The sequence below is a fragment of the Nannobrachium achirus genome (genome assembly GCF_963921795.1).
Source record: "Nannobrachium achirus genome assembly, chromosome: 10".
NCBI classification, from domain to species: Eukaryota; Metazoa; Chordata; class Actinopteri; order Myctophiformes; family Myctophidae; genus Nannobrachium; species Nannobrachium achirus.
Window position 1 is genome coordinate 51,218,596 of NC_137819.1, and position 144,179 is coordinate 51,362,774.

Here is a 144,179-nt window from a genome sequence, read left to right on the forward strand (position 1 = left end):
TCTCTCTCTCTCTCTCTCTCAGTCTGGAGGAGATCTATGCAATCAGCATCCCACTGGATCCATCAGGAGACAGGAGAAGGTTATGTCATGGCTTTGCTTTGCTGCTGTGTGAGGGAGCTTAATTTGTCCCTTTGGATGAATAAAGCTTGTTTTTCTCTCTCTCTCTGTCTCTCTCCCTCTTCTCTTGTGTGTGAGTGAGAGGACTAAATTGTTATGCGCAGGCTACCAGCCGTTCAGTCAGATGTTGTTTTATATGTCCCCGCAAACACCAGTCATTTTTATCTTGTCCAATGAGAGCGGAATGCCGTGATGTCATGCAACGGCCTGACCTTGAGTCTGTTTAAATGGCCATTAGCGTCATGTGGAGCCGCGCTGGGTCCTATTAAATGTAAATGAGGATATCGTTCTGTTCTGCTATTGTTAAACCTTCTGGAAAGAATCCGTGTCACTTTAGATTTTAGCTGTTGGCTTTTCAAAAATAGCAGACGTGTAATCTCAGTGACATGCTATATGAGCTTTTTTTTTTTTTTTTTTTTTTAAAGATCTTGAATCTTTGAATAGGCCTATATCAGGCTATAATATGTTTTACAGAGCATTTTTAACTCGAATCTTCGTTTCTGGGGGTCCCTGGAACAACATATTTTGAGATAGGGGTCTGGTCTCCGGGTCTGCATGCCAAATAAACTATAGCCTATACTTTTGAGGGTCCTTGACTTGAAAAGGTTTGAGCGGCACTGATGCAGAAACACGCGTTCCTTCAAACTTTCAGCGAATATAAGCCCAAATATAATTGCAGCTATTATTATTTCCGCAGTGTGGCAGGCAATGCCTACAATTCCCACAATGCAGTTCACAGGCACACACGCGTCAGACTTGTGCGACGGACAGCATGGTTCTCCTGGGGAGAAGGATTCAGAGCAGTGCGAGCTAAAAACACGTTTATTTATTTATTCACCCTTTGGTACGGCGTGAAAACATTCCCAGTCGCTGCGTTGCGTTTATCTTCGTTTTGACGTATTTTTCCGAGGAGTTTGAATCTCGACTCTTTAATCTAGAGACCGTTTTTATTCTTCCCTGCAAGATGAATAAAGTTGCCAAGTTGGAACGCGATGACAACAGAGCTGTCAGCTTTTTGGTGGAAGCCTCCAGGTTGTACCGAGAAACATGCCCGGAGCTGTCACGCTTCTTGATGTAAGATAACGTTTATTCATTTCATTTAAGCTCGTTGTTTCATGCTTTGTGTTGTTGTGATATTCATGTGTTATTTGTTGTTGTAATGACAACATGTAGACGCTAGGTGGAAGAGTTTCACCAATTATCATCATCTTCCGCCACACAGACGCCTGTCTCTCATTGCTGTCAATATTTCCTCGCCTACATTACAACAAAGTTCTACTACAATAACAACAAAACACACTGACTTGAACCAGGTTGAAGGCTGAATGCAGCGGTTGAAGAATGTCTGTCTGTAGTTTGTTCAGTATGTTTTGATTGATTGAATACTTTATTTAGCAGTTTGAAAAGAAGGGGAAAAGTACAGTTAAATAGAAGGTCTGCCAAGAGGAATTTGAAACCAAAGAAAGCACTATGGCTTGTTCATTGTCCATTGGGATCCTTTTTACTCAATTACTCAAACATTTAATGATAGACTATAAGAATATTATGCAAAACATCATATGAACGGTTAGAATTATTTATTTATTTATTTGCCAAGGTTTATTTGTCAGTTTTGCATTGCAGCCACGTGCTCTTTCTCTTTTAGAGCGGTTTTGAAGGAGATTCACACTCCTTTAAGACTGTTGGTAGGGCGTTCCACATTTTTTGTGGCATAGCAGGGGAATGAGTTTAACCCCTTGTTTGAGCCAAATCTGATGTTATCCTCCGGGATTCTGAACTGTAGAATGTAGGGTGCATTTGAACATCAGTTTATGTCTGTCAAGCATAGGGACATACACTGTGGAACATATCCTGCATTCAGACTTCAGACTAATAACTTAAAGAACGAACTCGTTTCCTACAGAGGATCGCCCCAATGGTAAACTTCAACACACTGAAGACCATAGCTGGTGCAATAATCCAGCCCCTCTTTGACTATGGAGTCCACGTATGGTATCGTGACGCCCCACAAGCCCTAAAAACTAAACTCCAAACAGCCCAAAATAAACTAATTAGGGTCCTGCTTAACCTTCCCAATCAGACTCACCTCACCGCTACTCACCAGTTAAGAGTGGGGTGGCTCAGAGTAGATGACAGAGTACAGCAACTTGCAATGGGCCTGGTGTACAAGATACACTACACCACTATGATACCCAAGTACCTGTCAAAATACTTTATAAACGTTAAGGATGTCCATAATTACAACACCAGAGGCAGTGCCACAGATCACGTTCAACCCAGAGTCAACTCAAAGAAAGGGTCGAACTCGTTCTTCTGCTACACCACAAAAATGTGGAATGCCTTACCGAAGGCCATAAAGGAGTGTGGATCACTAGCATCCTTTAAAATTGCCCTAAAAACCACTTACAGGCAGCAGCCGTTCACAACTGGTAAAAACCTAGCCCAACCCTACCCTCCCTGCCCCTTCCTTGTATATACTGTACATACTGATTGTTTAGACTTACTGTTACCTGCCCCTTCCTTGTATATATTGTATATACTGTACTTACTGATTGTATAGACCTACTGTTTTCTTTTTTTTTCTTTACATATCTACTGCATAGTACTGTGTTCTATTTGTCTGTCATTCAATGTTATATGAGATACTTTAATGGTTTCCTGTTGAAATAAGCTTAGTCTTTTCATGGATCTCCTTTTAGTAGACCTTGTACCAGTGAACTGTACCGTCATGAATCTGTACATTTTCCTATGCAAACTTCTAATAAAGCCTTCAATCAATCAATCAAAAAGTACATAATATCAGAAATCAGAACACTTTCTTTTTTCTTTTTCTTTTTTTCATTTTTATCCCACGATCTTTGTCAGTTATATAATGTAATCCTGGGCGCTACACTCCCTCTGCCAACCTGGGGAGACAACGGACTGACCTCATGCCTCCTTCTATGCATGAGGAGTTCAATGCAAGCTGCTTCTTTTCATCTGACAGGGGAGAGATTCCCCGGCTGGACGTAGCGCGTGGAAGTAACACGTTATTCCAACCAGTTCCTTTCCCCTCCATCAGGCGCCCCAGCTGGCCAGGAGGAGGCAGTATAGAGACCAGGACTACTGCATGTTTTTTGTGAGGGTAGCTATCCTAGGAGACACGGGGAGAACATGCAAACTCCACACAGAAAGGCCCTTTTGCCAACCCCACCTAGGGTGTGGGCACTGATGATGCAGAGGAGAGAACACGCCCACAGGAACACTTAAATGAATTATGATAATTAATACACAGATTTAACCACCACAAACCACGTAGACATTTTGACAATATAAAATGGTCCATTAATGTATGAAATGTATTAAAACATTAAATCGTCTAATTAATCTCTGTCAGGTGGAAACCTCATGAGGCCAAAAGTGTTTTCAGGATTCAAATTCAAAAGTAGCAGATCTACAACAAGCTCAAGCTTTTGAGCTTGTAGATCTGCTACTTTTGCTGTTTTTGCGTCATGGTGAAGCCTAGCGTGATCAAGTTGTATTAATTTATAATAATAATAATAATTTAGAATATGGAGATTAGAGGTTTCTACCCAACAACAGCAACAAAAGGATACATAAAAAACAATAATATGGAGATACGAGGTTTCTGCATGACAGGAGACGATACATTTTAGACCCACTGCTGGAATGGCTGGTTGAAGTTGTTTATGTGACACTTTTATGTGTTGGGCTGTTCGTGTGTACAGTAGGTGTGAAGGGCAGGCCATGTGCCATGTGTGCAACCTAAAGCTATTACATAATCAATTACTGCTGCATGCATGATGACTCCTCCTTTACTCCTGAATGCTGCCAGTGTTGCCATGTCTGCTTATTTTAAGCGACTTTGGGCTTGTTTTTTCTATTAATTTACTTTTAAATATTGGTAGTTGCAGGTTGCGTTTTGTATTTTATTATTATTATTTTATTTTATTTTATTTTATTTTTTGGGGAGGGGCTTGTTTCTAAAGTGTAGTTGCTTAATTTGTGCTTGCTTCCAAATGCTTTTGAAAATAGCCGATCGACAAACTTACAACACGTAGCATCGCGACAACGCTGCTTGTAGATTGGATATTTTCAAATAGCCAATTATGTCTAAAGTGCTCATGTGGCCTGTTCTTTTGAGTGTTTAAGTGGTAGCGGATATGCAGCTCGGCAAATAAAAGGTAAATTGATCCCAATGCATGGCGGAGGACGATATCACGATGAATTAAATCTCCACGATACGATTATCGTGAGTGTTTTTATCACGATAAACGATAATATCGCTTATCGTCCCGTCCCTATAACAACACATGTTTAGGGCAGTGATGCTTCAGAATATGTCTTGAAAGGATAGTTAGTTTCATAGAGGGGTCTGTGGTTTCTGTAGTGTAGTCCAATCAGTGGCGTTGCTGATCAACTGTCAAATAAGCTTACATTTTGTAGACATCTGGAATGGTTGGACTTGGAAGGGAAGAAACTATTTAACGATATGCAAATCAATAGATCGGATCAGACAAAAATAAAAAAGGCCGTAAAAGACACGCATTAACTGAAAAAGTGTAGTTCAAGAAGTATTGCAAATAATACGCTGAAATCATTCAGAAATTTAATATTTCATTCTGTACTCGATCCTTGTCATGCAGTGGGTTTAAGCTGGCAGCAGCACACACTCAAACAGACACGGTGCTTGGCACTAATCTGAAAAACAAAGTAGTCTAATTAGTGCATTTATTAATGTTAGTGTGGGGTGTTTATTTTTAATATATTCCTTTTATCCTCGAGGCTTTTTGAAAAGTACATTTCCAACCGAGATGGAAAGTTGTACTTAGTTTGAATTTCATCTCTGTCGGGGACTTGGGTGGAAACCTCATATGTCCGAAACTGTTACTTTTCAGGACTCAAAAACGGCTAAAGCAGCAGATCGACAAGCTGGAAATGCAGCGCTTTTGATGCTTTTGTGTGATGCTGTATATTGTGATCAACGTAGGGGCGTTAATTTACGCAAAAGGTTAGAAATAGAATATGGAGATAAGAGGTTTCTTCACCGACACAGACAATTTTGTTCTGTAACGAAAGCCAGGCAGCGACACTCCATGGTACATTAGAACCCATGTGGACCTGGGACGCATCTGTGTCACTTTAGATTTTAACCACTTTAATCATTATTTTGTACTTTAGCTATTAAACAATATCAGATATACAAGATCATGAGCTTGTAGATCTGCTATTTTTGAAAAATCATTAGTGCAAATCTTTTGCGTGCAAATCTGAATTATATACTGTATCTTTTTTTAAAGCAAAGTTTTGTAACTTGAATCTTTGCTTCTGGGGGTCCCTGGAACAACGTAGCCTTGACATGAAAACGTTTGAGAGACACCAATCATAGAAACATACGTTTTTCAAAAAGCTTTAGAAGGATTTAGAAGACTTGTAGAAACAGCCTCAGGTCTTGATATGTTAGGAAGGACACTCTGTACCAGTGGAGTACCGAACAGAATAACTCATGTATTCAAATGTTCTGAAAATAATTAGTTTTTTTTTCCGCCGTTAATGATACTCTGCGTCTAATTGTAATTGGATGCTTGTCTTAATTATAATATGTCCTGAAATGAGCTGGGTGGACTTGACACCCGTCTTATTTCAGTGCAATAATTGCATCACAATGTGGACTTCACGTCTGCTGTAGAATTACTTATGATACCGGAGGTTGTTCTTAAACGATTTTAATTTCAAGGACACATACCCTAGGCGGGGTTATCAAAAAGGGCCTTTCTGTGTGGAGTTTGCATGTTCTCCCCGTGTCCCCAAGAGTAGGTACCCTCACAAAAAACATGCAGTAATCTTGGTCTCTATACTGCCTGGTGAAAAATGATTAAAAAAAAAGAATTAGTTATTGATAGTGAGATTTTTTTGACCAACCATAACTCAGACCTGTAAGGATCCATTTGGAAGACCCCTCAGCATAACCCAGAGGGTCCCCGGGCCTCACCTTGAGAACTACTGCAATAATATATGTACAGTATGCAATACTGTATGTATGCTATGTATTGGATGTTTGAATTTGTGTTTATCAAAAAATGTCAATGAAAGCCCGGACGGCTAGGTTGGTGGTCCGGTGCAGGCATACAGTATATAGGTTGCGTGTCGTGGGTTCGAGTCACATTCCAGGTGACCTTTGCTGCGCGTCACTCCCCATCTCTCTCTCTCTCCCCATTTCCTGTCAAACTACTGTATCCTATCTATTAAAGGCAGAAAAAAAACCAAACAATTATTAAAATGTAGGCCAAAATTATAATGGATGTTTTAAAATGTAGATCGTACAGGGATTCATTGCTTTTTGTCACTGATGGGCAGCCAGAAACCTCTTATCTCCATATTATAATCGTGAATTAACGCCCCTACTTGATCATGCTACAGCGTCAGCATCGAAAGTAGCAGATCCGCAAGCTTGCGCCGTGTTTCGAACTTTTAGATCTGCTGCTTTTGCCGACGCAACAGTTCATGAGGTTTCCACCCGACAGACAATTTCCCTTTTGATGGTGTGTTTCAATTCGCACCGTGGTGATTGCATTATTATACCGGGGGATTTCTGAGTGCCCCGATGTAATTTATGAAGGAAATCCTCGGATGCCCTGGTGCGTGTACACGTTTGTGTGTGCGCACGTGCAATGATGTGTGTCTGCGTGTATCCGCACACTTGAGTGCGTGCGTGCGTGCATGATGTGTTATTGGCGTGGCCACACGCCAACACTAGATGTGTATTCCCGGGCACGTGTGCTGCACGTTGTGCAGAAGCTACTGTATGTGTGCATATAATTGACCCGTGTGTGCGCGCGTCTGTGTGTTTGACTTGGGCTACAGCCATATCCCCCTAAAAACCTCTAAAATCCTCTGGTTTGTTGTTTTTGCTCTTACCTGCGCCAGGGAATATCATGTGGGGGGAATTATGGATGGAAATTAAAACACAGGGTTTCAGTACCGTGTCACTGTGCCATACGAATGTGTGTAACTCTGTTAGTTTTATACACACACATTGAGCTGTTCTCCAGATAGACCCTGTGGCTGGGCTGTGATTACAGGGGTGGGGGGGAGCATTCATTCACTGCATTTGGACGAAGAGCCGACCATACAGCCACTGGCCTGTTGCATTCATTGGCCAGGATGTCTGACTGAATTCACTGGCCTGTTGAGTTGTACCTGCCAAGCAGATTTGTCAAGTAGAACATGACCTCCGCACGCACCCACGCACGCACGCACACATACACGCAGCTGTGTGTGTGTGTGTGTGTGTGTGTGTGTGTGTGTGCGCAATAGCAAAAATAGGCACTCTACAAGCACACAATGCATCGCAACCTGCTGTGAGCTTGTAAATCTGCCATTTTCACTATACTATTTCATGAGATATTACCGTCATGTTTCAGGGCTATAGGGAGAAACAGTAACTCAATCATCTTTAATGTTTTTATAATTTATTACCAGTCCGGACAGTTTTCATGTAGCGCACGGTAAGACTACATACAGTACGCAGCAGTTCAAATAGACCAACAAATGAATTATTATACGCTCAGGGTACTAAACGTGCGGAATCCGAAACAAGCCAGCCCAGCAGCCATTAACACATCAGCTGATCAGCATCAGATCAATGCAGATTTGTACATTTGTTTCTTTTATATGATTTGCACCTTGTTACGATTACAGCATCACCTGGGCGGGTGAGTGTAAGTTTCCAATGTTAACCCTTTTTGTGCCTATCCCGAACAAGTTCGGCTTTATTTCAATCCAATACAATGTTTTTTTTTGCTATTTTACTTACCCTGAGCTGCTTGTAGAGATGTGGGTGGTCTTGGCTCGTCCTACGCTTTCCAACGAGGGATCCTAGATGGTCCGACGATTTATTCCATTGAAAATGGTTTAAAATAAAGTTTAGAGCCCCCCCAAAAAAACTCAATCTATACTGTCGGTGGCGCGGCGTATTCCGGGGTGCCTATCCCGGACTAGTCCGGGATATTTAATAAAATGAATTAATTAAACAGAGGCCTCAACGAAGCCCCGGTCTAATTTTCCATCCATGGCCGGGGCCGAGACTCTGTTTACATCGGCCCGTAATCGGGCAACGCTGCCGCACCGCGCCGCCCACTTCAATACAAACTCACATCTTTAGAGTCCTTTTTCTCTGAACTGTGTTCCCAGTGCAGCGACATAGTTTTTTTGCAACTAAAATAGCTTCAGATCGGGCTTCTAAAAAATAAAGAAGCTAATAGCTAACTGTTAGCTAACTTCCTCCTCTCGTCATCCATAACAGTGGGTGCAGTGAAATCACAAGGCACTACTGCCTCTGTAGACGGATGTTAGAGCGAAGTCCTATACAGAAATGTCTGGCACTCTAGCGGCACCTTGTAGCCCGGGCACAGTATGAGTTAAGCTGTGTATGTGTACAACAACACAGCCATGCAGCCTTGAAGTTTTAAGCCCGTATCAGAGTGTACGGTGGAGACCTATCCACCGCAAATTTGAGGTGGAAAGCTTTCCACCTCAAGTCAGAAAATAAGTGCAGGCCATCATAGTCACGGCCCACGGTGAAGTTCTTTACCCCGTCTAGACCGGTTCAGGTCGACCAATCAGTGAACGGGGTGTAGAGCCTGCCTGTCTGATAGTAAAAACAGAGAGATGTGTTGGGACTCACGGTGGAAAGCTCTCCACCGTGAGGAATGATGTAACGTTGTAGTTTCATGACTCAAAAAGACTCGAAAAGACTACACCGCGGTGTAAAGCCTTCCACCGCGGACGCGACTATGATACGGGCTTAAGTGTAGATTTCAGCTTGGGAAAAGAGGTGGAAAAATGCACCCTCCAAGCAACTGTTTCCTGGGTCTGGGGCATCTGTTGCTGGTTCTTATAGCCACCGTTGCATTATGGTGGTATTCCTATTCTTAACATTATGTTGCAAACTGTGTGAACAGCCAAAATAATAACAGCTATGACTGCTGACGGAAGCTTGCCATGGCAAGCTGCCAGTTAGCAACGGTTGCTAAGTTAGCATTGGACAATCGCTTTAGGGGAGGGGCTTAGCGAAGGCTAATTGGTTTGAAAATGAAATCATATCGCCCAGTGCACAGGCCAGATATGACAACAAGAACTACTTAAACCATGTGCTATGGCCCAAAACGAGGAATATTATTAACAATGTTCTACTTTCCAAAATGCTGTTTTTCACTTTGAGGAGACTCTTTGTGTGTCCATAGGGAACAAAGCAGGCTCTTTGTGTCTCCATAGAGAACAAAGCAGGCTCTTTGTGTCTCCATAGGGAACCACTGCTGGTCATCAAATGAATGACTTAGGAATGTGACTAAAAAACAAAAAAATATCCATGAATTCACTTCATAGGGTGAGTAATTGATAGAAAAGGAAAAGAAAACTTAGTTTTGGGGGAGAACTATACCTTTTAAAGTGGTTAAAAGAGTGAACAATGATGTGGATGACATTGCTATTAAATCCATCCAGCCGGGGGGGCACGGTGGCGCAGTGGTTAGCGCTTCGCCTCACAGCTAGAAGGTCCTGGGTTCGATTCCCGCCGGGGGACGCTGTGGGCACTGGCGGCGTGTTCCTCCTCCGCGTCATCAGCGCCCACACCCTAGGTGGGGTTGGCGATAGGGCCTTTCTGTGTGGAGTTTGCATGTTCTCCCCGTGTCTCCTAGGGTTGATACCCTCACAAAAACATGCACGTAATCCTGGTCTCAATAATGCCTCCCCCTGGCCAGCCGGGGCGCCTGATAGAGGGGAAAGGAACTGGTTGGAATAACGTGTTCCTTCCACGCGCTACGTCCAAACCAGGGAAATCTTCACTGTCAGGTGAAAAGAAGCAACTTGGACTCCTCATGCATAGAAGGAAGCATGAGGTCAGTCCGTTGCCTCCCCAGGTTGGCAGAGGGAGAGCAGAGCCCAGGATTACATAGGCAATTGGCACTGGGTGAAAAAATGGGTTACAAAAATTGTGGGGTAAAAATTATAGGTTTCTTTTTAATACAGATGAATGTTAAAAGAATATTCTAACAATTAGCTCAAATAATTGTGATCAGTGGATTGTGTAATAACAGTGACAGGAGGAGGCCCTCGCTAGCGTCTCTTCTTGAAAGACAGACTGGATGTGAGGAGAAAGTAGACAGGATTATTTAGCCTATTATAAAAACAACAGAACAACAATAAGTCACGGTAAAGCATTGGCACAGAACTAATGTGTTTTTAATGAGCAGCGGTTTAAATACCCCAGACTGCAGCAACAAAACAACACAGCCACGCTTTGTGAGAGAGAAAAAAACTAAGGGCCTCTCTATTGTTTTATGACACCTACTTTATCAGCAATTTAGCACGCAGGTCAGAGAGACGGGATGAGTCATCATGTTTGTCCCCACAGTGAGTTTCACTGAGTTGACATTTAATATCCCGCTCTCTCTCTCTGTAAGCACAGACACTACATCGTCACTGACATGTGGAGAAACCTCGCATGTCCAAAAAATTTAACTTTTCAGGATTCAAATAAAACATGGGCAGATATGCTGTTCTTTTTTCCTTTTTTTGTGTGTGTGTTGCCAGCAAAGTGATCTAAATCAGTGTTTCTCAAACTTTCAAATTTCAAGGTCTCTTCTTAACTCTGACAGTGTAAAAATGGAACCAAATGGACCTGTTAGGGTTCATTTGGTTCCATTTGTACACTGTCAGAGTTAGACTTGTATGGGTCCATTTAGTCAGTAATTTTTGTCAGTAGCAGAACCATCTATTAAAACATGTCCCAAAGGTTTGCATTCCATAAAATGTATGAACTGTCCACCTATTTCTCAAAAGATTTCCCTTTAATGGCAAAAGTCAGTTTCTCTCATGCAAGACAGCTTTTTGCTACTTGTGTGTGACAACGTAGTTGTATGACAAAGTAGGGTATTTTATTCACGCTTAAATGTGGAGATACAAGGTTTGGCACACCAGGTATTATTGCCCCACAGCGACAATATATCAGTTGGCTTGGCCTATGCGGAGACTATTTTGTCAGCGTCCAAAACAAATCTTGGCTGTGTGTGTGTGTGTGTGTGTGTGTGTGTGTGTGTGTGTGTGTGTGTGTGTGTGTGTGTGTGTGTGTGTGTGTGCGTGTGCGTGTGTGCGTGCGTGCGTGCTTGTATGCGTGCCTGCGTGCGACTGTATGTGTGTGTGTGTGTGTGTGTGTGTGTGTGTGTGTGCAGTGTGTGGATAATATTCTGGGTAAAGCTTTTCACTTGGTAATGAACCGCAAGTGTCTGTGTTCATCTGTCTCTATTCTATTCTCTTCTGGGTCCGGGCCCTCTACTGTCTGCCTCATTCAGGGGTTGACACTAAAGTCTCAGAGGCACTTGCCCGTCGGGAGAGTACAGGTCATGTTCTACTTGCCCAAAAAGTAAATTGTCCATTATAAAATGATAGGTAAAAATGTAATTACCTTTCAATTTACTTTCCGGGGCTGTGCGATAAAAACATTCTTACATAGATTTTTATACCAAATACCTACATAGAATATGAGTATGGGTTCAGACTTGTTATTTTATATTTTTAAGTGTAGCAACAATGAAAACAGCACATTATACTGTAGGTAAACAGTGCTCTTATTTTACATTCCACAGACCAGAAGACAGGCACTCTGGCCACGTTCAGGTGTTAATCTGGTGTTGTGTTAGATGGTTGCGTCCCCTCTCAAATTAGCACTTGCCCGGTCGGGCAACCTGAAAGCAAACTCCACCTGCCCGAAAGTGTTATTTACCACATATCTTCTTAAAGGTTGTGTTACAACCTTCTGCTCGCTGTCTAGTGTCCACACAAACACACCCCTCCCTGTCAGTGTGACCATGATGGATTTGGTGTGTACGTGTTTAAAAGAAATTGCGTCATGTTTGAGAAGCTCACTTCAGACTTCATCATCATCACCTTTATTTAGACTGTAGTTCAGTTGAGGGGCAAGCCCTCATTTCCAATGTAGCCGAGGTTACAATAATGGACACATTCCAAATGCATTACAGATTGACAAGGAATGTGAATCAGTACAAAAATAAAAGTACTTAAAACAAGATGTTTTAATTAAAACAGCTGCGATCACGGTTAATAGTGTTAAAGACAGCGTGTCGTGAATTATTTTACCCCTAAAACATGATCGTATTAGGATTATACTTGGAGTTAGACTTTTTTCAAAAAAAGTTGAAAAGAATTATGTTTTTATGTGGCCACACCCACCTGTTCATTAATACCAGGTTTTCAGGTGGAGTTAGCCACACCCACAGTATTTTTGTATGATAAAAAGGGGAGGGGATGATTTCATTGTGTCACTAAAGCGGTGTATTTCAATGGGAGAGTGTTTTTTGCAAGTCTTTCAGTCCGAGTGTATCAAAAAAGCAACTGGGTTACACACCAGGTTAGCTTTCACCAGCATCGGCAGGTTAGCATTCACCAGCGTTAGTTTGACTGAGGTTAGGGTTAAGGTTAGGTTTAGGTGTATCTCCGTCCCCTCGACTTTCGTCACCTCCGTGCAGCCAATCACAAGCTTCTGCTGCCTTAACCCAGTTGCCTTTTTGATACACTCTGACTGAAAATCCTGCAAAAAACAATCTCCTATATTTCAATTGGGCCTTTTGACTCACTTGAAATTCACAGGGAAGACATATTTGCATATTATAACCACACCTCAGGGTCTATTAGAGTAATGTTAACTCCATAGACGCATATACAGAACAGAAAAAGTACTAAACTATGGCACTCCACCTTTAAGGACCATTGTTCTGAACTGAACAAATGATGGCAAGGAGCTCATTCCAGGAAGTTGGATGCTGAGTGTTTTGTTTTCCCGCATGTGTGAGGATGTGGCAACGTCACTTTGCGACTTTTGCGAGTGACTCACATTAAGCAGACTGACGGCAGGCTCAGCGAGTTTCCTGTAAGTTCATTATGTGAGCTATGTGTGGCCTGTGTGACAGAGGCTGATCCCCCTGATGATGACTGACAGACAGGCAGAGAGGCCCCATCTTCATGGCAGTGGCACTTGGCTTTCAGTGTTCATTTCATTGACTCAGGGCTGATGCATACCCCACTTTTAGAGCCGAGTTTAATTCGGTTGGGTTCTGCGAGTCACAAGTTCACAACATCTAGGCAGCACCGAACAGTCGTCAACAAATAAAAACTAGACTAAAATGTTAGGGAGGGACTAGGAGAAGAGAGATCCAGTAGAACTAAAAGACAAGTCATGAAAATAGTCAGTCGTAACGCCCTGTGAGCTTGTAGATCGTCTATTTTCAGAATATAACCAAGTGTAAAATCAGGCATTAAGGCACTGCCAAAATACATTGCCGTCAAAATTAACACTGCTTTGCTTTCACTCCTTCTTCTAAAACCTAACTAATTAATGAAGGGCGCCCATAGCCTTTTTAGCTCTCTCGCCTCTTTCCTGTCAATCTCCACTAGACTATCAAAATGAGGGCAGATAAGCCCCCCAAAAAATCTTAAAACCTAATTAATGTTCGGTCTGTTGAATGTGACTTGTCAGCGTGGCTTGCCAAAAAGAACATATCTACTGTACAAGCAGCGCGACACATTGTCGGCTTGTAGATCTGTTCTTTTTGGCAAGTGACACCCTTTTGTGATGATGTATATAAATTAAACTTAATTCTTCCCTCTGCCTGTCTGTCCGTCCGTCCGTCCGTCCATGATCTGTCTGTCTGTGTGTCTGTCTGGTGGTCCATCCAACCATTTGTCTCTCATCCATAAAAAGAAAATCACCAGCATAATATTATTGTGAAAGGGATTCCCTGGGAAGAAGCCCAGAGCCATTATGTTCATTTTATATTTTGAGTTTAATAAATTAAAAAAAAAAAAAAACTAATTGGCTTCATTAACCTTTAGTTCAACTAATTAGTGTGGGACTCTGTCTTCACAATTTCTAGTGTCTGACTAATATCCAGCTAAATGTGAAGAAAACCCCAGTGGGCTAAATATTGAAACTTAATCCTCTGCACCACGGGTGTATAATCATCTAAGTATGTGACTACTGACGAACAAGAAACTGGCAATAATTTATGTTGTAACCTTAGAAACCCCTGTCTTTTTTTTCTCTTTTTTAATAATATATGGCGTTCTTCTAACCCCATTGTACAATGAATGTACAAAGTAATGGACAATGACCTTCACTCATAAATGTTAATCTACAATCATGTTGTCATCACACAGTATTTCTTTGACTCACTGAGATTCAAGTCATGCAATTTGTGGTCTCGTGACCCAGACTGTTACTCAACTTTCAAATGCTTCTCTTAGGGGCTAATTATATTGTCCCAGACAACCCGGATAAAATCAGTCAGAAGGTTAACAAAAAGCAGGCTAACTTTGCTGGCAAAAAGGTCTCAGACTGAGAACAATAGTGTGTTGCCTATAGAAACTAATTAGTCGAAGCATGATATAGCTTAATGCTTTAGCAGAAATGAAAAAAAGAAGAAAAAGAAATTGTCTCGAGACTATGTTTCGTACCCTGTCTGTCCGTCCGTCCGTCCGTCCGTCTTTCCGTCTTTCCGTCTGTGTGTTCATCCTTCCATTGGTGAACAACTTATCTCTGGCACTGTTGGCACAATGGCACCGAAACTGTGGACACATACTCCCTGGGTGCTTTGATTTGGTTCCTTCCGTTTGTTTCCCCAATCCCTATGCTTGAGTAGCCTAGTGTAGACTTTCCAGTCGCTACGAGTTGGACTAAAAGATGCATTATACCAAACATATTTTTCAAAAGCAAAACTACTCCGCATCAAGGAGTTTATTAGGTCGGCCCTAAAAGTATGTCCTTGAGCGCAGGGGAATTATTTTGGGTTAAAACTGTTTCCGGTGGATAGTTCCGGCCAAATTGAGTACTACAACATGACGTGTTGTGGTTTCCGCTCCAGACCGGTTACAATCCCGAAAAGTGAAGTGATCCCAGACTATCCAGACTGTACTGAATAACTGCTAGCTTACATAACGTCTTCATACAGGGACTGAAGTCTAAGATCTACAGGTTATCAGTGAGTGTTCCGTTGTATCCTCCAAAGATGATGATACAATCTCCCACCATGCAACAGCACATATACTAGATATTGAACAGGGACCGTTCCCCTTGGGCTCAACCTTCTTCCAGAAGAAAGTTTCTGGATTGTATCTCCACAGATCATTTAAATGATTGAAGGTAGAGCTGCAGCCTCCATATATGTAGAGCTCTCCATTGTAGGCAAAGGCTGAATGAGACTCACATCCTTCAGATAGGAGCTTTCCAGATGGTGCGCTCAGCCAGAAGTTGGTCTCTGTGTCAAACACTCTGATGATGTTGTTGTATTCCTGATTAAACCCTCAACCGCTAAATACAAACATCTTTGTCCCGATGATGGTGTCAGAGTGACCTGATGAACAAGCCTCTATTACTGTATAATATAAATGGTAAGCCGGAATTCATTTCCCAGGGGATTCCTCGTAACTCGTGTCGGTGCAACCACACCTGCAATTTCCCAAATAGATTTGCACCTTCCTAGTTTGTTTTTGAGCGGTGCTAATCTTTCAAGAACAGATGTAGTGCTAAAAGGAACAAAACAAAAGGGCGCTGTTTTTCCCTTTTCTTTGACAATGGCTAGCCAGATTGGAGAGGTGCAACCCACTCCAATACGTGACTTTGTGTCCATGTGTGTTTTTCCCTGGTATCGAATACTGATGACATAAGCTTTCTAAGCGTTTTCCCTGTCTATCATCATCAACACTTCTCACTTCACACAGGTGTGATTTATTTATTTATTTTCCATCCGTGTATCCGTCTGTGAGCAGCCAATCTCCAGCACCGTTGGACCGATCATCGTGAAACTTTGAACACTGTTAACTCATTTACTGCCCCAACCCGAGAATCCTGAGAAAAATACATTTGTCCAGAAACCAGATAATTTAATTTGAAATCGAAATTCCAAAATCGGATCGCCGCTCTGGCGCTTCGCGTTTCCTAAGTACCCTAGAGATAGTGCTTCCATTCAAGTCAAGTCATGTGATCGAGATATATCAGAATTCTTCATATACCATTCAGTTTAGCTATGACTGACTTGCACATTTTGCAGGCCCTGGTTAGGCAACCCAGCCAGGCGGAGACATTTCTAGCTTTAAACCAACGTACTTTAAACTAAAAGTCATCAGATCAGTTCCTTTCATCAGCCTGTGTGTGAGCTGAGCTGAGCTGAGCTGTGTGCTGCCAGCTCTGTTATGTAGCCCTGTCAGTCACCCTGCTGATGTCTGTGTGCTCCCGTCAACCAGTGGTGAGCTCTACATGACAGCTTGACAGGAACAGAGACAAAGTACACAATGAATACTGATACTGTACATCAAACATCCAGCAGCAGTGTTCACATACGTACACTGTCACCTGCACAGAACTGTGCCAGTGAAACCACACCAACGGTACATGATGCATTTATATAGCGATTTTCTATAACCAAAGCACTTAAGAATGTAACCTTCCAGATCTGTGGATCCAGATCTGGACCGGATCTTCAAATAATAAGATCAATAGGAAGATTTTTTTTTTATATATATACAGGTCCTTCTCAAAAAATCAGAATATTGTGTAAAAGTTCATTTTCTTCTGTGACATAATAGTTTTTTTTTAAACTTTCATATATTTTAGATTCATTGTGCATGCAGTGAAATATTCAAAAGCTTTTTTTTGTTTTAATTTGGATTTTTATGGCATACAGCTCATGAAAATCAAAAATCCATATCTCAAAATATTAGAATATTCCACATGACCACTCAAAAGAAGCATTTATAATACCGAAATGTCAAAGTTCTGAAAGGTTATGTTAATCTATGCACTCAGTACTTGGTATGGAATACTTTTGAACACATTCCTTCATCAATGGGGCGTGGCATGAAGGTGGTCAGCCTGTGGTACTGTTGAGGTGTTATGGAAGCCCAGGTTTGATTGATTGAGGCCTTAAGCTCATCTGTGTGGTTGAGTCTGGTGTCTCTCATCTTCCTCTTGACAACACAACACAGATTCTCTGGGGGGTTCAGGTCAGGCCAGTTTGCTGGTCAGTTAAGGCCAGTAATACCATGGTCACTACACCAGTTACTGTAGTTTTGGCTCTGTGGGCAGGTGCCAAGTGCTTCTGGCTAAAGGAAATCATCATCTCCATAAAGCTTGTCAACCTACAGAAGTGCAAAGTGCTCAAAAATCCCCAGGTAGATGGATGTCTTGACTCTGAACTTGATGAAACACAGTGGACCAACACCTGCAATACATTGCAATGCTGGTTTTGCCCACATTGTGTTTTATCAAGTTCAGAGTCAAGACAGTCATCTACCCGGGGATCACTTAATGCTTCCGTAGATTGAAAAGCTTTATTGAGATGATAATTTATTTTATCCAGAAGCACTTGGCACCTGCCCACATAGCCAAAACTACTAGTAACTGGTGTAGTGACCATGGTATTACTAGCCTTAACTGACCAGCAAACTGGCCTGACCTGAACCCCACAGAGAATCTGTGTTGTGTTGTCAAGAGGAAGATGAGAGACACCAGACTCAACCACACAGATGAACTTAAGGCCTCGATCAAAGCAAACCTGGGCTTCCATAACACTTCAGCAGTGCCACAGGCTGACCACCTTCATGCCACGCCCCATTGATGAAGGAATTTGTTCAAAAGTATTCCATACCAAGTACTGAGTGCATAAATTGACATAACCTTTCAGAACTTTGACATTTCTGTATTATAAATGCATATTTTGAGTGGTCATGTGGAATATTCTAGTTATTTTCATGAGCTGTATGCCATAAAAATCCAAATTAAAACAAAAAAAAGCTTTTGAATATTTCACTGCATGCACAATGAATCTAAAATATATGAAAGTTTAAAAAAATCTATTATATCTATATTACAGAAGAAAATGAACTTTTACACAATATTCAAATTTTTTGAGAAGGACCTGTATATTGTTGTATTGTCCGAATCAGACCCTAGAGCCTGGGTCTGCCTGACGTTTCTTCCAGTTAAGGATTTTCGTTGCCACTGTCGCAAAATTCCTTGCTCAAGGTTTGATTGTCTACATGTAAAGAGTTTTGATTTCTAGTCAATGGAGAAACATATATTTGAGCGGTGGTCACACCGTCTCCATAGCGTGGCCGTGTGTGTCTGTGTGTGTGTCTGTGTGTGTGTCTGTCTGTCTGTCTGTATGTAGCCTCTGGTGTAGCCTGAGTACCCTGGGTGACCAGAGAGGTGCTGTTGAGTCTAGCCTGCCCTGAGCATCAACTGCAATACACACACACCCCCACCCCACACACACAGGCACCCCCCCCCCCCCCCCCCCCCACGACCACCGCTCAGTTCACACGGGTGTGATTTTTTTTATTTCACCTACATTGAGTTGCATCATGGCAAGGTGACTGCACAACCCAAACCTCGACTAAATAGTGGCCTTTAAGTGGTTAAATATACATAGTTGTAATTGCCCATTCTTCCACAGTTCTAAATGTCAGATGACGATTTTGACCTTGACTGTGACCTTGAGCTTTTATCGTTTTCCCAAAAAAAAGTAACAAAGATAGTCGTGGCTTTGTGCCAGCCTTCTGATCATTCCTACCTAAGTTTCATGAACACCCGCTCATCCGTTCTCGAGTTATCCTGCTAACAATCAAACAAAACAAACTCAAACAATTCCACGCACTGCTGCTGCAAGCTCAGCAAATAGTGTTTGATTTCATTACTTTACTTGTGGAGGCGTGTTGTGGAAGACAGAATGTATACTTACCGCACGGATTAAACAGAAATTGGAAAACACGGATCAGTTGTTGGTCTAACAGGCAGTGTTTTTAATACATCCTGGCAGGTCTTTTCCAACAATGTTAAAGATGAGGTGCAATGATTTTCCCCCTCTACAATATAATCATCAGGTATCATGATTATACTTGGAGGAAGATTTTTTTCAAAAAAGTGTTTTCCAGAAAGTGTGGCCACACGCATCTGTTCATTAAGTATGCCTGGTGGGTGGTGACCGAGCTGAAGTTGGCCACACCCACAGTGTTGTTGAATGGTAAAAAAGGGGAGGGGATGATATTGTGATGTCATATATCAGTGTATTTCAATTCAGCCTTTTGACAACAAAGGCTTTCAGCTTTCAGGAAGTAACCAAAAATACACAGGGAAGACATATTTGCATATCACACCTGGGGGTCTATTAGATTAACAGTTCTACCGCCAGATGTTATAATTTATTTATTGGGGCTGGTGCCAGCAAAAAGCAGCTTACCTTTGCGATGTTATAGAAAAAGATCTATTCAATATTTTCAACCAATTATTATTATTATTATTATTTTTTTCTTTTTACGTGTGTACTTTGGCCAAGCTGGCAGCAGAGGGCAGCCTTATGCAAAGAATGGGTTTGAATTGGGCCGCTCCGCTTTCCGTGGTTCAGAGCATAGAAATGCATAATCTAGCTCAGGTCCACAGAAAATAGCCAGGAAGTGATTTGGGACTCCATTATTGCTAACGTGCGGTGGATTTTTGAGAGCAGCGTTACGGGAGATGTTTTACTGTACACGGCGGCGCAACCCCTTATCAACTTACAGTCATCAGACAAGGTAAAAAAGAACGAGCCTTATTGGCAACGCGCCACGTTCAGAATTGGGTTGAACGGGAACGCCCGAAGCAGTAAAAGAGTTAATACCAGTAAGACTCCCTAATCGGGAGATAAGCGACCGTAGGTCACGTATCTCCACAAATAGGGCAAAAATGTGTTTTGCCAAAATCTTCCTGATCCATGTTGATGACATGAGTGTAGACATACTGTGTAGTGATTTTCGTGATTTTAGGGCAAAATCTGTAGGAGCAGTGTCCAAAAATGTGTTTTTAAAAATCGGCCTGGAGGTGGCGCTATATGGGAGAGATTCATGTTGATGGGATGAGTGTAGACATACTGTGTACCGATTTGCGTGATTTTAGGGCAAAAATTGTAGGAGCAGTGTCCAAAAATGTGTTTTGCAAGAATCGGCCTCATGGTGGCGCTAGAAGAGGGCCATGTGAGAAATGAGGGATGGGGTCTCCGCGCCGGCAAGGTGGACGAATAGGTACCGGCCCCGGCTGTCCCGGTCGCTCCTAGCCGGAGTTACGGCATTTTATGTGAGCTGCAGTGTAGGGGGTCCTCCACTGGGGGCGCCACCACTTTTGCATCCGTTGTGGAGCAGCAGGAGTCGGTGGTCCCCGGGAATTCCCCGTGAGCAGGCCGGTTGGGGTGGTCATTTGGTCATTTTTGCACATTTTGGATTTTTTTTCATCTGGGGGTCCCCCAGGGACATGGGGGTCCCTGGAGCTCCGGGGGTCCTTGGAGGTTGTAGTTTGGCAGGCAAGGAACGTGTGTGCAAAATTTGGCATGGATCGGGGCAACGGTTGCGGAGATATGAGCAGGGCAAGAGTGTGACGTGTGAGGTGTGACAGACAGACGGAGGGACGGACGGAGTTACTTACACTTTGTGGTGGTTTTGATAGTAAAGTGCGACCTGACGGTCGCAATTAACTCCATAGACACATACAAAACAGAAGAAGTACAAAACTATGGCACCATCAGTGCATCCATACTGTAGATCTCCTGGGGTAAACAGGATATACTTATTATTAAGGTTGGGTTTATAATGCCTTATAACTATATTTATAATACATCATAATGCCCTTACAAGGCATTGTAACACTTATAATTATAAATGTTTATAATTATGCAAAACACTTTATTACAAGTATTATAACTAGTCATTTATAGTATTCGTCATAATGCATTATAAACTCAGTGCAGCAGCACATTGTAATAGACCGTTTGTCAGCCTTCTGATTGGTCCCTGAGACTCCCTGACTGGCCAACCAGAAAAAAACATTCACTTTTTGCTATCGGGGGTGGAGTTTGTGCAGTGGAGAATGTTAAATGTGGCTTTCAAAACTGTCCGCAGTGCGCGACACGGCGATCGCCCGGTACGGCCGCGATCTCGGCCGTGATCTCGCTCATCATAATGAATAAGCTTCAACAAACTAGTTCACATGGACCATATCAATGGTCTAAGAGTCACGATTGGGTACATATATTTTAAATGGGCAGAATTACGAAAAGCCAGCCTATTATGTGAGGTTAGGATTATAGTTCTGTCCTCTTCCTACCCAGGATGCAATGCGCGGTCTATTCTCTTTCTGATCCAGAGGATTAAACTAATTAAAACATTTATTTTCGGGGGGAAAACTACTGTTTTGCTATGTAACTAATTACTGTACCTTTTTCTTCCCTTTTTATTAATATCACGTAGATGTGTTTTTTGTGGTACTTTATATAGCTGTAATGAGGCTATGAAGGGAAAAAAAATCCCATCCACTACCACTATAAAAGAATCTGCAAAGAGGATTCTGTCCCACTGGGATTAAACAAATTAAAACATATATTTTCGGGTAAACCCCCTGTTTTGCAATGTAACTACTGTACCTTTGTCTTCCCTTTTTGAGCGGTGGTCACAACGCTCCTATACGTGGCCGTGTGTGTGGGTCTCCGTCCGGCCGTCCGTCCGGCCGTCCGTCCGGCCGTCCGGCCGTCCGGCCGTCCGTGTATGTAGCCTCAAGCATGCAGTACCTTTTCTGACAACACATGTTAAGGGAGGGGCGCTGTTGTTCTCACACACACACACACACACACACACACACACACACACACACACACACACACACACACACACACACACACACACACACACACACACACACACACACACACACACACACACACAGGGGGGAAGGGTGGGTCAGCATGTGTGGTCAAGTATTATTATTATTATTAACAAACTGAATGTTTTAGGGTCAAATAAATTAGTGTGTGAAGAAACTACAGCATTGTAAAGCACACTAACCCCGCTGCACCCACCCATTAGTGCTGTTGCACAGCCTCCACGACCACCGCTCAGTTCACACGGGTGTGATTTTTATTAATATCACCTAGATGTTTTTCCTTTGGTACTTTATATAGCTGTAATGAGGCTATGAAGGGAAAAAAAATCCCATTCACTGCCACTATAAAAACAATCTGCCCAGGGTCAAATGTCCTATCATAGTAACAGGGCAGAATGGGGCGGGATTTGCAAAAGGGCTTATTACCAGGTAACACTTCACTTTCGGGCCAGGTCTATATTTCATCATAATACATTATAATTCACGTATAATGCTTCATAACACTCCACACTCCACTGAGTTCTTGCGCTCTCCTTCCCTCCAGCTTTTCTCTGTTGATAGCATCTCCCTCTCAGCGGCCCATATCTTCAGTGTTTATCACCACAATCTAAATGTGCAGTTAAAAAGTGAAAGTGCGACAAGTAAGTTAATTCGATTAGCGCAGCGAATTGAACAGAGGAAGGAAGGAAGCCTCACTGCCATGTCTCATCGGGGACGACTAGCAAACAGGAGGGAGGGAAACACTTTCTTGTCATGTGCACTTAATTTTGGAGCGTTTTCAAATCAAACTGCGTTTATGTTTTGGTCTGTAATGTGGAGCGAAGAGTGTGATACTATTTTGTCGTTTCACTTCCTCCCTCCTGTCATTTAGGTTTATATTGTTGTGCCAGATTTGCAGCAGCATCAGGCCTTAGCTGGCCACGATCCACATCACAGCGGCTTTATTCAAAGCTTTGCAAACTTTTTTCTGAAAAGCAGATGTTTTACATTTCTCAGTGTGCCTCGTTTAAAAAAAAAGGCTTTTGCTTTAGTTCTTGGCAGCCATCTGGCTTTCAGACAGTGGTGGAAAAAGTACTCACTTTATTTATTTTTTGTAAAGTAAAGAATCCACCCATGCATCTTCAACCGCTTATCCGGAATCGGGTCGCAGGGTAACAGTTACAACAGAGAATGTCCTGCACTTCCTCCTGGGGGATCCCCAGCAGATCTGCACGCCCACAATGCGCTTTGTGATGTAGTTTGGCTATTTTCAAATGTCTGAAATGTATATGAGGCTGAAGTGGTTAATGTACGTTTTGTAATCCAAATCTACAAAGTAACTAGTAACTAAACCAATCAAAACATGATTGTCATAATCATTTAAACTTTACATGTTGGAAAAATGTTTTCAACACATTTTCAAACGTTTGATCAAGCTGACTGTTGTGATACCGTTTTGGACATACAAGCTTTCCTGCCCGTGCCCAACAGCAACAATGTAGATGTTAATAGAAATTGTATTTGTTGTGTGGAGTGGTTGACTCTCCCCCCTCCCCTCTCCCCCTCCCACTCCAATATAATGTAAAGTCTTCAAATCAGACAATGCAAAAAGCCTGTGGGGAATACATTAGCATTTTTGTTGCTCGTTTTATTATGATTCCTTTTGTTGTGTCACTGCAATTTTCTGCAATGTTTTATTGTTTTTTTCTTTTCATTCATGTTTTTCGTTGTAAACCTGATTGCCTACAAGGATATTGAGATAAGTCTGAGGAGGCACTGTGTACTACTACTGTACATTCATCTGACATGGTTCTCTCTCTTTTTTCTGATTTTACAGGCAAAGACCTCAGGAGGCAAAAGGTACATTTTAAACAATTTCTTTATTTTTTATTTTTTTACTGTAGTATCTTAAAGCAGCACTAGGCCTATGGAACTTTCCTCTTCTACCCCGGATTTGAACCCGGTTTCCTGCGCAACTAAGTTCTGACATTCTTACCATTGAGCTAATCAAGCCTGCCTGCCTGCTTGCTCAGGGGACATTCAGGTCAAAATTCGTGTCAGATCCACCCCAATAGTATAAGTTATATATTGTATTAACATACTCTACCATACAGATTGTATACGTTATACTGTATTAACATACTCTACCATACAGATTGTATACGTTATATTATATTAACATACTCTACCATATAGATTGTATACGTTATATTGTATTAACATACTCTACCATACAGATTGTATACGTTATACTGTATTAACATACTCTACCATACAGATTGTATACGTTATACTGTATTAACATACTCTACCATACAGTTTGTATACGTTATATTGTATTAACATACTCTACCATACAGATTGTATACGTTATATTGTATTAACATACTCTACCATACAGATTGTATACGTTATACTGTATTAACATACTCTACCATACAGATTGTATACGTTATACTATATTAACATACTCTACCATATAGATTGTATACATTATATTGTATTAACATACTCAACCATACAGATTGTATTATATTGTATTAACACATCAACTGCCAGGTATTTATTAATTAACTAATCCGCCTCTGCCACGTTTCTTCTGTGTTTTACCTTATATTCTCCAGCAACAGTATCGCACCATGTGGCCAGGATGTAAACTAGAGGCACATGGCCAGGCGGAGCATCTTATAGAAAAATGTTATCCACGATCATCCGTTCGGTTCTTTAGTTACGGTCCTTAGAAAAAAGGTTTGTTTTGACCAAAAAACACAATCTGGGAAAAGATTTAGAGATAAATGGATATTTCTAAATCTGGTAACATGGAGCCGTCAGAGCGGAACATTTAGGGTTATTTCCGGTTGTACTGTATCGTGGGATATGTAGTTCTGGGATCACTCAGGGGGTGCGGGAGAGCGTGTTACCTCGTGGTGAATAGTATGGCTAACGCAAAGATGTTTTTCTTCCTTGCAGAACGGAGCATCGCTGACTCTGTGTCTGAGTGTAGAAAGTGCCAGCAGCTTAAGATGCAGAGGTGTCACCTGCATCGCCACGGCACGACAGCAAGCTCTTCTCTGCATCGCCACAGTACGTCAGGAAGTTCTTCTCTGCGCCCCCCCGGTACGACAGGAAGCTGTTCTCTCAACCTTGGCTGTTCACTGACTGTTCACATAAGCAGTGCTTCTCAAACTTTTTTTGAATTTTCAAGGACTCTCCGTTTAACCTGACTCCGCCAGATGGTGGCAGCAGTGTGTACCACCCTACTTTACCATCTGAGACTGCTCGGGGAGAGTTGATATCACTCGTAAAGTCCCAGACCAGACGAATCAGCGGCAGCTACGGGCAGGCTCTGAGCAGCTCTGAGCCAATAGAGTCTGACTGCAGACCACGTTGGAAACCCAGGAGGCGGATTCTGGGTGTAACGTCATGCAGACAGGCCAATATGAGTGGTTGGAGTTGGCACTCCCAGACTGTGATAGACAGACGGCCCCATCCAATCACCTGCTAAAGAATTTGAAAAAATGGCCCGCCCCTTACATCGAGTCTGCCCGAGCGATTCCAGATGGTAAAAGTAGGGCGGTATATGCAGTATACGCACTACTGCCACCATGAGTCAGGTTACTCTCCGTTTGTTATGCGTTAAGACTTGTCAGGGTCCACTTGGTTTCCGAAGACGAAATAATTTAGCCGGGGACCCCCTGTTATAAGTGGCTTTTGAGGGACCCCCCCCCCCCCCATAGAATGTATTACCCCCTCTCATCACTGTATCTCCTCTCAGGTGACTACCCTCAGACGGCTGTGTGTCAGTACTGCGGCCAGTGGCTGGAGCCTGGCAACCACCGCGTGCGGCTGCGTCGCAAGAGGCGTGCGTCTGCGCGGGTGCAGAGCGTGCTGCGCAGGGAGGCCCGGGGCAGGCGCCTCAGCCTCACCCAGAGGGAGATGCTGCGGCGCTTCAGGACGTCCTGCTCCACTCTGGTATGAGGAACTGTCAACGCATGCACTATTTCATTCTGAAGTATGGCTGTATCACAACAACACTGGGTTACTATTTGTATTTGTATAACACTCAAACACTTGTATTAATTGAATTGAATACGTTATTGGTCAGAAATGTAAACGGCACAAGGTACAGACAGACATTAAGGCTAAAAGGATAACACAGAAAAGTCCTGGTGTGAGTTTCCATTGTGTTCCTATATGTATTCAATTCATCCCGAAGGGCGGCCCAGCTTCTAGTAAATATAATTAGATACAACATAAGATCAATATTTCGGTCATGTGGTCAGCTGTGATAAGTGGGTCTTAAAAGATATCTTGAATGATAATTTATTTTGTGTGAGATTAATATGAGGTGGTAACAAATTCCAGAATGATATGGATCTATAAATAACTGTGTGTTTTTATTAGTTTTTGGAGCAGGAGGCTGGTATTCCTGGTGTAATAATTGTGTGTGATGGTTGATTTTAAGAACTGCTTGTAAAAATAATCTGGTGTTTGATTTAAGATGATGTTTCTGAAGAACATAAGCAGACTGCAAAGCAGTTTTTGTTTGACATACAGCCAGGACAGACGTGTCGTGTATGCATAATGCAATATTAGTGCGCATAGAATGGGCTGCTGGACGTCATTGCTAAATGACTTAATGTGTAAACTATTGTAGTTCGCAATACAGTCCTCTCCGACTGTGACGCAGGACAATTAGAAGTCTTTGCGTTGTTGTCACATTGAAGGATGTCGGCAGTCCTCTCTCCATTACATTACAGAGACCATGTACTGTACTGTCACCGTCTGTAGCACTCATTACTGCACTGTTCCCTCTGAATCCATTAACCTACACCGTCGTGCATAAAGAGTAGACCTGCTCTCTCTCACAGCCTTATACAACTCTAGAGCAGTAGTGCTTCTCAAACCTTTTTGGCAGGGACCCCCAGGAGAGAAGTGAACAAATCAAGAAAGATACTGCATTTTTAAAAATGTTAAAGCTGTGAGCTTGTAGATCGGCTATTTTTGAATATCTGTATACTATAAAGTATAAGTAAGTGGTTAAAAATGATTGTGATGCTATATGAACAAGTTTAGCTGGGGGACCCCCTGCTGGAACCCTTTCAAGGACCCATATGGGGGTCCCCTCCCCAGACCCTATTTTGAGAACCCTGTGCTCTAGAACAAGTGTTCCCAAACTTTTAAGGCTGCGTTTGTTTGGTTTGTTCGCTGTTGAGTTTGGATGGAGCTGGAAACCCGATAACAAATTTATCAATTACGTGCTATCAATAAGCTTTGTGCGTATCGAGCTTGTTATTGAGCATAGCAACCCAAGACCCTAGAACTGTCCTTAGACGACACTGACTGGGCGGGCGGGTGGCAGGGAAGGGAAGGGACAAAATGTCTGGTCTATTTTCTGCAGCCTCCATCTCTCCATTTCACCCCACCACCGGTGGTATTCCCATTTCGATTAGGAAGTCACCGTCAGCCAGATAGCCGTCCGTGGCAGGCAGGTAGAGAGACTGAGGTCACCCGCCTCGCTCGCTCTGTCAGAAAAAGCAGTTTAGAAGTGAAAGAACCACAGTGACTCTCTGGCACCAGGCTAATGAAGCACGGACCAACTCCGCTTGGAAGCAAAGCAGCAGCCGCCGCTGCCGTCGTTAAAAAGCAGCTACCCGGCTTATTTGGTATGCAGGGTAATAACCACCTCCGCGGTCGCTGACCTATCCGAAGACAGACAGACAGACAGACACGGTCCAACAACCGTTCAGTTATCGCTGACTGTCGAGCAGGGCAAAAAGAAGATGAGTCATGGCCGACATGGGGAGAAAGAAGAAGCAGAGGGGAGGAGGTTTGCAAAGAAAGATGAAGAAGTGAAGGCAGAAAGAGATGAGGAGGACTTGGAGGAGACATGAGGTGAGAGGCAGAGAGAGAGAGGGAGAGAGAGGAGGATCAATTTGTCGCAGAGCATTGTGTTTAGTATGCAGAAGTGTGGCTGGGAGTTTTACTTCTTGTGCTGGCCTCCGCTCCGCTGAAGGTCAACATCCATCCAGCACTCTGATTGGCTCTCTGGAGGAAACCAACAGGAAGTAATCGTTCGTTGCTCCGCGCACTCCACGTGCTAAAATCCTTATTTGTGCTCCTGTGGCACAACGGTGTTGTGCCGGCTGGTGCCGACCTAAAAGCTCACAACACGTCCGACGTGTCGGGAGCTTGAAGGTCAGCTGTTCCTTTTCTACACAGGGGGAGTATAAATATAAAGGCTTCTGGTTGAAGGTTACATTTAACCTCAGCGGATGAATGATTTATTCAAATTGGTCTCATGATTATCCAAATTAAAATGGAAATTGTGATTGGAACATATGCTCAACACAGTGACATTCAACGTTTAATGTTATCAGGGCAGAAAATGAGATGGAAATTAATCCAACAGTTTTATAAATGAGCCCCCCCCCCCCACACACACACACACACACACACACACACGCACAAACTTAGATCAGTGACAGGAGAAGCACACATAATACTCATTGCTCAAGTTAACCTTTGTCCAGTGTCCAGTAATTGATATTTTTTGGTTAAAACAAGAAGGCAAAAGATCTATATTAACTCTTTTACTGCCAGATGTTTTATTTATTTATTGGGTCTGGCGCCAGCAAAAAGCGGCTTACCTTTGCGACGTTATAGTAGATAGCTAGACATTTATTTATTTATTATTATTTAATTTTTTTTTTGGATTGTGCAACATGCGCTTTGGCAGACCAGGCAGCAGAGGGCGGCGTCATGCAAGAATTAATGTGAATTTGGTCGTTATGTGTTGCCATCCATTGAGACCAGTCTCTGGCCACAGAGCCACAGGGCCAGAGAAATCAACACGGAAGAGAATTGGTCTCCGTTGATGTTAACGCATAAGGGATCTTTAAGACCATCACTGCGGGCGATGTGATTACAGTACACGGCGGCGCGACCCCTCATCAGCTTACGGACATCAACAAGGTAAACGAATGAACGGCCGTATTGGCGCGACGCGACACAGAGAAATGGGGCGAACGGGAACGTCCGTAGCAGTAAAACAGTTAAGATACTATGTATTGCTGGTATACTGTCTGTTCAGTAACAGGGTTCTCCCCATCTCTTTATAATAAACCATAAAATACAATTTAAGGTGAGTTCCTATTTCAGCCAATCAGGAGAGAGTATCCATTTGTCGACTTCAATGTTATAGTGTTCCAGTTAAACCATAGGCCCTAAAAATGAATGGACAGCGACCACAACATTGGTTTCTACAGACCGTAAATGAAGCCTATTTTTCAACGATTTCAAATCCGCCATCTTTCTATAGCCGGTCTATAGCCGGTCTATATCCGGTCCGAAATGAAAACAGAAATGAATGGTATTGGCTACCACCACAGCGAGGGCGGGTCTTCACTCAGTAGAGCCAGTACTTTAATATTAATTTGAAAATGAATGGGACCATGATTTACTAAACGCATATCATGACGATAAAAAAAAAAAACTTTGAAAACACAAAGTGTTTATGAAAAGGTTTACTGAGGTAATAAAATCAAGTGTAAAGTTCGCCCCCAAAACCCCATTGACTCCCCTTGAGATTATATTTGTATTGACAACACCGAAGGTAAAATAGCGACATCTGCTGGGCCATTAATAGGAACAGCAGGCTCAAGGAGAACCCGGAAGTAGGCTTCATTTCCAGCGAACTAAATTTACCTCTTGGAGGCAACGGTCCGGCTCGCGAGACTTACGTATGTTTATTCCTACTAACAACAACACTACATGTTTATGGCAGTGGTGCCGACATATTCTGCTGTTAGAAGGAATCTGGTCTTGAGAGATTACCTCAAACACAGCTATGTTTTGTGCCACGCTCGAGGGGGCCCCTCTCTCTACAGAACATACAAGGAATATTATACGCAAAGTCACGCCACGCTCGAGGGGGCCCCTCTCTCTACAGAACATACGAGGAATATTATACGCAAAGTCACGCTTGTCAAGCGTGACTTTGCGTATATATATTCCTTGTATGTTTTGAAGTCACCACTGTCGTTGGCCTTCACGCGAGTTCACGCGAGTAAACTGATACATACATAAATATATACTGTTCTACCGTATAAGTTATTTTTATCTCCTGGTGTCGAGGGCAATTGCCTCGAGGTATAAGAGAGAGACCTGCCATACATATTGTCGCTGTCGGATGGAAACCTCATATGTCCGAAACTTACTTTACAGGATTCACATTCAGAAACGGCAAAAGTAGCAGATCTACAAGCTCGAAGTGCGTCTCTTCCAGATTGCGGATCTGCTACTTTTGGTGATTTTATGTGATGCTGTTGTATGATCAAGTATGGTGTTAATTTACGAAAAAATGCAAACAGTTAGAATATGGAGATAAGAGGTTTCTGCACGACAGCGACCACATACTACACCCAGGAACAGTGGAGGCGGTTGGAGGGAGGAGGATGGCGAGAAGTACTATGATTTATTTTTTACTTTACTTAAAGGTGTGATGACACGCGCCGACGTGTAACATTCTGATACAGTAGGACACGTGGTCTCTCTGTAAACGCTCTGAAACAGGTAGAGAGCAGAGCGAGAGGCAGCAGCGCCTCCCGCAGCCTCTCACTGACCAGGAAATTGAGGAAGTAGCCTCAACTTAAAAATGTATTTTAATTGTAATTCTGCGCATATATATGTACCCGATCGAATATCTTATATTTTTCATTTTGCCCTAGAAATGTATTTTATATCGTGTGGGACTACTTAGTGGACCACGTCCGCTAAGTAGAGTAAGCTTTCAACTGTCCACTGATACATTTGGTTTGGTGAGAGGCGAAACAGTTTTTGTTATTTTCAGACCAGACGTGGGTCTTTATGGATTTGCCAAGGATTTGGGAGGTAAATGAAACATTGCATTAGGGAGAACTCCACTAACGCTATGAACCAGAGCTACATGTGTTGTGAGCTTGTAGATTGGCTATTTTTTAATGTCTTGCTAAGTACAATAAATAAGTGAATCTACTTTTTGTAAAAAAAAGTGCAATATTTGCTATTTTTTTGGATTTTTGAAAAGTGTCAAAAATGTTTGGAAAACGTTGAATACTTTAAAAAATAAATAAATAAACTAGTCACAAAACCTTTTCAGATGAGTGGCCATGGCCAAACACATATCAATTTGAAGTCCTTGACTTGAGAGAAAGAAAAAAAAAAGTATCAAAGAATGAAAATACTCAAATAAAGTAAAAGTACCTCTTGTACTTTAAGCACAGCATTTGAGTAAATGTACTGGGTTACAGTACATTATAAAATATATAAATATACTATACGTTATTTTTATCTCCTGGTGTCGAGGGCAATTGCCTCGAGGTTTAAGAGAGAGACCTGCCATACATATCGTCTCTGTCGGATGGAAAGCTCATACTGTATGTCCAAAACCGTTACATTTCAGGATTCACATTCAGAAATGGCAAAAATAGCAGATCTACAAGCTCGAAGCGCGTCTCTTCCAGCTTGCGGATCTGCTACTTTTGGTGATTTTGTATGATGCTGTAGTATGATCAGGTATGGTGTTAATTTACAAAAAACAAGAATTGACACAGTCAATATAAAATCTGGTGGATTGGTGTGTTGAAGTTAGTGTAAAAAAAGTTTGAAAAAAAATTTTTTTGAAAAAAAAAAAAGTTTGAAAAAAATTTTTTTTAGAAAAAAAAAAGTTTAGGTCCAAAAATGTGTTAAAAAATCGACCTGATGGTGGCGCTATATGGGACAGATCCATGTCGATGAGATAAGTGTAGACATACTGTGTAGCGATTTGTGTGATTTTAGGGCAAAAACTGTAGGAGCAGTATTCAAAAATGTGTTTTAAAAAATTTGGCGGGGGTCCCTGGAGCTGCGGGGGTCCCTGGAAGGGTGGAGGTTGTGGATTGGCAGACAAGGATTGTGTGTGGAAAATTTCACATGGATAGGGGCAAAAAAGTGTGATGTGACGTGACAGACAGACTGACGGACAGACAGGCGGTGGAGGTTTTCATAGTAACTGCGACCTGACGGTCGCAATTATAATCATTAGTATTGTTTATTTTAATTATTATTATTAAGGAACTCTAGAAATCTCAGTTGGAACTGTTACCCCAGTGACCCGATGCTGGATAAGCGGTTGAAGATGGATGGATGGATGGATGGATTATTTTAGAGTAAGCTACTTTATTTACCATTATTGTGTAGCAATAAAACACAGGCTTATAGTTTAATAAAGAGCCTAAATGCAACAATAGTATAGGCTTGTCATTCATGATGGATTGCTTTGTAGATTAGCATTATTGGGCTAAATGTAAAGACGCTACGCTGCGCCAACCGTGAATTCAACACAATCTGCTGTTGAGCAGTTTAACCAATTTGCTACGTACGTCTACACAAACGGTCAGATTACAAAGATAAATTGCTTAGTGAAGGCTCACGGATGTCACCATAGGGTACGCTCCAGCAGAATGTCCCGTAATGCATTTTAATCCGATCGGTCGTCGTTTCCCTAAAAAGGTATTAATGTATCTAAGTGCAGTACACCTCGCAACCGATGGGGTCGCATGGCTGAAAAACAACAGAAAATGACATCTGATCGGATTAAAATGCTGTTTATTAAACAATACGAAAGATACGGGTAATTCTGCTTGAGCGTACCATACTGTGACATCTGTGAGACTTCAGTAAGCACTTTATCTTTGAAATATGAACGTTTTTGTAGACGTACGTAGCAAATAGGTTTAACTGCTCAACACGAGGTTGAAATGAATTTATTACGTGCGCAAACACCGTGACTCGTGTCGTGCCCTATCTAAATTGGTCGGGCTAACAGTGCTAAATGTAGCATAATCAGTGTTTGTGTAACTTCAGTCAGAAGATAATCTGACGGTTCTGACAGACTTAACCTCCTCGCGTTGTGAGCTTGTAGAAGAGCAAACATAGAGTTGGGTCGCCGTTTTATTCCATGAGTAATTGTGTATAACATGCCTGCGTTAGCCTGCAGCTAGCGCTAGCTAGCGTTAGCCTACAGCTAGCGCTAGCTAACGTTAGCGTTAGCCGTTAGCCACACATCCAGAATAGTCTAATAAGTCAATTTTCCAACGGCGAGTGAACGATTGCATTCCGTGTCCTTCATGGATTTTTTCCCCCTGCCTGTCAATGTTTTTATTGTCCAACACGTGTATGATTCTATCTGTATAATAAACATTTGGTTGCATAACACAAAGAATGATAGCCGATCTACAGCTGCAGAGTCTTTTCTCACTGGCTCCCGTTGCCGTTTGTAACCCATAGTCTGGAGGAGCGTTAAACTCGCCTGCGATTGGCTCTAATGCAGTTCTTTTCCCCCCTTCCCCCCCATTGTCTGGGGGGCCGCGACAGCCAATAGGCAAATAGTTCCCCTGTATGTGGCGCCAGAACAACACCGAAATGTTGAAATCTGTTTCCAGATTTAAAAATGCAAAAAGTTAGAATATGGAGATACGATGTTTCTGCACGACAGCGACCACATACTACACCCAGGAACAGTGGAGGCGGTTGGGGGGAGGAGGACGGTGCTGATCCTGACCTGAGGAGATAAGAAGCGGTGGAAAGAAGTACTATGATTTATGTTTGAGCGGTGGTAAACCGCTCCATAGAGTGGCTGTGCGTGTGTCTGTAGCCTTTTTCCTCAGCGTTTTGCCATAGCAAAATGTGTGTGTGTAGCATAGCCTGTACATCCTAGACTCAAATCCTAGTCTGAAGACGTTATGCAAGCACGACCACCGCTCACTTCACATTGGGTGTGATTTTTACTTTACTTAAAGGTGTGATGTCACGCACCGACTTTAACATTGTGATACAGTAGGACACGTGGTCTCTCTGTAAACGCTCTGAAACAGGCAGCTCGCGAGCAGTACCGCAGAGGCGCGGGAAATCATGGAAATTGAAGATCTGTTCTGTGTTGGGGAGGGGGGGGGGGCTGCCACATTTTTGAATGAATGAATGTATACAATTTACAATATTGGCATTTATGCAGACTTTTATCCAGAGCGACTTAACAATTATGCAAGGACAGCTCAAGGTAATCAAAATGCATAGCATAGTAATCTAGGATCATATTTAAACCAATAAGCTTTCATTGGTCTAACAGTAGGATAACCAAAAAAGAATCTACTGTATAATCATTCTTTACCTTGAAACTAAACATTCTAGGATGCATCTGACCTGGCATCTGTCTACCTGTGCATACTGTAAGCCTGCAAGGTCGACGAGGCTAGGGCAAGTGCTACAGGCTAAGGTGGAGTCTGAAGAGTTGAGTCTTCAGATTATGGCGTAAGGTTGGGAGTGAGTCTGCAGTTCTGACTGCAGTGGGAACTTAGTTCATTCCACAGTTTGGAAGCCAGAAGGAAGCAAGAGTCTGGGACGTGTGTGGAGCGCTGTCCCGGATGTTTTAGCGAGGGTTCTGCCATCTCCCCTCACCTGTTTCGAATGATATCAACGCACTTAATGCGAAATATTCACGTGCTTTCAGACTCTTCAATGCAGAAGGTATCCAGGATACTAGGATATCCAGTATCCAAATGCAGAGATATTAGTAGTAAAATGACGACATCTAGTGGTCAACCTCAGAGGAGCGCAAAAATAAAACCTGAGGTGAATCCCAGGCTCGAACCAGATGCCAAGTAGGCTATTCTCTGTTCCCCGGTGTAACGCTCCACGCCACAGACCCCAACGGAGCGGCGCGGTATTGGGCGCCGATGACCCCCGTGAGTCGCCACCGAGGCGAGCGCTAGCGAGCCGAGTTGCCGCGACGAGCGGTGGGAACGGCGCCCAATCCCACTCAGCCGCGTTACCGAGTTATGTGCCGTTATGGACAGAATAGTAAATATTCAGTCCCTCACTATCCACGCCTACCCCACTATCCACGTCAAAGATAAATGCACAAAAAAGGAGTCACATCATCCGTTCATTAGCTCAGTCAGTAGAGCACGGATGCAACAATCCCACGGTTTGGGTTCGATTCCCCTGAGGGGAATAATATTCAAGGCGAGAGATTTCGGCACATGCGTACTTCAAAGTGCACGGAGAACAGGATACCGTGGATACTCCTCCGTGGATACCCAGTGCATACTCTCTGCATTCAAACGTCTGAGAAATGGTGAAAAAGTCGGATTGAATGCGAAGAGAGCAGTCGAAGCGGGTGCTCCCCTGCGTTAGCTGATCTGAGTGAGCGGGAGGGTTGCAGGCTTTGATCAGGAATACAGTTCTTATGTGACGCAATCTACGATTTCTCTATGGGGATTTTCAGTAGAAGAAATACCCCTCAGGTGTAGCGGTACTCTATTGGTTGCTCATCAGTCAGCATGGTTTATGCAGATACGATTTATATTTTAATAGGCCAAATTGGCAGACCGATATAAATAAATCGGTAGGGCCTCTGGCATACACGGCGGTCACGTTTCTGCGGATGCATACTAAAATATAAATGGACATCAGACGGGGAGAGAGGCACAAGGCCAATTCACACATACCGTAGACTAGAGACATGACATGCACACTATTTCAGCTCAGAGTGTAAAGCCTATTCATTATACATCACCCTTAACCTGCATGAATGTACTGTAAGTGTTGCCATAGGGGGAGTCGTGTAGAAACGAAAGACCTATTTTGGACGCGTCACGACACATTGTGAGCTTGTAGAACTGTGCGTGTCCACACAAACCTCACGTCTGTGCGTGTGGTGTAGGGCATGAAAGACTTGTGATTTTTGCAAGTCGACTCGACTCAGTAAAAAGTTGAGTTGAAGTCGACTTTATCGTTTGATGACGGGAGAGTGTTTTCTGCTGGTGATTCAGTCCGAGTGTATCAAAGGGTGCGTTCGTAAATGCGCCCCGTTTGTGGTTAGGGTTAGGGGTTATGGTTAGGTTTAGGCATAGTTTTACTGAGGTTAAGGTTAGGGTTAGGGTTAGGCATAGTTTTACTGAGGTTAGGGTTAGGATTAGGGTTAGGTTTAGGCACTCACTACACTGAGGACTGAGCACACACCCGGTGCGCATTTCCGAACGCACCCTTTGATACACTCGGACTGAAACACCAGAGGAAAACACCATCCCGTTTGATGACATCATCACATCACACAGGACCCCCCAATTATTTTAGGAGGTCCCCAGATGATTAGCTTAATGTGCAACATTGTTTTCTCACTCAACTGTAAACAAACAACATAAAGTTTAAGTGTATAGAGGGTATCTTCACATTTCTAAAGTGCCAATTTAAGGACTTTTTAATACCTCTAAAATAACAAATTAAACATTGTCCAAATTGTCAAATATATATAGGCAGAAATTGTGAGCGTTGTGAGCATGTAGATCGGCGGGGTTTACAGTGGCGGGTTTACAGTTTGATCCGCACAACGAAGAGCACATCTACTGTATCAAAGCAGGATCATGCTTTTCATTAGGGGCCTTAATTTAAGGCTGCATTAGTTTTTATGGCGGTGTCTCACTTTTAGTGTGTCACGATTTGGATGGATCAGTGGAAGTGCTCGGCTCCAGGCCCGGTCACGCTTCATAAAGTGTGTCTTCATTGTTGTGGCGTGCGTGTCATCCCCAGACTGCACGCACCACATTCCTGTCCACCATTCTGGAAATGTACAGACTAGGGTTAGCTGGACGATGCATGGATTAGAATTCCCAGTCAGCTCGACTGATTTAGTCGTTTGGATTCCGTAGAAGCCAGCATATCTTCTATGGAAGCATGTTGCACACAGCAAAACATTGCCTATCTACAAGCTCTCAGTGCGTAGAGCATTTGAAGTGGTCAAACTATTATAATAATTCTACGTATTGTGTTTAATAGTTAAGGAAACAGTGCTAGTGTGGGGGTCTCCTTTCACAATGTTTTACAAATCGCATTCAGCTAATAGAGCCTGCCTGCTTGCTCGGGGGATAAATAGAATCTTGACCTTCAGGTCAACATTCGTGTCAGATCCTGTGTCTATAGGTGAGACATGACCTTTGACACAATCTAAATGTCTCAATTGAAGAGCAGGGAGATACAAATAAAACTACCACATTTGTATAAGTTATATTGTATAAAAAAAAGGTTTAGTAGCAGTATGAACTAGAAATATGCAATTCTTGGAAATTGCAAACTGTAGATGCCCTGACGAAAGTCAGTAAGAAATCACTGGGAAATGTTTTCCATCTTACCGTTTCTCCCTTTCATGCCCATATATGGATATCTCTGTATCTGTCAGTCCTTGTCGCTATTTGATAATCATTCCATCCTTTTCCGTTTTATGCCCATATATGGAGATCCCCTGATGTCATCCATATTATGGAAAGAAAGAAAGAAAGTACTATAGTCTGGTTGCCCTGTTAGGGCAACCAGACTAACCAAGAGAGGAGTGTCCAAGGTATTGTAGTGATTTGGGTAATAAGTCCATAAGTGAAGTAAAATATTGCTGAAATATTTCATCATACTTCAAACTCAAAGAAACTTCACTGTCTAACGAAACCAGTTCTCCCTGGATATCTTTCATCTTCCCTGGAATTACTAACAAGAAAAGTTTTTTTATCATAACTGTATGAAGCACTTCTAAATGATATATAATTTCTGTCGGGTGGAAACCTTCTATGTCCAAAACTAATACTTTTCAACCTTCAAATTCCAAAGTAGCAGTTTCGTGCTTGTAGATCTGATACTTTCCATGCTTTTGTGTAGTATGATTGAGTAGGGTGTAGTTTTAGAAAAAACAGAAAAGTTAGAAGATAAGAGTCTTGGAGATAAGAGGCTTCTGCCCGACAGGCGACAGCAACAATATATATACTGTATTTTTTTTTGGAATGTCAGTATATTTGAGCCCTGCCGGGTTTTCAGACAAGCTTAGCTTAGCCGCGGTGTGTTCGTGCGTTGAACTTCGGGAGGGCGAATTCATGCATACTAAAATATAAATCATCAGAGGGACATCAGAGAGGAACAGGGCCATTTCACACATCCATAACATACACACTCACACACAGGCTGTGTAAGTTTAGCCGAGGGTGTAAAGCCCATTCATTATTCATCACACTTAAATAAGCAGCATGAATGTATGGTGTTGCCATAGGGGGGGTCGTGCACATACATTTGTGCACGTGTGCTCAAACTGTGTTCAGGAGTGTGTGTGTGTGTGTGTGTATGTACTAGTCCTTGAATACTTATACCGTACTTGTGAAGACCATACATCCCCACAAGTATAGTAGAACTTGAGATGCGATGTGAGAGTGCGGTCTAGCCAACAGCAACTTGCGACTCCTGAATCGCTGCCCTCCACACTCTCCTATCTAGCATCAGGGTCTTGAGCTCTACAGTGTTGTTAGCTAAACTGTTGCGCAGCAGTGCATCTACATAGGTGGTGCGCTTAGTTTCTTGCCTTTCCTGGCTTTGCCCTGGGTTGACTCCCATAGTGTCCTCTAATTTCGGGTGCCTGACGCAGTGCTCATCCTTCTCTCTCTGACTGTCTCTGACCCGTGGTAGTTCCCCAGAGAGGACCATATTTCTGATGTCCGTCCATGTGACACCTAGTGCCATTCGTAGCATTCTTGTGTAAACTCCATCCATGGCTCTTTCCTGTTGTGCTTTGAGGGTCCATGTCAGTACTGACTCCACAGTAGCTATGAACAGCTACCTCTTGAGGTCTTGTCTGATTTCCACACTCCCAGGGCATTCCAGGCAAGTGCCCTCCGGACCTTCAGGTACTGTTCTGTTGAAGCGGTCCAGGCCCTGAGGTATTCCAAGTCCTCCACTGCCTAGATCTCCGTTAACTGTCAGTACCTTTTGTTTTCTTGGCATGGAGCTTGAGGGCGATCTTCCTGCACTCCATTTCTACTGCCAGTACGTAGCTCCCTTCCTTTCTCTGCTGTATTCCTCATCCTCACAAGAGAAATGGAAGTTTTAATGGTAAAAATGTTTTTCTAACAAAAATAATAAACCTGCACACTCATCTGCTCCAATGTAAAAGGGTAATGGCTTATAAAACTGTTGTCCTTAAAAGTGTTGATATCCTCACAAGTCTATAATAATACAGACGTGTGTGTGTGTGTGTGTGTGTGTGTGTGTGTGTGTGTGTGTGTGTGTGTGTGTGTGTGTGTGTGTGTGTGTGTGTGTGTGTGTGTGTGTGTGTGTGTGTGTGTGTGTGTGTGTGTGTGCAGTCTGGCGTGTGTGTGCTGTTGATCCCTGTGGGTGTTGTTTGTGTCAGGTGTATGCATGCTTATGCAGGGCATGCTGTGACTGCAGCTCGGCATGAGGACCATTATGTAAATGAGGCCTGGGTACAGACAGAGTTCACTCTGGATCACTGTTTCCAGTTTTTTATACATACAGAGTTCACTCCGGATCACTGTTTCCAGGTTTCTAGAGAGTTTGTTTTGTCTGGATGACCCGAGGCGGCGAGAAAGCTACGCTGGATTTGAGACAAAATAGGAAGTCATTATCCGCATGCAGTTCTAATTAACACATACACTTTGCTGTTTGAAAATTTACATTTTCAGGTTGAACTGCCAAAGTCTCCATATACTGTAATGTAATCCATAGTGCATGCCCATGCACAGATCATGCCGTTCACAGCTTTCAAACAAAAAAATCTGCGTGGAAATCCGTTCAGGCATTCATGAGATAGCAGCCATTATGTTTTCTTCAAATGTAAACGGGGTAAGGGGCACGGTGGCGCAGTGGTTAGCACTTCGCCTCACAGCTAGAAGGTCCTGGGTTCGATTCCCGCCGGGGGAAGCTGTGGGCGCTGGGGGCGTGTTCCTCCACCCGCGTCATCAGCACCGCTATAGGGCCTTTCTGTGGTGAGTTTGCATGTTCTCCCCGTGTCTCCTTGGGCATAGGCCCTCACACAAAAACATGCAGTAGTCCTGGTTTCTATACTACATCCCCCTAGCCAGCCGGGTGCTCCCCAATGTCCCCTGGCGCGGCAGGGGGAGAGCGGAAACCAGGACTACAGGTTAGGTAGTCACCGGGTGAGAAAAATGGGTTACAAAAACCGTGGGATAAAAAATATAAAAGAGAAGAAATGTAAACGGGGTTGGTATGGGGGACAAACATGCAATTTCGTGATGGCGATCATACCTAGTAGATGGAAGGAAGTAAAAAACTAAAATAAAACTCGGGCTTGGCAGCGTCAAACAACAGGAATAACTTGGGAAACTTGTGATGGGGCAGTCTATGAGTTAACTCATTGACTGCCAGAATTCAGAGCGTTTCTTTTTTTGTTTTTTTACCTACCTTTGAAAACGGAATATTCTGCGTCGCTCCGATCCGCTCACGGTAGCATTCAAAAGACACCCGCGGGTGTGCTAGAATCGGAAAGTAAACCTTGTCCATATGTGACAAATTGACAATCCATTTGAAAAATAGAAGATTCCACGTCAACCTCGCCAAACTGCGTGACGCTGTAGTGTGATCAAGTAAGGTGTTAAATTACGGAAGAAAAAAATAAACACAAAACGTTGCTGCCTGTCAGCAACAATGTACTGTATGCAAGAGAATTATGTAGTTGCAGCAACCATGTTACTAATAAAATGCATTTTATTCTAAAATAATGCTGACCACTTCCTCTTGGGTCAGACTGAGATGTTTCTGTTGTGGTGGGTGCCTGAGTGGGCCTCATGCAAACGCCACTCTCTGATTTGTGGACCCTGTCCGTTCAGGTCAGGGTCCAGGGTTTTTGAGATCTATCTTCTCTCTATTTTTGAACTACTGCTACAACCACTCGTTTTTCGAGGGATTGTTAGACAGAGAGTAGGGGAGTGACATGCAGCAAATGGTCCACACGGTCAGCCAAGAATCAAACCGGGGACTAGCTGTCAGGCATTTGAGCCATTTAATGTCGCAATGAATTGAGTACAAAGGACCCCACTGTAAACAAGCCATAGTGCTTTCTTGGATTTAAATCCTATTAATAGAGCTTGTATCTGAACTGTAATGTGCCCTGTGCTTTTCCCATGCGAACCACCGATAAAGTATTCAAACAATCAGTCAATCAAAAGACTGTAAAAATATGGACGAAAGGAACCATCTCATGACCGATAGATTTCTACAGACCCATTTTGGACACTTTCTCCGTGAATTCAAACCCGCCATCGTGGAATTCCTGCTCCCGAAAAGCAACCAGAAACAACTGCTATTGGCTGCAAGTTGCAACCTCAGCAAGGGCGGGGCTTCACTATTAAGTATGTATTAACTCATTAACTGCCAAAAACGTGAATCCCTTAAAAATCCCGTTGTCCCACCCTGCCACGCCCGTGAATCCCGTGAATAAAAAAAAAAAAAAAAAAAAATTTTTTTTTTTTTTTTTTTTTTTTTTTTAAATTTTTTTTGGACCCCAAAAACGTTAGTAGGCATGATAGCGATCGCGAAATTGCTTGTTTAACCCCCATACAACCCCCATACAACTCAGGTAGCAGACCTCCAAGCTCACAACAGTGTAAAACATAATGGCTGCTATCTCATGAATGCCTGAACGGATTTCCATTCGGATTTTTTTGTTTGAAAGCTGTGAGCAATGTGGACACACGTGGTGCATTATCTAGGCATGGGTGTGCATGATCCGTGCACTATGAATTACATGGAAGTCTATGGAGACGAATGGCAGTTAAAGAGTACGAAGGTATTGTTAAATGGCAGCATATGAGTTAAAATGCTTACTAAGGTAATAAAATCAACCACAACCATTCACTTGAATGGAGTAAAAGTACTTCTGCAGTCAGCAGGAAAGGAAATAACGTCATCTTCTGGGACATTAATGTGCAACATTAGTGGGTGCTATTAATACAGAGAGCAGTTAGGGGTTAAGTGCCTTGCCCGGGGACACTTAGACACACAGACTGGTGAGGCTGGGGGTCAAACCGCTGACCCTCTGATTCCCAGGGCGGACACTCTAGTCTCTAGTACCCACTCAGCCACTGACTGCCACCCTGATAACAACTGCTGAAGCAACCACACTTTAAAGTGTATTGAGAAACATAGATTATTATCGAGGCAAGTCCTCCCCAAGCGTCACATTATGACGTATTGCGGCGTGCTATGAGCTTGCCTTGTGGATTTGTAATTTTTACTGTTTTTGAAAATAAAAGAAATAATCTAATCATTTAATGTTTAAGATTTTGAAAATCTTCACCTAATGACATGCAGGGAATAGGTATTATGGGCTGCTGTGTCCACCAAGATGGGGTTTCTTGAGTGCAGTGTAGGTTTTGAATTGCCTTAATGTCTTACTGTACCGCTGTTTACATTTCTGACTAATAAAGTAATCAATCAATCAAAAAGCCGCATTTTTGTAAAAGCCAACAGTGTGGCGTGGCACAGGATTTTTGTTTTGCGCTGGCGTGTTTTTATCTGCTTGAAGCTGCTTGAAGCTTGAGCTGAAATATCTGCAGTTTTTCCTTTTCAGCGTGTGAAAATGGCCTCAATGGACACGGCCCCTTAGGGAATGTGGTTAAAGCTAGCTGCTAGCATTGAAGCAGTGTCCAGTCATCTTCGAATTAAGTAAGAGCACAGACAGAGAGTTGAGAGAGAGGGTTACAATATGACTCTCCCAGGGACCCAGAGATAGAATAGATATTAGATAAATTGTGGCTGAGATAGAGAAACTATTTGATGTCAGTCGGGGGTCCCCTTCGAGGGCGACATAAACATGGCACCCCACAACTCTCTGTTCCTCTCGACTCATCCTCCTGGCATCTTGCTTCTCCTCGCATTTCCTCACTCTGCCTCTCTCTCTTTCTCTCTCTCTCTCTCTCTCTCTCTCTCTCTCTCTCTCACTTTCTCTCTCTCACTGCCACCCCTCCATCGCCCCCAGCCGTGCTGCTTTAGGTGCTTTCCGCGGTGCGTGTCTGTGTTGTCTCCTAAACACCTGCCACTTTGAGGCGACGACAGGGCAGCGAGCTGAACGTGGCAGAGTTTGGCTAGCGCCTTGTTTCCTCCTCATTCAGAGGGAGGGGGGGGGGAGTACGATGACAGACCGGGTGTTTGGCACAAGATGACAACAACAGGGACACATGCTGGAGGGGATACATGGCAGGCAGTCAGAGATGCAGGCTGGCAGACAGGCGACAGACAGACAGGCGACAGGAACATCGACGGCCTTGAGGGTGAGTCATGTATAGCGGAAGCCTCACGTGCGACAGGAGCGTTGACTCAACCGACCCCCGGGAGGTGGCCCTGGGATTTGCTGTGAATGATTTGAACCATGCACGCAAATGCACGCGCGCGCACGGCCGCACACACACACACACACGCATACAAAAAGTTGGATTGCAGGTTGCATATCGTCGTTGTCGGGTGAAAACCTTGTATGTCCAAATCCGTTCGTTTTGCATTTATCCTTTTAAAAATGATTTAAACTAGTGAAAACAGCCGATCTACAAGCACACAAGGCGTTGTGTGCTTGTAGATCTGCTGTTTTCACTACTTATGTGCGACGGCCTTGTATAATGAAGCAGGGCTTTACTTTGCGAAAGAAAGTACAAATTTGAAACTTTGAGATTAGAGGTTTCCAACCGACAACGACGATATGTATTTTTCGCATGTATCGCTTTATTTAGCAAGGGGAGAGTACAGAGAGATAGGAAACCAAGGGCAGAGAGAGGATAGAGACGTGATGCTAGATATGGCTCTGTCGGGTGGAAACCTCATCCAACACAGTCTGTTACTTTACTGGATTCACATTGAAAAACAGCTAAAGTAGCAGCAGTAGCTTTGTGGATCTGCTACTTTTGATGCTTTTGTGTGATTCTGTAGTATGATGAAGCAGGACGTTAATCTACGGAGGAAAGAAAACACAAAAAGTTAAACTGGAGATAAGAGGTTTCTGCCGACAACAGCGATATGTGACTACACAACTGCACAAACATTGTGCAGAGAAGGCTTAGGTTACATGCATGTAATAGTGTAAAGCAGGGGTGCCCAAAAGGTAGATCGTGATCTACCAGTAGATCACAAAGGCTGTGCAGGTAGACCACATGACATACCCCTAAAATATAATTAAAATAGGCTATAAAGTAAAATATTTATGAACAAAAATCACAAAACCCCTATTTTTGGCATCTATTATTTGAATTAAGGTGACTTGATTGAATGACATTAAGGACCCCCCCAATGCAATGCTTTGCTATCAAGAGTCAGCACCCGAAAACATAAGACTTAAGCCCTTTTACACCGGCAGCGATAACGATGATGATATAGCCATAAAATACCACAGCGATAATTATGCCTTCACATTGATGTCCGATAAAGTTATCGGACATCAATGTTAAGAGGCGCTAATTAACAGCCGCTCGCTCAGAGCGCACCTCGAGCTGTTTGTCAGAGACCCAGTTCCATATCACTGTGATCTTAACCACATCGTTGTTGATCCTAACGATGTAGTTGTCGGCTATCGTTGTCTTTATCGGTGTTTTGTGGATGCTGCCGATCCACTTCAATTGAAAACCCACTTTTTTAAATCGTTATCGCTGCCGGTGGGAAAGAGCCTTAACTAAGACTTTTCCCCCCACTATTTCCCCATTTTTTTGTCTTTGTAAAACCAGTGCCGTTATTCTAAAGCCCCCTCAGGTACATTGTTTTGGGGGTGAGTAGATCATGTTGAGCTGGTCAAGTAGCTCTCAAGTCAAAAAAGTGTGGCCACCCCCGGTGTAAAGTAACTAAGTACATGTACTCAAGTGGTGTACTTAAAGGGATAGTTCAACCCCAAAAGCCTATGGATTACTCACCCCATGGAGGCTTGAATTCATGGATTTTTGTTGTTGTTTTTGTCACATTCCTAAGCCAATAATTTGCTTTGTTTCCTATGGAGACACAACGAGTCTCCTCAAATTATTGGCCGAGGAATGTGACAAAAACTAAACAATATTATACCTATATATAATAAAATATACCTATTTTTTTAGGTATTTTTTACTTTACTGGAGTATTTCCAATTGTCTATACTTTTACTTCTATGCATCATGCGACGCGTTGTGAGCTTGTAGATCAGCTATTTTCAAAAGATTTGTATACATTATGAACTTGTGAAATGCGACACTCTGCACAATGAGTACTTTTACTTCTGGTACTTTAAGTAAATATTTTCGCCTCTACTTTTGTACTTTTACTCCAGTAATTTTTGTATTACTGACTTACTTGTAACAGAGTATTTCTACTTTGCAGTATTGATACTTTTACTTAAAGGGATATTCCACTTTCAACAGGGAGCAGTGGAAGGACCTCTCTCCACATACACACCCATTGTAACTTCAAACTCCATTTTAACCATGATAGATTCATTAAAAACAACCATATTTTTTTCTGGTGACTCATACTACCCTCCTAATACGTGAGCAGGCAGTGTTTTTTCTTTAACCTTTTTCATTTATTTTTTATAATTATTTGGGAAAATGGAAAAAATGAAATACAAAGAGATAATTATTAAAAATAAATGAAAAACGTTATCGACAAAACACGGCCTGCCCACATATTAGGAGGGTAGTATGAGTCACCAGAAAAAATAATGGGTGATTTTAATTAATCTATCATGGTTAAATTGAAGTTTGAAGTTACAATGGGTGTGTGTGGGGAGAGGCCCTGGGCCTGGAGGGCCTGGTAACATTTACATCAAATATCTAAATATTCAATCAAGCTAATTAAAAACTGTTCAGGGTGTTCATAAAAGCCTGATTAGATGATAAAATTACCAACATTTTTTTTGAAAGTGAAATATCCCTTTAAGTAAAGAATGTGAGTGCTTTTTCCACCACTGCATGCCTGTACCAGTGCCCAACACCAGCGATATTCAAATCATAGGGAGCTCTTGTTTACTCTCTTTGACATTTTCCCATCATTTTTCTGAAATGATGTTGCCTATAACGACCAATGCCCAAAACAGGGACACCAGGGTTAACGTGTTTAAAGCAAGGGATAAAGCCTTGTTGTTTCAACATTTCTGATCATGCCCCCCCCCCCCCAGGGTGGCGCCATGCCATCCAGCTGTTCCCCTCCAGTATTAGATTAGATGTTAGATCCCTGGCACACGTGCAGGGCAACCTCTACCGTACCCACAATATGTTGACATCGGGTTCAAAGCCAACGCGTCTTACTTCAGCGTTTATCATTTCACTCCCACATTCACTTCACACACACACACACACACACACACACACACACACACACACACACACACACACACACACACACACACACACAAGTAATGGTGTTCATCCTATTAGCAAGCCGGCAACGTGCCACTGTCTCCATCTCTCTCCTCTCTCCAGTTATTTATGATTTATGCTTGAAAACTGAATGATTAACAGTCAGAGTCGATGAAGGCTCCAGGTCCACTTCTGCCGTTGAGGGGAACCGTCTGGATCCCAAAACACAGATGAAGTGAAATAGCCTGGTAAACCTTCCCAGTCGTGTGAATTATTCACATGGTCAGTGTCTGCACTCAGGACCTGTGATTGACAGGCGGCACTGCGGCAGTGGTGGAAACTTTTTATTTTTTTACTGAAGTAAAAGTAGAAATACTGTTAAAGTCTAGGGAAAAAAGTAAAATCTGGAATTCAAAATTCACTTGAGTAAAAGTATTATCAAAATCTACTTAAAGAACCAAAAGTAGAAAGTACTCATTATGCTCATTATGTTGAAAACTGCAGATCTACAAGCTCACAATGTGAGCACATTGTGAGCTTGTATGGCCGATATGTATTGTATATAGGGCTGAAGTGGTTAATGTATGTTTTGTATTAATAATCAATATCTACAAGTAACTAGTAACTAAAGCTGTCAAATAATTGTTGTGTAGCAAAAGTATAATATGTTTCTCTGAGATGTATTGGAGTAGAAGAAGTACAGAGAATTGGAAATACTACAGTAAAGTAAAAGTAACTCAAAATTGTACTTAAGTACAGTAAATGTACTTAGTTACTTTACACCACTAACAGAGCTGATTGTCTCTTCTACTTTTTGTGTTTCTTCAAAACACCCACCCAGCGCTTGGGGCCAGACCGGTCTGACTGCAGAAGACACACGATAATGTGGATTCACGTGACCGGGATGATGGTTTACCAGGCTAGAACTGAAACACACAGGAAGTGAAACACAGCTGGACTGAAAACAGCTGGACTGAAAAACTGCTTGATTTGAAAAACAGTTGGACCGAAACACACAGTTGGATGACTGGACAAAAACAGCTGGACTGAAACAGATGAAACACAGCTGGGCTCAAATTTCCTTTGGAGCTGCACCTACTGTTCTGTTCAAAGCTTTTGGTAAATGGAGACCGATAGCCGTTCTCCCTAGCTGAGTCACTTGCTACTTGCTATTTTTCTTTTAAGATAGGTTATATATTTTGGGGGGATTTTCTGCCTTTATTTGTACAGTACAGTTAGTTGAGATAGACAGGAAACGGTAGAGAGTGGGTCAGGGAGTGACACGCAGCAAATGTCGTCGGGCTTGGGGAATTGAACCCGTAACCCGCTGTGCTGTGCATTAGAGCCTATGTGTTGCATACACCTTTAACCATTAGGCCAGGGGTCTTCAACGTTTTCAGGCCAAGGACCCCTTAGTTGAGAGAGAGATGAAGCAGGGACCCCCACAACCTTATCATAGATTCCTTATAGTTTAATTGTTTGACAGCACAATCGTCAGTGAATTTTGTATTCATGTCAATTTGTGTTTCCAGATATTTAACCACTTGAACCGTCAATACTTAATAAACTTGACCTTTCACCCTGTACTGCTCTTTTTCCCCTCTGCACCAAACCTCTTTGCCGAAAATAGCCGATCTACAAGCTCTCAACGCCTCTGTGAGCTTGTAGATCTGCTATTTTTGGCCAAAGTTCTCTGAATATGGACACTAGGGTTCAAGTGGTTAATATAGAAAAGGGGGAAAAAAAGCTCACAACGCCTCGCTGCGAGGCGTTGCGAGCTTGTAGATCTGCTATTTTTGGCCAAAGTTAATATAGAAAAGGGAGAAAAAAAATAAACGTTCTATCACTCAAAGGTTTGGAGGACCCCCTGTAGTAACTCTGAGGACCCCCTAGGGGTCCCGGACTCCCTGTTGAAGACCCACGCATTAGGCCATCGGCCCCATGCTACTTGCTATTTTTGAGCGGTGCCTAAGCACTTAGTTACTTTACACCACTGCTCCTGCATTTATGTCGGTAAAACCCACCAAAGTTCTCCTCCCACTAATCTCCACTTGGCAGTTAAAGAGATGAAACCCGAGCGCTGTATGTTTTTAAAAAGACAACACCGTCCTAGACCTCTATAAAGCTGTTTACAGCTCCAATTATAAAGCTGTTTACAACTCCCAATTTTCCCCCGAAGCCGTATATCGCTTCAGCCACAAACTATAATTTCGCTGGAGTCTCATCTGAAATAACTTGTCAAGTGTCAGTTTCTTAATGAGAGCAGCGCCTCGCCTCGCCTGCGGTGGCCGCACCCCTGCCAGACATCCACCAGCGCCACCGCGCCGTTAATAAGACAAATTAAGCCACTTACGTGTCACTTGTCATTCTCTTTTCGCACTTTTCATTAGATTTGTCTTTTGTGTGTGTGTGTGTGTCCACCCGTCATCGCCGTTCTGCTGTCATCTCTTTTCGAGGCGGAGCTATTGATCTCAGCGCTTAATACGAATGTGAACCCTATTAAAAGCTTTCATATCTGTTTCAAAAAGGAGAGAGTGGTCGCAGACGTCCATACGTGCAGAGTTTCTCTCTTGTCTGTCTGCCAGTCTGTCTGTAGCCCTGTCACAATAACTACATGATCTCGATTGCATTATCTAGATTATTTGAGGCTAACTCAATTATTTCTTTAAAAATGTGCCCTGCACAATGCTTGTTTACAAAGCCTACAAGTTATTATGTTCGATGCCAGAAAAACACAATTACATTTTTAATCTCAATTATTTATACTAGAAGCTCGGGCGGCCCAGCGTCTAGTCGGCGACCTGGCCAACTCGGAACAATGTAAATAGGGAATGAATGCCCCGCCCTTTAATGCAAACCCCATTATACCTGTTTTCATAGGACCCGTTTTGACCATCTGTCTGCCTGTGTCCATTTATGCCCATATATGGAGATATCTGTATCTGTCTGTCTGTCTGTCGGCGTCCATTTTATGTCCATATATGGAGATCACTGCAGTTATAGTTCTGGGTCCATTTTATGCCCATATATGGAGATATCTGTCTATCTGCGTCCATTTTATGCCCATATATGGAGTATCTGTCTGTGCCTCCAACTGTGTTGCAGACACAGTGCCGGTTCCCCCTTTAATGCAAACCTCATTATACCTGTTGTCATAGGACCCGTTTTGAACATCTGTTTGCCTGTGTCCATTTATGCCCATATATGGAGATCTCTGTAGGACCTGTATTGACCATCTGTTTGCCTGTGTCCATTTATGCTCATATATGGAGATATCTGTATCTGTCTGTCTGCATCCATTTATGCCCATATATGGAGATCTCTGTATTATACCTGTTGTCATAGGACCCGTATTTGACCATCTGTTTGCCTGTGTCCATTTATGCCGCGTACGTGATGTCAGAGCCTTTTATTAAGTGATATCACAATGAGTCAGCACTTGCGCCGATTTCCTCCGGAACAGCCTGATGTCAACAATCAGCTCCACATAAGGAGATTCCGAACGTTTCACGTCGGTTAGGGAAAACCGCACGTCGGGTTGTGTCGAGGCCCGGCACTGCACTCCGCGCCGCGGCGGGGAACGCGCGTGCCGAATCTGAAGCCGGTGGGACGATCGTCCATTTTATGCCCATATATGGAGATCTCTGTAGGACCTGTATTGACCATCTGTTTGCCTGTGTCCATTTATGCTCATATATGGAGATATCTGTATCTGTCTGTCTGCATCCATTTTATGCCCGTTATACCTGTTGTCATAGGACCCGTATTTGACCATCTGTTTGCCTGTGTCCATTTATGCCCATTGACTCATGTGGTGTACGTGATGTCAGAGCCTTTTATGAAGTGATGTCAGAATGAGTCAGCGCTTGCGCAGATTTTCTCCAGAACAGCCTGATGTCAACAATCAGCTCCGCATAAGGAGATTCCGAACGTTTTGCGCCGGTTCGAAAAAAACGTGCGTCGGGTCGGGTCGAGGCACGGCACTGCACTCTGCGCCGCGGCGGGGAACGTGGGTGCCGAATCTGAAGCCGGTGGATGCCCATATATGGAGATCTCTGTAGGACCTGTATTGACCATCTGTTTGCCTGTGTCCATTTATGCTCATATATGGAGATATCTGTATTATACCTGTTGTCATAGGACCCGTATTTGACCATCTGTTTGCCTGTGTCCATTTATGCCGCGTACGTGATGTCAGAGCCTTTTATTAAGTGATATCACAATGAGTCAGCGCTTGCGCCGATTTCCTCCGGAACAGCCTGATGTCAACAATCAGCTCCACATAAGGAGATTCCGAACGTTTCGCGTCGGTTAGGGAAAACCGCACGTCGGGTTGTGTCGAGGCCCGGCACTGCACTCCGCGCCGCGGCGGGGAACGCGCGTGCCGAATCTGAAGCTGGTGGGACGATCGTCCATTTTATGCCCATATATGGAGATCTCTGTAGGACCTGTATTGACCATCTGTTTGCCTGTGTCCATTTATGCTCATATATGGAGATATCTGTATCTGTCTGTCTGCATCCATTTTATGCCCGTTATACCTGTTGTCATAGGACCCGTATTTGACCATCTGTTTGCCTGTGTCCATTTATGCCCATTGACTCATGTGGTGTACGTGATGTCAGAGCCTTTTATGAAGTGATGTCAGAATGAGTCAGCGCTTGCGCAGATTTTCTCCGGAACAGCCTGATGTCAACAATCAGCTCCGCATAAGGAGATTCCGAACGTTTTGCGCCGGTTCGAAAAAAACGTGCGTCGGGTCGGGTCGAGGCACGGCACTGCACTCTGCGCCGCGGCGGGGAACGTGGGTGCCGAATCTGAAGCCGGTGGGACGAACGGTTCTCGAGATACGCGGATTACATACACGCAGACACGCAGAGACTTCTCGCATTTATAGATAGATGACAATTAATCGATACGTAAAATTTCATGAATGTGACAGCCCTGTGTGTCCCATTTTCTAAATTTGCCTGTCCTGAGGAAAGTTTGCACGGTCGGGTCAATCCCGGTCGATAGCGTTCCCCTCCCCCTAGGCCTGGCCCTGTCTGCTTTGGGCTTTATTGCGTTGTATTGATGCACTCTAATGGGTTTATCACTGTAACTGCTCGTCCTGCGCTGCGGCTTCACACAGGCAGACAGACAGACACTCACACACAAAAGGGCCCTAAACAGCATGGCCAGTGTATGGAAATCCAACCTCCCCCGACAAATCTAACTCGGCCTCTTCTATACGACGGTATAGAGTCTGTTCTCCTATGGCAGTGAATGCTGGACCCTGTAACCAAACCCTGCAGACATCTCTTGACTGGTGCTGTACCAGAATGTTCAGTGCAGTACTTAACATATGCAAGAGTGAACATGTTACTAACAAGAATCTGTATGAGGAAAGAATGAGACTATAGCAGGACACTGCCAAAGACATCAAGCAAAGCCGCCAGCCAGGAGCACCTGTCACAAGGACGTCCCACACTAACATACGTGGACGTATATTCAAGAAAGATGCAGGAGTGCGAAGCACCGACGAGCTGGCCAGACGTATGGAGAACTGGGATGACTGGAGGTGACGATGGAGGGCTTGTCTTGAGGACAACCTAGAGAGAGACATCTCGTACAGAATACGTAAAAGTGTTCCGATGCAGACACTGCACAATCGTTAACGCACTCCTAGCCTCCATGTGCATAGAATAGAATGTGATCTCTCACATGCTATTGCCACCTCCCCCCAACCTCCCTCCCTCCCCCTCTTTCCCCCTATGTCTCTCATTACCTCAGTCCCTCCGTCTCTCACTCTTATCACCCTTTCTCCCTCTCTTCCTTTCTCTCTCCCCTCTCTCTCCCTCTCTTCCTTTCTCTCTCTCTCTCTCTCTCTCTCTCTCTCTCTCTCTCTTTCTCTCTCTCTCTCTCTCTCTCTCTCTGGGTGGGTGGGTGGCAGTCTTTACTGCCAAGGTCACCGTAAACTGACCCAGGCTCGCTTGGCCCAGGGCAGCAGAGAGATAGAGAGAGCCAGCGAGCGAGCGAGCGGGTGGTTGGGGGTTGGGGGGGGAGCATCATGGAGTTATTTATGGAGAGAAGGCTATTAATGGAAGCCAAAGAGCCCATCTGCAGAATTGATTTGTGTGCATGTATGTGTGAGTGTGTGTGGAAAGTGGTCATTGGATGTGCAGAGTTTCTGCAGCGTTGAACAGCTTTGGACTTATGAGGTTTCCACCCGACAGAGACGTTGTGCTTACTACAGTCTTTCTGCATATGGTCGCTGTCTGCAGAAAACCTCATATGTCCATGTTTTAGTTTGGTCCAATGGATCCAATATAATTATTATCTAGTCACACAAGCTCTTGTGTTAATAGAATTCACAGTTTAGGCATTTACCAGACGCTCTTAATCCAGAGCGACTTGTCTTACAGTAAGCAAAGTAGATAATACATCAAATGCATACTTTTCATTGGTTAAAGATTTATAAAAATCCACTTGGCACACTTATCCAATTTCACTTTCACTATAAAAATGTTCAATAATAGAAAAAATAAATACCAATCTACAAGCTCACAACTATTGATGGGACGATATGAACATTTCATATCACGATTATTGTGACAAAAGAAATCGCGATTTACGATATTATCACGATAATCAAAATCCATTATCCTGGGGTGAAACATTTGCCAAAAAAATAGCAGATCTACAAGCTCACAACGTGTCACGATCGGCTATTTTTTGGCAAAGACATTTGATAGAGAGTGAAAAAATGACTGTATCAAGTACGTATATTATAAGTTCCTTTTACCAATTATAGAGGGTTTAAGTGGTACCGGATATGCAGCTCGGCAAATAAAAGGGGAATTGATCCCAGTGCATGACGAAGGACGATATCACGATAAATTAAATCTCCACGATACGACTATCTTGAGTGTTTTTTATCACGATAAACGATAATATCACGTATCGTCCCATCCCTACTCACAACGTGTCACATTTTCTACTTTTGAACACACAAGCACATTATGCGTGCGCACGCAGCTGTCTGTATGTAAATACATGTACTGTATGTACTATAGGGGTAACCAGAGCACCACTTTCAACCACCCCTTGTATTGAGACCATCATCTCGCATGCCAGTCGCAAACATACTGCGGCTGCAACAGGGTGTAGTAATTCATTCTTTTATCTATCCGGTTTATGCAACCGTACTTTGCATATCAAACTAATTTGTCGCTCATAAATTACTGTGTTTTGCTCACAGGCATTTCATAATTTAATAATATATGCTCCCAGAATAGGATTTATGCCCCCCCCCCCCGCTATAGCTGCGATTCTCTTCCCCAGCACAAGTAGTTAATATGGCGCCACAATCATTGTAACCCCTTTATCCGTTTATTCAGTATGTTTGCTATTCAAAAATAGCCAACATTTCACTACACAGATGTACAAGCTCACAGCGTGTCACTTTGTGCCGCGCTGCAAGATGGTAGAGTATGTCTATTTTTTTAAATATTTAAAAAATGTTCTTATCTGGGAGTCCCTGGCACAAATATATATCAATTAGGGGTCTTTGACTTGAAGAAGTTTGCATATTTAATTTCTAAACTAAAATCTTTGCTTCTGGCGGTCCCTGGAACAAAATATTTTGAGATGGGGGTCCGCAACCAAATACATATCATTTTGGTTGTGCTCTTCTAGGTCGTCTGCCATTGTTCTGAATGCAGAACAAGTATCTGCAATTCACGGGTCCTCTTATGAAATCTATCAATTTACAATTATATGTAATCGTCACCATAGTTTCGATATTGCGGATTCGCGGTACAGTATTGTCAAAAATCACACCTAGTGTGAAGTGAGCAGTGCTATTTATGAGTTACAAACGGACAAAGCCAGATGTTGGAGCTTAGCTCCTTCCAGGAGCACCACTCTGTGGTGCTTGATGTTGTCCCTATTGCCCGCCCCGGACCTACAGCTAGAACCACCACATCATCCGGTATCAACCATCACGTGTTCTTAGTGTTTACTTGGACCCCGTCTGCACTCTGCATGTATTGTATTGCAGAAACGTGACTCACTGTTGACTATTTGGAGGAGCAGGCTGTAGGTGCTAATGAGCAGGTGAAACCAATAAAGTCAGTGTACGTTTACAGCAGGGTTTCTCAAAGTGGGTGCTGTGGTGGCACCAGCTCAGTGGCCTTGTGGTTAGAGTGTCCGCACTAAAAATGAGATCCAATGGCTCCCTGCTTGGCACTCAGCATCAAGGGTTGGATTTGGGGGTTAGATCACCACTACTGAAAAAACACTCACGATAATCGTATCGTGGAGATTTAATATATCGTGACATATACGCGTCACATATCGGTGTGACGCGTTGTGAGCTTGTAGATCTGCAATTTTTTGGCAAATGTTCCGCCCCAGGATAATGGATTTTGATTATCGCGATAATATCGTAAATCGCAATTCATTTTGTCACAATAATCGTGATATGACATTTTCATATGGTCCCATCCCTAGTGCTATACCAGAATGTTGAGTGCAGTACTTAACATACAGTGTGCAAGAGTGAACATGTTACTAACAAGAATCTGTATGGGGGAATACCAAAGGCTGAGCGAGAAAATAGCAGCCAGGAGAATAGCAGGACACTGCCAAAGACATCAAGCAAAGCCGCCAGCTAGGGGCACCGGTCACAAGGACATCCCAGACTAACATACGTGGACGTATATTCAAGAATACCCGAGTGTGGCGCGGCTGCGGCTCACCGCTCCAAGAGATGGGTCAAATGCGGAGAACAAATCTCGCACACAACAATGTATGTGACAAATAGTAGGAATCTTAATCTTAACCAGTCCAGGGCTGCCTCAGAATACTTATATTTTGTTATTCATCAGTATCTCTTCAGTTAAACCACTTAGAATATACATGGGCAACTGGCGGCCCGGGGGCCACATACGGCCCCCAACTTAACTTAATGCGGCCTGCTGGTTAATACTGGAATACTGACATATTATTGAACATATAAATGCATTTGAACATTTTTACTTTTCATGGTTCCAATTAAAAAAAATGCTAAAAAAAATATCCCATATTCCATTTCAAAATTAGCAGTGCGACACGTTTTGAGCTTGTAGATCGGCTATTTTTGACTGTATAGTATACGCATTGTGGCCCTCTGGAGTTAATGTAAAAATATAGTGGCCCTCTCATCATTAAAGATGCCCACCCCCGACTTAGACCCTCTATGCTTAGTAAAACAGACCTGAGTTAATTGTACTTGATGAGTTATTTTTCCATCTACCCTGACTCTTCCCCAAAAATGGTTCCACCATCTATTCTTGGTGAATGTTCCCCCCAGAATAGGGATGCTGTGGTTCAAGTGGTTAAACGTCAAGTATCATCTTAGTCATCTTAGTCGTTTAGTCTTAGTCTTTGCCTTAATGCAGTGTAGATTTTTTACAGCAAAGATTTAGTCTTTTGAATAACACACCATTTAGTTTTAGTCATCTGAAATTGTCTGGTCTTGCTGAGATGGCTAGGACACATTCTACGATTGTCCTCAGAGTACCCACCAATTCACTTTCACACTCTGAATTGCTTCAACCCCCCGGAGCTTTAGTCTGACCCCACCAACCTGATGCCACAGCCCTGAGCAGGATGCAGGTGCTTACAGGTTGACCTACTTCTCCAGTACCCATGCACATGCAATATTGTATTACTATTCATAGAACTAGGTGCATGGAGGATTATAGTTTTAATATAATATTCACGAGTCACGTTTTTTGCAGTGACTTGACTTGACACAATGATGAACCCAGACCAGACCTTTCCCAAGAGGACAAATTCAGAGCTCAGCTTTGAGTCTGCTGAGGCATCTGTTGGCAAATGTCTGTCCTGCAACCTCTTTGACCTGTTTATATGCAGGTATTAATACGCTCCCGGCTGATTTGTTACCTTAGCCACATGCTGGCCTGGCAGCTCTGGGTCAGTGGCCCTGCCAGAGTCCTCAGTTGAAGATTGATTGATTGATTGATTGATTGATTGAACACTTAACAGTTTGCAAAAAGTACAGAGGTACAGTTATACGATAATGCTAAAAGGAATACATTGTGGGCGTATGTATTAATCGAGACATATAAAGACATACAATACTGTACAAGCAATCATCAATATAGGGATCAGCACCATGGACAGACTGGGTGTCAGACTGAGTGACAACTCGTGCTGACTCCTCATGACTCCTACTGACTCTGTTTTCTTGCCAATCAGTAGGTGTTCCCACATAACTTCTGGGTACGATGATGTCACACGCATACCCTCTATACTAGGAGCAGTAAAAGTATATTTACAGAAAAAACATTGGTGTCATTTCTTTTGGCAAGCTAGACTTGTCTAGGTCCAGTTGTAAATTACAGACAGGTGCTCTTTTATGGCGGTTTTGAAGGAGGGTAGGCAGTCACACTTTTTGATGGCTGGTGGTTGGGCATTCCACATGTTGGTGGCATAAACAGTAGAATGAATTCATCCCCGTGTTTGTGCCGAATCTGGGGGGAATGAGATCAGTGGAGCTTCCTCTGGTGATGTGCCCGTGCCCAACAGTTACTGTACATGGGCTCTGGGTAGCCTCGCGTAGCCAGGCTTACTCATCTGCGAAGAGAAAAGCCTGGTGACAATAGAAGGCAGAAGACGTGAAGAGGGGGGGGGCTGAATTTTCCCGGAAGCTGTATTTTTGTCACAGTGCGGTGTTCCTGCAAACGTATTCCCTGCACGAAAAAAGCTGGTCTACGTCTCCTGCTCCGTCGGTTACGCTCGCAATAAACAATATACAAACAAAAACATTGATTCAAGCAATGTTACACCTATTCAGAGTGAGTTAAGAGCTACAATCTATTTTAGTTTTTTCGCTGGGGAATGTAAACAGACCCGCATCGCATGACGTAACTTCCGTTAACCGCAGCACTTCCGTCACACACTTCAAGCCCTATTGTCAACAGGGTGGGCTCTGGGCCCTTGAGTTTCTTGAAGACCATAGGTCCATTGCAAGTTGCTGTACGTTGTACTCAACTCAAGGCAAGACAGTTTTATTTGTATAGCACATATTATTATTGATATTTTTTAATGTGAAGATGGACTGGAAAAGGGGAAAGAGACGGGGAGATACGCAGCAAAGGTCATCGGAAACAGGAATCGCAACCTGCTGTCAGGCTATCGGAGCCATGGTGCCCGGCTCCGCGATGCCAGCGGTCCGGGCCTGTATAGCATAGTTCAACAACGAGGCAATTCAACGTTCTTTACACTGAGGAAACACAATTATACATTACATTATAAAATGATATTTTGGATGCATAAAACTAAATAAGTTAAAAACTATACAGAAAGAAAGGAGAAAAAGGAGTCTTTAGTTGTGTTTCAAAAGAAATAAGAGTAACATCAGTCATGCACTTTTCTGGGAGTTTGTTCCAGATATGTGGTGCATTAAAAACTAAATGTGCTTCCCAATGTTTATTTTTGGTTATAGGGACAGACATCAGACCTTCCCCAGATGACCTGAGAGATCTGGATGGTTCATGGCATCGCATCAGAAATGTATTATGGCCTCTAAACCATTCAAAGCTTATAGACCAACAGTAGTATTTTGAAATCAGCCTCAAATCAGAAGTGGCAGTGACTCACGTGTTGGCCCCGTCCGGTCGGTGGTGGCATCCATCCTGTGCAATCCTGTCCACAGCCAGGATTAGAATGAATTAGAAAATGGAACGCGTGTCGGCTCGGCGGGAATTAACTTTCAGGGGTCATGGTTTCTTGTCACTATGCACTGTGTCACCGATAGCAGCAGCTTCAGGAGGAGTTTGACGATGGACGGCACGTTTTGGTATTTGATAGTGGCTCTAGGAGGAGCCAGTGCATACTTGGTGATGGTGAATTACCAAGTGTGACATGAGCAAAGTCAGCTCTTTCCACAATAGCCATGTTTCCATAAGCTTATTCGAAAATATGAAGCGAATTATCATAAATTCGCATTAAGACAAAGCGAATTTAGCCTTTTTCCATTTGCGGGTGTCATTCGAATTAGCGACGGTCGCATGAGTTGATCGGGCTGATTTTTTTTCAGACCGAACCGAGACGTGAGCACTGCACGTCTGACTGCTGTGACTCGATCGCTGCACAGTGCACACTCATCCTGCAAGTTTCAGCGTCCTCTGGAAGGTGGCCTCGTTGTGGTTCAAAGGCACAGCTGGTTGCCAAAGACTGTGATAGGAACATTATCGATGCCTTATGCCGAAGAGCATACGTACTGGTTGTCTGACAATGGATGGCACGTTTTGGTATTTGCACCACACCGCGAGGGAGAGGTGGATCTAGGCCATGTGAGAGTCCTAGAGAGAGCCAAGGGTCAGTGAGGTCATGATCTCTTTCACACAGTTACTATGTGCACCTTACACACACACACGCATGCACGCACGCACGCACGCACGCACACACACACACACACACACACACACACAGCCCTTAGTCAGCAGTCTGCGAAGGCTGCTTTACTTGGTGTGCAGGGCCTGATAGTGAGGTCATCGAAGGTGAATAAAAGCTACAATCCTGAACCTTCTCTTCAACAGAGTTCAAGTGTGCAATGTTTTCCAACTGCCTGACAAAGAAGGCATTGGCTAAATACGAGGATCAACCAACAACCAAACAAAAAAAAAAAACTTATTTGCCGTAAGCCTGAGAGAATAGGTGTCTTTTCAAGGCGGTAGATAAAAAAAAACATGTATACTTGAATCCATTTGATAACACACCCATTTAGTGCTAGTTTTCAACTTGTTTTTATTTTATTTTCATCATTTGTTTCCCAGTGTCATAGAAGGGTAGCTAATTTTAAAGCGTACTCCCCCACAAATGTGGCCATTTAAAATGCACACCACATAATAATAAGTATACAATACCAGAGCCACTTGTCCAATGTATGTCATTGCGATGCCAGCACATATTTAGCTGATGAAACCGAGCGTGCAGACAGCGTGTCCCCAAATTATCCCATTGTTTTATAGCCCCTGCTTTGAGCCCCCCCCCATATACCTATCCCTCTGTCTATTAACCCATTTAGGCCTAGAATTAGAAGGATTCAAAAGACACTTATAGAATCGGGTCAAAATTCTAATGTTCACGACTTTTCAAAAATAGCAGATCTACAAGCTCGCAGCGCGGCACTCGGTGCCGCGCTGTGAGCTTGTATATCTGCTATTTTTCAATAGTTAAAGCATAAAATAATGATACACAAAATGTGTACCCGTTCTAAATGGGTTAACCCACAACAATGAAGCAGCTGTGTCTTCATTAACGACATATCCACTCCTAGTTGTTTATGACCCCCCCCCCCCTCCTTTATTATAGAACAATTCGTTGTTGTCGGGCAGAAACCTTTGATCTCCATATTTTAACTTTTTTTTTCTTCTTTTTTCATAAATTATCGCCCCTTCTTGATCACACAAGAGCATCAAAAGTAGCAGATCCACAAGCTCGAACACGGCGGCTAAGCGAAGCGACGTGTTTCGAGCTCGTAGAGCTGCTACTTTTGGTGCTTTTGAATTTGAATCCTGAAAAGTGTCTGTTTTGGACCCCGTTTCCACCCGACCGAGACGAATTGTAACGTCAACAGGCTCGGGCGTTTGCCAAGTTTAGGAGTGGGTCGGGTTATTTTGAGCGCTGTTGCAACAATGTAATTGACAGGCCCTTTTCGCTGGCACCTCTCTCACTATCTTAACATAATCCACTGCAAGGGTGTTCAGTCTATTTAGGGTCTGGAAAGCAATTTGGAACGTGTGCGTGCTTGCTTGCCCGCCATGCTTGCATGAGTGCACGTCATCACAACAACAGCATTGTGTCTGTGATTTGATTGGGTCTCTCTCTTCTCTCTTTGAGCCCGCTGAGTTGTTCCCGAAGATCATAAACAAATGTCATGTCAGTAGCTGACTAATGTCCTCAGTAAGTAGCATTCGGAAACAATGGTTCAGCCGAGGAGCCCATCTCTTGTTTCCACAGCCTGATGTGCAAGTACACACCCTGGACATGACGCTAGTACGTTGCAGGGACTTCACCCCCCCATTGAAATCCTTGACGCAGAGAGCCAAGCTGTGAGGCATTGGGTACAACTGATTTTAATAGCAGGGTGCCCATGGTCATGAAATTCCTGGAAATATTTTGAAATTGGAAAAACTGTTTGGAAATTAATTTGTAAATTCTTTGTTAAAAATGTGTGGGTAATGTTCTTGGTGGTAGCGGTAGGCTATATATTGCATTGTGTGCTGCTGGTTGTCTTGTGTTAGGCCTGTCACAATTATTATTTAATAAACAAATCACAATTATCTGAGATAATTGACATTGTTTTGCATAATCCGTGTTGAACATTTTTCATATATTAACAAACATTTAAAAAAAATAGTGTAGGCCTAAAGATCTGCAAGCTCAAAACTTGTAGATCGTCCATTTCCACTATGAATGTAAATGAAAAGTAAAATGTTATAATCGCGGCAGCCCTAGCTGGTGCCGCATATAGGAAATAACAGCTTCAGTGACGCCCACTGTGAGCTTTTTGGGGGGTTTGGGGTGGCAATAGCTGTGAGCCCGCCTGGGGAGCCAGAGCAGAGTTGTGCCTGGAATGATTCCAGGCCGGCCAGCAATGTCGATGTGTGTCCCTGAGCAAGACTCTTAACCCCTAATTGTTGCTCCGCAGCCCTTGTAGGCTGCTATCAGCTGGGTTGTGCTGATAACTGAATTTCTCCCTGCGGGAGGAGAAGGCCACATTGTTAGATCGGCCATTTTCGGTTGGCAATCAATTACAAATCAAGCATTGGGGACAGCAAGGAGGAGGTGTCCCGATGACGAGGTTTGTTTACCCAGCTGTTGGTTGGCAGTTGAGAATTGACCCACCTCTGGAACAACACGTACTCCCTAGAGTCTTCCTCCTTATGTCTCCCCTTACATTGCCAGAATATTGATTTCAAAACACTGCTGTTGGTCTACAAAGCTTAGAATGGGTTAGGGCAAGGGTCTTCAACAGCAGGTACTCAACAGAGTTTCTACAGTGGGGTGGGGCGTGGGAGTGGTGGATTAGGAACACATTTGTGTGATTTGTTCCTAATCACACATATCTTCGTGTGATTAGGAATTTACCTATTCTGAGGGTAACATTAGCGCAAGGAACAGACTAAATACATGTTTTCTAAGTGCTTGTTTGTGGAAAATAAGGAACAGTTCGACATTTCTTTTCCCAGCGGATTCCTCGCGAATCGCGTCAATGCAACCACACTTGCAATTTCCCAGAATTTCTTTGCTTGATGTTCTGTGTAAATCGAATTGAATTAAATTGAATTGCCTTGTTGTTGAAATGTGCTATAGAAATAAAACTGCCTTGCCAGCTCCTTCCCAGCTTCTGTGTAAGGCAAAAGTAAAGTGTCTCAAAAGAAAAGTAAGGAAAAGAAAAGTACAAGGTGCCATGAACTCGGCAATATCCATTTGGTGTGGGTGAAGGTGAAAAAGAATCTACAGTACATAGCTTCCTCAAGGCAAATAATCAGTACAAAGGAATTATGGACTCTTTGTGTGTGTGTGTGTGTGTGTGTGTGTGTGTGTGTGTGTGTGTGTGTGTGTGTGTGTGTGTGTGTGTGTGTGTGTGTGTGTGTGTGTGTGTGTGCGCGCGCTTGTGTGGGTGGTGATTTCAATATTCTTATGATGAGTTTTCGGGTCATTGAAGTCATTTCACAAAAGGTTTTACAGTATACGTCTTATATATTATACTGCAAGCCCGGGCCAATTTTTGTTCACTTCTATCTATTGCTCAATGGTTGGAGCTGCTCTGTGGTTCTACATGCAGTACAGTAGATTGAATTGGGCAGAATCCAATTGTGTTGCTGATTCAAGTGATACACCAGCACACAGTATTGAGTAACTTACACTTGAGGCCTTATCTAACAAGGATGGCAGATCTACAAGCTCACAGCTCTGTCTTTGTGACTGTGCTGCAAGCTTGTATATCTGCTATTTTTGAATGCTCAGAAAATGCATGCTGCCACGAATAAAATAACACTTAAAAGATGTTCAACAAGTGGGCCCTGATCCAGAAAAGGTTTGGCAACTAACTACTGTATGTATAGTACTGTATTTTACACAGGCCAATGTGTCAGTTTGTGCATTAAGCCTAAACAAATGCCTTTGTTTTCCGATACTCGTACATACGTGTGTATGTGTGTATCGTCCAAAACTGTTACTTTTTAGGATAAAAATTCAAAAGCAGCAGATCTACAAGCTCGAAGCGTTCCGTGCTCACGGATCTGCTACTTTTGATGCTTTTGTTGTGACGCTGTAGTGTGATCAAGTAGGACATTGATTTACAGGAGAAAAAAAACCCCACAAAAGGTTAGTATATGGGGATAAGAGATTACTGCCCGACAGCAATGCTATAGTATTTTCCACAGGCGTCATATCCAAAAGCCCAGTGTGACAGTATGTGCATTAAGCCTAAACAGATGCCTTTGTTTTCTGATACGCGTGCTATGCACACACACACACATACACTCTCTCTCTCTCACGTGTGCGTTTTGTGTGTGTATGGATTAAGCCCTTTTTCGGGTGAGAGAGAGTGGGGGGGGGGGACACAAGGTTGTCAGTCGGTCCACCCTGGCAGCAACACAGCGCGCTGACAGTTCCCAAGCAGATTGAGTTCACCTCTTCTCTGCTGTTGGCTTGATTATTATTGGTGAGTCCCCATCTGTGAAACCCCGCCCCTGTGCCCACCCCCTCCCCTCCCCACCATGGGGAGGGTCAGTGGTTATATAAAGGAAAGGGCCATGCTAAGGGGGCACATAGTAAACATTCACATTCAACCGGTGTGAGCTGAGACTTGTTATACTTCCACTGAAACCCAAGCTCACAGAGTACACATCCGTTCCGAGTTCAACAAACAAACATGACTACCTTCGTCTCGGTGAGTTTTTTTTACATTTGTTGTGTATTGTGTAGATTTGTTATGCTATGTTGATGAACTGAATACATACATAGGACCACAGTGGAAACAAGTCCTCGGGACTTTTTCGTGTTATCCTTTTAGCCCTAATGTCTTACTGTACCACCTGCTGTTTACATTTCTGACTGATAAAGTATTCAATCAATGAAAATGTTCCATATGATCCGCTTCTCAGTACTTGTCACTCAGTGCAACTCCTATCAGACCCCTTGGCTCTGGTGGGCCGGTTCTGACCAGGTTTTGTCCTTTGTCCAACTCGTGAGTTTGTAGATCTACTTTTTTCAAAAATATATATATATTTTTCCATTACATATTCTTTTGTACAGTACTTTACTAAGTGATAACAGTTCGAATACAGGACTTTTACTTGTAACTGTGTGTGTGTGTGTGTGTGTGTGTGTGTGTGTGTGTGTGTGTGTGTGTGTGTGTGTGTGTGTGTGTGTGTGTGTGTGTGTGTGTGTGTGTGTGTGTGTGTGTCTGTCTGTGTTCGGTAGTTGTTCTCTGATGGAAATTGTGGGTTTTCATCATAGCAAGTGCGTCCGGATGTGTGCTTGGGTTTTAGCACATATTGATTATTGATTGATGCTGTTGGCTGTATCATATATCACACTGTGACCGAGTTGTCATTGTTTGTTGATGATTTCTCTCTTTGTCATTGGGGGATTAGGACCAATGGGATGCCAGGTGTTGTCTTGAATCAGGACAATGCAACAGAATTGGAACACCTTATGACACCTTAACTCATTTAACGCTGATCCCGAGTATACTTGTGAAAAATACTTGAGTATTTAGAGTGCAGATCCCGAGTATACTCGCGTAAAATACTGTATATAGAGTAACGCTGGCACCCTTACCCTACGGTCCGTTGGAAAGTCCTGGCACGATTGGACTCGCCGATTCATCATCATCACGGATCCACGTGCACAAAATAGTAATCCCTTAACATGGAGGCCGACGGTGGATCTCATCTTTAATGTCCATTTTCTCCAAACAACACTTTTAAAGCCAAGGATGGCATTAGATTCTCGCTACAATAATGTAATAACAAAGGCAACGATCGGCCATTACAGCAACGGCATGGGGTGACGATCGCTTCCGTTGAATGGCGTCATGACGTCAAACCGGAAATGTTTACGCAATGGACTTCTGGCCTTCAAAATAAGAGACTGGCCGCGGATGGAGCCTGTGAGAGGCACGCTGGACATTTAACCCGTTCATGTCTGGAGCACTAAATGGGTTAAGAGCTTGTAGATTGGCTCTTTTTGAAAATGTTTGAAAGTGTAAAAAAGGTCTTAAACTCTTTTGTCAGCTGTTGCATGAACCTAAAATGCAAAAACAAACTGTAGCGGACAAAACTAAAAACGTATTTCTGGTGGAAACAAGTGAGTGACTTTGACAGGTAGAGGTTGCACAGCAACAGCACCACCATGTCCTCTGACAGGTCCAGTGTGTCATTGATGGCCGTCCCCACATCATCCCCATCCCATCCAGATACTGTGCTGTGTTAAAGCAATCCCCGGGATTGATTCTAGACATGGCTGATGCCATCGTGAGTCATCTATGCAGCACTTTATGGTTTAGAAGCACAAGTACGCCAGTACTTTTAACTCAAATCGTCTCCGTCGGGTGGAAATCTCATATATCTCATTTGATGCTTTTGCGTGGCGCTGTATTATGATCGTGTAGGAGGTTAATTCACAAAAGAAAAGGTGAAAATATGGCCCAACAGCGACAATATACTTTGACTCAAGTACTGAGTATAGCAGTGTTTCTCAAAGTGGATTCCAGGGATTCTGTGGGTTCCTTTAGGGCGGTCTAAATTGACCCATACAAGTCTGTAACTCTGACAGTGTACAAATGGAACCAAATGGGTTCATTTGGTTCCATTTGTACACTGTCAGAGTTAAGGGGAGACCCTGAAATGTGAAAGTTTGAGAAACACTGGCGTATAGTGTGCGCCACTAGAGCAGAGAGGTATTTCTCAACTTGTGAGACGCCTACAGGGACCAAGCGGCCTGACCTCTGCGAGGCCTTTTGCGTCACCCTGCGTCACCCTGGGCCTAAGAGCCCGGCTCATTTCAGCCTCTCTGCCCCGCCACGGGGGCCACGGCGGGGCCACGGCGGGGCCACGGCCTGCACTCGCTCGTCCCCGGGGCCACTTTGTCACAGCAATCGATGGGCGTGTGGACGTGCTCAAACCAGGTCACATAAGAAGAGCTCCTTGCCTAATGTGTACCACCATCACAGATAGGAAGAAACACAGGAGACAGCTGGGGCCTGGTGGTGTTGCGTGTCAGGAATGATAAACTGAAATAATTTGGATGGCATAAAGGCTTGGACGTGATTGCTGGCTTCCTCTGACTGGTGTGCTTTGGTGAAGTGCTTTGGATGCCCTGTCTTAAGTGCAAGGATTATCACTTGTTGACTATCAATGGCAGTCGCACCACGTCGTGTGTGCCATTACTAATCTACTGTACGTCCTCTGCTATTTTGATTTCTTTGTTGTTATTATTATTTTGCTATTGCTATTCTTAATTATTTCTTGTAAAATAAAAGAAGAAATGCTGCTACAATGCTGAGGAACCAAACCCAAAGAATTTGACTTGCTTGTGTACTCCTATATATCGTCTCTGTCGGGTGTAAACCACATTATGTCTAAAACTCTTACTTTTCAGGATTCAAATTCAAAAGTAGCTCATGCATTTCATTTGTCGTATGACGGATTACATTGCCTATCTACAAGCTTACTATGAGTTTGGCTTGTAGATATGCTGTCATCCCTATTTGTTTTTGCACCAACCAAAACATTTTTCAAAATGTTTAAAGATTTTGAACGTGTTCGCCTGCCCAGACCATGCCAACGATGCCAGGTAGATGAAAGTAGTTATAGCTTACCCCAAAGAAGTCATCAGAAATCAGAAACTATTTATTGTCGACATACTTTTGGTGAGTGGTTTGAATACAAATTTGATGGTTTTGTGGGAAGGATGATGATGGTGATAATGAGTCCCTTTCACCTCAAACTCTGTTTTCATTCATGAGGGAGAGTAGGAAAAAAAAACAGACATCTTTCAGACACTCAGTTTTTATGAACGTGTCTGTCTCTGTTTTTATCTCCACCACACCATCCCAGATGGCCACTTGTCACGGGTGCAACAACACCAGCAGATACAGCGGAGTGAACCGGGACTTCACGTCGCCGTTCTCCAGGAACCAGAGCACGCCGGGCCCTGGGGCGAGCGCCGGCAGACGCCAGAACAAGACCCCGCAGACGGCCGGCAGCAGGGGCGCCACCACCTCCACCCCCAAGTCCCTTGGCAAAGACAACAAGACCCCCTCTCGCACGCCCAGGTGAGCCCAGTCTCATATTAGATTTTAGCTTCTATAGCAACAGTTTTTCCAGAAAACTGTTTCTTTTCAGAAAACTGACATGATTTTGTGGGGGGCCCCAGATGACAGTGAAGTGTCAATTTAAGGACTTTTCCCAGGAAGCACGTCGGGACCTTGACCAATCAGTGACGTCTCGATTGGGGCCAGATCACAGCCCATATGGGGGTGATATTGACGTCATTACCAGGACGTCATATGGACTTTTTTGTTTGACAGGATGTTATTGTCTGTAATGTTAGTTGAAATATGAGCATATGAGGTTATATTCTGGGACATATCTAACTAGTTATGATATTTATCTGGCCTAGAATATCACCTGATTTCAGCCAACATAAATCCTGTCAAACAAAAAAGTCCATATGACGTCGTGGTTATGACACCAAGATCATCCCCATATGGTCTGTGATCTGGCCCCAATTGAGACGTCACTGATTGGTCCAGGTCCTGACCGTGCTTGCTGGGTTGAGACTTGACAACTACAGGCGATAGCAGGCGATGAGGCGATAATCGGAAAGTGGGCAGAGGAATGTCGTCCAAAAACATGACGACATTGTCTGGCAATGGCCAATCAAATTCATGTGTTTTTATCACCCAGAGTGTAAGAGGTAGTGTAAGAGGTTAAGCTCACCGTAATGACCATTACACCATGGCTGGGTTTCAGTACATGAAGCCTCTATTACTGGGGTGTCAACCAGCGGGAGAGGAAGATATCCGTAACAGCTTAGCATACACATTGCTGGTTGTCTATTTAGGGCTGACACTATCATGAAATATTTGTAGACGATACCGTTTTATACAAATAATTGTGATGATCTGATAGTGTTTTTTGGCATTGAACATTGATTGGAACACTTATGTTTGCCTTTTTAGGCTTTTATGAACACAAATTGTACGGATAGATACAGTGCGATGTAAATTAAAAAGACATTATTTTTATTCCTAAATTGTCCAATATAGGGACACAGCGTTGAAAGTGGTTAAAAGAGAGTTTACAACTAATTGAATAATTCTAACATTTATGCGAAATAATTGCGGTTGTCAGTCAGGTGACTTATTATGTAAAAAGGCCTATCCATAACAGCTTGGCACATAAAATTGCTGCGTTTCTATTTATTCTTGCGCCACGAGGGCCTTAACGTTACGTGCTGGTATTCCTGCTTGTCATATCGCTTTACTCGATAACCTCCAAGCAGCCTCTGTGCTCTACCAATGAGCGGAGAGGTGGGGTCGGTCAACATTGGACACGTTGTCAGTCAGATCATTTGAACATTTTTCTACCAAGCAGCAAAATCTCAAATTACTGTACTTTCCCCTCCACCTCGTCCCCTGCTGCTTCCCCCCCCCCCCCCCCCCCCCCCCCAGAGTCATTTGGGTTCCGTAGAAGCCAGCATGTCTTCTATGCCATGGTGCTCAATTTCTTTAGTGAAGTAAAAGTATCAACATTGCAATATATAAATAAAATGGACAACTTTGTTTTTTTTTACAACAAGGGTTCATATTTTAGATTGTAATTTCAGAAAAGAAAAGATGAGTGTTAAAATGTTTTCATTGACTGCTTTCTATCGTTTTAGCGATTTAGATTTCAGTGGGTGCGTGCGTACAAATGGCTAAATATGTCTTTATTTAGCCGGCAATTTCTTTATTACTATTTACAGTAACACTACTACCCCCATAAGTCACATCTGCCCAAGTGCCCATGAAAGATTGCGGTGCATCTTGATAATTGTGTCTAAAAGGACATACTGTATTTAGACACACGCATGCCCCTACCCACTGAAATCAAAATCATTAAAACCACTAAAATGATAGAAAGCAGTAAATGAAAACATTTTAACACTCATCTTTTCTTTTCTGTAATTACAATCTAAAATATGAACCCTTGTTGTAAAAAAAAACTAAGTTGTCCTTTAAAGTCATCACATCACAGGCATCACATATCACATTACACACTATGTGCAGAACTGAGATGGGGCCTGTTTGTTCAGAAGTCCTGTACACTTGATCCAACAAACGAGCAAATGATCTCCGAGCCCGAGCATGCACTGTACTGTCTGTCGCCCTGATGGTAAAACAAGGCATTATTGACTGAATAGCTGCATCCTATCCCTATTAATGGCTGCTAATTAGTGTGGTTGCTATAGGCGACACACTATTGTTCTCGGCCCAAGATTATTTTGCCAGCAAAGTTAGCCTGCTTTTGGTAACCTTTTGAATGATGTTATCTGGGTTGTAAGGCTGGATATCTTGGACGATATAATGTCCAATCAGACGGGATTGGTCATCCTTGACCAAATATATAACCACCAGGCACATGCACACATAGACATCAAAGGGGGCTTGAGCCCCTGCCCTTTTATCCATCTGTAAAAAGTGCCCTCTCCAGACCATGAATGCAGTTTTTACTATGATGAAAGAAATGCAAATGCCCTCTTTCCATGCCGTACCTGAAGGCAGCATTCAAGAGAAATGCCTTGTCCAAACTCTCCTGAACTCGAATGCAACATCTTATGTTGAAGGAATTGCCCTCTATGTGTAGAAATCCATGCCGTTACGCCACATTGTATTGACTTGATTATGCTTAGTTCAGCGTGGTATCAAGCACCGAAAATAGCCGCTGCGACGCGTTGTGAGCTTGGGGGTCTGCTATTTTCGATATTTTCACCAAAAGTCCCTTTTAGAAATGACAGCCCCTGCCTCTCTAACATTCTCTGGACGTCCCTGATAACCACACTTTCCCAGAATAGCAGCCTTCCAGTTTAATCAGTGCTCTCTCTCTCTCTCTCTCTCTCTCTCTCTCTCTCTCTCTCTACAGGGCCTCCACTTCCTCCACCTCCAGTACTCCGGCCTCAACCCCGTCGTCGTCATCGTCCAAGGTGAAGAAGTGGGTCGTGCAGCGCCTCAGTAAGATCCTGGGCAGAGAGGACGACCAGGGACGCAAGAAGGGTGGCCTGAAGGACTTCCTGTGTTCGCTCTAAAATACACCTATGTACAGTAGCTTACCTTCTCATGCAACAAAATGTTTTGTTTTTCAAAACCCTGCCCTAGGGGGGAGGGGGGGATTAAACCCACCCAACCCACACTGTGACCCCAGTTCAACACCACCAAAGCTCCAGAGCACGAACTCCAGGGGATCAACGAGGGTTCTTCCTAAGCAGGTGTGGATATTAGGGGGGAAGGGGGTTTAGGGTTTAGTCACTGCCAGCCATGCTGGCGGGCTCTAGTTTGGAATGGCCCTCCTGGAATCCCTAACCCCGGGCCAGCCAGTGTTGAGGGTCAGCGCCTTGTGTTGTGTTGAGCCAGACCGAGAGGGAGGGAGAGCCTGCTTTTATTTAGTTTCATTTGTGGCAGGCCTTGCTTGCCTTCTCCCGTGGGTCTCTCAAAAGTTGAGTGTTTTGGGGGGGAAATTCCTCCGTTTCTCTTGTTTAAAAAACGGTGGGGGAATCTCACACCAAAGCCATGCTGACGACATCTGTGAAAGGGTGATTTATTTTTGTATTTGATTTTCTTTTCTAAAAAAGATTACATTTATATTATTGAACATTTATATGAAGAAAAAAAATATTAATTCGATGTTCACGCTACTTGAAGAGTACTTTTCTATATATGAATAGAATTTAGTTTGTTACTTTAGTGTATATTGCTATAAATCTTTGTGCAACTTTATCTTAACAATGCCACTGGCTAGAATATGGCTCATTGGTAACTTGTTTACAAAATGTGCATAGAATGCGGCGATACTATCTCATAGTCACAAACACAGTTTTTGTACTTTATTTTTGACACAGTGTGTACACACACTCAACATTTAATGTAATTAAGAAGATGGTGATGGCTTACTAGACGGCGATAGAACGGGACTCATTTATTGTTGTTTACACTGAATAGGCATCTCTGCCTATGACTTGTATGACAAGACTAATTTGACCATCCACATTGTCAGTTGACCTTTCTTTACATTTCTATCATGGTTTTTGTTGGTTATTACTGTATATATTTGTGATATCGTCTCTGTCAGATGAAAACCTCATATGTCCAAAACTGTTACTCAGGGTTCAAATTCAGAAACTGCAAAAGTAGCAGAACCACAAGCTCTACAGACGCTGTATAATGATCAAGCAGGGAGTTAATTTTACGGGAAAAAACAACTAAAAGTTGAGTATGGAGATGAGAGGTTTCTGCCTGACAGCTACGATACTGTATGCTTTTACTGTTTATCTTCTTTGTTTACTGCTTGCTTTACAGTATTCACTGCGTTTTATACCATCTATCCCTGTCAACATGGTTGATAATTGAGTTGTTTGTAAATAAATAAATCCTATATTCCAGTTGTTATTGACCTGTTGGACTCCGGGCCACAGAGCTCCCAACATACCTCAGATTTTGATTTGCTATACCTTTGCTTTTCTGCAATAAAACTCACTCTTTGATATATCTGTGTAAGTGTTGATGGTTGTTATTATTGTCTCCACCAGGCCGAAAGGCATGGCCGAGACTATGTTTTGCACCCTGTCTGTCCGTCCGTCCGTCCGTCCGTCTGTCCGTCCATCCGTGTGTGTGTGTGTGTCCCAAAGTTTTCACATGGGCCTGTTATAGCCACCAGGAGGCCGATTTGAGCAAAACACATTTTTTGGACAGTACTACAGAGCTTTTGTAGTGTTACTGCAAAGTTAGGTCTGCAATGCACACTGTAGGGAGAATAGTGGTAGCAAGTAACTAAGTGTATTTACTCAGGTACTGTACTGTACTGTACTGTACTGTACTGTACAGTGTACAGTAGGTTATTACTTCACTTGAGTATTGCAATGTCTTGATACTTCATACTCCTCCAAATGTTGCACACTTTACTCCAGAACTTTTATTTAAAGACATTTAGTTACACAGTGGTTGCTTTGCAGAGTTTAACAAAAAAATGTTTGTAATGTTTTGGACATTTTTGAGTTGCTTACTTGGTACTGTATGTATATTTATATGCCAACAATGTTGTTCTTGTGTACATCTTTTATACAGCAAAGTATTTCAACTTTTTGTTACAGCTACTTTTATATTAAATTATAAGTAAAAAGATTGTTATTTAAAATCTAGAAGGTGCATTACTACCTGTGTCCTGCAGGTGGTGGTATATTTCAGCATGTAGGACCTACTCTAGAGCCCATCGCCTAGAGGGACTGTGTGTGTGTGTGTGTGTGTGTGTGTGTGTGTGTGTGTGTGTGTGTGTGTGTGTGTGTGTGTGTGTGTGTGTGTGTGTGTGTGTGTGTGTGTGTGTGTGTGTGTGTGTGTGTGTGTGTGTGTGTGTGTGTGTGTGTGTGTGTGTGTGTGTGTGTGTGTGTGTGTGTGTGTGTGTGTGTGTGTCGCGCGTTGCGCCTTCCAGCCAATCACAGCGCGGCAGTCTTGCTGGGCTATGGGAAGCACACACCGTACACAGGAAGTACTGCACTATGTACGAAGGGAAAGCTAGTTAGTTAGCATGTTATGATACAGTCTTCTCCTGCAAAATAACGATAAAAAACAGCTGTTTCTTAAAACAGAAACTCTCCTTTGCATTTAAATGCAATCATGTCGGACAGAAAGAAACGAAGGCGAGAGCATGAGGAGGAGAGAGGAGGAGGAGAACACAAGAAGAGACACAAGGAGTCCAAACAGGACTTGGAGAAACTCCATGTCCAGCAGAAGAAACTGGAGAAAGAGGTCCAGAAACTGAAGCACGTCGAGACCTTGTGAGTCCTATCACCACTTTAAACTAAACACTTCAGATCCAACACTGTCGTTATGGGTGCAAAATGTTCAAAAAGAAAATAAGCAGAGCCATAGCTGATCTACACTACAATCTCAGCTCTGTTTCATTTCAGTGATGTAAAGTAACTAAATACATTTACTCAAGACACTGAGTACGATGTTGAGGTATTTGTACTTTACTAGAGTATTTCCAAATGTCAATACTTTTACTTCTACTCCACTACATCTCAGAGGCAAATATTGTACTTCTACTCCACTACAATTATTTGAAAGGTTTAGGACTTTTACTTGCTACAGAGTACTTTTAAACACTTGTGACTCAAATGCTGAATAAAGGTCTTAATATGGAAAAAACATTGAAAACCACTGATCATAATAAATCAGATATCAATGCCGATGTCAGCAATAGCATACAGTTGATTGATAAATATAGTTAGTTGTACCGGTATTATTAATTATTATTATGAATAATACATGTTCATGACATTCTACCATATCCTACCTAAAGCAGTGTTATTACTGGTTTATATACAGCAATGTTATCCAGGTTTGTAGCCTGTTGAGTTTCAGAGACTGTCTTGATTCTTACTCATGATGTGTAATGTTTTATTTTGTCTCTTTCTTACAGCTATGAGAAGCCTCCTCCTGGACTCATAAAGGTATGGCTGGAGTGACAGTGAAGAAGAGACATTAGAGTTAGACACAATGAGAGACACTGATTATTTTTGAGGGTCCCCAGTTCAAATATGACTATTTTGGGGGGTCGCGGCCTGAAAAGTTTGGGAACCCTACTAGAATTAGGACACCTACTTGTTGAAAAGTGTCTTATTGGCAGAAGTTCAGGGCACCGTGTGAGAGGCCCGGTTTTGAAACCTGGTTAGGATATCGTCGTTTGTGTTTTGAACTTTTGTTGCTTTTGTGTGATCAAGACAAGTAGGGCCGTTAATTTACTAAAACAGATAGGGATGTCCCGATCGATTTCAAAAGATCGGAATCGGGAGAAAAAGATCGGGAAACACCTTGTCTTTATATATTTAAAAAGTATATATGCTGATAAGCTTTATTTTTAATTTGTTTTGATACAATGCTGCACTAAGTGAAAAAAGAAGCTTGAATAGAATGGATATTGATATTTAAATAAAAAAAACAACCTTAAGGGACAACATAAAAGCATTTTTTCTTTTCCTTAATGCTTTGCCGAAAGATCGGATCGGGAAGGATCGAATCGAGAGCAAAAATATGTGATTGGGATCGGGAGAAAAAAAACGTGACCGGGACATCCCTAAAAACAGAAGTTAACTGGTTACTCCCCGACAGCAACCGTATGAGGGTTATATTATGGACGGCAGCTTCATTATATAAAGCTGAGGTTTAAATCGGTTGTGTCCATCACGGAATGAGAGACAGACGCTCATAAATAAGTGAGTTGCGGTTCAGTGTAGAGCTCCTCTGCTCTGGGCAGATCAAGGAGCTCAGCTCTGCCTCGATGCCTGGCAGGAGAACTGAACTCACAGGCAGGCAGGAGGGAGGAGATGTACTGTACACACTCTTGATGCTCGTGTCTGGATGCTTGTTTATGAATGATTCATAATATTTTTAGGTTAAAGAAATGGGCCATGCAGTTTGGCTCAATCTTAAGTTCACGTATACAACTGCTAGTTTAAAAAACTTCATCAGTAGTACTTGCTACTTTCCTAACAGTATTAAGTCATCATTTATTTCGTTTTTTTACACAAAGCTGCCCCTTGTTTTAATTGATTTAATACATTATTAGTCAGTATTGTAAATGGCATGTGGTACAGTCAGACATTAAGGCTAAAGGGTTTACACAAAAAAGTCCCAGGGACTTGTTTACATTGTGGTTCTACAGTATGTATTCCAAATGCAGCAACATAGCATAAAGAATTGACACAATAATATCACCAAATACAACACACTACAAATGAGTATTGTTTAATGACAAGATATTACGCTCTCATGAAGAGCAAAGGGATAGTATATACTGTACAAAGCCATAGATCACTCCGATGCCCTCCTGTGTCTGTGAGGCATCGCAGCAACATTAAAAGTTGTAGCGCTGTGTATGCAGACTATGCACTCACCCAATAATGAATAGCTGTGACTTGGGGTCAGAGATTGTCCTCTGGTTTCATAATCCATTCGAAAGTTCTGGCAGAAAACGTGTTTGGTAAAATATCTTCACTTTTTCATGACCTTTACACAGTCAACTTTTGGGGCCTACTTTTTAGCAAGCATGCTGTACATATGGGGCAGGGGCAGTCAATCGACAGGTGTGATTACCCCACAACTGTGTGTGTGTGTGTGTGTGTGTGTGTGTGTGTGTGTGTGTGTGTGTGTGTGTGTGTGTGTGTGTGTGTGTGTGTGTGTGTGTGTGTGTGTGTGTGTGTGTGTGTGTGTGTGTGTGTGTGTGCGTGCAGGGCTGTCACGATTAGGATATTTTACATGACGATTAATTATCTCTCAAATAATTGCGATTAACGATTTAATTGTGTATTTGTCGTTGACAATTACATTTCTGTTCAGCTTTTAGGCTTCGAAGTTGCACATGGCAATTATGACACATAACTTAAATACACAAAGAAATTACTGACATATTTGACAACTTTATACTTAGAAATAGTGGAAATAGCCGATCTACAAGCTCACAACGCGCCTCGATGCGACACGTTGTGAACTTGTAGATCTGCTATTTCCACTACTTTTTGAAAGTGTATGAAACTATATTAACATTTCTCAACATGGAAACGATTATGCAAAAATAATTGTGATTACCTCAAATAATGGCGATTAGACGATTGTGTAATAATTGTGACAGCCCTGTGTGTGTCATATGTACTGTATGTTCTCACCAAAGGAAGATTTCATACTGTTGTTGATCTTCAGTCATGTTGTCAGTGTGAAGCTTGTGTAAAAGTGGATATATTTTACTTTTCAAACTTTCAAATGGATTATGAAACTGGAGGACATTATCTGAATGAATTGCTGAAGTCACAGCAATTAATTATTGGGCGCGCACACAGCAGCCTGACTTGTATCGCACTGATGACTCACCGACACAGGAGGGCATGGTGATCTATGGCTGTGTATATGGAATACATGAAATGTACTTAATAATATTCATATCCATTCATAGGGTTAGTAGTATTTAACTCCATCCTTCGATTATATGTGTGTTTTCACATGTGACAGGTGGCATTTTTGTCCCATGTCTGTAAAGATGGATTCAAGTTCTCAGTCGCCACGACTGATTTCAGTCTTCTAGACTTTGTCATACAGTAAATCGAATGAATTGACAGATTCGACACACCATGCCGCTGGTTAGCAGGGGTTAATTTCAAAAATACATATTTATTTTCATCGACAGGGCTGTATAGTATTAGAAGATTGTGGATCTAATAGTTGTTTTTCCTTGAGAGACTTAGTATATTTGTGACGTTTGTTTGTTTGATGTGGTGCTGTAGGAGAACGATGAGAAGCCAGAGGACTGCATCCCTGCTGACCCGGGGAATGAGGACGCCAGGGACTTCCTGGCCCACGCGCCCACCAAGGGTCTGTGGATGCCCCTGGGGAAGGAGGTCAAAGTCATGCAGTGTGAGTAGAGTACAAGTAAAGATGGTTTATTTAGAAAGATAGACCATCCTAATTGGAGCCACTAGAGGCGACATGGTACACAAATCCTACAAATGGTCTCCAAAGTTGGCACCGTCTAGGCTAGGGCATTAACGACTTGTGATTTTTGTAAGTCGACTCGATCACCCGACTCAGTAAAAAGATGAGTTGAAGTCGACTTTATCGTTTGATGACGTCATCACATCACACACCCCAGATGATTAACTTAATGTGCAACATTGTTTTCTATAAACAAGCCAACATAAAGTTTAAGTATATAGAGGGTATCTTCTAGGGATGCGAAGATATACCGGTACGGATCGTAATCGCGATACAAACGTCCGCGATACGAGTGAATCGGTTCATTCAGTGTGTACCGGTACAATAGACGGCTGAAATCGTGATGGATCGTACCGTGAGTAACTGGATCGGTAAATTCCGCGATTGTATCGGTTCTTCCATATAGTATTTCATTCTATCCTGTGTTTCCGAGGCGCCTTGAATGCACCATCATCAGCCCAGCGTTCAGCCCCCTCCCCAAAAGCCAGTCTTTAACGCGAGCTGCGACTCGGACAACATCTGCGCTCTGCATGCAGGCAACCAGGGAGACAGACAGTGCAGCGAAATGCGAGTGAATCAACACAGACGAACTAGCAGCCCCACGGGTTAAAAAGATGCAAGATTAGTAGTACAGTAGCCTACTTAGCTTTATAACATCCAAGTCCGCTGCGCTGATTGTTGTCACAGAGTGGCTCAGGCTGAGTGATATGTAATCAACAGCCGTTTCTTAGCGAATCTCCGACGGACAATTGATTGATATTAACTGCACACACACACAACAACAATGTTGCTGGGTGTTGTAGGACTACTGCTTGCGTTTAACAAAGTATTTGTCACTGTTCTGCAACTTTCCTGTTTGATGCAAGCAACTCTCTCACTTTCTCTGCTGCTAGTTCTGCTCTGGGAAAGAAGCCTAATTTATACATCGCAGTACAAGGGTGTCGCACCTAAAATAGCAGACCCTCAAGCTCACAATGCGTCGTGGATGCGACGCGCAGTGAGCTTGTAGGTCTGTTTTAAAACATTTTGGCTATAGAAAAATGCATAATCCTGGATAGGATATGATATAATATAATATAATATATATTATATTATTATATAATATAATTATATAATATAATAATACAAACCAGGGAGGGACTTTATTGTTTTTCAGGTCAAGGACCCCTTAGCTCAGACAGAGATCAAGCAGGGACCTTCGCTGTAGGCTAGGCATTATAGCCTACTGTATCACACAAATATTTGGCAGGCCCCCTGTAATAACCCTGGATTGGGGTCCCTGACCCCCAGTTGAAGACATATACTAATAATGACATAGGCCTTCTATATGATTAGTTATCAAACAATTCTACAATAGCCAGCAGCTTTGTGTTCTCCCAGAATACTATATGTTGGGGTGTTAGACAGAGCTTAGTACTACAGTGAAACAATAAATTGCCTTGAATTTAAATTTCATACGTTTTTAGTCGCTATGTTTTGTACATTTTGGGATTTGGGCTTGAATCGTGGTGAATCGTGAATCGTATCGCATCGTGTCGGGAACAGGGGTAAATCGTGATGTATCGTATCGGCAGGATTTTAATGTATCGCAATTATATCGTATCGCTGGCAGTGTATCGAGGTGCGTATCGTATCGCGCCAGTGGTCGAGATTCACATCCCTAGTATCTTCACATTTCTAAAGTGCCAATTTAAAGACTTTTTAATAACTCTAAAATGACAAATTAAACATTGTCCAAATTGTCAAATATATAGAGGAAGAAATTGTGAAAATAGCCGATCTACATGCTCACAACGCCTCGATTTGTTCAGAAGCTGTGTTCACGTTCACACTTCCATTGGAAATAATAATAGACTCCAACCTGCTTCCGGTCTCATAAAAGGCGGCCACTTACTACTTGCAGATGTGTGAAGTAAACTGGAAATGGCACTTTATTTCGTCTTGGGTACAAGTAGCACATTGATTATAAACAGCACCCCTCTCCCAGTTTGTATTGAAGTGGTTCTATGGCAGTAGTTCTCAGTCACCAAAATTGGTCTCATGAGCAACCCACACTGATTGATTGATTGACTGACTGACTAACCCTTGAATACTTTATTAGAAGTTTGCATAGGAAAAGCACAGGACAGGACAGTACAAATATTACAAGGTCTACTGATAGGATTTAAACCTAAGACAGCAAAATGGCTTGTTTACATTGGGTTCCTTCTCTACTCAATTCATAGAGACTGACGCTTTGACATTGTTCTAATTGCTGTGATTCTTTGGGGGTTGTTTTGTGTGTCAGCAACTCCGCAGCCCTACACATGAGTAGCCCAGAGAGAGAGGGGGGAGAAAACAATGAAGACCGGGGAATTGAGCAACTGGAATGATGTCTGTCCTAGTTACAGTATACTCTCAAAGATATTTCCACATAGAGAGAGAGAAAGATAAATCTCTCTCATTGACTTGGACCACAAACTTTCATGGCCCTGGAGGAATAAGGAGCATTGGAGACATTGTTGAGGGGTGACTGGTGTAACAATCAGCCGTCGCTTGTAATCTTACCGTACCTCAGTGCCCTGTATTTATACATCCTGATGATTTGCCAGATAGACTTGTAGAAATGACGCACTGTGAGCTTATACATCTGCTATTTTTTAATCGATCAACGCTGAAATCTAAAATCACACAGATGATGCTCATTGCTCAAAGTGGGATCCGGGAACTAAGGCTGGGCGATATTAGGAAAACGTTCTATATTTGATAGTGTTGTTGAATACCTCGATATCGATATTACTCACGATATTAGTAAAAAACAATTGCATTATATTGTTTTTTAATGTTTTTCTGCTTTAGGTCCACTGCCTGCCTAACCCAGATAATGAATAGCATATCATGCACACTGCACAGTACACAAAGACATTAAATGCCTTATTTCCATTTTCCAACAATGGTATAACCACACCTGGTTGAAATAACCACACCTGGTGTGTCTGTTAATTAATTTGACACATACACCAATACCTAATTCAAGCCGTCTTCGTCGATATGTATACCTCGCATGTTGATACCTCGATATCAATACATTTTTGATATATTGCACAGTCTTACCGGGAACCCCTAGGTGTCCTTGGGAATCACAATCATTTGAACCCCCTTTATCCATATTTGTATCCATTGGCTGTTCAAAAGCACAAAACACATTTTCAGACAGGGTTCCATGGCTAAATATATACTGTATATACATTTTGAAGTCCTTGTCGTGAACACATTTTGAGAACTACAGCATGAGAAAGCTAACATGGTGCTGCCCGCTTTGCACATTAATGTCTTCAGTCCTTTAACCCTAAACAAAGCCTGGCATTATTGTGCCCATCATTAAGTCCCTCAGTCGTCCCACTGGTTGGCATGGGTATGTGGGCAGCAATGGTCTTAGCAAGTCACACACAAACACACTCACTCACACACACACACACACACACACACACACACACACACACACACACACACACACACACACACACACACACACACACACACACACACACACACACACACACACACACACACACACACACAGACAGACAGGGCTCAGTCAAAAAGCTGGCATTTCAAAGGTGGGATGATCTGAATGGTTGATTCGCTCCAGCTTTGATACTCAAAATGTTTGAATTTGAGTATGTGGTTCATCTTTAAAGGAGTAGTTCACCACTTCACCCCCAAATGATATTTTTTTCCCCCTATAGATTACATGCGCATTCCCATATGAAGTCCTGTTAGATATGGGCTCAATATTGATGACATCAGGGATCTCCATATATGGGCATTAAAGGGATTCTTTTAGAGTGGTTCCCATGACATCACAGTGGCACAGTGATGTCAAAGCGTGATGTCAGAGCGGCAAACCCATAGACCGTAAAAAGTGTCAGTATGTGCCGTTTCACATACCCCCCCTGCGCCCCTAGTGGCGAAAAAGTGAAAAACTTCTGGGAACCCAGATTACGTTTCACATACTAAACTGTGCTAAACAGCGCATTGTGAGCTTGTAGATCTGCCGTTTCCGCTGACTGTTCTATAAACTAACACAAGGTTGCCGTGGATAGAAGTTATTTACAGGGGTGAACTGAGACTGCGATAGAGCTCTGGAAGTCTGACGTCACCGCTAGAGGCTGCTAAGCCCACTGGGTCATGGAGTTATTTATTCTGTTGAATTTATTCAATAGAATAAATACTTCCATGACCCCAGGGGTGGTAGGAGTGACGTCAGGACTTGGGTACTCTGGTGAGCCAGTAGATTGATGGCCAAAGTTGACAAAAAGCCCAGAAATAGGGATGCTGTTTTGCCTCCAAGGATGCAAAAGCAACTTAACTTAACTTGCTTATCTTCGTGCTGGATAACAGCTCACATAAGGTCTTCACCAATGAAAGCCAATGCGGTCTCTTTGTGCTGGTGGGAAAAGTACTCAAACCTTTTACTTCAGTAAAAAAGTATCAATACTGCGATATAGAAATACTCTGTTAGGGTGCCCTCACACCAAAGTACCTATGAAAGTGGAATTCGCGTTCCGCCAATGTATTTCAATGAGAAGGGAGCGTTTTTTGCAGAAATCCTCTGCTGGCATGAAACCGCTTCACTCTCATTGAAATGCATTGGCGGAACGCGGATTCCACTCTCATAGGTATTTTGGCGTAAGGGCACCCTTACAAGTAAAAGTCTGGAATTTAAAATGTACTTGAGTAAAAGTCCAAAAGTAAAAGTGCTCATTTTGCCAAATGTCCCATTTCACATTTTCAAATATATAAAAAATCTTTTGAAAATAGCAGAAATACAAGCGAGCTTGCCTTGTAGATCTTCTATTTTCTTGGGTTTCAGGAAATGTATAAAGGGCTGAAGTGGTTAATGTATTTGTTGAAATAATAATTCAAATCTACAAAGTAACTAGTAACTAAAGTTTTCAAATAATTGTAGTACAATATTTGCCCCTGAGATGTATTGGGAGTAGAAGTAAAAGTATTGGAAATGGGGGGAAAACTCAAGTAAAGTACAAATACCTCAAAACTGTACTTAAGTACAGTACTTGAGTAAATGTACTTGGTTCACTTTCCATCACTGGTGCTGCCAAATGCTGCACTTTAGCCCCAGGTTTGTTTCTTTCTCTAACAAAGCAGTTCAACTCCTCTGCTGAACGACTGGCCTTATAAGCTGCAAAGGAGGGGTTTTAAATAACCTTATCTGGGTCCGAGGCACATACCAGCCTTTTGTTCTTCATCAATGAGTCAGAAATTATGATGATATATTGCAGTCTTTTCTTCCTTACAGATTGCTGTGTGCCTCCATTGCCAACGTCTTTTTGTGTGAGCGTTGAGTCACGCGTGTCGAGTTGTCAATCATCATCACGTCGTCGAGGCGAGATGAAATTACCATTAATGTTATTCTCTTCAAATGAATGTGAAGGTTTTGAGCTTATGTGTCATCTCGGGGAAGGTGTTGGGGGGAGTGTGCACAGGCATACCACACTGCTGATATGAAGACTGTTGAGGAAAAATGCTGCATACCAGCAAATGTTGTGAAACACTGTTTCTTTGAGTGGGGTCCTTGTGAGAGGTTCCTGGGGGTCACCAGCTAAAGTAGTTAACACATCACAGCGTCACAGTCATCTTAACCACTTTATCCATTTACACATTGGCTATTTAAAAATAGCAGATCTACAAGCTCACTCACAAGCGTTTACATCTATTTTTGAATGTAAAAAAAAGTAGGCTATATCAAATATTTTGACATTTTCTTAAAAAAACAAATATTCTCTTCTGGGGGGTACCTGGCACAAAGCACTTTTTGGATGGGGGTCTGTGTGGCCAAGTACATATCAATTTCGGGGGTCCTTGGAACGAAAAGGTTGTGCGGAACTGCACGGTGTGTGGGTCCTGTGGGAAAGTATCTTAACCCTAATCGTGCCAGACGTGCCTATCCCGAACAAGTTCGGCTTTATTTCAATCCAATACAATATTTTATTTGCTATTTTACTTACCCTGAGCTGCTTGGACCAACGTGGGTGGTCCTGGCTCGTCCAGCGCTTACCAACGAGAGACGCTAGATGGTCCGACGATTTATTCCATTGAAAATGGTTTAAAATAAAGTTTAGAGCCCCCCCAAAAAAACTCAATCTATACTGTCGACGGCGCGACGTATTCCAGGGTGCCTATCCTGGACTAGTCCGGGATATTTAATAAAATGAATTAATTAATCGGAGGCCTCAACGAAGCCCCGGTCTAAATTTCCATCCATGGCCCGGGCCCACTCGGCCATCCACGGGCCGTAATCGCGCAACGCGGCCGCATCGGGCCGCCCACTCCAATAATAAGTCACATCTTTAGAGAGGGTTTTCTCTGATTTCTGATTTGTGAAAGATTAGTGATTAGTGTGTATTTGTGTAGATTACAAGCTTTCGGTCATAGACCTTCTTCAAGCAGACGTTTTGTTATTGCTGCTGCTGCTGCTACCCCAGTCTACGCTGTAAGATTCTCTGTTTTGTAATTTGCACACACTTTACAGATCCGATAGTGTGTGCGCGTTTAGTTCTTAATGTTTAAAACCTTCTGTTGGCAGGCTGGAGGTGCAAGCGCTACGGCCACAGGACAGGAGACAGAGAGTGTCCCTTCTTTATCAAAGGCAACCAGAAGCTGGAGCAGTTCAGAGTGGTGAGAATTTGTTCTTAATATAAAACAGAGACAGATGTACAACAACTCTGCTGAACGACTGGCCCTAAAGCTGCAACGGAGGGTTTTGTATTCTTCTGTACATACAACGCTAAAAAAAGGGGCTTACAGATTGTTTCCATTGCGGTCCTTTTAAATAGTCTAATTGGGGTCTTGTCCGAATCAACACCTTCTGTGAAGCTTAAGGGGTGGAGATGCGGTTAACCGTTGCTTTGGGGCGCGTTGGGCTGGGTTAGGTTAGGGTTGGGTGCACACTGTTGGAACATATGGGGTGCAGGCATACACACACACACACACACACACACACGGCATGTTTCAGAGCTCCGGGAATGCAATTACCTCCCGCTGCTGCTGTCTCTTTCTTCCTACCGTATTCACTAGTAGTACCTCTGCTGCAACGATTACCATAAGTGCAGCTGGATCATATTTGCTTTATCTCTCTCCAACGGCGGCGACGGAGGAGTCGGTGCATTGCATTTCAAAAGCGCTGACCGGGCGGTTTAAAAAAAAAAAACGGGGGTGAATACAATGTCGGAAATGTGTTGAGCTGAAAGGAATTAATTTCCTGACGCTGATGCACATTGCACACACTCACGCGCGGTGGCAAGTGTTATTTTAGTGAAAAAAAGAAATCTCTTTGAAAACTAAATTGTCTCTGTCGGGTGGAAACCTCCTATTTCCAAAACTGTTACTTTTCAGGATTCAAATTCACTAGTAATGGCAAAAGTAGCATCTTGAGAGCGTAAAACTAAACCATATGGACGTAAAACTAAACCATATGGACCCTTATGGGTCCGTTTGGTTTAATTTTAAACTCTCAAGAGTTAAATTATGGTTAAACATCTGCATTTCTTGATTTACAAGAAGTCTACAGAATTATAATTATTTTGATCAACGTTTTGCCTGTTATCTCTCCGATGGTACCAACGTCGATACAGCATGGAAATGTTGATGTTGAAAAGATCTTATCCAACGACCACAAGATATTCTACGTTTCGGGTTTGAGAGGCTAAATCTCATCAAATGGTGTTCCACGGCTCAAATGCCCAATAAATAATGGACCTTGATATGAGAGCGGTTGAAAACCACTGATGTAGGCATTGAGGTGTTAATTTACGAGCAAAAAAACCTGTGGGTCGGCACCCTCAGAGGGGTCCTCAAGTTATTTTCGGGGGTCCCCAGATGATCAACTTCATGTGAAACATTAATGTTTTCTCACTCAACAGTGAACAAACCAACATAACGTTTAAATGTATTGAGGGTATCTGCACATTTCTATAGTGACAATTTAAAGACTTTTGAATACATTTAAATAACAAATTTGGTCAAATTGTCAAATAATATAGGCTGAAATTGTCTGCTAGATCTGCTATTTTCACAATAGAACCGGGTTATACAAACTGTAATGCCTCAACTCTTAGTGTTCGTCAGGGTAAGGGGTCCCCGGTTAAAATATGATTATTTTATGGGTTGCGGCCTGAAAAGGTTGAGAACCACTGAGTTAGAATATGGAGATAAGAGGTTTCTACTGCCGACGGCGACTAAACGACAGAATGCGTTGTGGTGTTGTTGTTCTCCAGGCCCACGAGGACCCCATGTACGACCTGATCCGAGAGAACAGGAGGAACGAGAAGGAGACCAGGTACGACACATCCTGTTTTTCATTTCGTTTTTTGTCAAAAGCAAAAGCGTGACATTGTATTATTCACATCCCCCTTTTGTTCAATTTCCAGAACAAACAGCTGCTTTTTTAGCAAAGTGCACCGCAGAGCAGCCAATGAAAATCTAACACCTGTCGTCACCCCCACCCACCCACACACACACACACACACACACACACACACACACACACACACACACACACACACACGTTTGTATTACTGTACTTGTGAGAACATCATTATTTTAAGGCAGTGATCATGAATCCCAATCCCAATTCCTTTTTTTTGTAATGCCATTTTTAACCTAAAGACAAGAAAATGGCAGATCTATAAGCCCACAGTGCTCTCCAGCTTGTAGATTGGCTATATTTCGGTGCACTACACCGGCAACTAAGGGTAAATAAGGTCATAACACGATCTCTAATCCCTAAATCTAACTTCTAAATGTCTAATCCTAACCATAACCACAAACTGAATCATTTTCTGGAGAAAAAAAAAATCAACCATAAAACCATGGTTTTCTCTTGTGAGGACCTGTAAAATGGTCCTGACTCCTAACAATGTCTATTTCTCACAATTTACTATACTCGTGGGGACATTTGGTCCTCACAAGTATATTACTACACACACACACACTGGGAACTGCCGTCCGGAATGGTTTCCAGAAACTCCACAGCGCCCAGTGGCAGCTCATAGAGGAATGTCGTATGTTAGCAGATCATATGACTTTATTCACATAATTGGATCATAACACTTAAACCCACTTAAACCCTTTTATACTTCCTTGACCGGGGCGCCCCAGGGGTGTATATACTCGGTGCCAACCTTTTTTTCCCCCCTCTCCCCTACACCAGATCCCTTCAATAAAAATGGCTTATCTAAAAGCTCACTATTACATCGCAGTATGCTTGTACATCCTTGTACAGTACATCGCTTTTATTGCCAAATGTGTTCACCTATTATGCCCAGAATTGGGTTCATTTTGTTAAAGTGATGCATATTTAAGACTGGCAGTCCACAGGAGTGTAGAGGAACAATGTGGTTTTCAGATGGTTAAGCCAGTGGTTCTCAAACGTTTTCATGTCCAAGGACCGCCAAATTAATAGGTAACTGCGGGAACCCCATCTGAAAATACTTTGCCCAAATAAGGTTTGTGTCACAAATATTACAAAATCCTTGCTTATAGATCTATAATGGTTAAAGTGGTTAAAACCGATGCGATATTGACTTAGTTTTGCTGGGGACCCCGTCATGTACCCCTGTGGGGGTCCCCAAGACCCCGCTGTGAGAACCACTGCTATATAGGCCGCGCGCCACAGTATCAAACCCTGTGTCTGACTTACAGTAAGTCAGTGCTGAAAGGTTCTCATGTCAACGCCCGGCGCCCGCTAGCCGTGCCAGTTGTATCCTGTGTAGCCTGCGTGTGAAATGGCAGCACCTGCCCCCCAGTGTGTGTTTATGTGTGACTTACACAGAGGTTACTCAGCGGCCTATGCATTGTGAAGCCTAGTGTGAATCTCTGCTACATTTATCTTGGCAGAGGGCACTGTTGTTATGATCCTATGAGTACTGAGAGGAGTTATGTTCCTAAGATGTACTGTATGTATGTGGACACAGCATTTCGTTGCTGTCAGGCAAAAACCTTGTATCTCCATATTTTAAATTTGTGGGGTTTTTCCCGCTATATTAACGCCTTACCTGATCCTAGTACAGCGTAGGGCATTCACCAAATATTCGAATATCAAAGTCACTATTCGACGTTGTTCACCCAAGTCGAATATTCGTTATTTCTTTTTTTTTTTATTGTTTTCTCTTTAAGAAATATATAGTTTATAAAGCTTGGCTACATAGGAAGTCATAAGAATGAGTTGTCAATGCCCCTGGTGGATGGATTTCTTAATGCTCTATACCAGGGGTTCTCAAAACTTTTTAGGCCGTGACCCCCAAAATAAACATATTTGAACTGGGGACCCTGACAAGCACTTGGGATTGTAGGTATTACATTTAATGTGACTCAGTTCCGCAGATAAATATTGTGAACGCGAGGCGTTGTGAGCATGTAGATCGGCTATTTTCACAATGTTCGCCTCTTGCTTACTAAATATTTTACAGTTTGGCCAGTCCTGTTGAATATTCGACTATTCCAATACTTTGAGGTCGAATAATTCGAATACTAAAAATCACTATTCGTGAATGCCCTAGTACAGCTCCAAACGCATTGCTTCACACCGCATTCTGAGCTTGTAGATCTACCTCTTTTGCTGCTTTTGAATTGAATCCTGAAAAGTACCAGTTTTGGACATATGAGGTTTCCAGCCCACAGAGATGATTTGATTCCCCCTGTGGTCTATAGAGAGAGGGGGGACTTTGCTAAGCAAAAACAGCTGGTTCCCCGTTTGGGCTGCGCTAGGCTTCTAAAAACATAATCTTTGTTTAAAAGAAAATCCGTTCTATTGTCTGGGATTGATACTTTTAGTTAGGGTTCAGCTGTAATAATTACCCAGGGTACGTTTTATGAACTGTTATGGACAGCAAGTTGGCCAGCCACATGCTTTTTTCTTTCCATCATCGTGGATTATTTCCTTAAAGTTCTCTCCCTGTAACAGGCATAGGAGGACAGTGGTTCTCAAACTTTCCTGAATAAGGCCCACCTGAAAATCAAAACAAAAAGGGGAGGAAAAAGTTTGTGGGCCCAACCATAACAAGATGGGGGGCTACATCAGCCCATTGGTGTTTTATCAATTATTTGCAGCCCGGTAAACCATCCCGGTCACGTGAATTCACATCGTCACGTGTCCTCTGCAGACCGGCCTGGCCCAAAGGGCTGGCTGGGCGTTTTGTAGAAACCAAAAATATGAAAGACCATGTCGGCGTCTGTCAAAATCACAGGGACCGGTCTGCGATAGACGCATGATAATAATGTGAATTCATGCTTTACCAGAATTATTTGGAGACCCAATTGCAATATCCTCACGCCCCACCAGTGGTTGAAAAAATGTCTTAGAATAGGAGAAGCTTTAGTTCCACCGCAGCCAAACAGCTGTGCAGTCACCATCCACCCACAGTAACAGTACACCTGAATGTCAAGCTGCTACTGGCCAGGCAAGATAAGGCACAACGTGTCAGGAATGGATACTCAGGAGCTGAGTTAGTAGAATATGATCATACCATAGCTGCAATATGGGGAGAAACCAAACTGTTTATTTATGTATCTACCTATACAGTACATGTAGCTACCTGTACCATCCTCTCTGTTCGTGTTTTTTCGTAAAATAACGTCTTACTTGATCATACTACAGCGTCACACAAAAGCATCAAAAGTAGCATTTCTCAGTATTGAGCTTGTAGATCTGCTACTTTTTGAATTTGAATCCTGAAAAGTAACAGTTTTGGACATGCAGGGGATTCTACAATCAAGGAGTTCACTTGCATTTTAAGGACAGGAATTCTTTTAGGTTAGGGTTTTGAGTTTGGGTAGGAAGTCAAGATCCTCTATGTATTTTGGTAGCTCATTCCACATTTTTGGTGGCAGCATAGTTCGAATGGTGTGAAGTCGACTTCAGCCCAGGGAAATCCTTCAGCGCTCACCAGTCTCCACCACATTATTTTCGCTGTCATCAGTTTTCCACCAGCTGTGAAACCAGCGGCTTAACCAGAGTTAATGCAAGGAAACGTGCACTCCACACCTTTTCTGAGTGGGATGCTTTCTTTTTCAGCTTTTTTTACGAAAACATATTTTAGATATTTTATGGAACAGCAGGACACGTCCTGTGGGTATGTGATGTGATCTCACCCCAGTGAGCCCCATTTACTCTGCTTTTATAACCCAGGCCATGTATCTATCGCATTCTCAAAGCACGATAAGAGAATGTATCTTAATGAATGCTATGAGAAAAATCATAATAATACAGTAGCTCAGATTTCTATAGCGCTTTTCTAAGTACCCAAAGTCGCTTTACATAATGAAAAGAAAGGAACCAACTTTATTATGAAAAAACAAAACGATAACATACAGTATAAATGCTTGATTAAAATGATAACAGGTTAAGCATGGGTTGGGGAGAACATCTTAAACGGACGTCAGTTAGGAAAAGCTATCGTGAAGAGTAGGGAGGGGGCATGTTTTTAGACTGTTAGGGGGAGTGCATTCCAGAGGGATGTTTAGCGATAATTTGTATATCAACATTTCATGAGGAAAGATCTTAGCCAGTTCCTCCATAATTCTTCATCTCTCTCTCTCTCTCTCTCTCTCTCTCTCTCTCTCTCTCTCTCTGTTGCTTCTCGTTTTAATCCTGTGTTATTCACACTGGTAACAAACACATTCTAAAAACATGGAGCTACACTGTTGAACATGCATTTTGGAGAAATAATACCAACATTGAGAGTGAGACAAATCGAACATTTAAATCCCAGTTAAACACTTTTAAGTGTGTGTATGAGTGCTGCCAATAATGGGTGATGAGATGTCCATATCATAGCTATTGAGAGAGACATACGACACTCCCATAGACTTAATCGTTAATCGCAATCAAACTTTCATGATGCTGACCTTCCTCTCCGCTCTCCTCCATAGGATCCAGCAGCTTCAGCAACTTCTCCAGGACAGCACCTCCTCTTCCTCCTCTGACTCAGACAGCAGCTCCTCCTCCTCCTCGCACCACCCTAAGAAGAGGAAGAAGGGCAAGGAGAAGAAGAAGAAGAAAGAGAAGAAGAAGAAAAAGAAGAAGAGAAAGAGCAAGTCGTCCAAAGCGGGCGACCACTCTGACTCTGACTGACTTGACTGGCTGGCTGGCTCCACTGTTAGGAAGCCAGTGTACCGTGCACTCCCATCCTCTTGGAGGCGTAGCAGCATGTACTTGTAGTAGCACAGTTAGCATGCTGCTAGGTAGTATATACTGTACTTGTATGGTACGTACTGTCTAGAACTGGGGGTTGGGATCCAGAACGGGATCCAACATTGAGGAACCGGAATCAGTTCCATCACACTCAAGACTTTTTTTTTTTTTTTTTTTTTTTGGGAACCTGGTTTTCATCACACTGCCAGAGCTGGTTATGTGACGTCTTGACGTCTGCTATACATTTACAAAAACCGGAGGTTCTGAAACTGATTAATTTCAGGGACCACCATAAAGGGCTTTGCACACAGGACCGTTGTGTTTCTTTCCGTTTGCTGCATGATTAAAACGCATTGGATTTGGTGTGCAAGGCTGTGCGGAATCCACACTGCGGATCCGAAAAAGAGTCATAAAAGGAGTGAATGAGTTTTTACCGCATGCGACAAGACGCACAAATCGAACTGGGTTTGATCGGGAATAAAACGCACAGCCGCAGCCACCTGCCGCATGGCAAATTCTGATCCGGTGTGCATGAGGTCATAGAGAATCATTGTGCGAGAAAAACGCGTCTGTGTGCAAAGGGCTTAACTCTGAGAGTTTTGTTTTTTTCTCAAGAGTTACAGACCTGTAAGGTTCCATTTTGGACCTCCATGTAAGAATCGTTAAAGGGAAACCGTTATGGAATCAAGACAGTTAAGAAGAAGCAATCGTTAAAAAAAACTGATCCCAACCCTAGTAGCATCCACTGTGCTGTAGCGTCTCCTCCTGGATGGAAAGGAACTCCACATGAGTGTTATTTCTTCCTCGCTGTGCATGACTCATCAACCTATGATGCATTGCATCTTGCCCCGTAGGTCACACGGAGCCATTAGATCCTATAATGGAGAGGCTGCTTAAAGAGGTGCTGCGTCTCATGGCATGCGCTGCCAGAACGCATTAAAACGGCACGCAGGCAGGCAGCAGCGCTGATGACTCTGGAGAGACGTCTGTGACTTGAACTGAACTGGTTGTTGACTCATAGTCTCTCGAGACTAAAGACTGTTGACTCGCAAAATAACATTTTCAAATGCTTCCATCATTATTACAGTCTGATAATGCAGTGGTTCTCAACCTGTGGGTCGGGACCCCCAAGGGGGTCCCCAAATCTTTTTTTGGGGGGGTTCCCAGATGATTAACTTAACGTGCAACACTGTTTTCTCTTTCAACAATAAACAAACCAAAATAACGTTTAGGTGTATAGAGGGTTTATGCACATTTCTAAAGTGACAATTTAAGTAAGGTCTTTTTAATACCTCTAAAATGTCAAAATTGGCCAAATTGTCAAATATTAGAGACTAGAAATTGTGAAATTAATTAATCTACATGCTCACAACGCAACACCATCAATCAATCTACATAGTTGTGAGCATGTAGATCTGCTATTTTCACAATAGAACCGTGATATACAAATGTAATGCCTCAACTCTTAGTGCTCGTCAGGGTGTGGGGGTCCCCAGTTAAAATATGATTATTTTAGGGGTTGCGGCCTGAAAAGGTTGAGAACCACTGTGATAATGTGACACTGCAATGGCTGTCCACCTCCCACTCCACTTCCGTTCCGTCTTTGTAGTCGCATAAATTTGTCCTGTAAATGAAATCATTCGACATATCGTTGCTGTCGGGCAGAAACCTCATCTGCGCGAATAGGCGCACTTCGTGCCACACTTCGAGCTTGTGGATCAGCTACTTTTTAATGTTTTATTTTGTGTGACGCTGTAGTGTGTAGTATGATCAAGTAGGGCAGGGGTCTTCAACAGGGGGTCCGGGACCCCTAGGGGGTCCTCAGAGTTACTACAGGGGGTCCTCCAAATGTTTGAGTGGTAGAAAGTTTTTTTTTCTGCTTTTTTAACCACTTGAACCCTAGTATCAATATTCTGAGAACTTTAGCCAAAAATAGCAGATCTACAAGCTCACAACGCCTTGCGCTGCGAGGCGTTGTGAGCTTGTAGATCGACTACTTTTGGCAAAGAGCTTTGGTGTAGAATGGAAAAAGAGCAGACTAAGTACAGAGTGAAAGGTCAAGTTTATTAGGTATTGACGGTTCAAGTTGTTAAATATCTGAAAACACAAATTGACATGAATCCAAAACAAACTGACAATTGCGATGTCAAACGATAATTTAATTAATTTCTCTCATCTAAGGGGTCCTTGGCCTGAAAACGTTGAAGACCCCTGGCCTGAAGTAGGGCATTCATTTACGGGGGGAAAAAGAAGGAAAAAGTTAGAATATGTAAATAAGAGGTTTCTGCCCCACAGCAACGTAGCATTCGAAGATTGTGGCTCGAGAGACTAAACAACGTGGCTCCTTGTTTCAGGATCGTGATGTTGCCGTATGATTTTAGGAACTGTACAAAACGTGTCATTAAGAGATTGTCTCCGCCGTTTTCAGCCCATTGCCGTTATTAAATACTTTGATTGTAGGGTTGTGTGTAACTCTGGGAGGGGGAGGGGGGTTAATATCAGGCATTTCATTTCAGAAATGTGTTTTGTTCCCTCTCTCGCTTCCCTCCCACACACACACTCTCACACACAAGCCTGGATGTTTGAATGCTTAGAACAGCACATAAATATTTAGGAATGATCTTTTGAGGTTGGAATATGTATATTTCGCTCGTTAATGAGGCCCTGGGGAGTCACCGACGAGAGCAAGAAGGCATGCTGAATGTGTTCCTCTGTACTGTTGCCGGGGAAGGATATAAAGATGTCATTTTATCCCCTCTCTCTCCAAAGTTGAGCCAACAACTCCTGTTGGCTGTAAAAGAGTACGGAGAAAAAAAAGGAAGGAAAAATTAATAAAAAGGTGTCAGTTTGGCCTTGGCTTTGACTTTGTGTCTAAAACTCTAAATGCACTGCTATTCCCCCTCCTGCCACACACACACACACACACCACCCCGAGGGATGAATTTCCTCAAGTCTATTGAAAAGTACCAACATTAAGCGCAGCAGTGACCTTCCTTCCTCAGAGCCCATGAACACATTCATTTTGATCACAGAGCTGCCAGTGAGCCAAGGGCGCCACTCACTCCAGTCTTTCCACACAAGTCCTAAACTAGACTCCACTCTGTCGAAGTGCCAATTGCACCTTGTGCACTCGTAGCCGATCGGTGCTGTCTGTATCCGGCTGAAAGTGGGGTATGTGGGTATGTGACGACACTTGTTGGTCGGTAGTGACGTCACCGAGAACTCTGCTCCCTCTTTGGCTCAAGGCCCTGCCTTTGTACTGTCAGCCGGGCCGGCTACAGACCGAACGAATCACCCTACTTGCGCGCTCTGCTGGCGCAAGTCATAGTCATGTTTCTTGACAGGTTTCTTAATGTGATTGCGGCCAAGAGGCCATATACTGTATCTATTCATCCTCAAGAGGGAAGCAACCTGGTTTTTACCCCGGACAACCTGACGTAAACGGTGAACGTACACCAGAGCTCAACCCGATGGATGACAGACAAACCCACCAACCTCTTTTGGTATCCCACTCCGTGCTTGATGTTTACTTAAGGGTCTTATGTCAATGGGTCTTTTACAATGCACTGCTAGACCCCTGGGAGATGGAATGCTGAGGCGTGTAGCGCCACACTTGCCATCAGCACCCAGGACTTGCCACATCCCAAGCTGTGCTACTCGTACTACTGAGTTGGCGGTGCCTGGAATCAAACTCATGACCTTGTGGTCCAAAAGGCGAACGCTCTAACAACAGAGCTACCCCGAACATGCTTACAATAAGGGGCCTTTTCCACCAGCAAAGAACTGGTTCCAGAACCAGTGCCGGTTCAACTTTCTTGGAACCGTGGTTTGTTCTTGCAAACTTGAACCAGAGGAACCAAGGATTTTGTGGTTCCCGTTCGGAACCAACTTTTACGGTTCGGAACCAACTTTTACGGTTCGGAACCAACTCCGGTTCTCGGTGGAAAAGTTCAACTCTGGTTCATCCCATAGGTGGGAGAAAGAACCAGAACCGGTTCTTTGCCGGTGGAAAAGGCCCCTCAGTGGACTTGAACAACACAGTCTCCCCTCTCCCTCCCTCCCAAAAAAAGCCCTTTTCACAGACCATAACGTTCGCTCAGCCGACTCAATGAGTCAATAAAGACTGACCTCAGATGGAAGCTACTTCACACCACCTCCACGTCATCACAGTGCTGTCAAGAATCACCCATCAACCCTGCATCAAAGGAGCTTTTCCCCTTTTCATGAGCGGGACGTTTAGAAGGAGGTGCCCTCCCCATGGGAGCGCAAGGGGGACATTTAGAAGGAGGTGCCTCCCCCCATGGGGAAGCGAGGAATGAGAACCATTCCCTCTTCCTAATGACCCAGTCAGTGATACAAGCACAATTAAAGCCGGCCCACAGGGAACAAAGCCAGATAAACTTCCCCCCGTTTAGATCCGTGTCCCAGTATTTATGACTAATATAGCTCAAGGGATGGAGGAACGTGTGGTGGAAAGTAATCTAAGCACTTTTAAAGTACCGTAATGAGTGTTTTAATGTTTTGACCATTTTAGTTTTTACTGTGTGTGTGTGTGTGTGTGTGTGTGTGTGTGTGTGTGTGTGAGAGTGAGAGAGTGAGAGAGTGTGAGTGAGAGAGTGTGAGTGAGAGTGAGAGAGACAGACATAGAGTGAGTGTCTGATCCCACAGCCATGAGCGACTGTAGTTTAGGTTCCCGGCGGTGACTGAGAGCTTCATTTGATTCTCATGCTCTCTCTCTCTCTCTCTCTCTCTCTCTCTTTCCATCTCTCTCCCTCCCTCCCTTTTTCTCCTTCCCCGATTTCCATGGTGACTCCCTCCATCTTCTCCTCCTCTCCGGCACTCTGCCTTGAAGATACGATTTGAGATATCGTCTCTGTCGGATGGAAACCTCATATGTCCAAAAACCTGTCACTTTTCAGGATTCATATTCGAAAGTAGCAAAAGGAGCAGATCTACAAGCTGCCGGTGGATCCGCTACCGTTGACGCTGTAGGTGTGCTCAAGTATAGGGGTGTTAATGTACACGGGAAAAAAAAGTTAGAATATGGAGATAAGAGGTTTCTGCTGGACAGCAGTGATCTACTGTAAATCCGCCGTGCCGAAAAGGGCCTGTTCCACATCTCTCTTCTCTCTATCCCCCTCTCTCTCTCTCTCTCCCTCTCCCTCTCTCTCTCTCTCTCTCTTCTCCCTCTCACTCACTCTCTCAGCAGAACCATGAATCTCTCATGTGAGGCTCAGGGAGGGAGTCTGTTCATTCCAAGTGACCCAATGCCACGTAGAGACTAGAGAGAGACACACACACACACACACACACACACACACACACACACACACAGAGGGAGAACAGGGCCAGAGGAGTGGTGTCCTTATTGAAACACTATGTCTTGTGTGGACAGAGAAGCAGGTCAGATTTAGTGTCCAGGCAGAGACTGAAATGCCACCAAACTGCACCGCCACCAGCTGAACACAATTACCATATCAACTCTATAACCACTGCAATGTGGAACTGCTCAAAGCTGCATCCATACTCTGGGGGTGGAAGGTTATCCAATAATAGCCGACACACAAGCTTGGAGATCGGCTATTTTTGGTGAGAGATTTTATGTAGAGGAGTGGGGAAAAAGTGTCCCAAGTACAGAGCCAACCCAGGTCCAATTTATAGGAGTTTTAATCACATTGAAGAGAAATATGGAAAATAGTGGATTGCGACCGTCAGGTCGCAAGTTACTATGCAAAGCTCCACCAGCTGTCCCTCCGTCAGTCAGTCAGTCTGTCCGTCACGTCACACTTTCGGCCTACTCGTATCTCCGGAACCGCTGCCCCTATCCATGCCAAACTTTGCACACACACCCCTTGGATGGCTGATTTCTCACATGGCCCTCTTCTAGCACCACCATGAGGCCGATTATTGCAAAACACATTTCTGGACACTGCTCCTACAGATTTTGGCCTAAAATCACGCAAAGCGGTACACAGTATCTCTAAAGTCATGTCATCAACATGGATCTGTCCCATTTCCCATATTCCCTCCTGATTGGCTACCATTGCCTTCTAAAGTTTGTGTATGCGACCTGGGGAGTGTTTCGCTGTTACTACGTGTCATCTGTTCGACACCCAACTCTAACTCTTACCCTAACCCTAACCTCCGTGGGGTGAGTCGCTAACCCTCCTGACGCTCCTTTGTCGAAATTACGGTCGTTCGAAAGAGCGAGATTTCCCCTGCGACCTGACAGTCGCTTATCTCCCAATTTAGGGAGTCTTACTGGTGTTTGAACTTCTATTTTGTGCACGAAGCTGCTAGATCCACCTAACCTTTACCGATGTCGCGCACACAGTTGGGACGAGGTCTTTTTTTCTTATTGAATGCAGATGCATGAATGAAGACTCGCCTTAAATCCATTCCAGCTACTTCTTTGTTGACTTAAGTGAAGGAGGATTAAGTTCTCTTTGTTTGGATGTCCTTGGTTTAAAGGCCTGTCCTTTAAAAGCTCTGATAAATCAGATGCACTCAAGTGGCTTTGAGAACAGACCTGGACTCAGTAGGATTTTGTTGCTGTCGGTCTGAAACCTCTTATCTCCATATTCTAAATTTGGGGTTTTCTATTCAATTAATGCACTACTTACGTGGCACGAAGCTACATGTGTTGAGCTTGTAGATCTGCTACTTTTGACTATCTTAAATACCAATCCCATTGCCCCTTGAATTGTCATGATGTAAAAAACATCACCCATTTGGGAGTCTCTGCAGAGCTGTCCATGCTTATGTTTTCATCCAGGTCAGGGACATGAAGGCAGGTAAGCAGAGCAGAGCCCAGATGCTCCTTAGTTTCTCCAGTATCCAGAGGGACCTGCCAGCCGAGCCAGGTGGGAGATGTAGTCCAGTCAGCCCAGATATAGCCTACAGTATACACTGCCAGGTGGGAGATGTAGTCCAGTCAGCCCAGATACTGACCAGAATGGTTTGGCCTGAGATCGTCCCCGTTTCAAGATGGGTGTCTTGAGTCCCGACAAATATCTCTAAAGTTCCGTCTGAAGTCCTTAAATTAGATCCTATTTCCTACACTTCTTTCCTATTTCCTTGTTTTCCTTGCTTAGGAACTAGGAAATAGGATCTAATTATAGGGTTATAGGACGTGAGACGCAGCTTAAAACACTCAAATGTCACAGTTTTCAACATCCACTACCAAATTGTGCAGGTTTCACCACCAATTTGTTTTGAGTGCTTGCATAATAGATGTGTATCTTGTTCAGTTCTTTTCTGAAGGATGCAGTCAATAGGTGTGCAAAGTGCTAAAATGAAAGTCCCCCATCCTGATAAAAAAAGCTTGTAGATCGGCAGATCGGCAGATTTCACTGCTGCATTTAGACACCCCATACGTTGTTGAGCAGAGTACCTCAGGGCTATTTTCACACCACATTACTGAGTGAAAACAACTGAAAACTTTAGCAGAAAATAGCAGATCTACAAGCTTGCATCTGTTATTTTCCTAAGAGGTTTTCCTCAGCATGCGGATCCTAGGGTGTTAGTTGTTAATGATTATGCTCCCAGTTTGGGGTTTTGAAAATGGTCACCCTGGCTGCAACATAGCAGCCACACCACTTCAAATAACTCCCCTCAGTGTCAGAGGAGACTAATTAAGTCTAATTTATCTTTCAGCAAAAGATTTTATTTTTGTTTTTCTTCCCCAAAGCATAAATTAGGGTTTATAGGCTGAACTCCAAGGTTCTGTCATGTTTGATGTAGGTTAAAAAACACACCGAGGCAATTGGAAATCATGTGTCCCAGATTATAGACTGGCCAAGGTCACCTTCAAACAGAGTATATCTGTTAACAGACTGGTCTTTAACCAGCATGGAGTTTAATTTCAGTCACTGATGACTAACTATCAAAATACTCAACAGAATTCTATGTTGCATTCTATTCTATTCTATTCTATTCTATTCTATTCTATTCTATTCTGTCTGTCTGTCTGTCTGTCTGTCTGTCTGTCTGTCTGTCTGTCTGTCTGTCTGTTCTTGTACAAAAAGAAATCCCTTCTCTTATCCACTTAAAACCCAGGCATCCATACTGTGGGGAAAGCTTTCGCAGGAAACATCGAGCGGTGCGGCATGTTGTATGTGAGCTTGTCGATCGGCTATTTTCAGCGAAAGCTTTCCACCACAATAACAGAAAACAGAAAACACACTAGTATAGAGCCATGAGGGACTCCACTCAAACCATATCAAGTGGTTAACGGGGACACCATGTTGTCATCACATATCTTTGTACTTTTTGTTTGGTGTGTGTAAATCCAAATCCACCCATCCATTCTACTGATATGTTAATGTCATCACTGGCTTTTTCCACAAATAAACCACTCATCTTGAATAATATCTGGATCCATAAAGAGAGAGAGAGAGAGAGGGAGGCACAGCTGAAACACTATCCATATCTCTACCCTCTATCTGTGTTATAGAGGGAGAGAGAGATAAACAGTGCGTGCGTGCGCGTGTGTGTGTGTGTGTGTGTGTGTGTGTGTGTGTGCGTGCGTGCGTGCGTGCGTGCGTGTGTGTGGTGCCTGCCCTGCTGTGTGTGAGGCTTCCATTACTCCAGATTATGTATGAGGGTAAACAGGAGAGGAGAGCACATGGCCCCACTGTGCTAATCCTCCTGATGCTACTGCTGTAGCCATGAGGTTGAGCGGAGTGTAAGGATGACTGACTGACTGACTGACTGACTGACTGACTGAACCACATGCACTGGTATCTCTGCCTCATTTATACTCCCTCCTACCAATGTATCAATCATCATACACAAGTGTAGCCCCAGGGAGGGGGGGCCCCCTGTCAAATGCACATATATGGAGTCAAACTCGCGTAATAGAGCCCCTGTCAAGTGCACATATACTGTAGGCCTAAGGAGACCACTTTAAACTACATTTGAAGATGGTGGACTGGAACTTGTCCATAGAAGGGGGCATCACAAACGCAACATGCCCATATATTATGGAGAGACCACTTTAAGCTAGATCTGAAGGCCGCATAGCAGCCTGGATATCTAGATTTGAAGGCAGTGGGCCCTGGGTGGTGGGCAGTATAAGTGCCACAAATGCAGCATGTCCAAATCGTCTCTGTCGGGACCTCTGCCTCTCCCTCCCTCCCTGCCTCTCTCTCTCTCTCTCTCTCTCTCTCTCTCTCTCTCTCTCTCTCTCTCTCTGGTGATATCACCAGTAGTAGTAGTAGCCATTAAATCCAGACTGGCATAGTTTTGTGTCCACTGTGTTCTTCCAAAATGGGCTTTAAAGTGTGATATTGTTGCACTCGGACAGACTCTTATCTGTTTTTGAGCGGTGCTAACCGCTCCTACGTCTGGCTTTGTGTGTATGTATGTCCCTATGTCCGTAGTACGAGACTAACGTCATAGAAAGTACGCAGAGACAGACATCACCTCAGCTGATCTCATGGACATAAAGGCCCATACAAGGAGATATGCAAGTGTGTCATATTTGATATACCATTCGAACACCGCTCACTTTGTATTTTCTCCCCCGTAGATGAATGCCCTACTGTACTTGATCATACTACATCATCACACAAAATCATCAAAAGTAGTAGCCCTAGAATGGCTGTGATATGTGGAAAAAATGCTACTATGTGTCCCAAAGTGTGTCCCAAAGGAAATATCTCCACTTTTCCACACAGACAACATTCTCTGTCAGCGACGGACGGGGCACAAAATGATTGCTGGACTGAACAAATGAAAACTTCCTTTGGGGAGCATATAATCATATTTATGGGGCACACAATTGGACAGGTGTGATTAATTACCCAGAGTGTGTAGATCTGCTACTTTTGCTGTTTTCGAATTTGAATCCTGAAAAGTAAAAGGAGGTTTTCCACTCGACAGAGACAATAGGCTTATGCCATCTTTGGGGGGCCACCACAGCAGAGTTGATTTTAACAGCAAATTTTCATTTATTTCTAGTCATGGTCTTTTGACTATGATTTTAGTTTTCATGTCATATATTTTAGTAATCTGAAAAGTTTTAGTCTAGTTTTAGTCGACCAAATATCATAGGTTTTTAGTAGATTTTAGTCGGCTGAATGCACAGTTGATCTTGTCGACAAAAGAAAGTGCCGTAATGGCGGATTTTATACTTGGTTGTATGCTGAAAATAGCCGACGTCACGTTGTGAGCTTGTAGATCTGCTATTTTCAGAGTGCAACACCGGAGCACAACCAAACATAAAATGACTTGTCTTTCAGTTCTACACATTTCTTCTCCACTAGTCCCACCTTAACATTTTATGTCTACCGGTATGTTTTATTTGTTGACAAAACGGTCAATATAGTTAGTTTCAGTTTTAGTCATCATAGATTAGTTTTTATACAGTTTTTATTTCGTTTTCGTCAGTGAAAAAAGGTAGTCGACGGACATTTTCCGTCATGGTTATATTCTACGAAATCAACACTGCGCCACAGCCCACAGCCCCCACGTAGCCTCCCCCACTCAGTTGGACAGTGTGTGTAGCATCATCTAGCTGCATATGAAAAGATCAATGTCTATGAATTATTAACACTATTGTTACAGTCTCCCTCTGAAGCCATGTTGTGCAGTGCACAATCACAGAGAGCACCAGGGTTATTCCATAATGTGTGTGTTTTTCTCTTTTAGTTGTTCAATACAAATATGGTAGAATTTAAGCAGTGGTGGAAAGGGTACTACATTTTTTTACTTCTGTAAAAGTATCAATACTGCTGTGAAATACTCTGTTACAAGTGTCTGGAATTCAAAATTGACTTGAATACAAAAGTATTGCCAATCAAAAAGAACTTAAATTACCCAAACTAGAAAGTACTCAGTATGCAGAATGTCCCATTTCAAGTTTTGAAATGTATAAACATCATTTGAAAACAGCAGATCTACAAGCTCAATATGTGAGTGGAGTAGTGGAGTTTAGAAGTAAAACTACTGAACATTGGAGATACTCCAGTAAAGAGAAAGTACCTAAAAATTGTACTCAAGCACATTATCTTGAGTAAATATACTTAGTGACTTTACACCACTGGTGTCTGTTTTAGTTGTCCAATAGCAACTTACAATAAGCAAGGTAATACATCAATACAATAAGCAAAGTAGGCCTAATATATCATTACGTCAACATCAATACATCAAATGCATAATATCTAGAAAAAATAACCTAGGTAGACCAATCACCTAATCAGTAAAAATGTTCATGTATGGTCATTGAGCGTAGGCGAGTGCTACGGTAAGTGCTATGGGCTTTGCTTTGGTGTAGTCTGAAGAGGTGAGTCTTCAGGCCACGGCGGAAGCTAGGGAGTGAGTCTGTCGTGCTAGAATTGAAGTGAGTGTATACCAGACTAAACTAGCAGCATACCTCCAGGACATCTTCCATCACGATAGATATTAGTATAAACATTCCATCAGACAGCATACAGTTCCAGTAAAACGTTAAGCTTAAATTATTTCTTGCGTGCTGGCCGCCTGGGGAAAAAGAATAATATTAGAATACATAAACTTAAAAAATATAATGACATGGAAGGGAAAAGAATCAATCATTGATGTGAGTTTTTATATTATATTTTGTTTCCATGGAACAAAATCTGAATATATTTTATTTTTTGCCCTATCTGTATGGTTTAGTATGTTAATACAATATAACTCATACAATCTTAGGTAGAGTAGTTAATACAGTATATAACTTATACTATCTGATGTGTGTTACAACAATATAACTTATACTATTGGGGTGGTTGTATTTTGTCTCCCTGCTCTATTGGGACATTTGACCCGAAGGCCAAGATTCAACTTATCCCCTCCCTGAGCAAGCAGGCTGGCTCTATTAGCTCAATGGTAAGAATCTCAGCAAGCACTTGAGCAGGAAACCTGGCTCAAATCCGGGGGTAGAAGAGGAAAGTTATAGCCTACAAGATTTAGTTTGTTTTAGTCCCATTACATTTGTTGTCTAGTAATTCAGTGTTCTCAAGGTGGGGTCCCCCAGGGGGACTTGGGGGGTTCCAGGGGGGTCCCCAGCAAAAGTAGTTAATCTAGCGTCACAATCATTTTAACCACTCTATCTATTTATACAGGCTCGCTGCGAGCCTGACCAGTTGGCCAGGGGGAGGCATTATAGAGTTTTACTGCATGTTTTTTGTGAGGGTGCCTTGTGCATACCCTAGGGGACACGGGGAGAACATGCAAACTCCACAAAGAAATACATACATTCCAGTAATTGGAGTATGCATACTTACTACTGTAGCAGAGTATAATGCTATGTAAGATGGTTCTCAGATATTCTAGGGCTAATATTGCCCGTGACACGCACAAAGTTTGAGAACCACTAGTACATGATTTTTGTTTGTAAGCTAATAAATAATAAGTGGCCATCATCAACGTTCTGGGTCAGTGGGGCTCCCCACCCAACGGTCCCGTTAGATGCATCACCACCAGTCTGCCACCTACAGACAGACAGACAGACAGACAGACAGACAGACAGACAGACAGACAGAGGAGTCTCAGCCAAGCCCAGAGCCCTTCAACCCTGGCAGGCAGGGGCAGGAGACAGCCAGCAGACGGCGAAAGAAAACAGCTAGGAAGTGAAAACATCAGCACTATCTGTACGAGAGAGGAGCGGAGAGAGAGAGAGACACTCACACGCACACACAGAGAGAGACGAGAGGAGAGTCGAGAAAGGGAACACACACACACGCGCGCGCACGCGCACACACAAACCAAGTCACAACATCAGCGCTTTCTCTGCGCGAACAAGAAGTCTGGCTGCTGCCTGCGCGCTTGACCAGGTTGGTTGTGTTTTGTTTTGTTACTACCCGGCGTTGAGTCAGTGATTTATCTGAGACGTTGTATTCTGAGGTTTGGTTCTACTGGCTGTGTGGTGGTGTTGTTATGGTCGCGAGGATAACGTGTTCGCGACGCTTTTTGATTCTCTGACTGTGAGCTTCTGATGTGTCTTCTAGCGTTGTTACATTGTAGCGTCTCATAATGAGACAGGAAGAAGATAGAATGAGACTCATTCTCTCTCACTCTCTCCGTGTCTCATCTCTCTATCTCTCCTCTAGCTGTCTCAACCTCTCTCTCTCTCTCTATGGTCTATTTTGTAGTCTATCACTCCCGTTACTTCTATGATGAAGTGAGATTGATTGATTACATATCGCATGTCCAAAAAGAATCCTCTGTGCTACTGAATGAATCCTGCACGCTGCCACACGCACGCACACACACACACACACACACACACACGCACACACGCAGATAGGCAGCCAGCTCGTTTCTCAGTGGGGGGAAATTGCAACGAAAAACCATGTTGTCACTTTGATGCACTTCTTGTTCTGCTCTCTCTCTCTCTCTCTCTCTCTCTCTCTCTCTCTCTCTCTCTCTCTTTCTCTGGTTGCAAAACAAGTGCAGATATGTTGCAAGTTGTTAACCAGAGGGCTGCTGTGTTGTGTTGTTGTGTTGTCAAAGCGTGGGCTACTACAACAGACAGCCTGTTTGTTAAACTGCTTTAGCCTCGTATATATAAAAAGTGGTGCATTTATAGAAGCCTCTATTTTCCCCCCAAACAGCTAATTAAAGAGCCTGTTTAATGATGTGTGGTGGCTCTGTGTGCTGTTCTGGCCACTCCGGCAGGCCTGTGATCAGACAGGCTGTAAGGAGAAGCAATGACAGCCTTCTCACTCAGATGTGTATTTTTGAGCTTTCTTCAAGTCTTGTAAAATGAAAATAAATAAGAAAACTAGCCAGGGTAGTAGTAGCTTCATGCTTCTGGCTGCTCTGTGGAACAGTGGTCCTCAAAGTGTGTGTGTGTGTGTGTGTGTGTGTGTGTGTGTGTGTGTGTGTGTGTGTGTGGGGTGGGGGTTCCAGGGGGTCCCCGGGGGTCCACAGCAAAAGTAGTCAATATAGTGTCGTAATCATTTTAACCGCTTAATTCATGTATGTGTTGGATCAGGCACGTGCACACATAGACATCAAAGGTTGCTTGAGCCCCTGCCCTTTATCAGGCTGTAAAAAAGTGCCCTCTTCAGACCATGAATGCTATAGTGAAAATAGCCGACCTCCAAGCTCACGACTCCTGCCTCTCTAACATTCTCTGCAGGTCCCTGTGTTGGATATTTCCAAACATCTAAAATGTTTGGAAAGTTTTAACATACTGTAAACCTTCTGCCACTGCTGTAGAAGCACATAAATGGACAGAACAGTGACAGTGACAGCCTCTGCAGTAGTGTGGTGGTCTTTTAATCCTTGAATCTCCTTTCCATCTAGCTTCTCTGCATAATGTTAAGTATACTGCTGACAAGGTTAAGATCCACCTGAGCAATTATATGATGTGAAAGCTAACTGTGTACTGTATATTTCACAGTGTAAAAAAAAAAGAAAAGAAAAAACAATGAAACTTTTGCACTCTGACTGGCGTGCAAAAGGAACCGTTTCGGCCAGTCACAAGATACTGCAGGGATGTCTGTGGTCTACCAAAACTGTGAAAACACAGAAATTCATTGATAGTGCAGAGTGTTTCTGCAGGTATTAAACACCACCACACTGCAGTGGACGATAATAATAACTGCTGGTATAAAGGGACATTATTGTTTTGTCATGTAAACGCAGGGCAAAGTTATTATATGCCTTTAAAAGACGGTCAGCTTTTTGGACCCCTGGCGGTCCCTGGACCATTGAGAAATGGTGCTATAGAGTGAACCAAGAAGAAGAATAAATCATTAGGATAAACATTGCTCTAGTGTATCATTATGTTTGTTGGTGTGACAGTTGTTACGGAAGAGACCGCTGAACAGCGTTTGTGCCTAGTTTGGTGAGCATTGGAGAAATGGTGGGCCTTTGGCCCCTTGGGGCCACATTGGGACTCATTATGATGGCAGACCACTGTCCAGTGTGTGTGTGCTGAGTTTGCTGCGTGATTGGAGCAAAGATGTTCATCCCTGGCATGAACATTTGTGAGAATCCCTGGTTTAAGCAATATTGGGAAGTAAGCCCAAATAAGCAACCACACTTTATACAAGCCCCCAAAAACCAGTGGTGTAAAGTAACTTACGTACTGTACTTAAGTACACTTTTGTGTTATTTGTACTTTACTTGAGTAATTCCAATTTCCAATACTTTTAATTCTACTCTACTACAACTCGGGTCCAAATATTGTACTTTTACTCCACTACAATTATTTGAAAACTTTAGTACTTAGTAGATCTTGATTATTATTACAAAACATACATTAACAACTTCAGCCCTATATACATTTCGGCCATTTGAAAATAGCGCATCGCATGATCGCAACGCATTGTGAGCTTGTAGATCTGCTATTTTCTAAAGATTTGATGTTTGAAAACTTGAAATGGGACATTCTGCATAATGAATACTTTTACTTTTGGTACTTAAAGTACACTTTGATACCAATACTTTTGTACTTTTATTAAAGTACATTTTGAATACCGGACGTTTACTTGTAACAGAGTATTTCTATATTGCAGTATTGATACTTTTATTTAAGTAAGAAATGTGATTACTTTTTCCACCACTGCCAAAAACCTGCAACCCGCACGTACCAAGCAACAACAAGCAACTTAACAGAAAAACAAGCCCAACGTCGCTTATAATAAGTGGACATGGCAACCTGCAGGCAGGTCGTAACAGAGCGAGAGCTCCTTTTTACATGCTCTGATGGGCACGGAGCAATGCAGAGAGCATGGTGCCCACTGCCTGCGTGCCACTGCCGATGATGGCTGCCTCACAAACACCCTGGATCCAACCCGTTGATAATAAACACAGGCAAAATATAGCCTTACATACACAAACAACACAGTGACTATCGCAGCATGTCATCACGGATACACACTTCAAGGCAAGGCAGTACACACACAGGGGCTTGTTTTCTGTGTGTACACACAGGGGCTTGTTTTCTGTGTGTGTGTGTGTGTGTGTGTGTGTGTGTGTGTGTGTGTGTGTGTGTGTGTGTGTGTGTGTGTGTGTGTGTGTGTGTGTGTGTGTGTGTGTGTGTGTGTGTGTGTGTGTGTGTGTGTGTGTGTGTGTGTGTGTGTGTGTGTGCGCGTGCGTGCGTGCACATTGTGTGACATTGTGAGAGAGACTGATCGGCAAAGTTGAAAGTCTGTGCTGAGAGGGTCATTGAAAGTTTCTTGTTTGTTCAAGTTGCCTTTGAGGCAGTGGTGTGTAAAGTAACTAAGTGCACGCACTCAAATACTGTACTTAAAAGGACAATTTCCACTTACTTATATACCCCACTACACTCCAATACAATCATATGAAAAATGTAATAACTATAGTTACTTTGTAGATTTTGATTGTTATTACAAAACACACCAACCACTTCAGCCCTACTGTATATTTCGGGCCATTTGTAAATGGCAGATCTACTGGCTCGCAATGCGTTGCGATGCGACACATTGTGAGCTTGTAGATCGGATGTTTTCAAAACATTTTGAACTTGTGAAATGGGACATTCTGCACAATCAATGAGTACTTTCCTGTTTGGTACTTTTTAAGTATATCTTGATGCAGATACTTTTGTACATTTTTACTGAAGTACATTTTGAATACAGGACTTCTACTTGTAACAGGGTAGGTCTATGTTGCAATATTGATACTTTTACTTAGATAAAACGTGAGTAGGCTACTTCTTCCATCACTGGGGAGAATGATCGGCAATGTTGAAAGTGTGGGCTGAGAGGGTCATTGAGAGGTTCTTGTTTGTTCAAAGTTGTCTTTGAGGTTGTTGAGAGCATTGTTCAGTCTGAAAAGCTCTCACGTCGTCATGTGTGACGACTTGGGACTGTCAAACTTCCTGAGTCCAACAGTGGTGTAAAAGCAATTCAATTCCCATTGAAATGCATTGTCAGAATCCACCCTCATAGGTAGAATAAAAGTGTGGCGTGACCGTGCCCTATAACAGAGTACTTCTATATTGCAGTATTGATACTTTTGCTCAAGTAAAAAATATAAATGTATTTCTTTCCACCACTGGTGTTGAACTGCAAGTTTTTTTGGCTCCATGTGTTGTTGCATTCTCTCTCTCTCTCTCTCTCTCTCTCTCTCTCTCTCTCTCTCTCTCTCTCTCTCTCTCTCTCTCTCTCTCTCTCTCTCTCTCGGAGTACAGACTCCGCTACGTGACTGTGGTTGATAGCGGGTGACCGAGTGATATTCCTTGAGGTGAAGAACTTCTTTTTTCAGTGTTTTTGGTTTTAGGAGGACGAGTGGGGACTGGGGAGGGGGATGTTCTTCTGGCATGAGATTAGGAACTCTGTGAACTCGAACTGGACTTAAATTTCCAAGTATGCTTGTGGGCAGAGAGTGAACAGGACACTCTGACGTTAAGTTAGACGAGTCCGGGGGTTGTCAAAAGTGACGTCCAGGCCAGGGACCCTCAGGGGTTCCTTGAGCAGGGCGTTCCAAATGGAACCCTTACAGGTCTGTAACTCGTGAGTGTACAGCGACGCTGGTGAATGCTAACCTTGGTGAATGTTAACCACTAAAACCTAACCCAAACCATAACCCTATCCTCAGTAAAACTATGCCTAAACCTAACCCTAAAACCTAACCATAACCCTTTGTCGAACTAATGACACGTAGAAATATCTAGCTTTTCCCACCAAATGGACCTGTATTTGTCAGCAGCGTCAGCTAACACAGGGAAGCTGTCAGAACCTTCCCTAAAACATGCAGGACAGCAGACTCTTTTCCCTCCTGCAGGGCTTCTAAACTGTGGAAGGAACTCCCCATTGCAGTTAGAACTGCAGACTCACTCCCAACTTTCCACCATAATCTGAAGGCTCAGCTCTTCAGACTCCACTTTAGCCCGTAACACTTGCCTTTCACTTGCCGTAGCATTGACGGCCTCGCAGGCTCATGCAAAGGTTAATTTAAAATGTTATTTAGATAGCAAGTTATTTAGACAGATGCCAGGTTCATTTGTTGACCTGGGATCCTATATATAGTTTCAAAGTATTATTATGTTTTATATTATTATTATAATGTTTAGACTGGTGATGGGTTCTTTGTTTACCCATGATCTTAGATGACTATTTCTATACATTTGATGTGTTACCATGTGTTTTACCTGCTAAATGCCTAAATTGAAGTCTGTCAAGTTCAGATTGCATGCAGCCTTGACCACAGTGGTGTAAAGTAACTAAGTACATTCACCCAAGTACTGTACTTAAGTACAATTTTGAGCTACTTTAGCTGGAGTATTTTCCAATTTTCTACTTCAACTGTGCTACATCTCAGAGACAAATGTCGTGCTTTTACTCCACTACAATTATTTGAAAACTAGAGTTACTAGTTGCGGAAATTAATGATTATATTAGATCTCCTATTTTCAAACATTTTAGTACTTTTACTTTTTGCTACTTTAAATAGATTTTGATGCCAATACTTTGGTACGTTTTACTCTAGTAACATTTTGAACACGTTCCCTTTTACTTGTAACAGAGTATTTCTACGTTGCAGTATTGATACTTTTACTTAAGTAAAATATGTGAATACTTCTTCCACCACTGCTTGACCAGCAGCTGCTGCTGTCCCCTGTCCCTGTCCAGAAATGAATCGCACCATACGGCATCATATTCTAGTTTTACAGCCACCTCGGGGAGGAGGGGACCTGGCTGTATACGATGAAGGAATGCTCACACATGAGAAAAAGTAAGGGTTTTATTGGCCGCAGCTAAAGCCCCCGTAGCTCTCGTTAGCCGCCCTTTCCCAAATAAACATGTCCTCATCCTCCGCAGGGTGTTAAAGAAACCGTATAGGCTGGTGGTGTGTCGCAACCGCCGCCAGGAGGGGGGGAAAGAAAGGGAAAAGTGAGGAGCTTGAAAGACGGCGACCGCCCCTCGACTCGTGGCTGTAAAGTCGTAAACCCGGATGAATTAATGGGATTATTTGCTCGAGCAGCGAGCGCCAGCCAGGTATTTTTTTCTTGTTGTATTGTATAACAAGAAGGCATGTAATGCAACCCGGCAGCTCAGATCTGTAGCTAAGATACTCTTGAGGGAGTTTCTTTAAAGATCGTGCATGCTTATACAGTTGCTTATCAAGATGCATCATCTTATTTAAAAAGAAAACCCGGTATATCAATATTTGTCTACTTTCTCCCACGAGAGGAATTTTGTTTTTTCAGCTGAATGGTGCATTTATATAGCGCCTGTATCCAAGGCGCTGTTACAACGTGCATTGCATTCGCCCAATTACCCAATTCACACACACCGATAGCGAAGGAAACCATGCAAGGCACCAACCTGCTCATCGGGAGCAATTATGGGTTCAGTGTTCTTGCTCAAGGACACTTCGACACTAACTCTGGGGTCCTCGGAGTTACTAAATGGGATCCTCCAAATCTTTGTGTGATAGAAACCTTTTTCTCTCCCTTTTTTATATTAACCACTTGAACCCTAGTGTCCGACCATATTCAGAGAACTTTAGCCAAAAATAGCAGATCTACAAGCTCACAACGCCTCACGCTGCGAGGCGTTGTGAGCTTCTTTGCCATTTACACCTGGGCCGCCATGCCAGTTTTATGAGCATCCAGCCACTCTCTATCTCCTCTCCTCTCGCCTGCCTGCCAGTCACACCTCCATCTCTCTCTCTCTCTCTCTCTCTCTCTCTCTCTCTCTCTCTCTCTCTCTCTCTCTCTCTCTCTCTCTCTCTCTCTCTCTCTCTCAATGTCTCGCTGTTATTCTTTCTTTCTTTCCACACTGACTTTTATCTTCCTCTCTGGCAGCGCTCGAGTTGCTTCTTAACTTTTTATCTCCGGCATCAACCTCTCCAAGTCAACCTTCCCCCTTTTTTCTATTCCTACCCCTGTTGCCCGCTCCAAGGCCAACACTGTACTGTATGCACGCACACACACACACGCGCGCGCGCACACACGCGCGCGCGCGCGCGCGCACACACACACACACACACACACACACACACACACACACACACACACACACACACACACACACACACACACACACACACACACACACACACACACACACACACACCGTTAACTTGGTATTACTATACTTGTGCAGACATCATCATTTTAGAAAGACGTTGTTGTGGATGGTTTCTCACAAGCCTAAAGCGGAAAAATTACTGATGTACAAGCTCACAACATGTCACAGCCTGCATGTGTAAATCGGGCATAACTATCTGATGATCCCTAAACCAAACGTCTAAATGTCTATTATCCTAAAGCTGAGGCCAACTTGAATCATTTTCTAATTATAAAATCTCCTCACAATGTGTCTATTTTTCAAATTCTACGATACATGTGGGGACATCTGGTCCTCACAAGTATAGTAACACGCACACGCACAAGCACACACACACACACACACACACACACACCCCTCCCCGCTCCCTCTGTGAGTCCAGCTCCCCTAGGGGAACGGAGGGGAGGGAGGTATGTAAATTGTTATCCCATTGATGTATGTTTCCCTTGCCAGCTATCCGTCCATCTTAAATGGACTCATTTCCCCTTTCTACCCCTTACATGCCCTGTGATGTGCAGCGATACGGCGCTGTTAAGAGAAAAAGATGTGCGTCAAATCATCCTCAACATGACCGTCTCTGCCGGCGTGGAAACCTCGTATGTCCAAGACTGTAACTTTTCAAATTAAAACTTAGCAAAAGTAGCAGATCAACAAGCTCGAAATGCGGAAGGTTAGAATATGGAGATAAGAGGTTTCTGCCCGACTGCAACGTCCTATTTTGATGATGGACTGGATGTCCTTATTTCAAACAGCTCCTTTTCACATATCGGTGTTATGATTGGGATCCTTTGGGATTTTAACGATTCCCTCTTAACGGTTCTGCTTCCTTAACGATTCCTATAGGGGGTTCCAAATGGACCCTTAAAAGTCTAACTCTTGAGAGTGTAAACATTTGTGTTCAGAGTTATGGTGGACCTTGACATTAAAAGGTTTGAGAACTACCGGTATTGTAATTGTATAGCAGATGTTATAAGTCCACATAACCAGCTCTGACAACAAAATAAAAGCCTGTTCCGGTTCCAAATGTGATGGAACCAATTCCTGGTTCCTCAATGTTTTGGATATGGTTCCTTCGGTTCCTCCAGTTCCGGATTCCAACCCTATTTAGTGTCCCATCAGGCCAGCCTTGGTACAGTGTATGTATATATATATACCCCTAACGCCACCTGTCCTTCCCCCCGCTTCCGTTTAGATTAATTTGCACACTTCCAAACGGAGAATGATGAATGTTGCCACGCTTTAATTGCTCCCTGAGGTCTGGAGTTAATTAAAACAGCCGGTGTAACCGTGTTAGATGGGGGTGAAAGCCAAGGTGGCAGAACACACCGCCGGGTTAGAGGTGGTGGTAGAAAGGCTGCGCGAGGGGCAGGTGAAGCCACGCTCTTCGTGTTACATCATCCCCCCCCCCCCCCCCCCCCCCCCCGGTGTTAAACCCAAAGCTAAATTAATTTTCCCTCTTGCAATGAGATTTCTTTTCTCCATTTTCTAACATTTTGTGTTCCTTCATTAAATGAATGCCCTGCTACTTGATCATACTACAGCGTCACACACAAAAGCATCAAGTCGCAGATCTACGAGCTCGAAACGCAACGCGAAGCGACATGTTTTTTTCGAGCTTGTAGATCAGCTGCTTTTGACGTTTTTGAACAAGAATACTGAAAAGTAACAGTTTTGGACGAGTTTTCCACCCGGCGGAGACAATGTGCTTGGACGTGCATGCACGCACACCAACACGTGCGCACATGCGAATTCACGTACGCCACACACATTTGACTTCTTCCGCCCGATCCGACTGTCTGAGAATGACTTGTTTTTCCGGGTACAGGCCGTCAGGCCACAGCTATTCCCAAAATGACTTCTGTTTCATTGGTGTTTCCGCTTTGTTCCGCGGTGTGTTTGTTCCGTTTGAGTTTTGAGAGACTAGACGTTCTTTGTGATTGAAGACAGACAGAACAGAACAGGAAGAAAAAAAATCACACCAGTGTGAACTGAGCGGTGGTGTCCATTAATTTCAAGGCTGTGTGTGTGTGTGTGTGTGGATGGATACACACACGGCCACGCTATGGAGACGGTGTGACCACCGCTCAAAAGTTTTACGACCGACTTTACAGAAAAAAGAAGACCAAAGTGCTTATAAATGATAAACATGGCAACACTGTTGAAGGTTAGGTGCGTGCGTGCGTGCGTGCGTGAGTGTGCTTGTGTGTGTGTGTGTGCACGTACATGTGGATGTGTGTGTGTGTGTGTGAGAGCGAGAGAGAGAGAGTGTGGTACTTATCATCTGAGCCTTTCAGAGTGGCTGTGACCCATGGGTTAAGTATTTAGATAGATAGGCACTTGCTCTCACCCGCATATACACTATGTATTCCCATCCAGCTGTGTGTGAGAGGTTGGTATTAAGTTGGCTGTGCGCCAGCTGTTCTCTTTTCAGGGTAGTAGTGCACGGTACTTTAGCAATGGTATACAGTTCAGCTGCTGTGGAGACTGTACTGTACTGTACTGTATTCATGGGTTTCAATTGTAGTCCTACACCGGCCCTGTTGAGGACCAACACAGGTGTTCTGATTGGCGTAGAACATTAGTTCCATGCCATTCACACAAATTGAAACACCTGTGTTGGTCCTCAACGTGGCCGTGTAGGACTACAATTGAAGCCCATGTATTGTACTGTACTGTACTGTACTGTACTGTACTGTACTGTACTGTACTGTACTGTGTGTGTGTGTGTGTGAGCGCATTACTATACTGGTCTAGGCCAAATGTCTCCACAAGTTATAGTACAATTTCGTCGTTGTAGGGTGGAAACCTTGTATGTCCAAAACCGTTAGTTTTGCATTTATCATTTTAAAAATTACTTAAACTAGTGAAAAAATGACATGTATGGAGCATGTACAAGCACACAATGTACAAGCACACAAGCACACAATGTACAAGCACACAACGCCTCGCGGTGCGAGGCGTTGTGTGCCTGTAGATCAGCTGTTTTCACTACTTCTGTGCAACGGCCTTGTACGATGAAGCAGGGTTTCGTCATACAAATCTGAAACTTGGAGATACGAGGTTTCTGCCCGACAGTGACGATTTGAGAAATGCACATTATGAGGACCGTTTTCCTGGTTCTCGCAAGAACCATAAACATTTCGTTTATGGTTATAAACATGTTAGATTTAAGCTTGTTGTTTAAGCGTGTTAGATTTACTTAGTTGTGAGATGACGTGACATCACACCTAATCTCTCAAGGCAGACTCTGATGCATCATCAGATGAAAAGGAACAAAACAGCGGGCGTCCCCTTTTATTTGACGATGGTTAGCCAGACTGCATCGCACCTAAAATAGCTAATCTATAATAAAGCTCACAATGTATCGCAGCACGATGAACAGCCAACATACATATAGATAAAGTGGTTAAAAGGACTGTGATGCTGTATTGATACATTTTGCTGGGGACGCCTCGGCTATCTTGCATGACAATTACATCATGTTGTGTGTGTGTGTGTGTGTGTGTGTGTGCGTGCGCGTGCGTGCGTGCGTGCGTGTGTGCGTGTGTGTGTGTGTCTGCGACCCAGGTGTTAAACACAGATTTTCTTCAGCTGTGTGGCCTAATTATAGCTGCTCTGAGCCACGTGTGCGTGTGTGTGTGTCAAGTGCTCACTCGCTCACACACTGCATCTTTGCGTGCGTATACTCATGACAGTGTGTGCATTATACAGAGGGCGCGTCTCCCACTTTACACGTGTGTCTCATTTGTGACCTCCCTGGTGTGGTGCATAACGTCACGGGTCATCGGCTGTCCACGCCACGGTGTTGCCTTTTCACACGGATCAGCTACAGTCCAGGTCATCCATCCATCCATACCAGTGGAGCTCAACCTGGGGGTTGGGTGCCCTCTGGGGGTCCCACGTGATTTTTTCTTTTTTTTTTTGGGGGGGGGGGGGCAGATGACAGCAAAGTGACAATTCCACTGTGAAAAAGCTGCATCCAATGATAACAAAATATTGTATGTTTTGGGTCTGAGAGGCTAAATCTCATCAAATGGTGGCCCGTGGCTCAAATGCTGAATAAATGATGGACCTTGTTGTGAGAAAAGGTTGAAAACCACTGTTCTAGGTAATGGGCAGCATGTTGAAGTGAATTCTTTGTTTGACAGGCAAAATAAAAAAATAATATTAACTTGTCTGCAGACAGACAGACAGACAGTCACTCACACACACACTTCACATGCGCGTGCCGTGGTGTGTGTATGAGTGAGTGTTTAGAGTCCGCCCAGGCGGCTGTCATCAGGAAGAGGTCAGGGCGTGCATGTGTGGCATGCGTGCCTCGGGGCAATGCGCTCAATCCTACCTGTCAGTCAAGCCTGACGACGACACACGCTGCTCTGTGTCTGTCTGTCTGTCTGGGCTGGGTGTGAATCAGTGCTACAATTTTGACAGACACGTTTGGATTTAGTTTTAGGCCTAATCTTGTGAATGAAATGTAATTTAGTTTTTGTCATAACGTATTCGTCGGAAAAGTTTCAGTTTTGGTCTAATTTTAGTCAGACTAAATATCATGAGGTTTTAGTCGACTAAATCTACAGTTGAATGTGTCGACAAATATGTATTTTGCCAGGCCTTGATGGCGTCATATTGGCTGATCTTACACTTGGTTGCATGCTGAAAATAGACTATCTACAAAATGTTAGTCGACGGAATGAACAACACGGGTGTGAATCGATGGAACTGGCCAACTTTTTACCATTACACCACTCTAGTCCTGGAGCTGCTGCTGATGCTGCTGGGCACTTTAACCACATGAAGCTTTAGCTAGTGTTCCAGTTTGTCATGTCAGGCCACTGGCTCTCAAACGCTTTATGTCAAGGACCCCCAAAAATCCAAAATCATCTGTTTTCAGAGTTCAAGGTAGACTTTATTGTTGCATCTTGTGTACAGGTACATAAGAGCCAAACACACACACACAAGCAGTGTTTCTAGCTAGCGGATCTGCTACTTTTGATGCTTTTGTGTGACGCTGTAGCATAGACACCAGATCCACTGGGTGCAGAACCCAAATCGAGCGCGGCCCCCGTCGACGACAAAGCCTATACATTTGCATGTGTATAGGAGCGTGCTACGTGCTACTGTATGGGCGCCGCTCCCCACCAGTGCGTGGACAGGTTGTCTGAGTGAATGAGTCAGCTACTGTAACTGTAATTGTAATGTATATCTGGCAAGGTGCTCCGACCTCATTACAGCCGGGTGCCAGGCCCTCAGCGAGCCTGCACCCACTGTAACACCGCCCATGATGCGCTGTAGTATGATCAAGTAGGGCATTAATTTACAAAAATTACAATATGTAGAAAAGAGGTTTCTGCCCTAGCAACGCTATTCATCATAGCTTTTTAAAAGCAAGCACTTCACAGCGAGTTTAATTTATTTATCTATGTTTTGTCTGGTAGGAAATGTCCTGTTCAGCATAATGTGACCAAAATCTTCAGCACGTGGGTCGTTATTTGGTGAAAGGAGGAGGTTGGCTGTGCTGCGTGTGCAGTTGTTTTCAGGTTGAGTCGCTCAGTGGCTGTCAGGAAGATGAGTGTTAAAAAAACGTGTAAATGTATTCCTTGCTGTGACTCGAAGTGGGGGACGGGGACGAAAGCCTGCGCAATCAGAATTCCAGATGCCAACAAGAGTGTGTGTGTGTGTGTGTGTGTGTGTGTGTGTGTGTGTGTGTGTGTGTGTGTGTGTGTGTGTGTGTGTGTGTGTGTGTGTGTGTGTGTGTGTGTGTGTGTGTGTGTGTGTGTGTGTGTGTGTGTGTGTGTGTGTGTGTGTGTGTGTGTTGTGAAGCAACTGCTATCCACGATTTAGTCGACAGTGTCATCACAGTCGCTGCAGCCTTGACAATTTTTTTTTTCTTTTTTGTAGCTTGGGCTAATCTTGCCACGCGAGAGAGAGAGAGACGCCATAAATAAAGGGCTCGCTTCTGGTATTTTGCCAGCAAAAAACCCTCTCCTCCACTTTCACATCGAGCCATGAAGTGAATTTGCTTCGTAATGGAGTTTATGAAGCCCGTGGTTATTGTAAGGTCACCTTTTTTGCAAAAGATTCGACTCTGCATCGTTGCGCTACAGTGGGCAAGGAAAACATTTGCACTTTTTTATAAAGGTTAGATATCTGAGGGCAAAGGGAGGATGCAGAGAGAGAGAGAGAGTGGCACAACCACAACACATATAGCTTTTACAGTCAGTATGTTGTTGCATACTTAATGCATGAACTTGGAATTCAGGAGGATTTGAACCCATTCTGTCATGGAGCAAATGGCTCTGTGCAGTGGTGGATGAAGTACTCACATTTGTTACTTTTAGTAAAGGTATCTGTGCCACAATGTAGAAAAGGGGGGAAAAAGTCCCATATGTAAAATTTACTTGAGTAAAAGTACTGGCATCAAAATGTACCTAAAGTACCAAAAGTAAAAGTAGGTGTACTCATTAGGTACATTGTCCCATTTTCAAGTGTTTAAGTGTTCAAAATGTATAAAATACACATGGCATCGCAAAGTGACTCCTTGTTTTGTGATAATAGATGTCATGGAGTAGAAGTAAACATACTGAAAATGTCAAATACTCCAGTAAAAGTAAAAAAAAAAATCCTCAAAAAAAAAATGTACTTAAGTACAGTACTTGTATCCATGTACTTAATTACTTTCCAATGCTGGCTCTGTGTCAGCATGCTGACATGTTTGTTGTTGTTTTCCCATTAAGCCAGTCAAGGCTATCCCTTGAGAAAGAGAGAGAGAGAGGGGGGGTGCAGGGCCCCTCATAATGCCATGGATGACCCCCTGCTGTGCTGTGCTGGGCTAGCTGGCTGCCCAGGCCAGGGAGACAGACCCAGGATTGAACACGTTTAATGTTAAGGCTGCCTCAGATTCGGCCAGTAAATCAAAGCGCTGAAGGACATTTGGCAGACTCTCTCTCTCTCTCTCCCTCCCTTCGCCAGTGTCTATCTATCTCTCTCTCCCCTCTGTCTCTTTCTCTGTCTCTCTCTCTCTCTAGTTTTCTCTCACCACGTTTTCCTTGCGTGCATCTTTCTTCCCTTCCTATCTTTGTGTCTCTCTCCTCATCCTCTCAGGCGGCGGGGTCTTTGCATCTGTCTCATTCCCTCTCTTTCCTGTCTCTACCATGGTGCTCTTCTGTCTGTCAGGCAGTACAGTTTTACAATCTTAACAATGTTGTGTTTAATCGTGTCTTGGACTGACGGGCTGAAAAGGCCTCCATCTCGTCATCTCCCCCTGGGGTCCAAATCTGGTTCATGGCCCCTTGGTAAAAAAAAGTCATTTCTCTCTATATACTGTCTCTTATTTTTTACGTCTTTCTCTGCAGCAACAACTTGGCAAAGCAGAAAAGTAGCCCTGAGAACAATCTCTATAAAAGCTCTGTGTTTATCTCTACCCCCCCCACCATGCTGACCAGTAGCAGCCTTTGACAGGACATCTGGACGGGGCTTGATTCATGGCGAGCTCCGGCGCTCGTCACCCCCCCTGCTGTTTGCTTTGAACTCACTGCCAGTGGCCTGAAGTCGGCTAGCTTCAGTTTGAGCCCTAAGCAGACAGTTAAAACAAGCTATAGTCACCCTCACACCCTGAAGTCGGCTAACTTCAGCCCTAAGCAACCAGTTAAAACAAGCTATAGTCAGTCACCCTTACGCCCTGAAGTTGCCTAACTTCCTAACTTCAGCCCTAAGCAACCAGTTAAAACAGGGGTCTTCAACAGGGGGTCTGGGACCCCTACGGGGTCCTCAGAGTTATACTACAGGGGTTCCTCCAAATCTTCCAATCCTTTTTATATTAACAAACTGAACTCTAGTGTCCATATTCTGAGAACTGTAGCCAAAAATAGCAGATCTACACAACACTTTGCGCTGCGAGGTGTTGTGAGCTTGTAGATCGGCTAGTGTAGAGGGGAAAAAGAGCAGACCAAGAACAGAGTAAAAGTTCAAGTTTATTAGGTAATGACGGCTCAAGTGGTTAAATATCTGAAAACACAAATTGACATGAATCCAAAATACACTGATGATTGTGCTGTCAAACAATGAAACTATATGGAATCTATGAAAAGGTTGTGGGGGTCCCTGCTTCATCTCTCTCACAACTAAGGGGTCCTTGGCCTGAAAATGTTGAAGACCCCTGAGTTAAAACAAGCTATAGTCACCTCACGCCCTGACGTTTGCTTTTAGTTTTCATCACCTGTTAGCCAAAACAACCGGCCAGCTGTGGACGTTCCGGCTCCACTTCTTTCTTGTGCTGTAGTGTGTGTTCCTAAGCGGCCAGGCCTGACCGTTGTTTTGGGTTGAATTGGGCTTTATTCAGACTACAGTCTGATTGACTTTAGCATTGAATGTCAACACAGCGATCAGATCTGAATTTTGTGTCCATCGACCTTTCTGCATTGGTTGCTGTGGTAACGACATATGCGCGAGTAATGGCTTTAATGTTGTTGTATGCCGGTGTCGCTTGCCACTTTTCCAGCTCGCCCTTTATGGGAATTTGAGTACTTTTTCCACCACTGCTGTAAAGTGCTTTGGAGAAAAGCGCCATATAAATGCAGAACATTTTTACAATTCCCCACCCGACAGCGACAATATATGACACAAGTGCTAGAAGACACCCTGCGGCAGAGAGGCAGTTCCCGTTCCCTTTCTCCTTCTTACCGCTTTTGTTTGTGGACTTTATCTCCTGCCACGCTTGCTGCTGGCAACACTGCAGGGCAGGCACAGGGCACAGTCCTGCCAGTTGGAAACCGACCTGGAGTTTGATTCTCTTTGTGTTGTTGTTGTTGTCTTGTGAGCTGGTGGTGGATTCTGAGGCGCACCACAGACATATGCGTGAAACATCTTCTCCTTATCGTCTGAGAATGGCCACTGGGGGCGCCATACTAATGCATTCTCAATGGAAGGTTGTTTGGTGTTTTGTCGTTGCCGTGTCTCTTCAAGAGCGTACAGGCTGCGGTTGAGCTAGAGACACGGCAACGACAAAACACCAAACAACCTTCCATTGACAATGCATTAGTACGCCGCGCCCAGTGGCCATTCTCAGCCGATAAGGAGAAGATGTTTCACGCAGCTGTGTGAGTCCAGCCTGAGACCGCTTGTCATGGTGTGGTTTTCATCCTGGCCCTGCGTTTCAGTCCCATCTGCAGACCACCTGCTTACACTACGGACCACCTGCTTACACTCTGTCGCCGGCTGCGGCAGGTCCCTGCTAGGTTATGAGGTGCCAGACGCGCACATTTTTGTACCAACATTTTGATGCCAATACTTTTGTACTTTTACTCAAGTAATTTTTTTAATTCCTGACTTTTACTTGTAACATAATATTTCTACATTGGCGTATTGATACTTTGGAGGACGTTTTCCACCACTGCACCTGATGGACTCAGAGGCTGGTCCTCAACGTATAATAAAACAAAACAACCCACATCACACCGTCTGCACCTTCAGAATATGAACACTTTCATTACATAAGCAACGGTTCGGTCACATAGACCTTCTTCAGGCATCTGGATGTGTGAGTTAACCACCACCCCTGCGCCCCACCCAGGCTCTACACCCACCCACCACCCACTGTCCAGAAGTCACATGTGTGTCTGTGGGACACTGTGCCCCATGCCCGAGGGAGGCCGAGGGTGCCTCCGCCCTGCCAGTGGTGGTGGTGGTGGTGTGGTAGCTGCCTGGCCACCAGTTCATCTGCCCAGCAAGCACCGCTCCTCATGTGAAGCCATTCATTGGGGCTTTTTTTAACCCAAGGGCTGCCCTGTTATTCTCATCCTATGGTGAGTAGAGAGGAGTGGAGGGAGGGAAAGAAGGCAGGGGGGCTGCCTGCTCGCCTGTGGTCGCAACAGCAAGCAAGCAGCAGGCCGCATCAACGCGGGTTGAAACGAGGTTGAAAAGATCGGCGGCGGGCTATATTTGGACGCTTTTCCTTTTTGTAGAATTCTTTTAAAAGGGCTCTGTTTCTTTTTTTCCCCCGCCCAGACCCTTTTGTGGGTTAATTGCATGAACGCTAACCTGTACTTATGTGTACTGTATAAAAAGGGAGAGAATGAGAAGAAATGTGTGTGGGGGGGAGGTGGGGGGGGGGGGGCATGGAAGAAAAGAAAGTATGGGAGAGAGAGAGAGAGGGTAATAACATAAACACGGGGTTGGTGGTGGACAGCATTCCACAGGGCCAGAGGCTTTCATTGCTGTGGGTACCATGTCATTGCAATGATGTCATTCTGGATGTGAGAGGACCCCCTCCCACCACCACCACCACCAGTGCTGTTCATTCATCCAGTGGACACACACACACACACACACACACACACACACACACACACACACACACACACACACGCGCACACACACACACACACACACACACACACACACACACACACACACTAGAAGCAGACCATGCATGCCACATTTCACTTGTCCGCTTCTTGTCCTGTAATTGATATCTACTAGAAGCTGGGCCGCCCTTCGGGCGGCCCAGCGTCTAGTCGGCGACCTGGCCAACTCGGAACAATGTAAATAGGGAATGAATGCCCCGCCCTTTAATGCAAACCCCATTATACCTGTTGTCATAGGACCCGTTTTGACCATCTGTTTGCCTGTGTCCATTTATGCCCATATATGGAGATATCTGTTATCTGTCTGTCTGTCAGCGTCTATTTTATGTCCATATATGGAGATCACTGCAGATATAGTTCTGGGTCCATTTTATGCCCATATATGGAGATATCTGTCTATTTGCGTCCATTTCACGCCCATATATGGAGATCTCTGAATCTGTCTGTCTGTGTCCCTTTATGCCCGTATATGGAGATCTTTGTGATTCTGCGTAAATTTTATGCCCATATATGCCATTTGCGTCCATTTTATGCCCATTTATGGAGATCTCTGTATCCGTCTGTCTGTGTGTCTGTCTGTGTCCCTTTATGCCCGTATATGGAGATCTTTGTGATTCTGCGTAAATTTTATGCCCATATATGCCATTTGCGTCCATATAGTTCTGGGTCCATTTTATGCCCATATATGCCCATATATGGAGATATCTGTCTATTTGCGTCCAATCTGAAGCCGGTGGGACGAACGGTTCTCGAGATACGCGGATTACAAACACACACACACGCACGCAGAGACTTCTCGCATTTATAGATAGATAACAAAACGTTTGGGAGAAACCTCTTATCTCCATGTTCCGACTGTTTGCGTTTCTTGGGGAGAAATCTGCTCGATCATACTGCAGCGTCCCACAAAAAAAGCGTCAAACGCAGCAGATCCGCGGCGCGTCTTGAGCTCGTAGATCTGCTACGTGATTGCTTTCGAATTTGAATCCTGAAAAGTAACAGTTTCGTTTTTAATATACATACGAGGTTTCCACCCCGACGGAGACAAAAAGAAGAACACGGCTCAAGACTTGAAGCGCATTACAGCCACAGTACACAGGGCTTGCTCTGTGACGTCTCAGCCTCTCTCTGTCTCTCTCTCCTTCGGTGTCTCCAGTGGCGTCAGTTCAGAAAAGGCTAAGGTATGGCAACATGACTGGTGTCTTGCACGCGCGCGAAGCACCAGTCATGTTGCCATACCTTAGTGACGGCATGATACATTTATTTTAAGAAGTACATTTTATTTTTTCACCCCGTTTCTATGGTTTCTTGGGCTGGATATGGCAGCCTGGAACGGTTGTTCAAGTGCATTGCACCTGTGCAGCTGACATGCGGAACCTGGGAATAGGCCTATACCATTTTTTCAAAATGGGGAGCAAAAAAAGTGTGCAGAATATAATTATAATACCTTGTTTAAAGTGACCATTTTAGTAACATTTTACATTTGTAGTTATTTTACTGTAATTTAACAACATAATGACCAGCACAGATAGACAAAGAGACATTCAAGTAACTTTTAATTCCCCCCCTGGACCCAGGGTATGGCAGCTGCATACCCCTGCCATACCCAATTGACGCCCCTGGGTGTCTCTGAACACACTGCTGTGTTCAGACAGGAAACGGATCCGTCAACACGCACCCGGCGACAGGAAGCGAGCGCCTCATCCTTTCCTGCCCGTTGAGTCGAGAGTGAGAGAAGGATCATCGTTGCTTCCGAGGTCAAATCGTCTTAAGTCGACGCCTCTCTCTCCCTCCCTCTCCCTCCCTCACCCTCCCTCTCTCTCTCTCTCTCTCTCTCTCTCTCTCTCTCTCTCTCTCTCTCTCTCTCTTCAATCAAATCCACTCCGCGGTCGGTTTTACCAGGCTCTCTCGAAAACACGAAACCTCCTCTCGTGTGTGTGTGTGTGTGTGTGTGTGTGTGTGTGTGTGTGTGTGTGTGTGTGTGTGTGTGTGTGTGTGTGTGTGTGTGTGTGTGTGTGTGTGTGTGTGTGTGTGTGTGTGTGTGTGTGTGTGTGTGTGTGTGTGTGTGTGTGTGTGTGGTTTTCATCTGTCAGGCTAACCATTTCCGACAGTAGCTTGGTTATGAATGCAGTGGCAGCTTTCCTATTGTTGAAGATAAGCCCTTATTTGCCGTTTCCGCGTTTCTTTTCCTCAACTGGAACCGGTCTGGAGTTAAGAAAAACGCAGCCGGGCGTCGCACGCACGCACGCACGCACGCACGCACGCACGCACGCACGCGCGCGCACACACACACACACACACACACACACACACACACACACACACACACACACACACACACACACACACACACAATAAACGTAAAAAATATTTAAAGAAAAGAAAAAGAGGGCAAAAAGGAAAACAAACCTCTTAAGTGCCTAATCCTAATCCTAACCCCGACCAACCATTTATCTGGAGACCAAATCTCTTATTTCTCAAATTCTACTGTAACTTTTGTCAGGTTGTGTGGACATTTGGCCCTCACAAGTATTGTAATCCACGCACGCGCGAACACGCGCATATGCACGCGTGCGCGCACACACAGACACACACAGCACTGAGCTTCCCCTCTAGACAACAAAAGAAGAGACACAGCAACAAGCCCTGGAGGCAGAATTTAACCCGACTACACAGTGATACGACAATCCTCCTCTTCTCTCTCCCTAGAGAGAGAGAGAGAGCCACGGAGAAGCAGCTGAAGCTACAAAATGCTGCTGCTGCTGCCTCTAGGGCTGTCACAATTATTACATAATCGTCTTATCGTAAATTATTTGACATGATCGCAAATATTTGGTCATAATCGTCATAATCGTGAATGTTGAATTTTTTTTAAACATTGACAAACATTTCCAGAAATAGTGGAAATAGCAGATCTACAAGCTCACAACGCGTCGCATCGCGACGCGTTGTGAGCTTGTAGATCGGCTATTTCCACTATCAATGTTATTTTTTAAGTAGTACATTGTCAAACATGTCAGTAATTTATTTGTGTATTTAGGTTATGTGTCATATCTGCAATGTACGACTTCAAATCCTAAAAGCCAAACAGAAATGTAATTATCAACGACAAAAACACAATTAAATCGTTAATCGCCAATTATTTGAGTGACAATTAATCGTCATGTAAAATGTCATATCGTGACAGCCCTAGCTGCTGCTGCTGCCTCTTCAGCCACAGTCTATTCTAAAGAGGAGAGATGGATACTGCACCCGACTAGGGATGGGACCATGTGAAAATGTCATATCACGATTATTGTGACAAAAGAAATCACGATTTACGATATTATCGCAATAATCAAAATCCATTAATCCTGGGGTGGAACATTTTCCAAAAAATAGCAGATACACAAGCTCACAACACGCCACGACGCGTTGTGAGCTTGTAGATCGGCTATTTATTGGCAAAGACATTTGATAGAGAGTGAAAAAAAGACTGTATCAACTTCAAGTACGTATATTACAGGTACCTTTTACCAATTATAAAGGGTTTAAATGGTACAGGATATGCAGCTCGGCAAATAAAGGTGAATTGATCCCAAGACTAAATGGTGTGTTATTTAAAAGACTATAGGGGGTTCCACACGGTACTCGGTCACCACCTGCTAGTAATTCATTTTCAATGAGAGGCGGGCGGCTTTTTCGACCGCGCAGTGAAGTTTTGGGGCGGCGAGGAGAGCGGGCGCGATTTTCCCGTGAAATCCCCCGCGAGCGTGCTCGTTTATGCATGCGTACGCGGGCGGTGAGAGATGGATTGTGTTCATCTTTGTGAAATACCGCGCGCAGGCCCGCCGATAGGGGGGGGTAAAGGGTACTCTTTACCCCCTTCCGGGAGTGGGGGGGCCCGGTGGAGTGGGGGCCCCGGCCCGGGCCCCCTCCCTCCGGCCTGGGCCCCCCTAGGAAAGATTTGGAGGGCGCAATTACACTGTCAGTTACGGTAGGCAGGCCCGCTGTGATGTCATTACGTTTCCACTGCGGAATCTTGTAATCTCATTGGGTCAAGATGGCCCACATGACATTTATCTCCTTCGCTATTCGCTCTCATACTAGCACATGTTTTGTTTGCGGAAGAAGCTACAGTGCTGAGTGAACCTATGGAGTGAACGCTATAGACTCCGAGACAAGTTTGAGTAAACATTAATTTATTGGAAACATATGGATTAACACATGGCGAGGACGAGGAGTTTGCGGGTCGGTAGAAAGAGTTTCGAAAATGCGGTGAGCACCTTATATATTGCATAATTGTACATGTTTGGAGCGGCAGCTCATTAATATAAGCGACATCTCTCTCTCTTTCTCACTGTCTCTTGCTCTCTTTCTCACTCTCTCTCTCTCTCTCTCTCTCTCTCTCCCTCCCAGAGAGACGCAAGCGAAGCGAAGTTGCACAAAATAAGTTATACAGTACATATTTCCTTTTAATATTAACCTAAGTAAAATAAGCTGCATTGGGAGGTAAACGGGAGACACTTTATTGTGAATGTAAGACCAGAATAGATAGTTGTGTGTTGCTGGGTCCTAGTTGTCTCACAGTCACTGAATGTTATATTGTACCTCTGTCGCTGGCTTCATGATGGCTTTGGAATAGGGCACAGTTTAAGTTGCACGTGGAAGATGGACAGCCAAAGCTGTATTATTAGTTAGAGTATGTTACAGACACTTTGAAACAAGAGGGCACTTGTGTGAGTAAAGTTGGCTAAGTTGTCCAGCCACTGCACACGCATTTGAAGATGGAAAAAAATGGACTGGGCTGGGCTGTCCCACGTTAAAATGTCACCGTGGCTTGAGTGGAATATATCCGAGGAGGCACAAATGCTTATCAACTGAACTGTCCCAAACAGCTGTCCTAAACCAGATGCAGGGACGCCTTTATCTATTACAGTAGCTTGTGAGTAGCCTAAGCCTATATACTTTATTACCTTATGTCAGCTGAAAGCTGAGCCATATTTTGAAGGATTAATCTGAAATACATATTTCTGTGCAGCAGGCTATATGCTTTGTTTCTTATTATGAAGGAAATGTGTTCTCAAAGTAATGCAATGTTCAGGTTATTGAGCAACCATTTACGCACACCGATGCGCAAATGGTAACGTGGTTAATTAATGTACTTGTGCAAGATGGCCCTAACATTTGTGTACATACTTATGTTCAAACAGTACAATCCAACATGTACCGATGTCTCTGGTTCACATTGGCACATTTCACTCAGGTTTTTTTTCATCTCACTAATGTCAATTTGTCTGCTGACCTCACTCAGCAACAACATAGCAGTGATCACCCCATGATGTGCACTGCAATGTAGTTTCAAATGCACTGCATTGCAGATGCTTTTTTTTAGAGTAAAAAACTAAAAAAGAAGAAGAAGACACGTGTGGCATACATGATCTGGGCAGATTGCCCCAGGAAATGTGCCAATCTCAACCCAAAACAAAGGTCATGCTTAGGGCTGTGTCTGTGTGCTGCATTTACCCGACCTGCTTGTCATTAATGCATACAAATATCTATGACCGATATTTTTATCAGATGTCTGGTATATTTTAACCATGCCAGTCAACAGTTTAAAACCCAGTTTAAAACCCTAGCACAATCTCTGAACGGTTATGCCGCCATGTAGAACCACTTTTAACAATTCTTTTACTTTGAAAATGAGTAATTTCCTGTGAAATACACGTTATTATATATAATACGAATACGGGCACACGTGGAGGGGGGCCCGCGTGGAGGGGGGCCCCGGCCAGCTCTTTGATATTGACCCCCTTGCCAAAAATACTCTCGACGGCCCTGTCCGCGCGGCGTTTACTCACTGAGCGAGTGTGTTTGTGTCTCACCGCGGTGCGGCCACTGCTGATCCTAGCGGCAGCCCCAACTGCAACCGCGTACCGTGTGGAACCCCCTTAAGACCAAATCAAAATTTGCTGAAAAAATAACACCGTTGGGGAGGTAGGTTTACGAATAGAAAAGGACTCCGGTTGGGGTTGGGATTATCATAAGACATTTTAAAGGTTAGATTTACAGTAGGGGTTTTGGGGTTAGGGTTATGCTTGATTATCCTTTTTTGTTTTGTGCTGGTGTCGTGCAACCCGAAAGATGGCCGACCCACGAGTTCTCATGGATCACTTCGCACCACGTTTTGAGCTCGTAGATCTGCTACTTTTGCTATTTTCATTTATTTTTTTGAATCCTGAAAAGTCACAGTTTTGGACATACCGGTATGAGGTTTCCACGCAACAGACACGATATGTTTCGAGGCGGGGCAGTAGTTGTTGTGCATGGGGTTTGCGGACAGCGCGCATAATGAGAATGCAGGGGGCAGAGGTGGGGCCGGGGGCGGGAGAATGGAGCCAGTAGGGTACTAAGGTTATGGACTCAGTGACAGCTCAATTGGACATTGATTTGATTCCATTTGATTGATCATTTAAGTGCCCCCCACCCCTGTGGGCATCCATAGACTGACCGCCATTTAAAGTCCAGCTCAATAAAGCATTTAAAAATGTTTCCTGAAGCAAACTGGAACATCACGTGGGGGTGGGGTGGGGGGTGTTTCATTATGTCACTTTGTCCTTTGTTTGTATAACAAAACAATATTTGGTCACAGAGACCAGTTATTTCAAATTGAAAATAATAATTATATATATATATATATATATATATTAATATCAGTGCTTTTGACTAAAACCTCCTAACTCCATTGGCTCCTCAAAACGGGCCCTAACTCCAACTTTTGAGATAGTTGTTAGAATGAAGTCAGGCAGAAAAAAATAAAAAATAACCCCACTTTAATGGTTAAAAAAAAACAGTTATCATCCACTGCAGTAGTGTGGTGGTTCCCTGCAGAAACACACTGCCCTCCAAGCTGTATTTTTGGTTTGTTTTCCGTCTACCAAAACAAAAAAAAGTGAAAAACAGCCAATATACAGCGAGAGAGCAATGTGTTGTCCTTCTGCAGGTAAACACCACCACACCACTGCAGTGGCTGATGACTGCAGTGCTGCTATAGAGGGACGTGGTTGGTTTAAAACCTTTTATTGTGACCGAAGGTCGCAGTTTACCATGAGAAATGTCACAGCTTGTCTGCGTGTAGACGGACATGTACACATTTTTACGGTCTATGGGTTTGCTGCTCTGACATCATGCTCTGATGTCACTGTGATGTCCGGCACACCTTGTCCACGTATCCGTGTATCTCTGAAGGTCACGCCTGACACTGTGGTTCCCTTGACACATCACTGTGATATCACAGGTGATATCACAGGTGACATCACCATATATAAGTCCATATATGGGTATTCCCCAGAATCCCCTTTATGCCCATATATGAAGATCCCTGATGTCACCGATATCACTGGCCAGATGTATATGTATATAAGACATGGCCCATACTGTATATGTGTGACTGGTTCAGATCCATGAATGGGCATAAAAGATATTGTATGTTGTGATGTCATGGGAACCACTCTAACAGAATGCCTTTTATGCCATATATGGAGATCCCTGATGTCATCAATATTAAGCCCATACTGTATCTAACAGGACTTCATATGGGAATGCCCATATATGGAGGAAGACGGCCCATATCCGTGTGGCTGGTTCATAAAAGGGATGTACTACCCTTTTCAGGATTCAAATGGAAAAGCATCAAATGTAGCAGATCTACAAGCAGCACGTTTCAAACTTGTACATCTGCTACATTTGATGCCTTTGTGTGACGCTGTAGTATGATCAAGTAGGGCGTTAATTAAAAAAGTTAAAATATGGCGGTAAGAGGCTTCTGCCCGTACATCTCGCGCCTCTTCTTCTGCTTAAGTCAGCCAAAGGAAATGTCTGTAGTTCTTCTTCTCGTTAGGACGCTGCTGTGCGTGTTATCGAGCATATCGTGTCTGCTGCAGCCATAGAGCGTCTGTCTGCTCTCTCTCCCTCTGCAGATGTAATGGCCCCGGACCGGCGTTCTCAGTCAATTGAGTCCATTTGCAGCGTGAAGTGAGTCTGTGAAGTGAACAAAACTGCGTGCCATGATGATGATGATGCGATGCGACCGCATCACGTTTTTCAACAGCTGATCAAATAAGATCTCTAATGAGCCCTCCCAGTACAGCCCCCTGGCTGGGCTGGGCTGCGTGTGGTGACTGGACTGGACTGGCCTGGCGTCATCCTAGATGATGTATATACTGTATATCGTCACTGTCGGGCAGAAACCTTGTATCTCCGAGTTTCGAATTTGTATGTTTTTTCGTTATGTAAAGCTCTGCTTCATCTTACACGACTGTTGCACAAGACTAGTGAAAATAGCAGATCTACAAGCACACAACACCTCGTGGTGTGAGGCGTTGTGTGCTTGTAGATCAGCTATTTTCACAAAAAAACGTTTTCTCAATGATTTTTTTTCTCATATATATATTATATATATATATATATATATATATATATATATATATACTGTATATATCCTACAGTGTATATGTCGATTGGAAACCTCATAATCCAAACCTGTTACTTTTCAGGATTCAAATTCAAACATGGCAAAAAGAAAGGACACATTAATAGAGCATGTGGATCTGCTACTTTTCATGCTTTTGTGTGAGGTTAACAGGCAAAAGAACACAGAAAGTTGAACTGTGGAGATGAGAGGTTTCTGCCCGACGGCAACGATACGAGGGCCAGCATGGGAAGGTCTAGTGCACACAGTAGCGGGTGAGATGGAGGTGGGGTGCTTTGGTAAACCCAGGCCAGACACCACCCAAAGCCTGTGTGCGTTCGTGCGCGCGCACGTGCTTGTATTACTATACTTGTGGGCCAACTGTCCCCAAGTATCAGTGAATTTGAGAAATAGACATTGTGAGGAGTGGACTATAATGTAGTTTTCCTGGTCCATGTATAATAAATAAGTGGATTAAACATGGCAAAAAAATATATATAAAATTGTCGAGGTCCTCTCAAGTATAGTACCGGTATGCAAAACGTGAGTGAGTCTTGTAGTTTTGGAGGGTTGACTGACGTATCAGGCACAGCTGGGGGAGTGTGTGTGTGGGAGGGGGAGGGGAGAGGAGGGGAGAGGAGAGGGGAGGGGAGGGGGCTGAAAGACAGCTGGCAGAGCCAGGGCACACAGTCACTAAGTGGGAGGGTGTGTGTCAGTGTTGCCATGTCTACTTATAATATGCGACTTTGAGCTTTTTTTTGTGACGTTTCTTGTAAATATTGGTGAATGAATGAATGAACGAACGAACGAATAGTTTATTTTGATACTCCTCGTTCAGTGAGTCATTACAAGAATAATTTTTGTTTTAGCGTGATCGAAAAGGTTTCGGCGGAAGCTTAGTTAGTTTTAGTTTTTTGGGGTCCCGCCTGTGACCCCAGGTGTATGGCACCCTGTCTTTTGGAACCCTGTGCACTGTGTCTGCTGAGTGGAGAGAGAGAGGCATCCAGCTCCAAGATGGCCTTGGACTGGAGATGACTCATCAAATGCAGCTGGCCACGCTAACGAGCTGTTATCTTTTCTCTGTCTGGGAACACAAATCTTGGACTGAGGTGCCAGCCCGTGCTGGGAGATTCCCTAGCATTTGGTCCGTGTTGTTATCTCCTATCCGTCAACATGAGATAAGACATCCTGGGAAGAGCGTGTTTCCCAGAAGACTTCTGATGCAAGAGCGGACACTCCCCAGTCTCGCATGAATAGGGGAGTCCTAGCCTGACCTTGAATGTCTGATTTTGCAAAGATGTGCGTGTTAGTGCATGTACGTGCGCAAGCGAGTGTCAGTATGTGTGTGCTAAACTAAAGTTCTGTGTGTGTATTCCTATTGAGATGATGCAGCGCAACGTCCTATAAAAGAGCGTGTCTCAGTGCCCCAGAGCTCCACTTGTTTCTTGTTTCTTGTCTGAGTTGTTCTTGGTGTTTTTAGAGAGTGTGTTGAGTTGTTGCAGCTATCCCCGGCCCGTTAGGGGTCGGGGATGGACCTTTTTGTACTTAGTGCAATTTCTGCACCACTTGTTCCTGTACTTAGAGAGACTTTGACTCTGTTAGATTCTCTGTTTTTAGTCAAGTACTTATATTGTACTTCTTCATTATTTCATTGCCAATTACTGTATTGGTGGTTTTATATTTTGTAACTGTTTTTACCAGTAAAGCTTTTTATTATTCACTTTTATCTGGTGTCTGTCTGAACTCATTTTTTAAGAGTTTACAACTTTTTAAGGTCTGACTTTTTCTCCTTCCCTACGGGGAAGGCTGCACTTATGGGAGGAAGGTTTTGAACACCTTCAGGCACTCGAATCATCTCCTGGCTGTGGGACTGAGTGAGGCTTTTGGTAAGAATCAACAAGAGTGTTTTCTTAGGTAAAAGTCTTTTCACCTTCTCAGAAGCCAACTCAGCGCGTGCTGAGTTGGTGGGCGAGCTTGGCAGAATATAAGTACAAATCTCCAAACCCCTTAAACCGGATGAACTGATGTTCACACTGGACGGTTTGTACTAATAAGTCAAGCGGCGTCGCTCCCGAGCCCCTGGTGAGAGCTAGGTGTCAGACTCATACTTTACATTGTCTTTGTGGGTTTGCATTCTCCATTCAGACCTAAGGTCTACATTTCTAAAGTAAGGTGCATAGCCTGGTCTCTAAAATAAATAGTTGCTGCAGAAAGTAATAATATTCACCAGTTAAAGAGGGTCTCATTGATAGCTCAGCTTTCATTCAGAGAAGTGTATTTATGTTAGTGTTAAATAAGTATATGTAATGTAAATATGTAAATATGTATATGTATATGTGTAATAGTAGGTTTATGCAAATGAGAAAGGTTATAACACCTGTTTGTGTTAACTTAAAGGTATAGTGTAGTGTTAGTGATAGTGTTTTGTTAAAAAAGATCTGGTAACTTCTTGGGCTTAGGACCTGAGGAGGGTTCCGGACGGCGTCGGGGGGTCCCCTAATAGGTGAAGGGGTATCTAGTAACTCGGAGCTCATTACATGGCGTCCCTGGGTGGGCATTGATTGATTATTGATTATTGATTAGTAATTAATTTGTTATAGGCATAATATTATTGATTAGTAATTGATTAATTATAGGCATAATATTATTGATTAGTAATTGATTAATTATAGGCATAATATTATTGATTAGTAATTGATTAATTATAGGCATAATATTATTGATTAGTAATAAATTAATTATAGGCATAATTGATTGATTAAATTCGTGTCCACTGCCACATAAAGAATAGCCGAGAGACCCTTGGAGTATAGTTATTTACTACAGAAGTAAAGGATAGTTAATATTATCAAGGCTTAAGTGTTTTTTATTCACAAAACTCCCCAGAGCGTCGGAGATTTTGAACATAGTGAAGTGGAGGTCGGTGTGTACAGCCGACGGCCAGTTCGGTAAAAACATCTCCATCAGGAACTAGATAAAATAGCAGTTGAGAACATCTAATAATATTATAACGACTTTGCGACCAACCTAAGTTATTTGGGCATGGACTCCGCCAATCCCACCGCCGCAGATAACTACCTCAATAACTACCTCAATAACTACCTCAATAACTACTTCTTAGATAATGCTACCTCAGGGAGCGGTCGGCAGGGCGAGCCCACATTGGCTCAGCTTAGGTTGGAGAACTCGGTAATAGTAGGATATTGACCAAGTTCGCAAGACCAGGTGAGCACTGAGAAATGGCCGAAGCTTCGGGTTGTACACCCCTAGTTAGGCATGGAGAGGTTGCGCCAAGGCATGGGACAGGTAACTGTTGTTCTCGTAAGGAGATGCCCTTTGCCTTGGAGTGTGCCAGACATGAAGTGTTGATCTGTGTAGCGCCAGGACGGTCCCCGCCACCTGGGGACAGTGGAGTTGGAAAGAGTGCCAGCGCCGGTTAGGCGTATCCGATGGTGTGGTGAAGTTGGCCAGGGAAGGCTTCATGCAAGCCTCTCCTTCGCCCTGGTGGCGAGGCCTTTACCTTTGGGCCCAAGGAGGGGCCCAGGGGATGTTGAGCATTGGTTTGCCCGCGGTGCTACGTCCTGTATGGACTGTGCATCGTCCTGGCAGCCTATCCTGTTATGGCCGCTGAAGCTGTGGTCAGATGTTCTTGCTCATGGTTGGGCATTGCCCTGGCCGAATGCAAATGCCAGAGGGGGTGTTAGGGGTCCTGACTGTGACCCCAAGAATATGGCCCCCTGTCCTTTTAAACCATATGCACTGTATGTACTGCATAGAGAGAGAAATACATGCTTTGGCACACTGCTGACAAAGCTGCTCGGTGTTCGTGCATCCAGCTAGACAAGATGGCCTTGAACTAAGGTGACACCTCAACACAGCTGGCCGGCACTAATGAGCTCTTATCTCTTATCTCTCAACGGGAGATATATTTCCCGTGGGAAGAGAGAGGAGGAACCCGGAGGGAGGGGCATCCCCTCCCTAAGGAGGAGCTGTGGCCTGAGGCTCTGCATATAAGGAGCTCCTCAGGCAGGCTCTCGTCACAAACGTCTGCTGACCATCATATGGGACACCTCTCAAACCTTTCTATTCTTTGTGGAGAATTGGAACCTGACGACGACCTAGACATGGCCAGCGAAGGACAAGACCAGATCATCTCCATTTGCCGGGGGGACATGGAAGATGACGTCCTCTTCGGTACGGACCCTGCGGAGCCTGGCTTGCTCGCTGAGGACCCGCCGGAGGAGAACCGGAGTGGCTCTGTCACTCCAGCACCTATGGATGAGCCTGTTGAGCTTCCTGGACCCTCTGATGGGGTCTGGGAGTTAGCAATCATGCCTGCATTAGAGTCTCTGTCTGACGATGAGGACTCTAATATGCCAAGACTGCAGTTTTATGGCACCAATGGCCATAAACTCAGAGATGATGATCTTAAGTTCCCCCAGAATTGGGAGGAGATCGTGGGTATCCGGAGAGGACACCTGCCCCGGAGGGAGCCGTTCATGATGCCCCCCTGGGATGACTACTGGGTGATGAAAGCCGCTTCCATCAAGACATCTGTGATCCTCACACGCCTGGTCGGAGACAACTGGCGCTCCATCAACCCCGCCTGTGTGTCCATCTTTAAAGTCACGGAGGAACAGGTGCGTTCCCAGCACGGCATGGTGTGGGCTACCGTCGAGACACAGGCGGCTGGCCAGAACCGTTTCGGCTGTCTGGGGGCTGTCTTTGGATCTGAGGGAAGTTGGCTGAGCCCCAACTGGGGATTCGGAAGATCGCCCGAGACACTTCACTCTACCCACCTGACTCCGTGGTGGCTGCGGATGAGAGGATCCAGGGTGCCAGAGGGGGTGTTAGGGGTCCCGCCTGTGACCCCAGGTGTATGGCACCCTGTCTTTTGGAACCCTGTGCACTGTGTCTGCTGAGTGGAGAGAGAGAGGCATCCAGCTCCAAGATGGCCTTGGACTGGAGATGACTCATCAAATGCAGCTGGCCACGCTAACGAGCTGTTATCTTTTCTCTGTCTGGGAACACAAATCTTGGACTGAGGTGCCAGCCCGTGCTGGGAGATTCCCTAGCATTTGGTCCGTGTTGTTATCTCCTATCCGTCAACATGAGATAAGACATCCTGGGAAGAGCGTGTTTCCCAGAAGACTTCTGATGCAAGAGCGGACACTCCCCAGTCTCGCATGAATAGGGGAGTCCTAGCCTGACCTTGAATGTCTGATTTTGCAAAGATGTGCGTGTTAGTGCATGTACGTGCGCAAGCGAGTGTCAGTATGTGTGTGCTAAACTAAAGTTCTGTGTGTGTATTCCTATTGAGATGATGCAGCGCAACGTCCTATAAAAGAGCGTGTCTCAGTGCCCCAGAGCTCCACTTGTTTCTTGTTTCTTGTCTGAGTTGTTCTTGGTGTTTTTAGAGAGTGTGTTGAGTTGTTGCAGCTATCCCCGGCCCGTTAGGGGTCGGGGATGGACCTTTTTGTACTTAGTGCAATTTCTGCACCACTTGTTCCTGTACTTAGAGAGACTTTGACTCTGTTAGATTCTCTGTTTTTAGTCAAGTACTTATATTGTACTTCTTCATTATTTCATTGCCAATTACTGTATTGGTGGTTTTATATTTTGTAACTGTTTTTACCAGTAAAGCTTTTTATTATTCACTTTTATCTGGTGTCTGTCTGAACTCATTTTTTAAGAGTTTACAACTTTTTAAGGTCTGACTTTTTCTCCTTCCCTACGGGGAAGGCTGCACTTATGGGAGGAAGGTTTTGAACACCTTCAGGCACTCGAATCATCTCCTGGCTGTGGGACTGAGTGAGGCTTTTGGTAAGAATCAACAAGAGTGTTTTCTTAGGTAAAAGTCTTTTCACCTTCTCAGAAGCCAACTCAGCGCGTGCTGAGTTGGTGGGCGAGCTTGGCAGAATATAAGTACAAATCTCCAAACCCCTTAAACCGGATGAACTGATGTTCACACTGGACGGTTTGTACTAATAAGTCAAGCGGCGTCGCTCCCGAGCCCCTGGTGAGAGCTAGGTGTCAGACTCATACTTTACATTGTCTTTGTGGGTTTGCATTCTCCATTCAGACCTAAGGTCTACATTTCTAAAGTAAGGTGCATAGCCTGGTCTCTAAAATAAATAGTTGCTGCAGAAAGTAATAATATTCACCAGTTAAAGAGGGTCTCATTGATAGCTCAGCTTTCATTCAGAGAAGTGTATTTATGTTAGTGTTAAATAAGTATATGTAATGTAAATATGTAAATATGTATATGTATATGTGTAATAGTAGGTTTATGCAAATGAGAAAGGTTATAACACCTGTTTGTGTTAACTTAAAGGTATAGTGTAGTGTTAGTGATAGTGTTTTGTTAAAAAAGATCTGGTAACTTCTTGGGCTTAGGACCTGAGGAGGGTTCCGGACGGCGTCGGGGGGTCCCCTAATAGGTGAAGGGGTATCTAGTAACTCGGAGCTCATTACAGTTTCTAAAGTGCTAAGGACTTAACTTAAATGTTGTTTAAAGCGGTGGTTCTCAAACATTTTCATATCGAGGAGGACCCCCAAATTAATATGTATTTTCGGCGCATTGCGAGGCGTTGGAGATCTGCTATCTTCAAATTGACGATGTACGTATAGTTTTAAAGTCTATTATATATACAGTATTCGCTTTTATTGTACTTGTTTTCATAGACCTGGTTGCTTATTTCTCTCGCAAAATCTGGCAACGCGGGTGTTCGTGTGTGTGTCTGCAGTGTCTGGTCTCTCTCACTCGTGTGCGTGTGTGCGTGTGTGCGTGTGTGTGTGTGTGTGTGTGTGTGTGTGTGTGTGTGTGTGTGTGTGTGTGTGTGTGATGTCCACAGTGACTCCTTTGTCTTGCCTGGCCTCTCGTGCCATGCAGTCACATCTCTTCCTACGTAACGTGGTCCTGACTCCTGATGTGACTGAATCCATTCACACACACACACACACACTCTCTCTCTCTCTCTCTCTCTCTCTCTCTCTCTCTCTCTCTCTCTCTCTCTCTCTCTCTCTCTCTCTCTCTCACATACATACACGCACACACACACACATACAGTACATACACGCACACACACACATACAGTACATACACACACACACACACGCACACACACACACACACACACACACACACACACACACACACACACACACACACACACACACACACACACACACACAGTGCTTAATTTGTCAATGAATAGGTGCCGGATCCCAGGCTGCGCGCGCGGACTGCATGCTTTATCTGTACACACGCAACAATATATATATATATTTTTTTTCTTATTTTTCTTTTTCACCTAACTTTAAGCACCCAGTGTAACAATAGCAGCAACATTTGGCACATGTGGCCCATCAGAACACTGGCAGTCAATCTATCAATTTGGAATGATCAATCTGAATAACTGGCATATTAATAAATATAAATGTTATTGTTAACAAAATTCTATAAAACCATGTATGTGTGTATATAGCTTGTCTCTTGTGTGTCACTGTCACCTATGACACACCACATCAGACAAATTACAAGAAATTTAACAAAAACGTCAAAATATAAAGTAAAGTAAAATGATGCAGCCAAAAAGCTCTCTATTTGGAAGGATGAAAACATAGATGACCAAACAACACTATTTTGATTGACAGGGAAGGTCCTGGATCCAATCAGATAGGTGCCGGATCCACCGGATCCAATCAAATAGGTGCCGGATGCAATCTAGAGAGGTGGGGGAACATGTTCGGCGGCATAGCTCAGGGGTAGAGAAACCGTTATTAGAGCACGAAGGGTTCCCAGTTCGAATCCGGGCTCCCCCTGAGTTAATGTCGAAGGGTCCTTGGGCAAGACTCTGAACCCCTAATTGCTCCCGGTGAGTAGGTTGGTGCCTTGCATGGTTTCCTCCGCCACCGGTGTATGAATGTGTGCGTGAATGGGTGAATGTAATGCACAATCTCTGTAAAAGCGCTTTGGATAAAAGCGCTATATAAATGCACCATTTACCATTTATGTTCCCCCACAAATTAATACACACATACCGTACATACAGTACATACCGTCGTTGTCGGGTGGAAACCTTGTATGTCCAAAACCGTTTGTTTTGTATTTATCATTTAAAAAATGAACTAAACTAGTGAAAACAGCCGATCTACAAGCACACAACGCCTCGCACTGCGAGGCGTTGTGTGCTTGTAGATCGGCTGTTTTCACTACCTTTGTGCGACAGCCTTTTTATGATGAAGCAGGGCTTTACTTTGCGGCTGTTTTCACTACCTTTGTGCGACAGCCTTTTTATGATGAAGCAGGGCTTTACTTTGCGAAAGAACGTACACATTTGAAACTTGGAGATACGAGGTTTCCACCTGACAACGACGATACAGTAGTCCTGTGCCCGGGGGTGTGTGATGAGGGATTGAATGTAGGAGTCTCAGAAGTAAGGTGTTGGAGAACCCAGACCAGTGCCCGTTGGGCAGAACAGTCACCTTTGACGTCCAGTTGTGAAATACCTGTTGTATCCGTCTGGCTGGCACTGTTTTATGCCCATATATGGTGTTCCGTGTCCAGGCCAGTCTGTGATGTCAATCTAAAGGCTGGTTAAAAAAAAAAGGTATTCATAAAATCGCTCTCCTAAAATGTTGATGTTCTCACAAGAATAGCAATACAAACCTGTGTGTGCGTGTGCGTGTGCGTGCGTGCGTGCGTGCGTGCGTGTCAGATTGAGTGGCCTCAGCGTTGTGTTTTGAGCTTGTAGATCTGTTAGGCCTCGGTATACTCCCTGAGGGAGTGGAGGAAGTTGCTCAGGATAAGGAAATCTGGAGGTCTCAGTTGGAACTGTTACCCCCGCGACCCGATTCCGGATAAGCGGTTGAAGATGGATGGATGGATGGATGGATGGAGATATGTTAGGCCTAGAATTATTGAATGCTTTAACCAGTGAAAAATAGCAGATATACAAAAATAGCAGATCTACAAGCTCGCAGTGCGGCGCTCGCAGTGCGGCACTCGGTGCCACGCTGTGAGCTTGTATATCTGCTATTTTTCAATAGTTAAAGCATAAAATAATGATACACAATAATGTGTGTACCTGTTCTGAATGGGTTAAAAAATAAAGTGAAAGTCTTTGTTTTTGGACATATGAGGTATTTCCACCCTGGGCTGCCATGGAGAAGAGCCCATGAGCATACGGTATCTCTGTAAAGCGTGTGCTTGTGAAGAGCTGCTTATTATTGCTGTGATGATGATAGTCATTAATGCTTGGCGTAATTGTAGCACCGTCAACCCTGGAACAGTATAGTGGTCTGTCCACTGTGTGCTCTGTAATGAGTGCTGTTAAAGTGGCCCCATGTTCCAGTCAGCGCTATCCGCTAAACAACATGACGGTCATTTGTTTTTAAATCCATGGTTGGAGATAGGGATAGTTTAGTAATACACGTATGTGTGTACGTATGTGTATTGTTGCTGTTGAGCAGAAACCTCTTATCTCCATATTTACTACCAAACACCCACAAGGTACTAAACCAGGGGTCTTCAACGTTTTCAGGCCAAGGACCCCTTAGTTGAGACTGAGAGAGAGATGAAGCAGGGACCTCCACAACCTGTTCATAGATTCCATATGGTTTCATCGTTTGACAGCACAATCATTAGTGTATTTTGGATTCATGTCAATTTGTGTTTTCTGATATTTAACCACTTGAACCGCTCTTAGTGTGCTCTTGTTCCGCTCTACAACAAAACTATTTGCCAAAAATAGCCAATCTACAAGCTCACAATGTCTCGCGCTGCGAGGCGTTGTGAGCTTGTAGATCTGCTATTTTTGGCTAAAGTTCTCTGAATATGGACGCTAAGGGTTCAGGTTAATATAAAAAAGGAAGAAACAAAGTTTCCATCACACAAAGATTTGGAGGACCCCCTGTAGTAACTCTGAGGACCCCTAGGGGTCCCGGACCCCCTGTTGAAGACCCCTGTACTAAACAATCTTGCTCCCCTCTACCTCTTCTGTCCCCCTCAAACCTCATGTCCCCTCCTGCACCCTCAGGTCTGGTGATGCAAACCTCCTTGGATGTCCCCAAGACCAAATACTGGGGCGACAGAGCTTTTGCTTTTGCTGCCCCAACCCTGTGGAATGCACTCCCCAAAACCCGCAGAGATGCCCCTACTGCACCTATTCCATATTGCTTCCATATTGCTTTCCCCAGCTAACACATTCCACTGTCTTTATTGGATTTTATTGTTTTTTTTTCCATAGTCTTCGTGTTTTTGTCACCTAATCCCCATGTAAAGCGGCTTTGGGTACAACAGAAAAGCGCTATATAAATTTTAGATATTATTATTTTTATTTTTACTTTTTTACTTTTTTTTTTTGTAAATTAAATGCCCTACTTGATCATACTGTACTACAGTGTCACTCAAAAGCATCAAACGCTATGCGTTTTGAGCTTGTCGATCTGTACATTTAGCATTTTCTTTTAATTTCAAACCTGAAAAGTAAGGGTTTTGGACATATGAGGTTTCCACCTGACTACTACCATGACTATACTAAGTCATGGTAGCAGCATGTTGCTGACATGACTAGGGGTGTGTGTTTCTTTTCCTAAGATAAATGGTTGTTTTATAAAGATTTCCTTTAGTTTGGCTTACAATTAGGAAGATTCAGTTTAATTCGGGTTAGTAGTAGCAGCCGTCAGTCTCAAGAGAACATGGGCACAAGTACACTTGTTAGCAATGGTGGAAAGTAACTAAAATACAATTACTTAAGTATTGTACTTACCGGTAAGTACACTTTTGTGGTACTTGAGTAATTCCAATTTCCAATACTTTAACTTATACTCCACTCCATCTCAGATGCAAATATTGTACTTTTACGCCACTACATTTATTTGACAGCTTGTAATTTACTTACTACTGTAGTTACTTTGTAGATTTAGATTATTATCACAAAACATACTTTAACCACTTCAGCCCTATATACATTTCTGCTATTTTAAAATAGCCGATCTACAAGCTCACAATGTGTCGCCTCTGCTATTTTCGTACATTTTTTAGATAAGCGACCGTTGGTCGCTTATCTCCACAAATAGGCCAAAAGTTTGTTTTACCAATTATTACACTCTATGTGAACATTTACATCAACAAATCCCAAGTACTGGTTTTTAGGGGTGCTGAGTGTGGCGCAGCAGCGTGTCATGCATTTTCTGCAGGGCCTTGTCAATGGCTTTGTGTTCTTGCTGCTTTTTGTTGTTGATCCTCTGGAAGCGCGCCCACTCGTTTGCGTGCAAATCAGCTGGATAGAGGCAAAGCCTTGCAGGGAGGTAACTCTGGAACAGCCAACGTAAGTGATACCCAAGGAGTGCTCAGAGGTTCCGATGTCAAGGCGCACTTTGTCGCAAGTCCAACCTTGGCTCTTGTGAATGGTGACAGCGAAGGCCAGAGAGAGAGGGATTTGGGTGCGTGTGCAGACGTCGGCTGCCTTCATCCACCTGTAAGTGTGCGGCGGAATTGGCACAGTGCGCGCATGATGCGGGTGGAAGCTTGGCCCTTTGTAGATGTCGAATTGAACGAACTGTTTAACATATGGAGTTATATGTTGTTCGTGTCCAAATATGGGGCTTGTGAGGTCAGACTTAAGGGATATTCCACTTTCAAAAAAACTTTTTGTCATTGTACGGTCTAATCAGGCTTGTATGAACACCCTGAACAGTTTTTAATTTTCTTCATTCAGTATTTAGATATTTGATGTAAATGTTATCTGGCCCTCCGGCAGGCCCAGGCCCTCTCCCCACACACACTCATTGTAACTTCAAACTCCATTTTAACCATGATAGATTCATTAAAAACACCCTTATGTCTCCATATATGGAGATATGATGACATCACACAGTCCTCAGCCGATGATGTGGCGTGATGTCATACAATACACAAACGAGCCCTACAGTATAAAGGGGCAATTCTTGCCAGGAAAGAAGCATTTCTTCGACTCAGACCTTATCGCCAGGGTTGGCTTATAGCAGCTGTCGGTAGGACCATATATGGATTCTGTTAGTGTGGATCTCCTAACAGGGCATCATCTGGGATACAATCCCTTTTATGCCCATATATGGAGATCCCTAACATAATCCCTTTCATGCCCATATATGGAGATCCCTAACAGAATCCCTTTTATGCCCATATATGGAGATCCCTAACAGCATCCCTTTTATGCCCATATATGGAGATCACTAACAGCTAACAGAATCCCTTTTATGCCCATATATGGAGATCCCTAACATAATCCCTTTTATGCCCATATATGGAGATCCCTAACAGAATCCCTTTTATGCCCATATATGGAGATCCCTAACAGAATCCCTTTTATGCCCATATATGGAGATCCCTAACAGAATCCCTTTTATGCCCAGTTGGTTGCTAGGGTAAAAAAACATGGTTGCTATGGTAAACAGTTGGTTGCTAGGGTAAACAGTTGGTTGCTAGGGTAAAACCATGGTTGCTAAGGTGGTTGCTAACGTACACTAACAGACCAGCAACAACAGACTGTTGCCACAGCAACGTACACAAAGGTTTGTGTACACATGTGGTGTGATGTCATACTGAAGATATATGACATCACACCGTACACAAACAAAGGTGTGACGTGTGGCGTGTGACGGACGGACGGCCGGTGGAGGTTTTCATAGTAAACTGCTCCCTGACGGTCGCAACAAGAGTTATGGCCTTATGCATTTATTATTAAGTTGCACACAGCAGTGTTGCACTGTGACACGTTTTGAGCTTGTGGATCTGAGAAATCCACAAGCTCATGTAGATCATCTAGAACAGGGATGGGCAACTTTGATGATGGAGAGGGCCACTATATTTTCACACTCAATCCAGAGGGCCACAATGCATATAGGGCCTACAGTGAAAAATGGCAATGAGCTTGTAGATCGGCTATTTTTGCTATCATGGCCAAGACAGCCCGGCAGTGGCTCAGGAGGTAGAGTTGCCGCTTGGGAACAGCAAGGTTCCGCAGTTCGATCCCGGGCTCCCCCAGAGTTAGTGTCAAAGTGTCCTTGAGCAAGACACTGAACCCCTAATTGCTCCCGATGTGCAGGTTGGTGCCTTGCGTGGGTTTCCTCCACCATCAGTGAATGAATGTGTGGGAATAGGTGAATTTAATGCACAATCAATGTAAAGCGCTGTGGATAAATGCACCATTTGCCATTTGCCATTCAGTGACTTTTGCCAGTAGCCATTGATGTAATGCAGTGAGTGTCTCGGAGACCCGGCGATAAAAAGCTCTGCAGCTCATTTAACATCTCCTCTAATGTGTGGTTCCACCCCGGCTCTTTTCTTCCCTCCTCTCCTCTGAATGCAGCGTGCAAAGTGCAAACCAAAGCCCCCGTTCTCTCACTGCCATTTAGCTTTCTCCCACCGACTTCCTTTGGACTTCAAAAAGCCCTTTTATTTCTCTTTCTTCTTCCTCCCATGCAGCCATGGCGCTCCACGTTTTCAAGGCTCTCCCTCTCTGAGTGCCTGAGCCATTTATTTCAAGTAGGACGAAGTAAAAATAGGCACAAATCAATCCCAAATGTTTTCGGGGGGGCTGTTCCCGAGTGGCTCTGGATTCTAGGCTAGTGCGAGCCAACCGGGGATAGAGTGGCACTGGCGTGGTGCTGCTGTGTGCAGAGCTGGGTAGAGTCAGTGGCATCTTGAAAGAGGGCATGTTGAATGTGCATTAAAAAAGACAGCATGTAGTGTAGTGTGTGGGGGGAGGTTGGTGACACAGGCAATGACACTCTTCACTAATTAAGGCCATTGTCATGCGACCAAAAGTGGAAATATCCGATCTATGCGATGCGAGAGTGTGGTCTATGCAACACCAACTCGGGACTCCTGATCCTGGATTGCTGCCCTCCACACTCTCATATGTAACAGTATATACATTATTCTTTTGTTTAGTTATGTAAACCCAGGACAAAGTTACAAACTATGCATTTAACAATGTAAGCCCTATACTTTGTCATACCAAGAATAATAGCGATGTGGCGCTTGTGAGCTTATAGATCGTGAGCTTAGAGATCGAGGCAGGAGGCTTAGCTATACAACAACACTGTAACTCTTTAACACTGTAAAGACCCTGATGTATTAGGATCATTTCCCTCAGTGGTCATCAGCCACTGCAGTAATGTGGTGGTGTTTACCTGCAGAATAAAAACACAATGTCCTCTTTGTGTTTTCACGGTTTGTTTTGGAATCCCCAGAACATCCCCTTCTACCGGTACAAAACACAGCGAGAGGGCAATGTGTTTCTGCAGGTAAACACCACCAACCACACCACTGCAGTGGCTGATGGTGACTGCTGGCATAGAGGGAAATGATGAGTACAAATAAATACAGTATATATTGTTTTGTTATGTAAACGCAGGGCAAAGTAACATGCCTTTAAAATAAAAGCAATTAAAAGCAGGGCAGATACATCATGACTTATTGAGTTATGTGTTGACGATAAGACCTTTAAGCCTCTCAGTTATTGCATGCTGCAGCGCAGAGGCACTGCTCCTGGGACTGGTGAATAAACACTAACTACATGGCAGCCTGTGGTGGGAACATGGAAACCTCTTATCTCCATATCTCTAACTTTTTCTGTTTTATGGTAAATCAACGCCCCACCTTGATCATACGTGCAGCGTCACACACGAAAGCATGGAAAGTGACAGATCCGCAAGACGTGTTTCGAGCTTGTAGATCTGCTACTTTTGCTGCTTTTTTTTCTAACCGTTTTGGACGTGTGAGGTTTCCACTAGGGGTGGGCGATATGGTGGTAATTATCGTTGAGACGATACAATGTCTCCACGATATGCCTTTTCAGAGGTATCGTATATATCGTGATACAATTGAAGAAAGAAATCCTGCTTAATCATTAATACAGATATTCATTGCAGAATTCAATTTAAACCTGCATTTTGGTCTAAATCAGTATTCAAACTTTAAAATGTCAAGGTCTCCACTACCTCTGACGGTATACAAATGAAACAAATGGACCCTTACGGATCCATTTGGTTTCATTTGTATACTGTCAGAGTTACATACTTGTAAATTGTTCAATTTAAACCTCCCAAAAGGAACCTAGAGAGTCTAGTTTTGTGTTAAGTAATTGAAAAAGAATCGTGATAGAATTGTGTATCGTGATACAGCTTGGGAAATGATTGTGATATTGTATTTTTCCATATCACCCACCCCTTCTCTGTAGATTAGTAATGTCACCAGTCAAACATAAAGCCTTTAACCTATTTAAAAAAAACAGTGGTTCTCAAACATTGTCATGTCAAGGACCTCCAAATCCATTAATTAACCGCAGACCCCCATCTGAAAATATTTTGTGCCAGGGATATTTCTTTTTCCAATGGGATTATTTTTTCCGAAAGCTGCGGTCCGGTCTACAACGCTGGTACATGTTACATGCACAGATTGTGCGCGATGCGTGCACGTGCCCACGTTAAAATGTAAGGACAATTTGGCAGTCGCTGAGTTCAGGCTATGTTTAAAATGGCAGAGAAAAAGTTAACTGGCAACCATGGAAACGACACAGACAGAGTGCCTGAGTTGAAGGAATTACATACTGTACATACATGAAACAAAACTTCCTCACAGAGCCAAAAATACTTCCTAGATGGAATTGAGAAAAAGAAAAGAAGACATTGTACCACCAGACAAAGGGTTATTCCACTCACATGACAACGCAGGCCCAGGGATTGTGGAAGTGAAAATGCCCTTTTACCAACTCAACATGGATGCTGTTTCTTCCTTCAAATGGGATTATCTCTGTCTCTCTGAGATAATAACGGCACAGCACAAGTGTGCTAATTGAAACGGGCAAAGGCACAGGTGTTAACGAGGGTAGTTGTGGAGTACTTGGAATGCTCCTCCTCCACGACCAGGGACATGCTGGGCCCCTGATTCAGCCCGGGAAAAAGAGTTGGAGAGGCCCTTGCACGCAGTGCTGCTGCTACTCAAAGATTTGTGACAAAGTGACAAGCCAGTGGGCCAATTACATGAGTTATATTTTGTCGTTGTCGGGTGGAAACCTTGTATGTCCAAGACCGTTTGTTTTGTAATTATCATTTTAAAAATGATTTAAACTAGTGAAAACAGCTGATCTACAAGCACACAACGCCTCGCACCGCAAGGCGTTGTGTGTTTGTAGATCTGCTGTTTTCACTACTTTTGTGCGACGGCCTTGTATGATGAAGCAGGGCTTTGCTTTGTGAAAAAATGTACAAATTTGAAACTTGGAGATATGAGGTTTCTGCCCGACAGTGACGATTTACTTTGTTGGCCGCCCAGCCCCCAAAATGG

The 144,179-nt window shown here is 43.5% G+C and overlaps 2 protein-coding genes across 2 annotated transcripts; both read left to right on the forward strand.

Annotated features, from left to right (window-relative positions):
- Nucleotides 1-917: 917 nt before the first annotated feature.
- rmp24 (ribonuclease MRP subunit p24) lies at nucleotides 918-69,372 on the forward strand (the record flags this gene model as incomplete). Its single annotated transcript, XM_080735565.1, has 6 exons — nucleotides 918-1,191; nucleotides 23,685-23,707; nucleotides 24,818-24,964; nucleotides 25,623-25,819; nucleotides 66,141-66,358; nucleotides 69,210-69,372. Exons 1-6 carry the CDS (start codon nucleotides 1,082-1,084, stop codon nucleotides 69,370-69,372), a joined length of 858 nt encoding a protein of 285 aa, XP_080591691.1. The 5' UTR covers nucleotides 918-1,081.
- Nucleotides 69,373-71,847: 2,475 nt separating this feature from the next.
- On the forward strand, nucleotides 71,848-89,933 carry rp9 (RP9 pre-mRNA splicing factor). Its single transcript, XM_080735873.1, has 6 exons — nucleotides 71,848-72,111; nucleotides 72,759-72,789; nucleotides 75,613-75,742; nucleotides 82,410-82,501; nucleotides 84,100-84,161; nucleotides 88,754-89,933. Exons 1-6 carry the CDS (start codon nucleotides 71,951-71,953, stop codon nucleotides 88,953-88,955), a joined length of 678 nt encoding a protein of 225 aa, XP_080591999.1. The 5' UTR covers nucleotides 71,848-71,950; the 3' UTR covers nucleotides 88,956-89,933.
- The last annotated feature ends 54,246 nt before the right edge of the window (nucleotides 89,934-144,179 follow it).

Coding starts and splice junctions, on each gene's coding strand:
- rp9 (XM_080735873.1), top strand. CDS start 71,951: ATGTCGGACAGAAAGAAACGAAGGCGAGAGCATGAGGAGGAGAGAGGA. Junction 82,502..84,099: donor AGCTGGAGCAGTTCAGAGTG/GTGAGAATTTGT, acceptor GTTGTTCTCCAG/GCCCACGAGGACCCCATGTA. Junction 84,162..88,753: donor AGGAACGAGAAGGAGACCAG/GTACGACACATC, acceptor TCTCCTCCATAG/GATCCAGCAGCTTCAGCAAC.